The 121,896-nt window shown below is 38.1% G+C and overlaps 1 protein-coding gene across 2 annotated transcripts; it reads right to left on the bottom strand.

Moving 5' to 3' along the window:
- Positions 1 to 3,310: 3,310 nt before the first annotated feature.
- tpte (transmembrane phosphatase with tensin homology) lies at positions 3,311 to 107,097 on the bottom strand. 2 transcript variants are annotated; one of them, XM_051926349.1, is made up of 19 exons: positions 106,618 to 107,097; positions 79,337 to 79,431; positions 76,719 to 76,802; positions 73,857 to 73,904; positions 58,601 to 58,744; positions 54,224 to 54,343; positions 48,848 to 48,947; positions 46,869 to 46,932; positions 45,779 to 45,843; positions 37,177 to 37,237; positions 30,555 to 30,636; positions 27,561 to 27,649; positions 24,291 to 24,352; positions 21,197 to 21,277; positions 19,742 to 19,847; positions 19,415 to 19,512; positions 14,810 to 14,905; positions 13,220 to 13,290; positions 3,311 to 5,923 (listed from the first exon to the last, which is right to left on the bottom strand). In XM_051926349.1, the coding sequence occupies exons 2-19, from the start codon at positions 79,384 to 79,386 to the stop codon at positions 5,821 to 5,823; spliced, it is 1,524 nt and encodes a 507-aa protein (XP_051782309.1). In that variant the 5' UTR covers positions 79,387 to 79,431; positions 106,618 to 107,097; the 3' UTR covers positions 3,311 to 5,820. The 2 variants fall into 2 exon arrangements, with proteins under 2 accessions (XP_051782309.1, XP_028655086.1); XM_028799253.2 differs by having other exon boundaries at positions 106,624 to 107,097.
- Between the last annotated feature and the right edge of the window lie 14,799 nt (positions 107,098 to 121,896).

Genomic DNA, 121,896 nt, shown 5'->3' with positions numbered 1-121,896 from the left:
GTGTTCTCCTATAACACCCGTTTCATTTTTCACAGAAGCCCCCCATTTTGTGTGGTGTTGTTTACTGGTTGCTATGCAGTTACTGGTGGCTTCAGCAGAGGTCACAAAGTGACATCAGGGGTCAAAGGGGATGAAGCTGTGATTGTCCGAGGTTGTGGATATCTCACAAGCTCAAAAGCTCACAAAGTTCAGTATCGTATTCCTGCTTTCCTGGTCTCTTTTTTTTACATTTTTGTCTAGATCTTCTGTTTTTCTGGTTTGCTTTGTTTTGCCTCTCATTTATCTCCTGGCCCACCCTCTTACAACACAACATTCAAAAATTCAATGCAGAAGAAAACAAAGCCAAAATCGAGAAGTCAGAATCCATAAGACATACAAAAGTACTCACAAACGCCAAACTTCCACAAACAACTCTCTGTCTCGAGGAGTTGACTAACCCTGTCAGCAAAATATTAGACGGAGGGCAGACCTCCAGCTCTCTGTCATAATGTCATGGTGGCTCCATCCTTAAAACTCTGTCTTAAGGGGACAGGGCACATAACTAAACACACTAGAGGCCATGTCACATTACACGGCCATCCCATCAATACTCAGTTGTAGCCTTCATTTATGTTATTAATCAAATCAGAGGCAGTCGACAGCGCACTTCTGTGAAGTCTGACATGCCCAGTGATTCAGTCCAAGTAGTTTGGGATTCTCCCCAAAACTAACAGGTTTTAGAAATGTTTTAATTTTTTGCTGCTTTCACTGCATGAAACAATCTGTCAAATTTTAGCGTCATCTAAAAAAACACCAGAATTTACCAAAATGATACCCGACTTTAACGAATGTCATTAATATACAGGACATTAGTAAAAGGTAGTAGCAGACCCCTGAGGCGCTTCACATGTGCAGCATTCTCCTTGATCTGTACTTTGTCTCCGCCTGATTAACCCACTTGAAATTCTATTTTTTATGTTGTCTACAGATTATATTTAAAAGATACAACAATAAAAGCAAACATAAAACATAAACCACTACAAATACAATAACAGCACAAATGCACAGTGCCAGTAGCTGCTGCTTATAGTCTTAAAGGTTCAAAAATACCCCGGCATGGCAGTGTGGGTCTAGTATATGGTATAAAGTTTTCTAATCTTCATTAGTAAATAAAAAACACAACATACATAAACTATATAAGAATTTTATTGAAATATTTACAGATGAGTAACAAAACAAATCACATACAGTAATCAAGTTTAGAAAGACTTTTAGCCCTTATGTTTGGTCACTAATTGTTAACCTATTTTATGTGCCATTTATATGGACATCATTATATGACGACTATGCTTGTGTGTTTTAACTACAAAGTAATGTAGTCCTAATGCCCCTGTAACACTACATGAAATATATAAGTAGAGAACCACCATTAAAGTCGATAGTGCTGGCTATACATCTACAACATGCATCACTTTTCTGTCCTCAGAGATTTTGCTCTGCTCTTTGCCATGCTGTCAATTTGGTGATCTAGTCTAGGCCTCCATTCTAAACCAAATGTTTCATTATTTGGGTACAAATGGGAAAGCAAGCACGTTAGTGTATTTTAAATTCAGTCCTGGTATTTCACACAGATCACAGGATTCATCGTGCTCCACATGATTGCACCTGCTAGTTCAAATTCAGAGCTATTGTTCACACTTGTACATTACAGTAACAGGAGTGAACATCTGCAGAAAAACTCAAAGAGCCCGGCTGTGCCAACTGGTACAGTATCTTTAGAGTGAATGTGTACTGCCCCAAATTCCAACTGAAGTTTGAACGTTCTCTGCTGGGACTAATACTAAGTATAGTATATCTATGTGGGATTATTTATTGTAAGTCCAGTTTTATTATACTGTAGTGAATATAATTTAATAAAATTTATTTAAGTTCCTAACTGGATGTGTTTAATGTTGAGCACTAAGAAGTCTTCTCTAATTTTAATTTTTTTAAATTGTATTCTATAGTCATAGTTTTAATATATTATATGGTGAAATGCTTCCATTTTATCTTTAATCTCAATAAAAGTGGATTTCCTGTTTTTATGAGAAGGGTCTAGCTGCAGACCTCCAGCGGCAGGTACCTCTGTGGCTGCTCCAGTCAGAGGACCCCATCATGTCACTCGGGGACCCGAGGCTGGAGGGGTGAAGCAGAGAGTGTTGGCACAGGGTTATCTTGAATATGTGCTGTTCATTGGGTCCAATGGGCTAAAACATGTAGAGTGTAAATAAGTGTAGCTGCATTTCACTAATATAAACTAATATCATAAATTAACAACTCTACGACTTCAATAAAAAAGACAGCTCACGATTTCTTTTGTACAATGGCAGGAATCTCCTTAAAACTAGTTATATGTGTGTTTAACCAGCCAATATCTAAATGTACTATCAATAAAAATGCAAGATGGAAAGACTAAGACACACAACACATAGCAGTTATGCCCAACAATGGGCACATTTACTTAAAAAATGAAAAATCACCCCCCGTACCTCAGGAAACCTGACATCCCAAGTAGTTAAGGATCGCTACTCTCACACTGTTCCCCGTCATGTAGAACGGCTGGGATCTCCTAACATCCTTCTCAGTGTCATGCGCTCTCCCTGCAATCTACCAACGAACATCTCATCTTCTGCATGGAGCTGGCATTTAGTCTCTCATCTGAAAGTCTCCACCTGCATTCTCAAATCTTCCCAAAACTTGTGGAATGCAGTGCTCCATCTACAGTATCTGGGTGTCAATCAGGCATCCAGCCCCACATACTGTATCTTAAGCACAGTCAGCTGACTGCAACAATGCTGTATATTAGACGAGATAATTATGAGTATCTAAAACACCATTTAATGTACATCAAATACACTGTCATTACTTGTGAGACAACTCCAGGGACCTGAATTAAACCGTGACATCGAAATCACTGTATATTTAACATTATATTTAGTTTACATGTCAGTACTTTTAGGTCCTAGCTGGTCAAATGCATATGCAGATTCATTCATTTTAAGGACAATTTCACTACAACAATGTACAACTAATAAGCTGTGCTTTGTTATTAAAGTTGTATGCTGGCTACTTTGATTAGATAGATAGATAGATAGATAGATAGATAGATAGATAGATAGATAGATAGATAGATAGATAGATAGATAGATAGATAGATAGATAGATAGATAGATAGAATTAGGTAATATAATAAAGTATCTATCTATCTATAAGCAGAAATGCAGCCACACGTTTATACTTTGCCTTCACATCCAGATGTTTTAATCCTGTGGACCCATTAAACAGCCACCCACCCATCCATTACCCAACCCGCTATAGCCTAACTACAGGGTCACGGGGGTCTGCTGGAGCCAATCCCAGCCAACACAGGACACAAGGCAGGAAATAAACCCTGGGCAGGGCGCCAGCCCACCACAGGGCACACACACACACACACACCAAGGACAATTTAGAATCACCAATGCACCTAACCTGCATGTCTTTGGACTGTGGGAGGAAACCGGAGCGCCCGGAGGAAAACAACGCAGACATGGGGAGAACATGCAAACTCCACGCAGGGAAGACCCGGGAAGCAAACCCTGGTCTCCTTACTGTGAGGCAGCAGCGCTACCACTGCGCCACCACCATTAAACAGCATATTTTCAAAATCGCCCTATGCAGAGACTTTTTAATTCACCTCTAGCCGTTGACCCCTGAATGACATCACAAGGTTGATCAGACACAGAAGGGGGTCTGCCACTGGAGGTCTTAGTTTTATACTTACAGCGAGAAAAAGTCCAAGTAAGTAGCACTGTTCTTCTTTAATTTTATTTTCATCTTTCTCTTATCATAGCACACCCTAGAAATTAACAAAGTTGTTATTTTTTGATAATATTTAAACTTTTAAAGTGGACACGTTTTGATTTACTTATGGTATTTGTAAATTCATTCATTTTGTTCCTCGGATTAATTATAAGATTACTTATCACACTTATGTAAATGACTTTCAGTTTTTGTAGTTCTCTATTTTTAAAACTTAATATTCTCAACCCCATTTCAAGGTTCAGTTCAGGGACTAAATTGTTAATCACGGCTAATTATACAATGACAAAAAGCATTTAGCGTTACTTCTCTGTATATAGCTAATCCCTTATGTTGGTCATGAGTGCTTTATAAATTGTTTTTATTAAAAGCAGATGACAGACACAGTAGAAGCAAATCAAAGATCATGCTCTTGGCACTAGATATTGCACATCTTTGCACATTCTGTAGGCTCTGTTAATTTTCTATGCTGTGTAATCATACAGTGAATCAATATTTTGCTTTTAATAGTTTCCTTTGATATTTTTATTGTTACGTACACCAATCTGAATAAGAAATGTACTGGTTACAAACAGCAGGTAAAACCTATAGAATGTAACAAAGACAGAAAATTCCTAAAAGAAATATGAGCTGAACGATTGTGTATAACTTATATTAGGTTGTGAGACTATTTGAAGCCAAGTGTTATGGATTATGGACAAGTGTCTCTTGGTTGTACTGATAGCAGCTGTCTCTGGATGGAGCTCTGACCTAAAAAAAACAGAATGGCCCTGGCCTGCTAGTCACTCCAGAGAGGCTGGAATCATCCTCAAAAGTGCTTACTGTCTGGAGTTTTAAAGGAACACCTCACAAATGGCCATTAGGGTAGAAGTGGCGTTAAAGGTGTCAGACGAATGGAAGCCAGAGATGGTGAAAAGTATACAAGATGCATGATAAAGAAGTGCCTGTGGCTTAGAGTGGGTTAAGACATCTCATACCTCATGTGGTAGTCAGGGAACGAATCTGCACAGGGAGGCCATTAAGGGACTGTCAGGTTTATTTCTTTCCCCCTACATTTGTGCTACTGTTAAGTTTTAATTGTTCACCTTCCCTAGTATGTCTGTTTTGTAATAGAATCTCCCTTTTCATACTTCTTTGGCCTCTCTGTTCCTGTTTTGGGTTTGGCAATAGCCAAGAGTGCCAGCTAGCTGCCACAATATATATATATATATAAATAGATATAGATATACAGTATAAAATAGCTAGATTAAGTGTGCTCAGTAATTGTGGTCTAAAGTTTGTTTCTCCTCAGTCTACTTGATAAGGAAATATTTAACATTTTTTCATAATAATGACCCAGAAATATAAGTAAAAGAAATATTTTACATTAATAAAGAAATTACATTTCTTTTCTTAAACTACATTGAGAAAGTGGTAGAAATCAGAGTTATCTTCCCTAAAGATTTCTACATGATTTTAAACAATTTCAAAAACTGAACTCAGACTTACAAAATGAGACACTTCTGAACAATGACAGGAAAACATAAAAAATAGTTAGTTACATTTCTTTTACCATCACGGGCAAAAAAAGTCACTGCATTCTTCCAATAAACGAAATTTCTGGTAAAATTTGGAAAAGAAAAAAAAAATTATCTTCATGTATGGAAATTGCCCAAACATAGCATACTGCTAATCAGACTTGGTTGAAGCATGTTCAGCTGTTTCATTTGGCCCGAAGCATATGAAAATATTAGATACACAACGGCAAAATCCTCTGTCAAGGCGATTTCCGATAGCAAATGTGTGCTCCTTAACAGCTTATTTCAAAGCAACTCTGCAAATGTACAGCTCAAGTTGTTCTAGTCCAAACCATACTGCTTAGGATCCAAAACCAGAATCAGTGCTTGTTCAACAGTTCACAAAGAGTATATGTGAAGATGTTTATTGAGAAAACAGCCTGCACAACTTCTTCAGCTGTTGTAGCTATTAATATATTATTTTACATTAATATATCAGGTTGAGTTAGGGGTCAAGAAAAATTAATTCAACTGCAAAGTCTTCCTTGAAAATATTCCCAGTCTTAGCTTTGTGAGGATTATCCAGTTCATCTCTGGATAAATAAAGCCTGGAGGAGGAATGAGATATACACGGTGACACCTTTACAGTAAATATTCTTATTAAAAATAAGTTTTGCTTGTACAATTGACATTCAGTGATATTTTTCTTTTATAAAAAAGGACACACAAAAAAGGTATTTAGACTCATTACAAAATGGAAAAAATAAGACTGGATATGTCATTTTATTACAATAAAAATATTATTTGTACATTACAACATGATGTAACATCCATCCATCCATCCATTTTCCAACCCGCTGAATCCGAACACAGGGTCACGGGGGTCTGCTGGAGCCAATCCCAGCCAACACAGGGCACAAGGCAGGGAACCAATCCTGGGCAGGGTGCCAACCCACCGCAGGACACACACAAACACACCCACACACCAAGCACACACTAGGGCCAATTTAGAATCGCCAATCCACCTAACCAGCATGTCTTTGGACTGTGGGAGGAAACCAGAGCGCCCGGAGGAAACCCACACAGACACGGGGAGAACATGCAAACTCCATGCAGGGAGGACCCGGGAATCGAACCCAGGTCCCCAGGTGTCCCAACTGCGAGGCAGCAGCGCTACCCACTGCGCCACCGTGCCGCCCCATGATGTAACAATCTGTATTAAAGAAAAAGTTTGAAAAAACCAGAAGTAAAAGCAGTCCTTCAAAATGTCAAATACCCCTTCATGTTTCATTTTTCTGTCTCAAGTGTACCATTTCCGGCTAGGAGAATCTGAAGACCACGTCCATATTCATGGTTACCTACTGTGTCTACAGCAGTATGGTCCAGCTACTCACTCATACCATAATGTCTGATTCATATTATTGGAAATGTGGAGCTCGGAACACATTTGGCAGCAAAAATGCCAAAATGGATTTCTATGCATACCAGTTAATCAAACGCACCTATCAACAGTGAAAGGTCTTTGAGATTTATCAAAGGGTAATGTCAGGCTTTGGGCCAAACTGGAAGAACTTGCTAACTTGAAAGAGCTTGTCGTGTAACTGCAAAACACCAGTGCCTACTACACAGAACACTGACCGCTCCACTTACTAAACTGTTACATTGCTGTACTCCGTATATGAAAAAAGGTTGATAATATTTAACTGTTTCCAAAATATTTTGGAAAAATTACATTATATTCGAAAAGCATAACATATTCTCAAATCTTCTTAACCCATTCAGGGTCATGAGAAGCCTGAGCCAAACATAGCAGTTTGGATATAAAGCAGGATCTGACCTTGGGTGAAATCCTCTCGAAGCTGCAGGACCCAACTCAATTTTTTGCAGTGCAAGACTAAAATTGATTAGTAAAGAGTGGACGTGGCTCTTAGGGCGACCATTTTTTGTTTTTCAAACAAGAGGAACAGTGGGCAGGGATATAACTGAAACAATGATTCATGCCTTCAAATATAATGTATCTTTATTATTTTTTTTAATCAAAACATTCATTCATTCTAAATATCTTAGTTTATATTCTGCTATTCAGTAAACTTTAAGGTTTAGGTGTAAGGTTGCTTTTTTTTTTCCATAATAACAAAAATGGAAAAACACAACAACGTATTATTCTAAATTATTATAATTTTTTTAATGAAGTTATGTCTTAACATCTGAATTAGAAATGAAGACCACTATTTGGATTATAACCTAGGATTAGTCCCCATTGATTTTAAAATTGACCCGCTTTTTGGAATGTTTTGAAACCTGAAGTCTAACAAAATAGTCTGCTGATGGTCTTTCTTCCTTGAAAGCAGTTTTGTGCTCTTATGAGAGAATGTGAAGTTGCTCATGCCAGCTCTCCTGGTCGCACATTTTGGGTTTCTACTAGTTATGTCTATTCATTCTTATTATTATATATTTTTTTACTTTTCTGCAGATGTACATTTTTGTTTTATGGGCATCTTTTGAACTTATAAGTTGGTAATGAATAGCATAGTGGCTCTGCCCAGTACTCCCAGCTGTCACCCGAGTCAAACTGCCATGTGTGCTTATCTTTAAACAAAACTTATACTGCGCTTTCAAAACACATATGTGTCACACATGGACCAGACAAAATCTGCAAGTCTGCTGTTTGTTTACACAGTCTAAGTAACAGCAATCAAGACAAGATCCTGGATGTTATAAATACCTGCCAGACCAATGGTTTAGGTATCAAAAAGAGGACAAAAAAGGGCATCTGGTCACACTGTATCAATTAATCAGTTATTTTCTGAAAAGGATATTAACAGATGAACTCTGATTTTATTGTAAACAGAAAAAACAGTTATAAACATATTTACTTGCTTCTGTGTGATGTTTTTTCCCACCTTGCAGATTCTTTTGTTTTAAGAATCCACTTAGGGTGTGTGCACAATTCAATTACCTATTATTGGGGAAACCAGAAATGTGTTGAGGAGTGAAATGGAACCTTGTGCATAAATGGAAGAAAGCAGGTTGGAAATGGGATGGAATTTTGTCAGGAGAAGGATGAAACTATGGCAGGAGTGGAACTGAAAGGTCAGTACTGTGCAGACCTCAACATCAGTCAATTTCAGGACCCAATAACACTCACAAAAGGCAGATTTTCAATTTGCAAATTACAAAAAAAGTTAAGAAAAGCGCATATTTTGTAATATGGGTTGCAAAGAAACATCTACACAGATGTGGGTCTAATGTTGAGACTCTGCTTAAACAACACCCCAGGTGCAGGATTTGAACCCAGTGCCAACAACTTGACCATCTGTGCCACCCTATAAGGAAAGCAGGAACACTGAAATTTAATCTGCATAAGCTCTTCAAAATGTTTCCAGAGTTAAAAAATGTTTTATTTGGAGACATGTCAAATTCACCTTTCACAGTACACCCCAAACTATAAACCTCAGAATGCCTTCAGAAAGCTATTTTTCGGGTATACATGAAGCCTGTTGTGAACCACTTCTTTCACCTTATAAAACTGATGACCTCTTTCCACAGCCATTTGGGGGTGTGGTCCAAATAGATTAAAATTGGAAGGTCCCAAGGTTGAAATGTACGGTGCATTTAGACAGTATTCAAACTCCTTCGCTTTTTCACATTTTGTTATGTTGCAGACTTATGCTAAAATGCTGAAAATAGTTGTCCACTGATGGCTTCCAATCAGTCTGACAGAGCTTGAGAGAATCTTCAGAGAAGAATGGTGGATAATCCTCAAATCCAAATATAAAGCTTGTTGCTCAAACCCAAGAAGTCTCCTGGCCATAACTGCTGCCAAAGTGGCTTCAGCTAAGTATTGTCATAGCTGTAAAATCCTGGTTTCATTTTGTCATTCACGGCTATTGAGTGTTTCTTAACCTCCTTAGCGTTATGTTTACCCTCCGAAAAAAGAGCCAAAAACATTAAATTAAAAAAAAATGTTATTATGTGTAACAGAAACATGTAAATACTTAAACATCAACATAAATAGAGCAGGAAGGGTATGCCTAGTGTCCACTGCTGTACTGATGCAGGTTCAGTACTCATCCTTTGTATGTTATATTTTGAAGGAGACACCAACATACAGCCCAATGTTGCAATTAGGAGAATAGAATTGTGTTTCTTTGCACACTTTTCTTCTATTTTTTCTGTTGTTGGAGTATGAGGGCAGAATGTCAGTACCTGATCCACAATATCAATGATACACATACAGTAGTGTTATTGTAGGCTGCCACAGCACAAGTCTTAGTGACTTCCACATTTTCCTTGAAACAAACATTGACAGGTGCTGTATTATGAACAGTGCTTATGGCCTAACGACTTTCTTGTCTGTCCACTTGTTTTCTTTTATACGCCATCGCATTGTTTTGTTGAAGGCTCCAACCCACTCATAAATATTGATGAGTTAACACTGAGTGACAGTATGCATAGAAAAATTCATGATTTTATTTGAAGTGTGATGTTATTTCATCTGTAAGATGGCAGCAGAATACCTTCCCAAGTGTTATTTGGGCTTAAGGCTCAATATCTCAATTCTGGTTGTTCCAGTTTTTACCCATTTAAGAATTATGAAATCAGTTGTGTTCTTGGGACACCTTCAAAGCTGTAAGATTTTCTGTAGCCTTCCCCAGATCTGTGTGTCTGGGCACAATCCTATCTCTAAGTTCTGCAGGTAATGCCAGTGTGGAACCTTCTGTGTCCAGGTGTGTGCCTTTCCTAATCGTGTCTAATCACTGGAACTGAGCACAGGTGGTCTCCAAACAGAGTAGAAACATCTCAATGATGACCAATAGAATGGGGCGCACCTGCGCCAAATTTCAAGTGGGCTAACGACTTTCTTGTCTGTCCACTTGATCGCAGTCATTTTACTTTTTTTTTTGTCATGAAGCTACTTGCACCAAGATAAACCTTCACGGGACTGAATTCAGCAGGCATATCATGGCAGTTCAGTTGTACAGTACCGTATGCATCGGTTTCACTATTCATGTCAACATCTGATGACCAAGTCATACTGTCATCACTATCACCTTTATTCAGCTAATGGTTCAGTTTCAATTTGTTCTGAATCTGGCTTTACATGTTTTCTTTTATATGCCATCACATTTTTTTGTTGAAGGCTCCAGCCCACTCATAAATATTGATTCATGATTTTATTTGAAGTGTGATGTTATTTCATCTGTAAGATGGCAGCAGAATACCTTCTCAAGTGTTATTTGGGTTTAAGGCTCAATATCTCAATTCTGTGTATATCAATATACAGAATTCTGAGTCTGAGAACTGCTTAGGGTTAATGACAGGAAGGTTAATGAGAGAAAAAAATATCTGTGCATAAGTTTGCAACATAAACAAAATGTGAAAAAAGTGAAGGGTATGAATACTTTCTGAAGACACTCATTGTTTTGGATGATCATACTTTGCAGCCACAACAAACCTCTGAAGGTCTTCCTCTCTGTTTAGCCCAAATTGCCTGCTGTAACGTCTCACAGGGCACTGTGTTATCTCTATACTAAGGTCATCAATGGTTGTGAATTTCAGCTGTTTTACCTCCTTCTGCCTGGAGAAGTTACACACTACTTTACATTTCTTACATATCTACCTATTGACGGACAATCAGCCATGTTTACAGGAAGGTCAATGGGGACAACATACTGAAACACTAGATTAAGCACTACAAAATGATAAAATCTCTGAACTATGTCACAAATAATGTCTTGGAAACATTCTAACAAAATCTTGCCTAGTATGTTTTCATGTAAAGAGGTCAGTGATCATAAAGTGGTAGCACTGTTTCCTCGTTGATTCAGTATCCTGGATTCAAATCTCATGCCTGACTTTGCATGTTCTCCTTGTGCCTGTGTGAATTTTCCTCCCACATCCTCAAAAGACATATGTTAAGCTAACTGGCAATTCAAAACTGGTGACTGTAAGCATGAAATGGTACCCCATCGAGGGCTGTTTCCTGCATTGTTCCTTATATTGAAATAGACTCCAGCTCCCTGCTTAAATATCTTGGAGAATGTATGTATGTATGTATGTATGCAGCCTTAAGTTAAAATCATTTAAATTAATTTTTTTCCCCCACATGAAACAACACTCTATACTGTACCTCAGAATAACAAAGCTTTTTGAAAAATTTGCATTTATTAAAAATAAAAATTAATATATATCACATTGACACAAGTACTCAGAGCTAATACTTATTACTTGGTGGAGCATCACTGGCAGCAATTACGGCATGGAGTCTTCTTGCTTTTGACACAACAAATTTCAACCACCTGACTGGATGGAGATCATCAATGGGCAGCTATTTTCAGAGGTGTATGATTGGGTTCAGGCCTGGACTCTGGTAATGTCCTTGAGACATGCAGCCAAAGTTGTCCATAAGCCACTTCTGTGCCATCTTTGCTTTGTGTTTAGGGTAATTATTCAGTTGGCTGGTGAATCTTTAGCCCAGAGTGCCTGGAGCAGGTTTTCATTAAGGAAGGCTCTGTACTTTGCTCTGTTCAGCTTTCCCTCAGTCCCTGCTGCTGAAAAACAACCCCAGAGCACACTTGCCATTGGAATGGTATTCCATATGTGAGGAGCAGTGCCTGGTGTCCTTCAGATATGATGGTAATCTTGGGTTTTATTCAGACCAAAGAATCTTGTTTCTCACAGTCTGAGAGTCCTTTAGGTGCATTTTGCATGTTCCAAGTGAGTTTCCATGTGTCTTTTACTGAGGAGAGGCTTCCATCTGGCCACTCTGTCATAAAGCCCAAATTGGAGGAGTGTTGAAGTACAGGTTGTCCTTCTAGAAGATTCTTCCATCTCTACACAGGTTCTCTTGAGCTCTGCCTGATTGACAATCAGGTTCTTTGTCACCTGTCATACCAAGGCTCTTTTTCCCCAATTGCCCAGTGGTTGGCAATGGTTGTTCTAGTTTTTACCCATTTAAGAATTCTGAAATCAGTTGTGTTCTTGGGACCCTTCAAAGCTGTAAGATTTTCTGTAGCCTTCCCCAGATCTGTGTGTCAGGGGACAACCCTATCTCTAAGTTCTGCAGGTAATGCCAGTGTGGAACCTTCTATGTACAGGTGTGTATCTTTCCTAATCGTGTCCAATCACTGGAAGTGAGCACAGGTGGTCTCCAAACAAAGAGTAGAGACATCTCAATGATGAGCAATAGAATGGGATGCACCTGAGCCAAATTTCAAGTGTTATAGCATAGGGCCTGAACATTCAATGTGATATATATATATATATATATATATATATATATATATATATATATATATATATATATATATAAAATAAATTTGCAAACATTTCTAAAAAAAATCATTTTGTCATTCTAGCATTTCTTTATGTGGAGGAAAACATGACTTTAAATGATTTTAGCACAATGCTGGAACTTCACAAATCTGAAAAAAGTGGTCCGAATACCTTTTGAAACCACTGTATTATTCATTATACGAGTTCCTGGTGGAGGGACACTTGCACTCTGGTTTTGATCTGTATCAGCAACCCAACAAAATGCCACTAAAATATTTCCATAATACACAGACATTGTGAAAAGCACAAGGACATACAAATGTTTTCATGTTTCATATTTCTGAAGCCAGGTTAAATTTAATTCTAGTGGCACTTTAGGAATTAAATTTTATTAAAAAAATAAAATTTTAAGAATCCAGACATTGTCGTATGCTGCAGAATGCTGTGTAAAATTGACCTGAATGAATGAACCAAGATTGGGGTTTCCACCTTAAGAATTAAAAAAAATCTTCAATTCTAGTTAGCTTCACTTAATATAAAATAACTAACAAAATGGAAGCTGTTGAAAAATGAGGATTTCACAGCTTTTAGAGTGGGGGGTACTGGATATAATGAAAAATACGCACCTGTTATTTTCAACAAAAGAAGTGTTGAACCAGAAATAGAACGGACAGTCTTCATACCCTTTTGGAAGCCCCTATTTCAAAACAAAACAAAAAAATACTGATATTATTTTTCTAAATAAAGTTGTGATTTTACACTTTTTTATTATGAGATGGAAGAATCTTATATTTGTGTTGCATCTGAGGCTCAAATATATTGCTGAAAAGGCAATCCCCTTATCTCCAGACAGCAAAATCCACTAGAATGTTTTTTGCTCAAAAGTCTTCTAGCATTTTACAGTGCTGTTTTAGTTTTAGTAAATATGATTTCCGCAGGAAAATAAATACAAATCTAAAGTTATTAATAAAATAACACAATAGTAGCATTTGCAGATTTGCAGATATTTCAATGCCATTTTAAACAAATGATTAATCATATTACGTTTTCACATTTATTTCATACACAGCATGTAATGAGTATATTTGCGTAGAATTAATGACTGAAGCAGGTTTCGAATAAAGTAGAATAAAATAATCATCCTTTTGCTTTATAATTGAAAAATATAGATTCTTAGGTTAATAAAAAATCAGCTATATGTGGTGTAACTCACAGTATAGTACATTTTGGTTTTTGTACATTTTTATGTTTTTCAGATGTTATGGTTAGCTCCATTGAGAACTATAAATGCTTCAAAGCCTATTAGGTGTGTCAGTCCAGAAACAGCCCAAAAGTTGGACCAGATACACGGGGTGGGTAGTCCTACACAGGGAGGTCACAAGGGAGGTGAGAGGATTGTCTTTTCTGGTCACATTGCTACAGGGAAATACAGGACCATGAGCTAAAGGGATGGCTGTTCACTGTCACTGACGTACACAGAACTCTGCCTGAGAGGCTGCCTTAAGGTCAGGAGGGAAGAAATACAAATCCCAGGAGGATCCATCCACAGTCTTTGGCAAGATTCTTTCATTCTAAAAGACAATTCTGCTAAATTGGGCAGTCCTCTCACTTTCCTGGATTGGACTGGCTCCCCTATTTATCTGTGAAGAATACACATAAGCATATGACTGGTTTTAAAACCATATTATACAGTACTGAGTCTTGGTTTGCACAGAATATCTTTATATATTAAAAATAAGCAACATATTTAAACACAAGTGTTATTTTTTGTCTCTGAAGATACTTTGCTTCTCAGTACACTTTAAAAGAAGTGTGCTCAAAGTATCATCTTTGCCAGATACTAATGGGATATTTGTAAAGCTTCAAAATGCAAACCAGTACCTTTGTCATCTTTTACAAATTTAGACAGAAATATTAAAGGCTACATAACTCAGTCTTAAAATCAAAATGGTAAAAAGCAAAGATATTATTAATAACAAGTTCATATAGCATGAAAATAATGATGAGAAAGACAATATTATTCTGGAAGGGGAATTTCCTTATTCACACATTGCAGTACATATCAGTGTAATAGAAGCTGATAGAGTAAACATTGTTAGAGCAGAGTCTGTCCCACCATCAAATTATTTGCTGCCACATATTGCACTTTACAAGTACAGTTGTTGATTGAAAGTAATACAAGGATATAAGTAAATCAAAGAAAAGAAAATACATACTGCACTGGACTCAAACACAATTTTGACATCTCCAGAAAGCACAGGGCTCTCCTGTAAGGTAATTACTGCCACATTACCTCCAGCATCAAAGAACAGCTGTAAAAACAGAACATTAACATGTTAATAAAAATCACCATTGCAAACTCCAAAGTGTGAAATTTTGCGTCTTTATATATGGTCACAATTATAACAACACACTCCCTACAACCATTTTCTAGAAAAGCAGACTCAATAACAATAAAATAAATAAAATGCATCATTATCTTTTCAATGCTCATTTACCTTCTATAGAAATTTATATTTTTAGTAGGGGCATTTTAGTATATAAGACACTGAGCCAGGTAAATTGCATACATTTTTATTTGGGAGCTGTATCATCTTGGAATAATTCTTCTAAATAACAAAACAATGCAGGGAATAGTTAAATGTTTGGGACCTGAAAGATTCAACATTGTTCTGAAGCCAAACATTTAAACACAGAACAAAAAATTTCAGTGATATGATTTTATACAATATTTATTTTATGTGCTAGTAGTATTTTATTAAAACATTTATAAAAGATTTCCCCACTTCCAAAAGAAACCTTGTATTTTTTTTTGTTGAAATGTTTAAATATTGCATTCATCAAACCAACTGCCAGCGCTGCTAGATAGTAAGGTAATAACAGTTGATGAAAAAGAGCTTTGAAATTCAATAATAAAAAGGATTACTCTACTTGTTATTATACTACCCAGCATGCACTTATGATATTGTACAATACCCAGTAGGTAGATGTGAATGTGATACGGTTAAAGAATTTATTGTTAGCACTTCATTGCTGTATACAGCATGTCCAAGTACTCAAACCCTGTGCTCAGTCAAGAGAGCTTTATTTTATTTTTTAATCCAGTGACCTCCTCATGCTGCCAATGAATGCCCAATCTACAGCTATATATTTAATGAACACAAGGGGGTGCTCTTTTAGAAAGAAATCAAGGAGGCTATACAAAAATAAATGGTTTATACCTAATGAATAACTAAATACAAGGGAGGGATAAACACAGGGAATAAATAAAGTACAAAATCAAACAAATACAACAAAGAAATCTGATGCCACTCAGAGGCTAACAATACAGGCTTACCCCACATTATGAACAACTGTTTTATGAAAATTTGGGTAGGTAAAGAAAATCTTAAAATCCTTTTTTCATCTTACAAACCACAATGAAGCTGACATTTAATGGTTTCAAAGACAAAGTCTTTTGAAGCTTTCACTTGGCGGTGGTAACACGCCATTATCTTTGCACATACACGTCACTGTAGTCTGCAGAACAGAGTGGGGCTTCATTTTTGGGACAAAGATGGATGGATGTTTGAGGCCGGCCTGGATGTTGGTGATGCACAAACACAGAAATAGCCATTCTCATGGCTGATGCTGTGTTCACATGGTATGGTTTAGTGAACTTCAGATGTGTTACTCAGATGTCTTCTCCGATTATTTTAACCATTGTGGCACAAAACAATCACAGAAAAGTTGACAAGCTTGAGAAAGACTGAAAGGCCATTTCCTTAAGTTTTCAACTTGCAGAGATAATGTTTAGATAAATACTCTTATTGGACAGCATTTAGCAAAGGGGAATGTCATATTGAGTTTTTTCATGGCTAATAATATTAAATTAATTCTGCTAAATTTTCATGTATTTTAGTAATATTTAAGAAAAATGGAGTCGTTTTTTGGGACCAGGGAATGTTCTACCTCATCTTCCATTACTTTTATATTACTTACCTCATTTCCCAAATTTTGTTTGTTTTATGAAAATTAATCTTACAAAAAAGTTTTCACAAATAGATTTGTTTCATTCATAAAGTGGGAGAAACTGGTACATGTATCACTAACTATGTAGTTAGTTGACTAATCCAGTCACTTTTCCATCTGCAGTGTTCCCAAAAAACACACCCCTTTTCATCTCCAGTCTCATATCTCTCTCCCAACTCTAAACTTACCCCCTCCCCCTCCCCGCTTTCATTTACCAAACCTAAGGACTTTGTATTTACAACAGTCTGTGCTCCCAAGTATTTAGATGTTATAGAATGCCCAAGAGGAAGATGGCAGCCAGTTAAGCTCTGGTCTTCAGAATTGTGACTTTTCATATGATAATAATTGACTGGAGACCTCTCAAGGATTTGTTTTCTCTAGTAATGATGTTACCTGGAGTTTTTGTCTTCCTTTACTCCATCAACAGCTGGTTGTGTCTCAGAAATAATATTTGCTGACTTTATATTATCTTAAATTGTTTATATTAATCAATAAAGTATGTTCAGTTCCATTAGTGCATCTAACAACCTTTGTGCATTTATGTATATAATGCTGTGTGGTGTAGCAATTTACTGTTCAACCGTTATAACTGTAAACAGATGCAAGAACTCTGAGTCTGTACTCATTGAACTACAGTGCATCCGGAAAGTATTCACAGCGCATCACTTTTTCCACATTTTGTTATGTTACAGCCTTATTCCAAAATGGATTAAATTCATTTTTTTCCTGAGAATTCTACACACAACACCCCATAATGACAACATGAAAAAAGTTTACTTGAGGTTTTTGCAAATTTATTAAAATTAAAAAAACTGAGAAATCCCATGTACATAAGTATTCACAGCCTTTGCTCAATACTTTGTCGATGCATCTTTGGCAGCAATTACAGCCTCAAGTCTTTTTGAATATGATGCCACAAGCTTGGCACACCTATCCTTGGCCAGTTTCGCCCATTCCTCTTTGCAGCACCTTTCAAGCTCCATCAGGTTGGATGGGAAGCGTCGGTGCACAGCCATTTTAAGATCTCTCCAGAGATGCTCAATCGGATTCAAGTCTGGGCTGTGGCTGGGCCACTCAAGGACATTCACAGAGTTGTCCTGAAGCCACTCCTTTGATATCTTTGCTGTTTGCTTAGGGTCGTTGTCCTGCTGAAAGATGAACCGTCGCCCCAGTCTGAGGTCAAGAGCAGGTTTTCATCCAGGATGTCTCTGTACATTGCTGCAGTCGTCTTTCCCTTTATTCTGACTAGTCTCCCAGTCCCTGCCGCTGAAAAACTTCCCCACAGCATGATGCTGCCACCACCATGCTTCACTGTAGGGATGGTGCCAGGTTTCCTCCAAATGTGACACCTGGCATTCACACCAAAGAGTTCAATCTTTGTCTCATCAGACCAGAGAATTTTCTTTCTCATGGTCTGAGAGTCCTTCAGGTGCCTTTTGGCAAACTCCAGGTGGGCTGCCATGTGCCTTTTACTAAGGAGTGGCTTCCGTCTGGCCACTCTACCATACAGGCCTGATTGGTGGATTGCTGCAGAGATGGTTGTCCTTCTGGAAGGTTCTCCTCTCTCCACAGAGGACCTCTGGAGCTCTAACAGAGTGACCATTGGGTTCTTGGTCACCTCCCTAACTAAGGCACTTCTCCCCCGATCGCTGAGTTTAGATGGCCGGCCAGCTTTAGGAAGAGTCCTGGTGGTTTCGAACTTCTTCCACTTATGGATGATGGAGGCCACTGTGTTCATTGGGACCTTCAAAGCAGCAGAAATTTTTCTGTAACCTTCCCCAGATTTGTGCCTCGAGACAATCCTGTCTTGGAGGTCTACAGACAATTCCTTTGACTTCATGCTTGGTTTGTGCTCTGACATGAACTGTCAACTGTGGGACCTTATATAGACAGGTGTGTGCCTTTCCAAATCATGTCCAACCAACTGAATTTATCACAGGTGGACTCCAATTAAGCTGCAGAAACATCTCAAGGATGATCAGGGGAAACAGGATGCACCTGAGCTCAATTTTGAGCTTCATGACAAAGGCTGTGAATACTTATGTACATGTGCGTTCTCAATTTGTTTATTTTTAATAAATTTGCAAAAACCTCAAGTAAACTTTTTTCACGTTGTCATTATGGGGTGTTGTGTGTAGAATTCTGAGGAAAAAAATGAATTGAATCCATTTTGGAACAAGGCTGTAACATAACAAAATGTGGAAAAAGTGATGCACTGTATAATATAAAAATGAATTGAACTGAGTATCTTTCTCAAATCAAGATATATCTTCTCCAGAATATATTTTATTTCCATTTAGGAAAACACCTGACCATCTGAGTCGTATAATCCCTGTAAAGTATGTTTCGTCTGCATAATAATTACTTCCTAGTGGACCACACTCAGTATAGCTTTATTGGAAGCCATCCAGGAAGTATAAATCTAATTGACTTATAGAGTTTTCAAAACACCTTCTAGTGCTGCCACATTTGGATTGATCCAAAAAGGGTGGCACAGAGGCAAGTTGGCTGTTATCTCCATTCAGGGATGGTCCCAGCCTGGCACTAATTCTGCTAGGACAGACAACCTGTTCTTTACAACCTGAAGTGATTTGCTGTTTAGAAAATGGATGAATGGTGAACAAACTGAAAACTTAAGAATTTTTTGGCTACACATAACATAAACATATTGTATTGAATCATACAAAATATCACTATTTCGTGTGATATTACAAATCTGTATTATTTTTTACTACTGTACTGTCATTTTCCACTGGGATAGTTCATAAATATTAATGTATAATTATCAAAACATTTCACTAAAATCATACCTTACAGTTCTCCTGCGTAGCACAAATACATGTGAATATAACCTGTTTTTTCACAATTATCTTTAGTCTGAGATCACTGCCATTGCTTCTTCCAACACCTGCAAAAATAAAATTTTAAACAGCTTACAGGACTGTAGATAGTGATTTTAAAAACAAAATGCAAAGCTACATGTTGCTGCAAAAAGAATAAAATAAGATGACGACAACCAGTTTACTATGAACAAAATGATGCAGTCTCCAGATTCAGTAAAATAAAACTAAGCTTTTAAGGGGCACAATGCTAAAATTTTAAAATTATAAGCACAATGCAAATGTTCATACACTCACCAAAAATAGAATATACCCTAAAGCTCTTTATTTTCAGATTCTTCTGTGGAGGCAACTGTCTGTTGTATTTTGTTTTCATTATTTCATAGTATCCAACATACCTGCTCTGAAAGAAAAACACAAGAATATTTGAGTTTTTTGTCTGAAAATATTTTTTATTTACCAGTACTGAAAATATTCCACATACATGCATGTTTAAAAGGATGTAAAATGTCTATCCAGCCATTCATCCCTTTCTTAAACCCAATTTTTTAACCTGCTGAATCCAGTTGAGTGTCACGGCGAGCCAGATCCTGTCCTGGCATCTCTAAGTACACTCATACACACTCTCGTTGGATTACTTTACTGTTAACAGTTAACATAACCTATGCATTTTTTGATGTGGTAGAAAAAACAGATACCCAGAGAAATACCCATTGTGGCAGGAGGCTGGGAGCCAGACCCAGCCGGGACGTCTGGAAGGACCGGGAGGCAATATATACGTCCCCCGGGCCACGAGGGGGCAACCGCCCTGGATAGTAAAGAGACCACGGGGAAGGAGCAGGGAGGCTCAAACCTGTGGGAGCCCGTGGCTACTGCCAGGGGGCACCCCAGGCCTCATAAAGCCTGGGAGATCTGCACATCTGCCACACCTGAGAGGGTGGAGGAAGGACCTTCCAGGAACACCCGGAGTGCTTCCAGGTGCTCATGTGGCACTTCTGCCACACCAGGAAGTGCCTCCGGAAGAACTTCAGCAAGCACCTGGAGCACATCCGGGTGATTATAAAAGGGGCCACCTTCCTACAGTCGGAGAGCCAGAGTCGGGTGCTGGATTAGGACGACGCTCCAGCGACGGAGAGAAGGCGGCAGCCCACGGACGTTTAAAGGCCCGTAATTTGGGGGTGATTGGTGCAGGAGCACTGTGTGCTGTGCGGGATTTTTGTCTTAATTAAACGTGTGTTTTGTAACTGTACTGGTGTCTGTCTGATGGTGTTCGGGCTTGTCTCACACCATGTAAGTAGTGCTCAGGCTAGGAACTGAACCCAGCAGAATAGAAATTCAATAGGAATTATTTATAAACAAGTTACAAATAATTACAAACTAACACTGATACTATTTGACCCTACTTACAGTATGTGACATGAAACTCTTTAACTAAACAATTAATGTTCAGGTCTCTAGGAGACCAGGAGGCATTGCAGTGCAGTGCTTAATGCTTCTGCCTCATTGATTCAGTGTTCTATATCATTAAAATATTAATAAAAGATTTATAAAAAAATTCGAATCCCGCACACTGTACATGTGGGCTTTGCATGTCTTCCTCTGTGTCTGAGTGAATTTTCCTCTGGACACTCCACTTTTCCTCCCACTTACCCAAAGGCTTGTAAGTTTATAATTTTAATTTGGTAAATGCTACATATTTCTTTTGTAGCACTAACCACTAAAAGTGAAGGCTCAATTTTTGCATTACAGTACCTGTGAGGGAGTTTCAACTCCTTGGAATTTGGAACTCACGCTTGTATCTGTTCTTCTCTCTCCAAAATAGTCCAAGCTTTCCTGTAACAAATGGAAAGTAGTCCATGTGTCTTTTAAACCATAACCTGACAGAAAGACATCCTTTAAATCTTGTATTATTTTTTTTTCCTCTGTATTTTTCTTTTGCTTTCTATGGATAGATTTTGAAGTAAATTGTTGTATCTTACATTACACTGGTCTACAAAAAAATATTTTTTGTTTGCTTCTGGGAACTTCAGAGCAGCTCTTTATTAATATTTTTACACTGATTCCATATATGAAATCTGAATTAAGCTAACACATCAGGTTTTTGAAATACACATCATTGACGTTTTGACACTTTTGAATATCAGTATAATACAGTATATCAACACGATATCTGGAGTTTGGACTATGTCCCACCAAAATTGTTCTGATGTGTTTATTCTGAAAACAAACCAGAAGACAATACCAGAGACACGTTAAAGTATATTTATGACAATTTACCTCAAAATAAAAGTGAGGTCAGCGTGCCCAAAAATGTTGGAGGCACTCGCTTTTGCACTTGTACTGCACATCCGTCTCTCTTTGCAAGAACCAACAGTAGTCACCCATCATGCTCGGAGTGAATTTTCCCCGATATCAGTTTTCTATCACCTTTATATCTTGATGAAATCTTTCCCCATACTCATCTCTGACATCGCTTAGATTTGGTGGAAAGAAGTCGAGATGAGAATGTAAAAAATGCATCTTCAGTGACATTCTGGCTCCCGTAATCTGATATACTTTCAGCATATTCTCCACAAGCTCAGTATAATTCTCTGCTCTGTGCCTGTCAAGAAAATTCTGTACAACCTGCACGAATGAGGGTGCTGATTCAGTGGGCTTCAGTTTCATTTTGAACTCATCGTCAAGCATCAGTTCACGGATTTCAGAGCCAACAAAAACACCTTCCTTAATTTTGGCTTCACTTTTCTTGAGGACAAACGTATTTCTTAAATGCTGAAATGCATCGCCTTTACTGTCCAGCCACCCTAGTTGTCCAAGACCTGAAAGATCATAACTAAAAAACGGGACATGCTGAATGAAAACGGTTTTCAGATTTGGAGTCAGCAAGTGAAATTTGTTAAAGTACAGGTGAAAGAATCCCAGTACCAAAATGCTTGTTGACCAGTGTATTATTAATTGTTTGATTAGAGTAGTATACCATTGTAATGTTCTGCTTTTCAGGGAAAAAAAAGAAAAGAGAAAAAAAAGAGATCCTTTTATACAGCCTTATTAAAATAGTTCTAGTGAAAAAGAACTCAAAATTCACAAAACCATAGAAAAATATACCCATGAAAGCATTCATTCACATAAAGTGGACACAAAGGCCATTAGTTGGGTAGTTTTCTGTTTGTGCAGAAACATGATACTCTTTCTCCTGTACTGATTACATTTTGAAATGTTAAAAAATAATGAAATAATCATAGCAGAAATATTGATTTGTTATTTCAATGCGATGAACCTCTCAGGATGCACACTAGCAAATTGCTTCTTATTTCCTATCTTATAGACCACTTTCTGCAGAAAATTGCAAAGGATGATAATTTTGTTAGACCTAACACCATAGGCCTGTATAGCCTACCTGAGAAAAGGTTTCAGCACCTTTGTGATGCCAAATGAGATATGGCAGAATCAGAAAACTGAACTTCTTCTTCTTCTTTTGGCAGCTCCCATATAGGGGTCACCAAAGTGACTCATCTGTCTCCATCTCTCTCTGTCTTTTACATCATTTTCTGTTACAGCGACTGCCTTAATGTTCTCCCTCACCACATCCATAAACCTTCTCTTTGACATTCGTCCTTTCCTCTTGCCTGGCGGTTCCATCCTCAACACTCTTTTTCTGATGTACCCCTCATCTGTCCTCTGCATGTGCCCAAACCATCTCAATCTAGCCTCTCTCACTTGGTCACCAAACTGTCATACGTGTGTCGTCCTTCTAGTATACTCATTCCTATTACTGTCTACCCTCATTACTCCGAGCAAAAATCATAGCATCTTCAACACTTCCTCTTCTAGCTCTGCCTCCTGTCTTTGTCAGTGTTACAGACTCCAAACCATACAACATAGCTGGTCTCATTACCATTTTATAGACCTTCCCTTTTACTCTTGCAGGTACTCTTCTATCACAAATCATTCCTAACACTCTTCTCCACCCAGTCAACCTTGCATGCACACCTTCACCTCTCTGCCACACTTTCCATTGCTTTGGACTATTGAACCCAAGTATTTAAATTCTTCTGCCTCTGCTCTTTGCAGTCTCACTCTTCTTCCACCTTCCATTTCATTTACATCTCATTCCATCTCAATTATAATTTTGCTAGAGTGTCCTTTTTCTGGGGCGGTATCATGGCACAGTGGGTAGCGCTGTTGCCACACAGTAAGGAGACCTGGGTTCGCTTCCTGGGTTCTCCCACAATGGAGTTTGCATGTTCTCCCCGTGTCTGCGTGGGTTTCCTCTGGGTGCTCCGATTTGCTCCCACAGTCCAAAGACATGCAGGTTAGGTGCATTGGCGATCCTAAATTGTGCTTGGTGTGTTGGTGTGATTGTGTGTGTGCCCTGCGGTGGGCTGGCACCCTGCCTGGGGTTTGTTTCCTGCCTTGCACCCTGTGTTGGCTGGGATTGGCTCCACCAGACCCCTGTGACCCTGTAGTTAGGATATAGCGGGTTGGATAATGGATGGATGGATGTCCTTTTTCTGTGGATGGATTCTTCTTTGCAAGTTTGCCTTCTCTAGTAACATTTTGTGCTTTGTTTGTTTAAGATTAACTACTGTAACTGAGATTAACAGTTCACATAAGGAAAAAATAAGAAGAAAGGACATAAACAATAGTTTAAACATTCTTACTGTTCTTACATTCTAAACTTTCTTACCTTCTTATTGTCTTTAAATACTTTTTACATAAAGCTACAAAGAAATATAATAAAGTTAAAAAGAAATATAATTATCAGACACCCCAAAAGTTGTGCTTGATGGGATTAACAATTTGGTTTCAGGGTATTGGGAAAAAGCTTGTAGTTTTCAGATCTCACCTTTGCATTTTCAAACTGGTCATTGTCAATAAGCCAAATGCAGACCATTGTTCCTGTTCTTCCTGCAAATAAAGTATTACTTTAATGTGGATAATGAATTAAACTGTGCTCTGTCTTATTTTTGCAAAGAAATATGAGGAAAAATTCACAATGTATGTACAGTAATTTGTTCAGGTTCTTTCTGGAAGTTCAGTATATCCAATCAACGCTTTTACTTTTATAGTTCACTCCGGTTGAGCAAAGCTGGCACATTAGTGAAATAGTGGAGGCTAAATAAGGTAGCTGGGCAAGCATAATTGTTAAAATAATTTTGCTGACTCTCTTGTATATTTAGTCTAAATTCCATTCTCCAAACAAAGTGTATGTATGAATAATAAGGCTTCCAGTATCTCTGAAACTGATAAATATTGCTCAGCAATTGGATATACAGAGAATATTATAGGAGAGCCGATGGGAATATCTGGGTTACATACATCACATCATAATGTATGTTTAAGCCTGTGATATTTTATCTGGGCACAATTTTTTGAACTGCAGCATTGGCCATACCCACCTGCTTTTTTTTAATTTCAGCCAACCCCCCTGAACTGCCAACTGGCAAGAGGGAAAATTTGCAACCTGGATAGCCAAGGGTTAATATCAAAGTCACAGATACTGTTGTCAAATGGAATCGCTAAACAGTGGATGTAGCCAAAAGTTAACTGGCAGAAGTTGATTACAAAAATACATATCACTAAACCTAAACACAAAAATGACAACAATGTGGAAAGGTGAACCACTGTCAAGTCAAAACTCAAAAAATGTGCTGTCACTAAAACTAGATACATAACTCTTAGTGGAGTCGAGGGAAGAATTGCTACGAGTCGAAAACCGAATGACCTTCAATACTATGAGTACACATGCTGAAATGAATCAAGGTTTGAATCCTTAAACTAGGCAGAACCAAAGGTTAAATCTTACAATCGTACAATAACCTGAAGGTGTGCCGTTACAAAAATCTAGACTAGAAACCACTCAGTGACCTGAAGGCGACATGCCACAAAAATCCAGACACAAGACTGTTACAGAAGCCGAAATTACAAAACAAATAAAGAGTAACACATTTAAACACTGAAAATTTGAAATTTATCAACATTAGAATATAATAATAAGTAAGGCTCATACCAAGGATTTCTTTAGTAAAATACCAGTTTCACTGCTCGATAAACCATGCATAGAGGAGCAGGAAAAATCTGAAATTTATGATACGTTTAAGTAACTTATAAAGCATAAAAGGAGAAGGCTAATATTGCTATCCAGAAGATTTCTATAAAAAGCTGTTAAATTGGCTCTGTCAATACTAGCTATATTAACAGAAGTTACAGAAGAAAACACACTACTAAAAACACTGTGTCAATTACTATTTTTTCAAAAAAAGAATAAAAACTCTGTATGCTTTGCTCTATGCACCTGCCATTACTAATTATTGCCATTTAACTAGCAATGTGGTGATTTATCACCCCCTCAAAACATGGTGTCAATGCAGCAAACATTTCAAACCTAGATTTATGACAATACCTTAGTCTGGCCATGCCTAATATATGCCATATTTTCCATCAGAAGCCACATGGCGTTCAGAGATATCTGTATTTACAATATGTTTACTTTGAACAATTATTCCATAAAAACAATCTTCCAGTAACACATTTTTTATGACATTCAAGTTACAATCTTTGTTAAAGGAAACCTGTCCAACTTGCCTCAATATCTATGTTGATGCTGTACTATACAGAAATAATGTAGATATAGGGTAGATATATTCTGTAGATATAAGATAAAGGAACGTTTTATTAGCGTCTCAGATAATGAATGGAGTTCAGCCATTGATATACTCTATAAATTTGTGTATGTATGATGTAATTCACCTAAAAGTTGTACAACATTTAAGATTATCCAAAATATTTCCAGGGAATTAGAATATCCTATACTCATATCATAGTGGAAAATGTCACACAGCCTTCACAATCTCCCCAGTTCTCTAACAACTTTATTCAGAGTAACACCAAATTCAACCACACTCATCAAAATTCCAAGAACATATTTTGCATTATTACATTGTTCATTACTCGGTGGGTGATTTGTTCAGCACAGAAAATCATTGGCTGTTGTCTCCAAGCATTAAAAGATCTGTTCATCTTCAAAGCAAAAAAGAGAGCAGGAAAAATAGCAGCTGACTCGACCCACCCCAGCAGCCATCTATATATTAAATTGCCATCACAGAGGAGGTACCAGTCTATCGCGATCCAAACTACTTAGTATCTACGCAGCTTTTCTCAAAGTATTCAAACCCTAAATAAATTTGCATAGAATTACTCCTAACTGTTTTTACAACATACTGTATAACTGGTAACTGTGCTGTTTGTCTATTTGGACTATATGATATTTGATATCTATATTATTTTGTATAGATTTTCTATTTATTTGACGGTACTATTTAAGTTTGTAAATGTTTTTGTTCAAGAAACTTGTATTTGTATAATTGTTTGCACAGTGTCAGGTTAATGGTGGGTTGAAATTCTGTTCTCAAGTTGGTATTTTCTTATATTCCATGTTTTTGCACATAACCAAAGTCAATGCTGTTATGTTTCACATTCTAGCAATAAAGTGATTATGATTCTTTTTTGCACATAATCCTAATCCATGCTCCATAACTCAGTGGAAAAAATCTGATTTTACATAAAGGTAGAAAGAAATATTAATTTACTCCTAACATGAAACAGTCTAAAACTTTGACATGAACCTTTTAGTAATATTCTACATTAAAGGCAGCTGTTAACCCTTTTTATGTGTATAAAGGACTACTATACAGTATATTAGGTTCTCTGATCATATAATTCTCCTAGCTGGGTTGGGCGTAGGTTGAGATAGGAAACAAATGTATGGGATGTACAGAAATATTTTGACTGAATGTGCCCTAGACTTGTTTGTGTCTAAAGTATGGTAATGTAAAAAATATATAAAATATGAAAACATTAGCATGTACTAAACCAAAGAATGCAGTAAAATTTGCATTTTGTAAGATTTTTGATCCTTTGATAGTACCTATATGACTGTGAATAACATACATTAAGCTGTTTGAGAAGGCATTTTTAAAAAGACAAAGGACAAATGTGTTGTACAAAACTTATAAAGTGTGACTATAGAAATTTTACATGTAATTATTTGTTAAAAATAGGAACAAATGAAAAAAGGTGAATTCACTGTAGTACATAAAAATTAATTAAGTCTTACCTTTTCCCCCTTTGCAATGGATGGCTATGATATTTTGAGGATCTGCAGCCATCCATTCTCTAATGTTTGCTGTGAATTTCAGCATATCTCTGCAAATAGAAATTCATTTCAACACATACACAGCTGCATTTATGTTAATCATTAACATCACAAACATGCAGTTTAAACATCACTGGTAGATAAACAAAAAAGCAAAGCCTGTGAAACACATTCTTATCATACATCATCCTACATAAACAAAGTACTACAAACTTGTACAATGTTAAAAGTGAGATTTTTACAGCCATCCTGCCAGAGCTAAAACAAAGTAACAGCCTAGATAAGTCAGTGGGGCATAGCAGATAAGATTTATGGCTGAAGTCCCAGCTTCTTTTATTTCTTTGTGTATTATACTGTATATCTTCATTTATCTGGGAATGTTATCCACTATAGAAAAGCATTTTGTAAAGAGATTTTATCTGCTGTACAGTTTGCACTGATTTTTAAACTAACATGCATTTTAAAATGTATAACCAAATTATAGGACTACGGTGTTGTACCTTGTTAGCCATTCTGAATGTAGTGAGAAGTCAAACAAAATTACACCTTTTATTGGCTAACTAAAAAGATTACAATATGAAAGCTTTTGAGGCAACTCAGGCCCCTTCTTCAGGTAAGATGTAAACATTAAATTACATCTTGCCTGAAGAAGGGGCCTAAGTTGCCTCGAAAGCTTGCATATTGTAATCTTTTTGATTAACCTATAAAAGGTGTCATTTTGCTTGACTTCTCACTACTAACCGAATTATGGAAAATGTAGCTGTAATATACCGTATTACAGTACACTCAGGCTGCCAATAACTGATGAATTACATAAGCAGTTGAAGAGATTATGAAGGCCAGTCATGAGGAAGTCAAAGAGGGTTCAAGCACTCCATATGCAGTGCTAAACTGCAAAAATCAGGGACATATTGCTCAAAGAGACAAACCTGAGGACACTTTAAAAAATGTACCTGGTACTAAACTTGTGAAGCTGATACATGTACATTTTTGTTATTAAGTCAGTGTTTAGACTAAGCATACGTGGATAGCCTTTCTTTTTTTCCCAAGAAAAACACCATAGAATGTATGAAGAAATGCAAGAATTTGTCTCTGCCAAATAAACACATCATCTAAAGCCCAAAGTAATAGGAAAGAGAAAAGTTATGTTACTTAATCACTTGTTCAGACTACAGCTGTTTGCCACAGTTCTCCAGACCTTAAAAATACTCTTAAGAAATCTGGGACACATCCAACAAGGAAAGTGAGTAATTCTAAGAGAACTTATCAATAATGGCCACATGACTTAAGCTTGCGATGTCGATGTCGGATGGGTGCACTTTCAGCATCTTCTATAGGGAAATAATTACAGATGCCAATTCTACGTGCGCCAATGCCCACAAAACTGAATAAGTATGTAGTGTTTTGAGAGTCTGAAATCTGAACTGAGTGGTCACTTGATCTAATTCTGTTTACATACCCACACACACTCACATTCACACTGTGCCACTCCATATTTAGAAACATTAATTCTAACTTCATCAAAAGCAAATATCCCACGTGCTTTCTATGGATCTCTTGAAAGGAAAAAAGATAAATTAGCTGTTTTCAACTTATTATATAATAATCAGAGGACTGTAAATAACAGAAATACAATGTAAGTGTGGTATCAGGTTTTAAATCAATGTCATATCCCTCAGACTGTTAAGCCCTTTTTTGTTTGTTTTTTTTTTTTTTTTCCATTTTATCTTCTGTAGTTGCCTTTTCATTTTGTTTGTTCATACTCTGTTATCATTTCTAGGGATCCAAGATGGCTAGCATGTTGTGACATCACTGAGCAGTGTCAAGATATGTTATGAGAATGAGCACAGGTCTTAGCAGCTTTTTTAACATACTATAAAAACAGACTTGAAACACAGTCGTATAGTCTCCGCTTTCGCTCTTTTTTTGGAATTTCCTCCACTGTCTTGTAACCTATTGAATTTCTTAAAGAACTTTTTTCCAATGGTACATAATCTTTTTTGGATTTTTGAGCATATTTATTTTTCATGTTTTTATTTGCATGTTTAAGGCAGTTTCTTCTCTATTTTTTACAGCAGTGGTGTTCAGTAGGCAGAGGTGCATACTGACTGCATAACTCAAAATGCTCTGTTTTACTGCATATGGTTAAGCTAATTTGTGTGTTCATATATGTAAATGATGTATGGTTAAACTATTTCAATAATTGGATTACAACTGCAGTATAAACTTGAGCAAGTGTTCTGAACCTGCACAATCAGTGAAAAGCACAATTCAGAAAAAAAAAGCTAAATTGATCTGAAGTGTACAGGTGAAGTAAGCTCCTTCACGCTTTACATAGTACTGCCATTTACCTTTTTTCCTGGCAAGTGATGAGGCCTGTCAGGGCTTTTTTTACCACATGCTGTTTTCTGCATTTTTCCTTCCTGTCACTGCTAAACGTTTAATGACTTAAGAGCATGTCTTGTACAAAAATATTCTTAAAAAAACATTTTTGCTGCTCATAAAACATGTAACCTTTAAATAGAAGTGTTATAGTTAAAGAGGATCAGAGGTGGGGTTATGATGTCCTTCAGTGGTGTTTCACTGGACATATTGTACTTCAAAGAGAGCAGACAATAAAGCCGAATTACAAAACTATCAAGACAAATTACCAGCATATCACCCAGAATGAGTAGTTAATGTAAAGGATGCCTGTTCTCCTTGGAATTTTTCTCCAAGGACACCTCCGCAAGAACCAGTGGTAATTAACATGCTCATTTGCCAGAATAACTTCTAGAACAGCCAATTAGAAAACAAAGGAAAGCTGATCATTGCATTGGAGAGTAGTGACATAATGCACATTGGTCAGGCGTGTAAATTTTATTTTCATGTATTCCGTACATGTGACAATAAAAACCTAAACTCGTATAGAATGTTTAGCATTCAAACACACATAATAGTCTGCTTTGTACTTACTCAAGTGCAGGAACATTGTGATCATCAATGAAGAACCTTTCCACTCTGTAATGAAAATACTTGGGATCATATCCTTTCTCACCTGTTTTAAAATGAAACATTTTGTTAATAGGTAAAGCCACATTTAATTTAACAGCAGTCAATAACAATGTCATTTTGAGCAGGTTAGTCACTCTGAGGCCAAGTCATAGAGTACACATTAGGTAGTATTTGTCTTGAAATATACTAAAACCTCAAATTTGTAAAGATAAATAAAACCACATACAGTTGGATACAGTGTTGGGAGGCCCAAGCAACTGTAAAATCATTGGTAGGAAAATGTTGCACAGAACAGGGACTGGAACAGGAAAGCTAGTAAAAGGGAATAATTCACTGCCATGGATTAAACATTGTCTTGTCAGGGCATTAATGGGAAGGTTGAAAATTATGGCTTTTAAGTATACAGATTGCTCCAGAAAAGCAAAGGACAGAGATATTTACTATATAGAGAGTGACATGCGGCCCAGGGTATCAGCAAGTGATATTACTACAGGATGCTACAGGGCAGGCAACTCAGCCAGTATTTGCTTGCACAACTCTTTGCTTACTTTGCTTTGCTTCTTTAAGAAGGGTGACCGAAGGGTGTGTTACAACTACAGAGGGATCACACTCCTCAGCCTCCCTGGAAAAGTCTATTCGGGGGTCCTGGAGAGGAGGGTCCATCAGATAGTCGAACCTCGGATTCAGGAGGAACAGTGTGGTTTTCGTCCTGGTCGCGGAACAGTGGACCAGCTCTACACCCTTAGCAGGGTCCTGGAGGGTGCATGGGAGTTTGCCCAACCAGTCTACATGTGTTTTGTGGACTTGGAAAAGGTGTTCGACCATGTCCCTCAGGGAATCCTGTGGGGGGTCCTCCGAGAGTATGGGGTACCGGACTCCCTGATAAGGGCTGTTCTGTCCCTGTACAACTGGTGTCAGAGCTTGGTCCGCATTGCCGGCAGTAAGTCGAACCCGTTTCCAGTGAGAGCTGGACTCCACCAGGGCTGCCCTTTGTCACCGATTCTGTTCATAACTTTTATGGACAGAATTTCTAGGCGCTGCCAGGGTGTTGTGGGGGTCCGGTTTGGTGGACTCAGGATTGGGTCACTGCTTTTTGCAGATGATGTTGTCCTGTTTGCTTCATCAGGATCGGTTCACAGCTGAGTATGAAGCAGCTGGGATGGAAATCAGCACCTCCAAATCCGAGACCATGGTCCTCAGTCGGAAAAGTGCCCTCTCAGGGTTGGGAGCGAGATCCTGCCCCAAGTGGAGGAGTTCAAGTATCTCTTGGTCTTGTTCACGAGTGAGGGAAGAATGGAGTGTGAGATCGACAGGCGGATTGGTGCGGTGTCCGCAGTGATGCAGGCTCTGCATCAGTCTGTCGTGGTGAAAAAGGAGCTGAGACATAAGGCAAAGCTCTCAATTTACCAGTCGATCTATGTTCCTGCCCTCACCTATGGTCATGAGCTATGGGTAGTGACCGAAAGAACGAGACTGCGAATACACGCAGCTGAAATGAGTTTCCTCCACAGGGTGTCTGTGCTTTCCCTTAAAGATAGGGTGAGAAGCTCAGTCATCCAGGAGGGGCTCAGAGTAGAGCCGCTGCTCATCCACATCAAGAGGAGTTAGATGAGGTGGCTCGGGCATCTGATCAGGATGCCTCCTGGACACCTCCCTGGTGAGGTGTTCTGGGCATGTCTAACCGGGAGGAGGCCCCGGGGAAGACCCAGGACACGCTGGAGGGACTATGTCGCTTGGCTGGCCTGGGAACGCCTCAGGATTCACCCGGAAGAGCTAGAAGAAGTGGCCAGGGAGTGGGAAGTCTGGAAATCTCTGCTCAAGCTGCTGTCCCTGCGACCCGATCTCGGATAAGCGGAAGGGGATGGATGGATGGATGGATGGATGGACTCTTTGCTTACACAGAAAAAGGAGGAAGACATGGAGAGCTGGGAGAAAACTAACTGACTTACATACCAACAAATTGCAGCATACAGTCCAAGGGATGGGATAACAAAAAATAATTTGCCCTTTTAAATAATGTGGCATTTGCAGAGCTGCCTGAAGACATGGGCATCTAAAGGGAGAGTATGGTTCAGGGGTGCAGGGACATCAGGTGCTAACACACCAGTCCTACAAAAGAAAGGCTGCCCCATCCCCAGAGACTTGCTTAGAAGTTAGAATTTATGAGGTGATATAAGAAGAGTTTGAGGCACTTTAAGTGGGACAGGTGGGTAAGACACCACATTTGTTATACAGGTTTAAATGCCTTTGTAGGTTTTATTCTTTCATACTCTATTTGCTGCTTTGTTCCACTTGTGTTATCCCACTTGTGTTTACTTCTTTAATCAATCAATCTTTTCTTAATATCTCAAGGCTTTATTCTGGATGCAAGGTTTATTACTACTGCATCCCCTCTTTATGAAAATACAGTCAAGGCAGTTTACTTTCCAAGTGGAAGCAGAAGAGAACTTGCAATAGAGGGACAGAGCAAGTTGGGAGCTTAGACCCATTATATCCCAAATAATGTCAGCTGGGGAAAAATAAAACAACTGTGCTTAAATATGTCCAAGCAGCAAATCCTATATCCATCATGTTAGACTTGACCACCCCATCAAAAGGTACTTCAGCAGATCAATTTAAAAGGTGAGTACCATGACATTAAATTATACACATTAAAAATCACCTACTGAAACTGAAGCAAATCTGATCAGGCTGCAGCCTGAATATAGTCAAGAGTTGAAGATGGGATGTTGGCCTTAAATGAAAGAGCAGAAGCAGTAAGCCCTGACTAAAACAGATACAAACTAAGAATAAGGGCACTGCTACCATTAAAATAGGGTCAAAGCCAACACAACACAGAGACTCAAAACCTATAAGGGAGGTAAAAAGCTCACTATATGACAGAAATACAGTCTACATTTAAAAGATTAAGTTAGATTAGATTAGATAATCTTTATTAATACCATGGGACTAGGGTGTTGTACCGTGTTAGCCATTATGAATGTAGAGAAAAGCCAAGCAAAATGACACCTTTTATTGGCTAACTAGAAAGATTACAATATGCAAGCTTTCGAGGCAACTCAGGCCCCTTCTTCAGGCAAGATGAGTTGCCTCGAAAGCTTGCATATTGTAATCTTTCTAGTTAGCCAATAAAAGGTGTCATTTTGCTTGGCTTTTCTCTTAATACCATGGGGAAATTCAAATGCATACAGCAGAAGAAACATAAAAAACAAGAATACAGACTCACAGGACAGAATGTACATGCAATCAATATATCAATCAGTCAGTCAATAAATAAATAAATAAAAATAAACAAAAAATTTATCAGGTGGAAGAATTGAATTGCCTGATAGCAGTGAGCAGAAAAGACCCCCAGAGGTGCATTTTAGCACAACGAGGTGCTGAGCCTGTGGCTAAAAGTGCTCCAAGAGAGTGCCTCTTGGATGGGATGGGGGGGGATATTTTCATGATGGCACCCAATTTTGCCATCATCCTCTTTTCCACAACAGCTTGCAGTTTGTCCAGGGTTTGCAGTAAAGCAGGCTTTCCTGATAAGTTTGTTGAGGCATTGTGCTTCTTTTGTGCTCTGGTTGTTTCCCTAGACGACTGCCGCATAGACCAAACTAGCTTCTGTTGACTGGTAGAACATTGTCAGCAGCTTGCTGCAAATATCAAAAGAAATGTCTTCTTAGCAAGTACAGTCTGCTCTGACCCTTCTACAGTGCCATTGTGTTGTCAGACCAGTCCAGCTTGTTGTTTATGTGAACCCCTAGGTATTTGTAGCTCTGCGCCACTTCCATGTCCTCCCCCAAACTGTGACTGGTCTCAGAGGCTTCTTGGCACATCGGATGTCCACAACCAGTTCTTTTGTCCTGTTGATTGAAATACATTGTCCAAGCAGAGGTGCTGCTAACATAAAACTGGATGGCAGTCTATAAGACGTGACAGGTCAAGATGTGGTCTACATGAAAGCAGTGGTAAATACCCTTCACATAACCAGGAACATCACAAACAGCCTAATAATAGTTAGCCATCACATTGCCCACTGCTGAAAAGACAGGAAACTAAAGGATGATGTGGAAGAAAAAATATTGATTTTTATGGGCAACATTAAACATTCAGAAAATGGAATATTTCTCTAACGATTCCATTTATCCATTTATTTTGGTTTTTTTTTTTTTTTTTTGGAGGACGGGAGGTGGAAGGACCCCAAATACTAATTTTAATTGAATTGGTGAAATCTCTTACACAGTAGACAGAAACAATAAATTAATTTTGACACTTCTGATTAGCATCCCATCTAACATATGTGGACAAGCATTATATAGCATACTTAAAAATTAAATGTGGGATCTATCTGTACTATCAGGTTGTGGGTCATAAAAAGAGAAGTGTGTAGATTTTGATTTACAGTATTTTTTTAAAGAAATTAACATATTATGGAAGTTATGATAATTTATCAGTGATGGTGCCATACTATGGTTATTTGCATTAAGAAGAGGAAAGTCCACTTAGAAAAAAATAAAGAATATATTTTACAACTTGGAATTGATTCTTTCACATACGGTTGCATGCTTTCTGATTTTTCCATGTTTTGGGATACATGCACAAAAGAAATGTATGATTTATATATTGGATTTTAAGGAGTTGTTTGCCTGCACTGTAAAAGCCTACCAAAGGCCATTCTCATAATATAAAGTAATGCAGGTATTTTAACTTAAGTTACTTTTTACTTTAAAAAGCAATCTGACTATGTGACACACATTACTTTTAATACGTTGCCCCAAAAACTGCTATACATACTGTATAGTTCATCCTTCATATATACTGTATAGTTCATCCTGTACAGTTAAATATGAACTATAACTCAAATTAATTCTGTATTTCACCTATCAAGTGTGGAGCATAAGAGGCTGGCCCAAACCTAAGTTAAATCAGTATAGATTTATTAGGCTTAGGTGTGAGAGGTAGACTTTATGTGGTATGTTTGCAGTTGCATAATGAGATCCGATGCTTAATGTCATGTGGCTTTGCACTTGGCTTTCCCACAATATTTAAGATTACTGTTTAAAGCAATGAGTAGAAAAACGTGATAGTTATTTTATGAAGTAAAAATACCTGCTTTAAAAAAACAGATCTGCATTACTACCTAAGCTTATTCCAAACACTCTAAAAAATGCTGTGTTATTTCATAGAAGTGCATTTATTTAGTAATATCGTGCACACATAAACTCTGGCTATCTGATGACAGCTAGTGAGGAAGAGATTAAGCACATGCGTAGCATACAATAAAGTGAAAAGAAATTAACAAAAGTTTTAAGTATATGTTTAATCCTGCATGTACTATTTGCAGACACTCACTAATGCAGCCCTACACTAACTCAATATTATTTGAAGGTTGGTCAGGTCTTAAGGAACTTTCACATTCTTACCTTAGACAGTAGGTCCCACTGCACACCTCATCTCAGTATTTTCATCCACAGGAAAACACTGCACGTGCACAATCTGTCCAACTCTAAGCAGTGTACTGTCCATATATGTATGAACTGGCTTCTGGTTAGAGTGTGGGAATAAGGTAACTTATGTGCTTGCCTTGAGACATTGAGTCGCTTATCTTTGTATTTGTTCTAACCCTGGGATAGTGGAAATGTCTTATGTACCCTAACAGCTCCCCACAACTGTGATTATATACATCAGGGGTGTCAAACTCCAGGCCTGGAGGGCCACAGTGGCTGCAGGTTTTCATTCTAACCCTTTTTATAATGACTGAACAGTTTTAATTGCTAATTAACACCTCTTTCCTTCATTTTAATAGCCCTGTTTTTAAGGATTCAGTCCCCTGAATGTATTTCTGTCTTTATTAAATGGCAGCCAAACAGAAAGGAGATGTGAAACAAGCCAACAGATGACCAGCTAAATTGGGATTTCAAACTCCACACAATTTCACTCCAACCAATCTCTTAATGAGAAGCTGATTCTTGCTGTTAATTAAACCCATTATTTAATTCCATGGCTTGTTGCTGTGCTCATTCTACAACAGCAGACATTTTCAAAACAGTTGATTTTTCTGTTTTTTTCTAAGAACACTGTCAAAATGTTTTGCTGTACGAGAGATCAACCTCACTGACACCTTCACCTTTCTTTATTTTCAGATACTGCGTGATGGACACAGGTGAGCTGGTCATGTGGCGGCTTATTTTGTGTCTCATTATTATTTGGCTACTAATTAAGGAAAAAAAGACTACTAAGGGGCCTGAGTCAAGTTAATCAAAACTAAGGCAAAAGAAGTTAATTAGCAGCAAAAACTGGTCACTAATGAAGAAGATGGTTAGAATGAAAACCTGCAGCCACTGAGGCCCTCCAGGACTGGAGTTCGACACCCGTGATATACATTATTAAACAAAAAATATATGTTTCTTTAAATGTACTTATGCAGGCTGGTGGTTTTAATGATACAATTATTTTAAAAACATCCAAATGTACAAAAACATTCCAAAAACAAATATAGCACTTCAAGATTATAGATCTATATAATAAAATAATAAAGCATACAATCAACAAAAAACACACAAACCAAAATTTTAAGTTAAATAAAAACACTTACTGCACAGATTATAAACTTTGTAGTGATCTATATGCTTTGTATCCAGAAATCTTGCAACTTCCTGATAAAAGGATAAAAAAAAAATTCACATACATTACACTATTTTCTCAAGACAAGTTAAACTATGCCATTTCTTAATTAAAAATGCACTAAAATGATATGCATGACAAGTGCCTTTAAATTCAATTTAAACAATTTTCTTCCCCCAAGACATATATAGCACCTTACGTACAACAAAATATTTCTTTGCCAATTGATTTTGACTTAATTAAAATAAGTTTTCAAAACATCAGAGTGCATTTTAGAATATACAGACAAGGACACAGACAACTATATATTGTAAATATGGTTGTCTTAGTAAATTGTTGTTCACCTGTACTGTTTCTAATATATTTCAACTAATCATCTGTTCTTTGGCTATTGAATTATTTTCCACTGTAATCTTTCTAGGAAAGTACAAACAGGAATAGTTTTAAGCCATATCTTAAGGGGAAATAATAATGATTGATGAATGAAATGGCTATTTACAATATATTAGAGACCAGAGCTTGTTGACATTATCGTAGCAATTATTTGAATTCTTTACATCAAAAAAAAAACAAACAACTGCTTAAAATTTTTAGACAGATGTGGTTCTCCTTGCAGATAATAGAGACATTTTGATATCAGCTATGGTGAATTTACATAAAGCATTTGCAGTATGCCTGTTTGCAGTATCATTTTAATCAAACACAAAGGCAACTTTATTTCAATACAAATAGGTAATAAAGAAGGAAGTCCACATTCTGTTTTCATGTACCTTGGATGCAAAATGCTTATAAAATGACCTTATTTAAAACAGCGATTAAGACAATCCACATGGCTATAAGCTGTTCACTCACTTATCCTTTTTGCCTTTTTTTGCCAAGTACAGACTTTAGTGCACTAATGCAAATTTATAACTTTTACATAAGAATAGTAAAGTACTGAATCATAAAACTATTTCCATTCGTAGGGGCAAATTTTAATTTTAACTGCTGTTACTATTCACTCAATTGTGAGTAGATAGATAGATAGATAGATAGATAGATAGATAGATAGATAGATAGATAGATAGATAGATAGATAGATAGATAGATAGATAGATAGATAGATAGATAGATAGATAGATAGATGTGAAAGGCACTATATAGATAGATAGATAGATAGATAGATAGATAGATAGATAGATAGATAGATAGATAGATAGATAGATAGATAGATAGATAGATAGATAGATAGATAGATAGATAGATAGATACTTTATTAATCCCAATGGGAAATTCACATTCTTCAGCAGCAGCATACTGATACAATAAATAATATTAAATTAAAGAATGATAATAATACAGGTGAAAAAAACAGACAATAACTATGTATAATGTTAAATATTAACGTTTACCCCCCCTGGTGGAATTAAAGAGTCGCATAGTTTGGGGGAGGAACGATCTCCTCAATCTGTCTGTGGAGCAGGACAGTGACAGCAGTCTGTCGCTGAAGCTGCTCTTCTGTCTGGAGATGACATTATTTAGTGGATGCAGTGGATTCTCCATAATTGATAGGAGCCTGCTGAGCGCCCTTCGCTCTGCCACAGATGTTAAACTGTCCAGCTCCATGCCAACAATAGAGCCTGCCTTCCTCACCAGTTTGTCCAGGCGTGAGGCGTCTTTCCTCTTAATGCTGCCTCCCCAGCACACCACTGCGTAGAAGAGGGCGCTCGCCACAACTGTTTGATAGAACATCTGCAGCATCTTATTGCAGATGTTGAAGGAAGCCAGCCTTCTAAGGAAGTATAACCGGCTTTGTCCTTTCTTGCACAGCGCATCAGTATTGGCAGTCCAGTCTAATTTATCATCCAGCTGCACTCCCAGATATTTATAGGTCTGCACCATCTGCACACAGTCACCTTTGATGATCACTGGGTCTATGAGGGGTCTGGGCCTCCTAAAATCCACCACGAGCTCCTTGGTTTTGCTGGTGTTCAGGTGTAGGTGGTTTGAGTCGGACCATTTAACAAAGTCATTGATTAGGTCCCTATACTCCTCCTCCAGCCCATTCCTGATACAGCCCACGATAGCAGTGTCATCTGCGAACTTTTGCACATGGCAGGACTCCGAGTTGTATTGGAAGTCCGATGTATATAGGCTGAACAGGACCGGAGAAAGTACAGTCCCTTGTGGCGCTCCTGTGTTGCTGACCACAATGTCAGACGTGCAGTTCCCAAGACGCACATACTGAGGTCTGTCTTTAAGATAGTCCACGATCCATGCCACTAGGTATGAATCTAATCCCATCTCTGTCAGCTTGTCCCTAAGGAGCAGAGGTTGGATTGTGTTGAAGGCGCTAGAGAAGTCTAGAAACATAATTCTTACAGCACCACTGCCTCTGTCCAAGTGAGAGAGGGATCGGTGTAGCATATAGATGATGGCATCTTCCGCTCCCACCTTCTCCTGATATGCAAACTGCAGAGGGTCAAGGGCGTGTTGAACCTGTGGCCTAAGGTGGTGAAGCAGCAGCCTCTCCATGGTCTTCATCACATGTGATGTCAGAGCAACAGGCCGAAAGTCATTCAGCTCACTAGGACGTGATACCTTTGGGACTGGGGTGATACAAGATGTTTTCCAAAGCCTCGGGACTCTCCCCTGTTCCAGGCTCAGGTTGAAGATGCGCTGTAGAGGACCCCCCAGCTCCGATGCACAGACCTTCAGCAGTCGTGGCGATACTCCATCTGGACCCGCTGCTTTGCTGGCACGAAGTCTCCTCAGCTCTCTGCTCACTTGCGCTGTTGTTATTATGGGTGGAGATGTTTTTCCTATGCTGGTATCAGCAGAAGGATGTGTGGAGGGTGCAGTACTCCGAGGTGAGAGTGAGAGTGGGTTAGGGTGGTCAAACCTGTTAAAAAAGTTGTTCATTTGGTTTGCTCTCTTCACGTCTCTCTCAATGGTGGTACCCCGCTTCGAGCTGCAGCCAGTGATGATCTTCATCCCATCCCACACTTCCTTCATGCTGTTATTCTGCAACTTCTGCTCCAGCTTTCTCCTGTACTGCTCCTTCGCCGCCCTGAGTTGGACTCGGAGTTCCTTCTGCACGCGCTTGAGCTCATGCTGATCACCGTCTTTAAAAGCCCTTTTCTTCTGATTCAAAAGGCCCTTGATGTCACTTGTAATCCATGGCTTGTTGTTAGCATAGCAGCGTACTGTTCTTACTGGAACTACAATGTCCATACAGAAGTTGATGTAGTCAGTAGTGCAGTCAACAACTTCCTCAATGTTCTCATTATGAGATCCCTGCAGGATATCCCAGTCTGTAGTTCCAAAAAGTTCTCTCAGAGTATTCTCAGCCTCCGGGGTCCACTTCCTGAATGATCGTGTGGTTACAGGTAGGACTCTAACTTTTGGTTTATAGTGAGGCTGAAGCTGAACCAGGTTATGATCTCCTTTCCCAAGCGCAGGCAGCGGGGGTGGCGCTGTATGCGTCTTTAACGTTTGCATACAGTAAATCAATAGTCTTATTTCCCCGGGTGTTACAGTCCACATACTGGGAGAATGCAGGCAATGTTTTGTCCAGCGTCACATGGTTAAAGTCTCCAGCGATTAGCACAAGCGCCTCAGGGTGCTGCGTTTGTAACTTAGCAACAGCGGAATGGATGATGTCACTCGCTGACTCCACGTCTGCCCGAGGAGGAATGTATACAATAACAACAATGACATGTCCAAACTCTCTGGGCAAATAGTAGGGACGTAAACTTACGGCCAACAGTTCGATATCCCTGCAGCAAGTGGAGATTTTGACGTTAACATGTCCAGAGTGACACCACCGTGTATTAACATAGAGAGCGAGTCCTCCTCCTTTGTGCTTCCCACAGGTACTTGCATCTCTGTCCGCTCTAACTGTGCTAAACCCGGGTAGCTCCACGTTGGCATCTGGGATGGTGTTATTTAGCCACGTTTCGCAGAAACACAACAAACTGCATTCTCTGTAGGTCCTTACATTTTTCACCAGCGCAGCCAGTTCGTCGATCTTATTTGAGATTGAGTTTACATTCCCCAGAATCACAGAAGGCACCGAAGGCTTGAAACGCCACTTTCTCGCAAGCCGCTTCTTTTTTAGCTTAGTGCCGGCTCTGCTGCCACGATACCGCCTTCTTACCTCGTCGGGTAAATATGGAACCACACCGGCACTGGCATTTGTTCTCAGCGCCCGAAGTTGAGTACTTGAATAGGCGAGTCTCGGCGTGTTAAAATCCATGCCCACGTTGTAAAAGTAAGTGTGTCCAGGGAAGGAATCCACATAAAATAAAGTGGTAGGAGTGATCAATAAATAAAAATAGAAAAATAAAAGTAGAAAAGTACACATACATATACAGTCATACACGGAGCTGCTGAAAAGGCTGCCACTCACGGCGGCGCCGGATGCAATAATGAGTAGTCATTAACTATTTCTCAGTATCATTTTATCTGTCAGTTTGTCCCCAAAATAATTAGCATGTCTCCCTATTTGAGGGCAGCATTTTGGACTCCCATTATTTATACTACCCATGAGCTTACTGGATGCAGTGAGTGCAGCTAAAGACATAACAGGCTATGCAGCATTTAATATTTGTTTGCAATGCTACACATTTTAAAATGAAATGTAGCTTTGGATAAAAGAGTGTTTGCTTACTTTTATTGATTGGAGCGTGGTTAACTGGTGTATGCCTATTCATATCTAGTTCGGCCCATGTTTATTAACTTATTCTAATGATCATTAGATAGATAGATAGATAGATAGATAGATAGATAGATAGATAGATAGATAGATAGATAGATAGATAGATAGATAGATAGAAATTTGACTCTTTACAGAAGCTGAATAAATACACAGTAAAATATGACAAATACACAACAGAATGACTTAAAAGATTGAAAACTAAAAAACAAAAACTAAAATACAGTATTTGAATTGGCTCGTGACCTCAAGATAAGAAGAGCAGTCATGGCCACAATGAGACATTACAAAAGTGTATTGCCATTGGTATAACAAAAAAAAAAACACACAGTAGTGTTCTTTACACACTTCTTGACAATGACAAGAGAGCACCATGCAACCTAGACAATCAGCCACATCTCATTAATAATAAATAAAAATTCGCAACCTAGACAATCAGCCACATCTCATTAATAATAAATAAAAATTCATATCCATTTTTTCCTCACAGACTCTAAGAACAGTAGTATACAACAGTTCCCTTAAGTCATCTTCAATACTACTGGGTCCTTCCCTGTTATAACATAAAACTTCTTTTCATTCTCCAACAAAACAACATCCATATAGAAATAATAGTATTCATATGGTATTAGCAATTAAGAATGTATGGATCAGTTGTTTATTTTTTTTTTCTTAACCAATGTATGAAAAGAATACCACCATGTATACACAGATACATTTTGAATACTACCATGTATACATACATCCATCCATTTCCCAACCCGCTGAATCCGAACACAGGGTCACGGGGGTCTGCTGGAGCCAATCCCAGCCAACACAGGGCACAAGGCAGGGAACCAATCCCGGGCAGGGTGCCAACCCACCGCAGGACACACGCAAACACCAAGCACACACTAGGGCCAATTTAGAATCGCCAATCCACCTAACCTGCATGTCTTTGGACTGTGGGAGGAAACCCACGCAGACACGGGGAGAACATGCAAACTCCACGCAGGGAGGACCCGGGAAGTGAACCCAGGTCCCCAGATCTCCCAACTGCAAGGCAGCAGCGCTACCCACTGCGCCACCGTGCCACTGTATACATACATACATTTTCAAAATTGCTTAACCTAACTTATGGTCAAGGGAGGACTATTCAGCCAGAATTGGGTGCAAGGCAGGAAATCTCCATGCATGACACCTGTTCAGATCAGGTAGTAGTACAGAATACTACTAATACACAATTGCCTTTTGTTATGGACATTTACAATACATGACACCTTAGTAAGCCAAACAGTATTATTAAACACATCAGCCATCTTGCATAGTCTTGTTTCTCTTATCTCAGTTCAGGATTCTTATCTACAGGTCATTAGGCTACTCAACAGCCACTCATAATGACAAATTCACAGGAGTTTCTTTTTTTAAATGTGTGTGCAAGTGATTGTGTATGTAAATATGTATGTTATATTCATTGTCTTTTTTTAATTGTACTACTGTAACTAGTCAGTTGAAGACATGGAAGAGAAAGTTCAGATTTATAGTTATGTGTATAATGGAATTGAGCACCAATTCATTACAGGGTCAATTTACACACACACACTTACACAGAGATCTTCTAGGTAGAAAGTAGCCTAAGCTGCCTAAACTACATGTTTTAAAGATGTAGTAGAAAAAACAAATCCAGGGCAGAGGGTGTGTAAGGCAGCAGTATTAAGCAATGCACAATCCATCTGCTATCAGAGAAATGTATTTATTTGGCCAAGGTTTAAACCAAATGTTACATCTCTAACAGAAAGTTGCTACTAGGATCAATACAGATCAAGAGACATTATTCTCAGACACTGTAATGCACTTGTTAGATCACATTTGGGCTAATATGTACAATTGTGGCAACTGTACCGCAAAAAGACTATCAAAAGATGTGCTATAAATGTAACCAAGCAGATTTCTTGACTATAGTCCATGTTCTACTTGGTCAGATTTGGGACAACCAAAAAGGTTTTGGTTCCGCAGCATGTTTTAAAATCTGATTTTTTTTTTCCCTCAAATAATTCTTTAAAAAAATGAAGTACCTACAGCAAATGTGTTCATTATTATAAATTACAATCCTGCAAACTGTAATTATATCATTCATATTTATACAGTGGATTGGGGAAGTATTCAGACACCTTCACTTTCTGCACACTCTATCAAGTTGTAGATTTAATTTTAAATGGATAAATTTGCCATTTTTCCCATGAATCTATACTTAATAATCCACAATGAAAAACTTGAAACATTTTTCAGAAGGATCTGCCAATTTATTAAAAACCAAAAACTGAAATCTATCTATCTAAATCTTAATTCATTACTTTTTAGATGCCCTTTTCATAGCAAGTCTCTTTACATGCTTGCTGCTCTTGATTTGGGCAGTTTATCCCATTCTACCTGGCAGGTCCTCTCAAGCACTGTTAAAATGGCTGGGAAGTGTCTGTAAACTGCAATTTTTAGGTTTCTCTCCACACATGTTCAGTGGAGTCTAAGTGTGAGCTTTAGGTGTTCCACTAAAGAACAGTCAGAGACTGGTCATGAAGCCACTCCAGCATTGTCTTAGCTGTATGTTCATGGCATTGTCATGCTGAAAAGTGACCCAATACCCTTGAGGCTGCTTGTACTCTCGAGCGGACTTTGTTTAAGGAATTCTCTGCTTTTAACTACATCCATTCTTTCCTTTAATTCTGATCATTCTCCCTGTTTCTTCAGCAGAGAGGCACCCCATAGCATGATGGTGCTACCGCCATGCTTCACCTTAGGGATGGTATTAGATAGGTGAAGAACAGTGCCTGGCAAAGTGCTTAGAGTTCTGTGCAAAGAGTTTACTTTTAGTCTTATCAGACCAGGGAATCATTTTCCTCATACTCTCAGACTTCTTTTAATGCCACTTGACAAACTCCAAGCAGGTTATCCACTCTGACATAAATGACTGATTGAGGGAGTTCTGCTGAGATTGTTGTTCTTTCAACAGGTTCTCCTATCTCTTCAGAGGATGTTCTGAAGTTCGGTTAAAGTGACCACTGGGTTCTTGGTCTCCACACTGGCCAAGGTCATTCTTCCCAGGCTACTCAGTTTAGTCTGATAGCCAACTCTTGTAGAGTGCTGATGGTTCTGAACTTCTTCCTTTTCACAATTATTGAGGCCACTGTACTCCTGGGAAGACTCAAAGCTTAAGAAATGTTTTTTTTAACCATTGCCTTGATCTATGCCACACCACAATTGCATCACAGAATTCTACAGAGAGTTCCTTGGACTTCATGGCTTGCTTCTTTGTTCTGACTTGCAGTATGAATTGTGGGACCTTCTATACACAGGTACACATATACCTTTCTAAACAATGTCGAAATCAATTACATTAGCCACACGTGGACTCCAATCAAGTTCTAGACACAATTCAAGGAGAATTAAAGCAAACAGGATGCAGCAGACCACAATTTGGAGTGCCACAGTAAATGGTTTGAATAAAGCTTTCAGTTTTTGATTTTTAATAAATTTGCAAACCTTTCTGAAAACATGTTTTCACATTGTTATTATGGATTATTTAGTGTACATTGTGATGGACTAAAATGGCAAATTTATCCATTTAAAATGAAGTTCACATCCATCCATCCACTTTCCAACCCGCTGAATCCGAACACAGGGTCACGGGGGTCTGCTGGAGCCAATCCCAGCCAACATAGGGCACAAGGCAGGAACCAATCCCGGGCAGGGTGCCAACCCACCGCAGATGAAGTCTACAACACAATAAAAATTGTGCAGAAAGTGAAGGGTATGAATATTTTCTGAGTACACTGTATTTGAAAAATTACACCTACAGTATACTCAATATACAACCAAAATATTTACTGTGAAAACCACCTACCCCAATAGGATTCCGATAAAAAGACTGCTTCCCAGAAGATGGAAAGGACATGGCAATAATACGATCTGAAAGGAGAAAATAATTATTGAATAATTCAAAGTTTGAAGTGCTGTATTTGTTTTCCACATACTGTGGTATAGCGGGTCCGTGGCTTCAAAAAAAAAAAAAAAAAAAAAAAGGGCCAGGTTTTAATCTGTATATCCGTGTCATTCTCCATGGGCGTGATTGGACGACCGCGGGAAGTTAATGAGGTAGTTGGAGCGAGTCGCACCTACACGTGTGGGTGCATTCATTCTCAATTGCTTCATTGGCTTCCTGCGGTGTGTGATTAAGGCGCTGCGGCCACGGAGGCGCGGGGCGACAGGGCTATATATACAGGTCGACATCAGGAAAGGAGGGAATATAGATGGATAGAGGAGAGGAGGAAGAGAGAAAGGAAGTTAAAAGACGGGAAAAGAGTGACAAAGGAAATTAAACGACGGGAAAGAGCAGTCAAAGCAGGAGGATCTGGCCACCTAGAAGCAGGAGACAGAACAAGCTGGGGCCCTGAGAAGGAGCGTTTGGTTGTAGCGCTCTAGGGGCTAGTCTACCCCACTGAATGTTCAAGTGAGTGGGATGAGCAAGGCAGGTGTCCTCCCGAGGGATCCGAGGAGTAACTACAGGAGCGCAAAGGATGAAGGGAGGAGAGCGATGCATGCAAGTAGCTAAGACAGAGGTCGACCGAAAGGAACTCATGGCTGTTGGGTCTCCACCGGTTGCGGGAGCAATGGGTGAGCCGGGGAAAATGAGAGACGGAGGTAGGCCGGAGAGTAATGAGAGAGAGACTGCATTTTAACTTCTGCATTTTTTAACTTCGGATTTTCACTTGATTTTATGATTTATTTATTGAACCTGATGCACTTTTTGTTCAGACACTGTGATTATTGTTTTAATAAAAGCACTTTGTCACTTTTTGGAAATATCCCCTGGCTTCATCAGAGAATTGACCTCATATGTCAGCTCATCTCGGTGACATTACCGATGGTGTCGGGTTCAGGGCTCCCCGTGAGGACGATGGGAGCATGAAGCGGACCTGCATTGTCACACATACCTGTAATATATGTAAGATCAAGATCAAAGCCATCTTTCTGGTAACGTCTTTTGTTTTCAGAGACCTATGAGAACAAGATTTGATTGATATACAGTATTACATATCCCTTACAGTATAACAGCTATGCAAAGAAATACAACATAATATGTTAATGTTGAACTTAAAAATAAGAACACTATAATTAACTGCTCGTGTTTTCTCCCTGTGTCCGCGTGAGTTTCATCACATAGTCCAAAGAAATGCAGGTTAGGTAAATTGCTGTTGCTAAATTGCTACTTGTGTGTGTGTTTGTGTGTGTGTGTACCCAACAATGGGACTCTTTCCAGGTATTCTTCCTGCCTTGTGCCTGATGATTGCTGGCATAGGCTCCAGCTGCTCCACAGTCCAGCCCTGCATAAGCAGCTTAAGATTAATGAATAGTTAACTGCATCTGAGTTCTAGTGAAACTGTTAATGAACACATTTGTAAGTCAATTTGTGTGAAAAATAATAATTATTCATAATTAATATAGATAGATATTATAAATGTTATGAAGTATTTTTGTAACTAGAGGCAATTTATCAGGTCTTCATCTAAAGAAGAGGAAAGATACACTCACTGTTGTGAATCTTGGCTTGACAAAATAATAAATGAACTAGGGCACAAGGAAAGAAGTACACTATTGTAACTATACAAATAATGTTATGATTCTTCCTCTTAATCACTCTGACATTTGGACTCTTTATAAGACTCCAATTTTTTTTTCTAATTTATTGCTTAGAATTTTCATAAATGAGCTCAGCTTAAAACTGTGTCGTACTTTTGCTGTAAGCAGTATGTTTCTCCTGTTGATATTACCTGGAAGTACATTAATGGGTTTGACATGCTAACAAACTTTTTGGTTTCTGGCCTGAGGTATGGTCCATGTTTGACTGGTAAAACTTGCAGATCATGATGTGAATGAGTTGCAGTGTGCTGCAAGCTGGTCAGACATTCTACAGTAGAATTCCAATGTACTCTGTACATGTAAGAATTTGAACTTGAACTTTATTCACCTTATTTACATTTTTAAAAATAGTAAATCATTGTAGTTTTGCATATAAAATAGAATTTGTGATGTTGTGGATTATGTGGTGGCACACAAATATCTCAAATATCAAAGGTGAGTGTGTTAGTTGAATTATTTGGTAAGAAAATTTGTGGGAGTCTGTATGTGTACCTTGTGATGGCCTGATATGTCATCACGTTTGATTTCTCAATTTGTTCTTACAAACTACTACAGGTACAAAAGTAGAGTTCATCCTCACTGGCCGTATCACATTCTGGTGGGGCATCTACTCGGCTCAGTGTCATAAATATCTACAGGAGGTGCTGAAAGCAACATATAATATTACCAGCACCGAGCTACCTTCAATTCATATACAATACCCATTGCTATTTAATTTAAGTTAGCTGTCAGTTTGAAAGATTACCTCTGAAAATAAACATTTTTTTGCTTAACTCCATCACAAATATTTTTATCACTCAAAAATGCTTACTGCAAGAAAGTATGAATATATTTAGACAAGTTGATTTTTCAAGAAAATAAAATATGGTAGTTTATGTAGGGGTATAGATTCTGTCATCAATTTTATTAGTGGGAAGGTGTAGTGGTTAATGTATTGGACTTTAAACCCAGACCTGGCAGTTCAATTATTGCCACTGCCTCACTGTGCAACTCTTAGCAAGTCACTTAACCTTCTTGTTCTTCCACTGTAAAAAATATAAGTAAACAGCAGAATGTTTCCTGAAGTTGTAAGTCACCTTGAATAAAGTCAAATAAGTCAAACATAAAATAAGTTATTTTACTTTTGAACAAATAAACTTAAATTCCCTAAATAAATATTTAGGTATTCATTTTGTTTTCTCAGTAAAAATGTATTTGCTGGAACAAACTAATTTGTGCCAAGCACACATATAAATTACTTAGTTGATTTATTGCAGGAGTAGTAGACACTCACCATTCGTCTGGTGGCCTTTTCAAGGTGCCGTTTTTGGGAGGCAAGACGGAAAATCCTGATCAGGATGATAATTCTCAAAGGCCTGAAGAATGATACAAACCTGTGGAAAACACAAGTAAATTAAGTAAGCCTTATGTTATGTGTGGAAAAGAAAATGTGTAGTAGTAGATTTCTTGCCGAGTTTAGTTTTTGTTTCACATTCCAGAAATAACTGCAATAGTAGTAGGAGTTTATGGAGAAACTAGTGTTCAAGGCAAGAAAGAAAAAGACATATCTGTCAAAAAGACAACATATCTTAACACAAATAAAGTTTAGACATGCTGACCCCTTGTTACAATGTAGTTAAAATAGATATGTCTTAATGTACAGTAATTATAAATGCTGTCTTATCACTAAAGTTTCGGGATTTCAATAAGTGCTTTTTCCATAGAAAAATCTCTAGCCAAAAGAAATAATTATTTTTGTTAATCATATTTACTAGACTGCAGGAAAGTGGTAACATTGACATGAAAGGTGATTGTCAACCTTTAGAAATTTCTCTTACTTAAAAAATGGCTAGGCACCTGAGTCTAAGGAAAGCTCAGGGGTCACTCATTTGTTTTTAGTAGGTTCAGGTTTGTCATTACTTTTTTTCCCCACATGATAAAATATAAAAGCAAACACCTTTTTATGACAATGGCAAACTAATCATAAACCAAGTTTTCCTGAAGTAGAATGCACCAGGTCAGAGTTTTCAATGGGTTAGTTTTCTTTCCATAGAAGCAGCTTGTACCAAGGTCAGAAAAGGCAATTCCTTAGTTGCAGGACATCTGAGTGTAAGGACTAAGCCAAGGGATCAGTCAATATATGTTTTTTTTTTTTTTGTTATTCACTATCAATTAAGACATTGATAATTATACAAAAGCAGAGAAACATAAAAGGCCAAATTCAGCATATTTGCTGTGTCATCTACCTGTCCAGAAATGCCCATTGGCCCACTTACTCTACTGATTTGACCCCATTTTTGTGGTAGTGGATACATTCTTAATGGCAGCATGTTTTGCTCATGAATCAATCTTCAAATTTAGGGCAGCACTAATTTCAAACCAAAAAACAAAAGTAGAGATGAAATCAAAATTCTCCTAACAAGAAGACAAAGTTTACTTGTAGCTGTCTTTCCTTTATACCTGTAATTTTTTTAATGTTTGGATTCTGTTTTTATGCTCATGGTCATCTTTTATAATATGGCTTCCATAATGCCAAAGGTTACATGGCAAGTGCACCACATGCCTATCAACCAAACAGTCTAAAATGGCAGCATCTACAAAGAAATAAATGCATAAAATGGCAACATGATGTGACTGAAACAACAATAAAAATAATTAAATAAAGCCAAATAATTATTTGTGCAATACTGGCAATATTAATGTTTGCTTACATTTTACATCTTATGTTTTGAATAATTTATTCCACAGAGATTGGATTACATGTCTATCCCTGCCATAAAATGATATTTGACACGTATGCTTTTGGTCCAGGAAGGAGGTTATTACAGTGACTATGGTCATAATGACCATATAAACATATGGTCCCCAAAATAATATTCTTAAATTTAGTATAGATAAAACTTTATAGAAACATTTGACATTTATTTAGAAATGAGGGTTTTAATATTAGCTAAATTTTTTATTTTGTTTTTCATTCTTCTTGATCTGCTACCTTTATTGTGTTGCTTGATTAAACAGGGAAGCCTATAATTGATTTATAGCTCTGTGATCAATAGGGCAACTGAAGGGTATTTCAAAAACCTGCTGCCACAATCTCTTTCAAATGTCATTAGTTTGGATTGTGTTACTGTGTTCTTTGTCCCCTTTTTCGGCTTGCAGTTTTTCAGATTTTTCTTGTTATACTATAGCTACAGCTTTGTACAACTTGTCTTTCTAAGAGACTTTTTGTAATGGATCATCTTGTTATTTTGAATTGATGCCTTTTTTGGATTTTGTTTTGTACTGCTTTTGAAAAGTATCACTATTATTATACAACTGGAATTGTCAGAAAAAAACTGGAAAGCAGATTCTGCAATTTCGTTTTGCAGACATGCTTGCCCCCCGCACCCAAACCCCCCCTAACCCCCCCCCCCCCCCTGTCTATCAGCGGCTAAGTGAGTTTCTTTCTCGTTTTTCTTTCCTCTGTGGTTTTGCTGTCTTTCAGCTTCATGCTGTAACCTCATACTTCTTTCTTCTTCCAACTCATTAACTTGGGGCAGCCTTGCCAGCTCTTTGAGCTTCATGCTATAGCCTCGCACGTCTGGGCCACCTTGCTGGCTCCTCCAGGTTGGACAGACAGACACACACACTTCCATGCGTAGACATTTATATATAAGATAGCTGCCAAATACTTCCATCTTCTTCAGGAAATAAAATTGAAAGTGGAGCTACTTACTATTGTGGTGCACAGAAGCGTCCATTATCACTTCCACGTTTTACGGACTGCATGCCACAAGGCGGCACCCAAAGCAACTTCCACCTCTCTCCAATCTGCACTAATAGTAGCACGCCTGGTTCCAGCGGCTGCAAATGTACCTGTGCTTTACAAAAGTGGCTGCATATATGTACTAGTAATAGGATGTTAGGGCTGAAAGGGTTAATTTATTATTCTCAGTTTTTGTTATATAGTAATTATTTTTCTCTTTTGTTCTGTTATGGTTGATTTAATTTTTATTTAAATACATTTATAAAAAGTATTATTTAAAGGCATTTTTAGTCCTGGGAGGTTTTCTTGGTTTTGGTCTTTCTGATTAGGAATAGATGTTTTACCTGATGCTACAAATTAAATAAAATATTTAGCAAGGGAATGACAGTCTCAAACTTGTCAAAGCAGACCAGGTAGAAACCAACACTGTATAGTATTCCTATCTGTAGAACAGTGCTCCGCAACCAGTGTGCCACAAGACAATGCTAAGTGTGCAGCGGCACAGTGCCTCCAAGAGGAGAAAAGCACAAGGTTTACAGTGGGCACTTGTGTGTTACTAATATCACCAGGTGATACTCATGAATGCACTCAGTACTGCATATGTGTGTAGCAGCAGTACTTAATGTACTACATTTCCTGGTAGTATAATACTGCCAGACAGCTTTGGCGGGTGCAGGGGCTGATGGGAAGATGATTGAACAAGCAGGACTTTTCAAAAAAGGAACCATAAAGACACCAAGAAGATCACAATCTTTTATCTGTGTGTTTATACGCCTCTCACATTCAGTATCACATGGCAGTTCCCATCACGATGTATGTGCAGTCCTGTGCCTGCTTGTCCATGTCAGTTCATCTGAATTGGATATGTCTTTGCCTCGGGAGTGAGCCCAATCACCTCATGCCATATCTGGAACTGGTAGGTCAAAACTTTACATTCGTTTCAAAGAGCTGTTCACAAAGTATTTCTTTCACTCACCATCAACCATCATCATCACCAGCCCCTGGTATACTGGACTGTGTTGGACACTGTCATTAGTGTTTATTGTTTGTTGTGCTGTGTTGAAATATATTAACACCATCCGGGATCTAGGGGGGTTGTGTTTTGAATAAGTGGTTTTGATTGTATTGGGTGTTCTTTTTTCACTATTTGATTAATATACTTCATCATCTATTAATTGTGCAAATAATAGTGTCTCTGTGTGTGACAGTGTGTGTGTGTGCCAGGTCAAGACTATGTATGCTCCTGGGTCCCCAAAAATAAAACAAACAAATCATCGTCTTCAGAATGTGTAAATCCTAGCTTCATTGCAACCGCTAAACATGTGACATTCACACTAGTTCCCATCCAGATGTATGTGCTGTCCTATGCCTGCTTGTTCATCTGAGCTCGTCTGCATTGGATATGTCTTGGAGCGGCACAGTAGCACAGTGGTAGCGCTGCTGCCTCACAGTAAGAAGGACTGGGTTTGCGTCCCTGGTCCTCCCTGCATGGACTTTGCATGTATTGCAGTTCTGCTCCCATTTTCTACAACGTATCTATGCAAACAAAATTTTTCAACTGCAGTTTTAATATAAAAATGATAAGCTGTCATACTTGAAGGACCCTGACCAAAAACTTGAGTTGCTCTGTCAGATACTGGGCCGAATAATACTATTGTGTTTATTAAAATAAGCACAGGTATCACATTAATTATAGTTAAAAGTTGATATTAGTTAATATAAGTTAAAAAATTAGGTTAGCTGTGACGTTAACTTTATCAAATAAAAAAAAAAAAAGTATCATTTCTTTGTTTGCACTTTGTAACTCCTATATTTTTTGTATATTCTTACTTGTGGTGTGCCGCGGAATTCTGGGAAGGGCTTAGGTGTGCCTAGAGTGGGAAGAGGATGTGGAGCACTGCTGTACAGTATATGCAGCATGCACACACATCATGGATGTAGCTGCCAATTCTTTCAAACTCACATTTTTTCTCATTGTATCGTTTCAACTATGAGCGCCTGAGACCATATACAGCAGAAGCAATATTTACTTTTACCACTAGTCCAGTGATTTCTTTGAATGCCAAAGAATACTCCAGATTTTAAAAATTTTTTCCCTTTGCAACATGTTATGATTATTTTTTAATGTTTTGGGAAACACTTCAGCCATAGATTTTTTTTTTATTCATTGTAATCACAGGCTTGCTGACACAATAACACAATTGCTCGTCATTATTTAAATTACTACCCCTACTTTGAGAAAGCACCTCCTTCATCAGGAATTGGATTGGTTTAGAAATGTCACACTCAATGAACCATCAAATTGTTCCTATTCACATTTAAGCCAAATTCATTCACGGTTGTGTGCATATGTATAATATGTATAATGGCCCTGCAAAATTATGTAAAGTTAGACAGCTCTCACCAACAAGAAACACATACATTACAATAAATCTCGTGAGGAGTCCATTTTGTTTTGACCCAAAGATGATGTTTTCCAAGTTTCATACCTGTAAGGAACTTTGTTACATATAAAAGGTTTAACATACCTTAGAGCTGTCCATATATGATCAGAATACAATGTGTGAATGAGGTCATTGTGCTTCCAAGTTGATTAGATTAAATTTAAACCAAAGCACTACTAAATTAATCAGCTAGACTTGGTCTCACACCAGAGTGCTCTACTTCATAGCATTCTAATATGACAATTATTTTCTCATTGTTTTTAGCATGAATCAGGGCAAATTGTTCTTAGATCTGCACACAAATGAAATGTCAACAAATGACTCCTACTCAAGCCTTGTGCCATTCCATCATGCTTTGTGGCAACCACAGCTTTAAGAGTTGTCCCTTAATGTTTTATGAGGACTTGAAATTTTACAATGCATTAAGCTAAAACAAAAATAAGCTGACAGTTCATCATGATTCATAATGATTATAGCATACCTTGGAATTGATGTTGCTCCTGAGAAGTCTGGAAAAACATAGATCATGGTGATAACTAGAGTGACAGTGACAATTAAGCCATCTAAAATGTTGAGCTTGGAACTGAAATATACCAAGAATCTAAAAAGGAAACAAAAAGAACACCAGTTCATGCTCCCAGTGTTATTTGTAGTCCATCAAACATTCTTGGACAATATGTTAGGATTTCCTCAACAGTAAGCACCCAAAGAACTTACATTTTTTCAACAGCTTCAGATAATACTGTAAATTAAAAATTAATAACTCCACTGCATCATATTAGAATGAATGGTGCTAAGCCTTTTGTAGATCTGGTAGTAATTAAAGATCAGTATTTATCCTTGGAATCATTTGGAAGTTATAAAAAAAAATAGAATGGGTGGTTGATTCTAAACAGAAATTATTATAAATAACAACAACATACAACCAGTTACAGTAAATCCTACTACATTTTTAACATATCTTTCAGCCAATGTGATACAAAGTGTTTAACAGCCTCATCCTATATCCTGATTACCTCTAACAAAATAGCACTCACAAACTCACTTGATTAAATTCAATGTCACTGAGATAATGTTTATGGTGGCAAGGCCATAGCAGAAATAAATCTGGATACAACACCAATCCAAAAAATAACTAACACCAACTTTCTCTGTGAAACTGACAATTAATGTAATGTCTTTAGGCTTGTGGGAGATAATAGTACTGCAAGAATAACTCATACTCATATGGGGATATACAGTGGTGTGAAAAACTATTTGCCCCCTTCCTGATTTCTTATTCTTTTGCATGTTTGTCACACAAAATGTTTCTGATCATCAAACACATTTAACCATTAGTCAAATATAACACAAGTAAACACAAAATGCAGTTTTTAAATGATGGTTTTTATTATTTAGGGAGAAAAAAAATCCAAACCTACATGGCCCTGTGTGAAAAAGTAATTGCCCCCTTGTTAAAAAATAACCTAACTGTGGTGTATCACACCTGAGTTCAATTTCCGTAGCCACCCCCAGGCCTGATTACTGCCACACCTGTTTCAATCAAGAAATCACTTAAATAGGAGCTGCCTGACACAGAGAAGTAGACCAAAAGCACCTCAAAAGCTAGACATCATGCCAAGATCCAAAGAAATTCAGGAACAAATGAGAACAGAAGTAATTGAGATCTATCAGTCTGGTAAAGGTTATAAAGCCATTTCTAAAGCTTTGGGACTCCAGCGAACCACAGTGAGAGCCATTATCCACAAATGGCAAAAACATGGAACAGTGGTGAACCTTCCCAGGAGTGGCCGGCCGACCAAAATTACCCCAAGAGCGCAGAGACGACTCATCCGAGAGGTCACAAAAGACCCCAGGACAACGTCTAAAGAACTGCAGGCCTCACTTGCCTCAATTAAGGTCAGTGTTCACGACTCCACCATAAGAAAGAGACTGGGCAAAAACGGCCTGCATGGCAGATGTCCAAGACGCAAACCACTGTTAAGCAAAAAGAACATTAGGGCTCGTCTCAATTTTGCTAAGAAACATCTCAATGATTGCCAAGACTTTTGGGAAAATACCTTGTGGACTGATGAGACAAAAGTTGAACTTTTTGGAAGGCAAATGTCCCGTTACATCTGGCGTAAAAGGAACACAGCATTTCAGAAAAAGAACATCATACCAACAGTAAAATATGGCGGTGGTAGTGTGATGGTCTGGGGTTGTTTTGCTGCTTCAGGACCTGGAAGGCTTGCTGTGATAGATGGAACCATGAATTCTACTGTCTACCAAAAAATCCTGAAGGAGAATGTCCGGCCATCTGTTCGTCAACTCAAGCTGAAGCGATCTTGGGTGCTGCAACAGGACAATGACCCAAAACACACCAGCAAATCCACCTCTGAATGGCTGAAGAAAAACAAAATGAAGACTTTGGAGTGGCCTAGTCAAAGTCCTGACCTGAATCCAATTGAGATGCTATGGCATGACCTTAAAAAGGCGGTTCATGCTAGAAAACCCTCAAATAAAGCTGAATTACAACAATTTAGCAAAGATGAGTGGGCCAAAATTCCTCCAGAGCGCTGTAAAAGACTCATTGCAAGTTATCGCAAACGCTTGATTGCAGTTATTGCTGCTAAGGGTGGCCCAACCAGTTATTAGGTTCAGGGGGCAATTACTTTTTCACACAGGGCCATGTAGGTTTGGATTTTTTTTTCTCCCTAAATAATAAAAACCACCATTTACAAACTGCATTTTGTGTTTACTTGTGTTATATTTGACTAATGGTTAAATGTGTTTGATGATCAGAAACATTTTGTGTGACAAACATGCAAAAGAATAAGAAATCAGGAAGGGGGCAAATAGTTTTTCACACCACTGTATGAACTCTGTACAGACAAGGATCTGGCATAGGATTTCAAGCCATGATGCTAAATCTGAAATGAAGCAGTGCTAAAAACTGCACCACTGTGCTACACATCATGTAAAAGTAGAGGCACTAATGTAACCAAGACTGTCTTTGTTCCTTCCAAATTCACATGGATGACAAAAGCAGATTTAACAACTTCATGGTATGAATAATTAATCATTACAATTTTGGTAGCAAAGTAAATTATTTCTGTTGCCAATTCCCTTTCTGCGGAGGGAGTTCTATACACATTAATAAGGATGATGTAACTTATCTCCCTAGGCAAATAATGTGGACAAATCCTGAAAGCCAAAATTTAAATGTCTACAATTTACTGTAATATACTCCCTTTTACACTATTCCGCATTCAAACAGATAACCCGACCCCATTCTGTCTTTATCTCACACATAGCACTGAGTGTCTGTATGCTCAAATAAAAAGAAATCAATAAAATATTAAAATAGTGTCAGGTTTCAGCCAGCAATCTGTATTACACAAGAGGCCACAGTACCTGTACACACTGCAAGTTGCACAGGAGAGTACCAAAGGTTTTCGAAGGAGTAGAAACTTTATTACTGTTCAGGCAGATACAAACACAAGTCTCTTACAGAGGTGACCCGGCCTCGCAAGGAACAGCTGTCAAATGACCTGCCTATGAGGACAAAGAGTTTGTCCACCTTATTTGAAAGCAATCAAACATTGCTTATTATAATAAATGGTAGGGAAGTTATGAATCCTTTCTGGTTTGCTCTTATTCTTGCTCCAACTCTTTGCCTCATCTCTGTTCTTTAGACAAACAACTATTACAGTGAGGTGAAACAAAGCTGCTTAGGTACCAGAGATCACACTGCTAGGTGCAGATTATGGGAGTATTTAATATAAAATGAAAAGTCACATTATTATTAATTTGCTAGTTTTCAGATAGGAAATACGATTGAATCAAGTCAACTAAAAAGCAGAAATTAACATCAAGTTAAAAAAACTAGTTGGAGTCAAAACCTGCAAAACAGAATTGGGTACCCCTACTGTGCTGTGATATTAAACTTTAGAAAACTAGGGGGCCCACCCCCTGGTTTGGTTTACCGGATATACAATTTAAAGAGATTGTTATTTTCAAGGGAATTGTTACATATGCATTATTTTCACTTTTACTTTAAAACTTTTGTAAAAACAATACTTGTCCTTTATTTCCGGCCCTGGGTGTGGTTAAATCTTTCTCACAGGACGTAAAACGCTGCTCGTGTTGTGAAGGAGGGCAGCTGAACGCACACTAAGGAGATGCCGTCAGATCATCTGCTGTCTTTCTGCTGCTGCTTCTGGCGAGCTGTGTGTTCTTTTTGTCGCGCTGCACGTCGATCATTTAAAAGCCTGTACAGCAGCTGTCCTTTTGCCACTTTGTGTCTCTGCCACTCGCGTTGTGAAAGAGGGGGGGTGCTGAACGCATGCTAAGGAGAAGTGGTCACATCATCTGCTGGCTTGTTACTGCTGGCGAGCTGCGTTTTCTGCTTGACGCTTGTCGTTGTTTTAAGAGCTGGGAGCATGTGATGTCTGTCTGCCAAAAGCATTCCAACAACTGCTTTACTAGATGTCCGTGAACTTGTTTTAAATGTTGTCTCACTGCCTTGTCTCGCGTGATGTTAAAGTGTCTCTCGCGGGACGTCAAATTGTCTTCCGAGAAGATCACGTCTCGTCTCCCTAGTCTCCCTCCCAGGATTTTTTTTTTATAATATAGAGATGAATGCATATACAACATGAACAGCTGGTTTTGTTTGGAATGTTTTGTTGCATTTTCTTAACTGATTACCTTTTACTTCATGTACTGTAATTCCAGCTCATAAATGTAAAATAGCATCCTTTTAACAATATAACTTTCCACAAAAAATACTTTAAAAAGTTTGGTATGCTAATTATTTAACATAAATACCATGCAAAACATTAATTTATTGTATTGTGTACCATAAAATATTACTCACCCTTCGACATAAATTCGAAGAATCACATCAATCAAGAAAAAGAAAGATATAGTGAGTGAAATTCCTTCAATTCCATTCACTGGATTTATGAGGTCAGCAATTACCATAGCAACATCCAGAAATATGAGCAATATACCTAACATCCTATAATGTAAAGAATTAAACAAAGAATAAAAGGTTAGTAACTATGGAACAGGCAAGGGAAGAGTTGACTCACCTATCTCTCTCAATTACTGGTCAAGAGTCCAGTCTTCAATTTAAAACATGACTACCATTTAGTCTTGTTTCCTGTTCATGAGTTATGTTTATGTGCATTGATTATTCCGGAAATATAATATTTTAACTAAAATCATGAATTTTGTATGTTTTGTGGATACAACATTATAACTGACATGAGGATAATGTGACACAAGTAGCATTAGATTGTTTTTTCCATATAATTTTTCACATTGTTTCACAATATTTAAACAAAAAACCATGCATTTTGCAAGTTTTGAGGATACAACTGGATAACTGACATGTGGATAATGCGACACAAGTAGCATAAGACTTTTTTTTTTTTTTTTTTTTTTTTTTTTTATCAACGGACATTTCCCACATTGTTTACTGTTCCACTGTATTAGTCACTATTGGCTTTTATTAGATGAATCTCTTTTTCTCTGTATTCTGCACAAAAACATGACATTAAAAATGTTCCTCAGCCACCACTACAACGTACAAGGGGTAACATATTTGAAAAAAATATACTGTACATTTTTGGGTGAAGTATTCCTTTAATGCAGTCTACTCCACCTAACCGTACATTTTGGCTGAAATTCAGATGAGAAACACTATGTGTGCAATAGTTAGTGCTGCTTAATTAATACTTTAACTATGCCTTATCTGACAGCTGTTTATTGTAACAACTGAACCGCATCATCTACAATCCAATCCACCATGGGGCTGAAATGAGGTGGGAACTACAAACTCTATGTCTAATCAGGAGAAATATGTGATTTTGTTTGCCAAACTAAGTGAAACCAGTAGCAGGCAACTCTTCACACAATATTTTTCTGTTTTATACTGATTGTTACTGAAAAGCACCATGTGAAGTAGTATGGTAAATTCTCGTTTTCTCTTTCTACTGTTACCGGCTAAACTTTGCTTATTTGTATTTTACCATTTACTAGCAGTATTTAGGAGCTTTAAAAATCTCATTTATAACAAAAGAACATTATGTATCTCTTATATAGGCATAAAATACATAATCTCTGAAGTTAATTTGCTCTGGTTTAGCATTTGTCCGTTTATGATATTTTGGGCTTTATTTTAAATTTTAAAACAGTTCTCTAAGTTTGTAAACTGAATTGTGTTAAATTACAATATGCATAAAGAATTAATTTATCTGCCATTTCTAGTATATATTTGTATCCAACAGAAGAAGGTAGATCTTATTCACAGGGTGTGACACCTAAGGAATCAAAATATGTGAAGTTTAAAATTAAAACAATGTTTTTATTCCAAACATGATGAGCCCAGACAGAATAGAATGTATCAGAAGGCATCACCTGCGAAATGTTTGCTAACAGTTTGATAAGATATGTATTAAAAAACACTAAAAGTTTGTTTATAGATTTCTCTTTATAAAATGTGTTGGCTGTTAAGGACCTATTGTCAATTAAATTGTTCTGTATCAATATGAACTATACAGCATTATAGACTGAGCAACAAGATGGTGAAATAATGTAAATATCTCAAGAGAAAAACTTGTGAAGCAATTTTGATACTTAGGTTTGCCTATATCAGACATATCTTTAGAAATGGTGAGGTACTATAGTAATCAATCTAGTAAGGACATTTTGCAATATATAGTTTAATGAAAATTTTGTCTTAGCATTTTGGTTTTGGTGTACCTACCATTTGACAGTTTCTTTTGGTTACTTGGAATCTGGCTTGTTCCCTGACCACAATTTATTCTGCTATATTCTATTTTCCACTTGATCATACTATAACAAATCTGAGTTATCCATCACAAACTCTGCATTTAAATTGGGTTACTGAAGAGACAGAAACTGGGGAGGAAGAATGCTTTCATTCTTTTTTTATGAAAAGCTGTACTACTACCAGTTAGTTGTTTCACTGCTAAAAACTTTACCCTTAGAATATTGTAGTTATTTGTATGTGTTTATCAAACACGGAACATCATAGGCCTTATTGATGCATTTTAAATTTATTTCCAGGGGCTCTGTTACTTGAAGTCAGGCACACATTGTGTGATTTTAAGCACAACTTTAAGCCTGATTTATAGTCAGCAACTGGTTTTGTGAGCCAGTCCAAATTTCAGCTTTATCAGCCATCATCTCATATGCAGTATAAGAGGGGTTGTGATACTTGATTGCATCTTACGACTGGGCAGTCAAATGATTGGAATAATTTCTGTCATGTCTGAAATTTCAGTTGGCTGTCTTGTAGCATGAACTGTCTCATGTGACAATTTTGTATTGTCGCAACAATTTATTTTGCAATGACTGCAGTTAAGTGTACATCGGGTAGTGCCATTGTCATGTTCATTTTCACCTTTTGATTTTAAAAGGTAACCATCATAAACCAACACACAAACAACTAAATGGCAAATGACAGAAGTATCTTAGAAAACGTATATTGGAAGAACCCAAAATAAATACACACAATGGTAAATTAAATCTTGTCCATGCCTTCACCAATTATCCCCATGTACAGTTACACCTTTTTCTTTTCTTTGTAGTTTCAGAACACAGTCAGCAACACGGCTCTTTCTTTTTTGTTATTTGAGAAACCTGTGGCTGTATTTTTTTTGTGATAAATTTATTACTAAGTAAAAACAAATTAACAGGATACATCAATAAACAGATATAGCATACAAAGTAGCCAAATTTTTGAATGGTTAAAGCTTTATTGCAAAACGTCAAAAGGTAAACCTGTCAGTCACGGTCATGTACACGTATAGTCTGAACACCTACATCGTGGCGTATCAATTGGACCGAACATTCTCATATAGTTGGAGAACATATATGACTAATTACTCTGCCACTCAGTTACTTGACCATGATTTCTAAATCCAGCATAAAGGTAAGATTTACCATCTTTCTAAACTAAAGCCTAAAAAAATGATATACAACATTAATAACAACATAAAAGTTAGATATATTAGACTGCTCAGTAGTCCAGTTAGAGAGGGTTCTTTTTGAAGAGACCATGTCTCAATTATTGTGAAATAAACAAGAATATAATTAAAAACAATTACCCCCCTTCTCATCATATTACCTATGCTAAATCAGGTAACAAGATCAATTCTTTTAACCATAATCATAAGATCATATGATCATAAGAATACATATCATTTAATACAAAGGAAAGAAAGGGATGAGTGGCAACTGCCTTCAACACCACTACTGGAAATTATGAGTATTTAGTGAAGCCCTACGGTTTGGTTAATACTGCAATATAATATTTTAAAGACATTCTTGTAATTTACACATTAGTAAACATTGAAAATATTGTAATTTTCTTCTCTAATATCAAGTAACATATCCTTCATGTGAAATAAATTTTATTAGAAGAATTATTTAATCGTATAATTACAGAAGTGTGAATTCTATCAAACATCAATGATATACTTGGGATGTAAAATATTTCGATTAAGACTAATAATGGAATTAAGCTAAGTTTCAAGCTATTCTGAACTGGACAGTTGCCATCTCCATTAGTAAGTACTAAATGTTGTACAGTACTTTCTGCAAACAATTATGGAAGCTACCTTATGCTTTTTAATTCAAGCAATAACAACATTAACAAAGAAATTTATTTGCTTTGAGAAAGTTCAGGAAGCTTTCACCTAACTAAAAACTTTGCTCAGCACAGCTCCCTTTTTGAAATATACATCCATCCATCCATTTTCCAACCCGCTGAAGCCGAACACAGGGTCACGGGGGTCTGCTGGAGCCAATCCCAGCCAACACAGGGCACAAGGCAGGGAACCAATCCCGGTCAGGGTGCCAACCCACCGCAGGACACACACAAACACACCCACACACCAAGCACACACTAGGGCCAATGTAGAATCGCCAATCCACCTAACCTGCATGTCTTTGGACTGTGGGAGAAAACCAGAGCGCCCGGAGGAAACCCACGCAGACACGGGGAGAACATGCAAACTCCACACAGGGAGGACCTGGGAAGCGAACCCGGGTCCCCCAACTGCGAGGCAGCAGCGCTACCACTGCACCACCGTGCCGCCCTGAAATATACAGAATTTTCAAAATAAGTGATTTAGATGTTTAATCCTGGGGCGGGCCAGAAACTGCAGGTTTTTGTTCCTGTCCAGTTTGTTAATTAGAAGGAAATTATTGCTGCGTATTTATGCCTCAAGCTTGGAGTGGACTACTTGGCCAAAAATCCACATAACAGTATAATTAAACATTGTGATGGTTTTGGTAGATACTGGTATAATGTGTTTGTATATCTTTTTCAGAATTAAACATATTTCTTAACAAATAAAAATGTTTTGCTTATTAACTGTGTACACTAGCATGCCTCTTATGCATTCAAATGCTTGTTAATATTCGGCTATTCAGGTAGATTTGATAGTAGTAATAGGTATTCACTTCTGTTGATAGGATAAATATACAGGAATTTAGTATTTTGCTCAAGATTCCGCTGCTGCTGTCCTAACTTCCTGTCTGCAATAGTTTACCAATCAGGCTGCACCTCACAACACTCTGGGTAATGTACTTAAAGGGATAGGCTCACTTATTGTACATATTTAACATATAAGGTCACACAGAAAGAAATTACCTTTAAAACCCTAATACGATAAGAGAAAATTACATTTCTCATTTCCATTGGTGTATACAAATTTGCAAGAAGAATTTAATCTGGTGTACTGGATCGACTGGTAATTCGCCTGCTCCTAAATAAACAACATTTTTGTGCTTTACTTTAGGTAGCTCACTTTTTAAGATTTCGAACCTTAAATTACATAGTCTTAAACAACAGCATTCTGTTTCTAATTGCTTCTTGTTTCCCTAACCAGCTACAAGTTAACAACAAGATGCAATTGAGAAGGGAGCCAGACATTTACTATGCAACTTGGTCACATTTCCACCTTTATGTTTGTTATAAAGTGTCTGTTTTGCTAAAATATTCAGAATGAAATTGAAGAGAAAAAAATGAAGGACTGATAGCTATTAATCTGCTCTGGATCAGAAATCATTTAAATGAGATTCTTAGAAAGGAAAAAGGTGCAAGAATGACCTGATGTGGAAGAGTGACAATACTGACAAGTAATAAAGTAAATATCAAGTTCAATTATTGACATGCATCAACTTCTGAATAAACAATTGAGCTGGGACAAAAACCTGCATCCACTGCAGCCCTCCAGAACTAAATTTGTAAACGCTCGTCCTAAAACTTTTGAAGAAGAAGTACTGTAGGTGTGTCCAGTATCAGGTTTTCTGTAGTTGGTGGCGCAATTTTTCAAATATGTGTGGTGACAATGTGTAGGGGAAAAAGAAGTGCATGCTGATAGTAACTGCACTTTCCTTCAATAATGACTTCTCAGTTATATATACAGAGCATATATAGATACATATTCAATTATAATGTATAAGCCCTTTGTGAAAACATAACTTTTTTACTTGAAAGAAATTAAGAAACATTATTTGTATAAAATTTGCCTTTATCAAGTTTCCAACCATGTCCCCATGTGTAGCTGTTGGTAAATAAGGCAGGATCAAGCATGGGTCAAATGCGTAACAAAAGAAATCTCTCAGTCCAAAAAAGGTTTGTTTTAAAAATGTTAAGTGAAAATTCAAAGCAAACAGTCCACGTAAGAATAGAGAAAAGTTGTTACACATGTAAAAAAATGAAAATTGTTAAACTTCGTTTCTACACTTAAGGATGAGTTATTTCTCTATGCTTTACTTCACATTTAGTAAAATGTAAAGTAAGGCAGGTCACTAACTGAGATTAATCTATGGTCAAAGGGACAAGAAATAGAATATACCAATTCAATTCAGCTTGTGGGGGTTATATGAACTTCCCATATGCTATGCACTAATTTATATGCAGACATTTAACATAACTAGGAAAACACTTCTATCAGCTTAAAATGACCTAAATAACTCGCAAATGGCTTTTACACATCCAGCCCCTAACTGTTTATGCTAAGGGTAAAATCAATTACTTTAGGATTACTTAGTAAGAGTCTTAACTATTCAATGAACTTAAACCAAACTTAGGAAACTGAACTCCAAATCTTAGCTTAAATGTAAACTTAAACTCAAGTGTAAAAGCACAAACTCAATTTAAGCATGCAAAATTTATGATTAATTATTTCAACGAATTGCTGTTTCTTGGAGCAGGCACAGTTTGTTTACAGGTCTGTCCAGTGTGCTGGTTTTGGTCTGCACACTGACTCTTCTGACTGCCCCTTTGGCATCTGGCATTGTCTTGATGACTCATCTCAATGCCCAAGAGTTACAAGGTGCAGTTTCATCTACAATGAGAACAATGTCACCTGGTTCAAAGTTTCTTCTTGGTGAAAGACAATTTTGACATTCTTGAAGTATTGGTAAATACTCTTTAGTCCATCTTTTACAAAACAAATTAGCAAGGTACTGTACTTGTTTCCATCATCTTCGGGTATACTGGTCATTTTTAGAAGAAAGTCCTTGGGGTATGCTGGGTATGCAAGTCATTGGGTGTCAGTGCCTCCAAGTCATTCAGATCATCTGATACCTTTGTAAGGGGTCTGTTATTGATGATGGATTCAGCTTCACACATCGCTGTTTGAAGACTTCTGTTACACACCACCTTGATGGGAGGCCAATCGTGGATTAAAAATCCACTTGACTTATTTCTTCATCATGGCATTACAGATTTTTTTCTTGGTCAAGACTTTTAGTTGCTTCTTGTAGCTTTCTTTCTGCTCCAATAAAGTTTGTTCCATTAATTGAGCACTGTGACAATTAGAGGCACTGTCGACCCCTTGAACCCTCAGACCAGACGTCAGACACCAGATAAAAGTCCAAAATGAATATTTTATAATAATAAAGTGCACAAAGCACTCTCCTCTCCACAATACTCATACAATAATAATAAACTACAATAATTAACAATCCTCCACACTCCCAGACACTTAGCCACCCTACCACCCAGCTCAGCTCGTCCATCTGGGATTTCCCACAGTCTTTTATAGTCCTCGACCCAGAAGTGCTTCTCAGCCCTCAGTCCATGTGATTATCCAGCACTTCTGGGTCAGGTAAAAACTTCTCTTTTTTCTTCAGCCCGGAAGTATATCATTTCTTCCATTCCCGTGACTTGGAAATACTTCCGGGCTATACGGAAAATATAAATCCCTGGGCCTCCCTGCAGCGACTCCTAGCGGCCCCCATGGTATCCAGCAGGGCTGTGCATTAAAACTCCACTGTCCATGAGGTCCTGCTGGAATTCGGGGCACCTCCATGTTGCAGGGAGGGCTCCATCTGGCGGCCTGGGGGTATTGGCCGGGATGAATGGCCGGCCGTATTCCACAGCGCATAATTTTAACTTGCCCTCTTCTGCATATTAATCGACATATGGCATTGATACAAGAATCAGTGTTCAAGCTTTGTGCAATTTCAATATGTACAGCTCTTATTGTTAGGCAAGTGAAAATTACTCCATACCTCTTGACTAAGCTTCATCCTTTTTGTACTTGATAAGGTCCAAAATAATTGACTCCAATGTTGGTAAAGCGTTTGGCTGGTCCAGGAGTAGACAATCTTCTGGTAACTCTGCCATTTTTTGCTCACACATTTTGGCATTGTATTTTCTGCAAGTCGTACACTTTGAAATAACTATTCTGATAGCTGAATTGGCTTGAGGGACCCAAAATAAGGGCAGCAACATGTGAATTCTTGTGAAGAATTGCAGGGTGCTTAGCCTCTTCTGGCTTAGCAGCTTTGCTGAGTCTGCCTCCAACTTTTAGGATTCCGCTTTGCAGGACTGGCTCAGGTTTGTAAATCTAATTACTTTTCTTGATGTGGCAATTTTTGTATAAGGCTTTAATCTCTTCTGGATGAGCTTGTAATTGACTGAGGCAGATAAGCTCCTTCTCTGCTTTAGACAAGTCTTCTAAATTGCTGACTTATATTTCTTCATATGTTCTGTGATTAGTGTCTATTGTCTTTCTGGGCTGTGTTCAGATTGGCTGACCATATATTGGAACACCTTTCTTTCATCTTTCAGATGCAATAGCACTTCCTTGAATTTAAGGAACCACGCTACTGCTTTCTTCAGACTTAGCCATTCTGAGAAGTAGCATATAGGTTCTTTTACTGTTTCAGTTTTCTCTCCTGCACTTGTTGAGTTTACGACACAGCCTTTTATTTCTGGATCATCATTAATAAGCAAGTGCCCTTCATCGGGTCTTTTGGCCATTCGTGTTCTGGCTTTAAAAGGAAGTTCAGGGCTTGAATCTATGTCTTTCTTTTGATAAAACATTCAATGGTCGATCCTCTTGATGCTTGGTCTGCTGAATTTAGAGCAGATGTGATATATCTCCATTGTGAGGGCTGTGAGTACTTCCTTATCACTGTAACTCTGTTGGTGACAAATGTTTTGTAGCGACCACTTTCATTTACAATGTACCTTAATACCACGGTTTTCAAACTGTGGTACGCGTACCACTGGTGGTACTTCAAGTCATGCCAAGTGGTACTCGTGTGGTCCTTTATTTTCCACGAATCGATGTTGCTAGAATGCCAATATGTTGCATATAATCATATATAGTATAAGTATACTACTGTAAATGTGTGGAAGACTCCAAGCCGGCTTTTATTAGCGCGGGCACCCATTACCTGAATTAGTTTAATATCACTTTAACGTCATAATTATAGTCCATCCATCCATCCATTTTCCAACCCGCTGAATCCGAACACAGGGTCCGTGATTATAGTGACTTTTTCTTCAAAACAACACGGGCGTAAATTAACGATTCATTGACAGTGGTACTTCAGTTTACTGGTCCTCGCGGAGTGGTACTTGTTCAAAAAAGTTTGAAAACCGTGGCCTTAATACAGTGGTGCTGTCAGTCCAAAAAGTTGACTCTTGCAGTGGAACTTGCAGTTTGTGTGTTAGCATCTTATCTATTTTGACTGCTACCACGGCTGCTGTTAATTCTAACCCTGAAATTGTGACAGGTTTCAGTGGTGCCACTCTTGACTTCCCCCTTAGAAATGAACAATGTCTCTTATGTTCTTTGTCAGTTAAGAGAAGATAAGAAGCAGTGCCATACCCATCTTCAGAAGCGTCTCCAAAATGATGCATTTGTGAAGACATTATGTGACCAAACCTAGTCAGTTTGATGCACCTGCTTATATTGTAATCCAAAAGTAGCTACAAATCGTCCATCCATTTTTTCCATTGCTGGACATACTTAACTTCCATTTCTTCATCCCATCAATATTTCTTTTTACACAATTTCCTCAAAATAAGTTTAACAGACAATATAACTGATGCTAAAATTCCAAGTGGGTCACATACTGAACTGACCACTGACGGAATACCACGTCTTGTAGCAGGCTTATCTTGCAGCTTTACCTGGAACTTGAAATTATCAGTTTGTGTGCACCATTGAACGCCTAGGGCTCTCAGTTGGTAACAAATCATGGCTTAAGTCTGTTCAATAGCCCTGTTTTCTTCAGGTATGGACAATTTAAGACTGTTTGGCTGTAACTCACCCATTTGGTCAGGTGAAATCCTCTCTTGAAACACAAGGCTTGAAGATCTTTGGTCAATTTTATGGCTTGTTCTTCTGTAGCAGCTGACTTTAGACAGTCATCAACATAGAAATTGTGAAGCACAGTGTTAATTGCTTCTGCAAAAGCTGTGCTTCTTGCATCCTCAGCTGTTCTTCATAAAGCGTAAGAGGCACAACCGGGTGAAGAAGTAGCACCCACAAGATGTATTGTCATTTTGTATTCCTCTAGTCCATCCTTTAGATTAACTTCAGGCCACCACAGGAAACGAAGAAGATCAGTATATTCATCTAGAACTTTTACTTGGTAGAACACTGATTTGATATCTGCTATTAGAGCAAATGGAACATTTTACTAGTTTGTTTATTGACCTTGTTCCTTTCTACAGTGCTGATGTGGAGCTTTTCTTCCAGAGAGATTTAATTGTTCTTGCAAGCTTTCTGTGCAGAATGTAGCTGTACTGCCAGAGTCCATTACAGCATACGTTTCTACACATCTTTCACCCATTTTAGACTTAACTTTAACTTCGACCACAACTAGGACAAACTGTTTACTGGCCCTGGTAGTAGTGTACGTCTCTAATAGTTTCACAGAAACATATAAAGAAATATTCTTCTTTTCCGACTTAGTGTGCTCTTTTTTACTGGGCGTGGCTTTACTGTCAGCACCCATTTCTTTATTCATGTGCAAAATGACTGGGTGTGACTGAGAACATATTTGACATTTAATTTTTTCTACTGTCTTTACTAAGATGACCTTGCTTAAGGCACTTGAAGCATAAGCTTTTAGATTTCAAAAAGTCAATTCTATTTTCATACTTTAGTCCCTGGAACATACTGCATTCAACAAGAGCATGACTTTCATTGCAAAATAGTCAAGGCTTTCTGAATGCACAAACAGCCGTCTCTGTCTTTTTGACCGAGGTGTCTGGAATCCCCTTTTCAGCAGCAACAGCAAAATTTGTAGAACAACTACTTTTTCTCTGGTCACATTTGAGGGGAAACTTCCTTTGATCAGTCTTTTCGCTTTCTTTCTTGAAAGTATGACTTTGATAGACGGTGCTGTACACAGGATGCAAGGCTATTGTAGCCTGTTGTTCAAGAAAGTCAACTACATCAGTGAGACGTAGGCCTCTGTTTTCTTTACTTTCGATCTCCGAAACTGTATACTGTCAACGTCCTCGCAGTTCTTGGGGATACTTTGAGGTTATAATATGAAGCTCTGTACCGTTGTCAAACTCATTTCTGTTCTTCACACTTCACAGCTACAAAGAAAGATTGCATATTCCCACAGACCTGCTCCATCATCCAATTCTATTTGCAGCCACTTCTTGGCTTTCTTCATGTATGCATTGGCTATCTGGAGCTGGTTTCCATAAAAGGTCTCAAGCTTCTTCCTGGCCCTTCTGTAGCATTCCACTGGTGGCATGTATGTACAGCCTTCACCAATTTCACAGGGTGAACCTTTGTTAAATTGAGTTAAGAATTCTAATTTATCTCAGAGGTTCTCCACCACCTCATCAACAGCACGGTCAATTGCCTAGACAAAGTTCACATAGTCTAATGGGTTGCTATCAAATACTGGGACCTTTCTATGGGGTACATAAGGTACTTCTGACTTATTTTACAGTTCATAATGTTTTTGGCAAGGTTCATATTTACTTTCATTTCTATACAAAGAGCTACAAATACTTGCACCACATGGCACTTCATTCTTCAAATCTGGTTTTTCAATGACACTATAAGGGTTTGGTTTACTTAGACTGTGACTGCATCCTTTAAGAACTCTCAATTTTACATTGGATTCTGTAATTGCAGCCTATACTACCAGCTGATCTTTTTTAGTCTTTACCTGTGCTTCTTTGGCTCTCAACTGTACCTCCTCCAAATCTAGAGCCTGGTGGCTTTTCTGAGCCGCCGCTCTGACTAGCAGCACCGCTGAGGTAGCTTCTGAACTTGATCAACTTTTTAGTTTTTACAGAAACTTGAGAAACTGACAGCAGGAGTGATGTCGTCTATAAATCTGTACCCCTTAAACTGATCTAATTGCATTTTGTTTGCAGAATTGGAAGGTGGCTTGGAGAGGCTCTTACTTTGAAGTGTTTCCCTAGTCCAGTTCTCTTCAAGAAATGCATTTAAAGTCTTCAGTTTAGCATCAAACCTTTTACGTAGATTCTCTTGTTTGTCTTCATCACTTTGCAAAGATATTAATTATTTAACTTTATATATTATGTCATCAAAGCATAAAAGTCTTTTTCAATAACTGTGCTTATTTTCTCACAGTTAGATTCATTCTTCTTTAAGCATTTTACGTACTTCAGCCAAGCTGGATAGCTGTCCACATTTTTCATCTGTTTTCCGACTGAGGATCAACACATTATTCTAAAGTGTCTGACATTAACATACGTCCAGAAATTAACCTGGGCTGCATTGGTACTGTTAGCTGCTTGCTGTCGTCATGGAGATGCTCCCCCTCTGTTGCGTCACAGTCGTCAGGATGGCCACTCGGGCTTCTGCATCGAGATAGCATTTCAGCCATGCACCAGGAAGGGCTCCCTTTAAGATATTTAAGTTCTTTTATCTCAGCTTATACAGTCACACAAGGAGCACTTACAGTTCTTTCAAAGGTTCAACTACGATTGAACGGCAAAGGTTAAAGTACCTGTCAAGTCTTTAATATCGCTGCTGCTGCCTTCCTTTGCAGACCAACGTCAGGCTTAAACAGGCAGGTTTCAAACTTTTTAGTGTAGCTAATAGTAAGTAGGTCAGGATCAAGCATGGGTCAAATGCATATCAAAAGAAATCTCTCAGCCCAAACCAGGTTTGTTTTAGATAGATAGATAGATCTTTATTAAAAATGCTTAGTGAAAATTCAAAGCAAACAGTCCATACAAGAATAGAGAAAAGTTGTTACACATGTAAAATAAAAGGTAAAAAAAAGGAAAAATGCTTCTTCTTGTTAAAATTCAATTGTTTCTATACTTAAGGATGAGTTATTTCTCTATGCTTTACTTCACATTAAGTACCTTCTCAACCCATGGTTCTGCACATACAAATGAGCACACTATGGCAGAGTAGTGGCTCTGAGGCTAGGGATCTGCACTGGCAATCGGACGGTTGCCGGTTCAAATCCTGTAAATGCCAATAGGGACTCTGCTTGTTGGGCCCTTGAGCAAGGCCCTTAACCTATAATGCTGCAAGGCATGGTTTGAAATCGTGTACTCATGCCTCGTATACTCATGCCTTATCTATCTGTAACTGAGACTAATCTATGGTCAATGGGACAAAAAATAGTAAGAATTTACCAATTCAATTCAGCTTGTGGGGTTATAATCACCTCCCATATGCTATGTAGTAATTTATAGGCAAACATTTAATATAACAAAGAAAATACTTCTATCATCTTAACATGACCTAAATAACTGGCAAATGGCTCTTACATCATGTTCTTATTGAAGAAATTATTTTAATGCAACAGTTGGGGTCTGCTGTACAAATTGCCTTCATAATAATCTCTCCTTACTTAAACTGAAAAGATTCAACTCTTTGAATCTCTCCTTACATCTCATACCACTCAGTCACTATGGAGAATAAAACTGTACAAAGTATTCCAGATGAGGCCTAAACAATACATTATATACTATAGTTTAAGCATAAGCTCCCATGACTTGTTGCTATGTAACCCAACATTCTGTTGGTCTTCTTCATTGCTTCTGTATACTGTCTTGATGTAGAAAACTCCGTTATGATTCCTAGATCCTTTTCATAAAGTATACTTATACATTTCAAATCTTGCCATGTGTATTCAAATCTAACAATTGTATTTCTTATGTGTAATACTTTGCATTAGATGTTATCTGCCACAAATCCACCCAAGCCTTCTTGCTGTTCAGGTCCCTCGGCAACAATTTACCCAATTCTGCCTAATCACCCTTTCCACCTAGTTTGGTTCCATCTGCAAACTTAATTAGCTTGTTAACTACATTCTTATGTAGATCATTTATATATAATAAAAACAGCAATGACAATAGCAATAATCCACAATGGACACCACTTTTAACATCACCCAATTCTGAAAAGATTCCTCACACCATAACCCTTTGCTTCTTGTGTTTTGTATTTGTGTTTGAATTTCTACTTTTAGTTTGATCAGTAACTTTTAATGTGGTACCTTATCATAGGCCTTCTGAAAATCAAGTTAGAAAATATCATATACACCTCACTTATTTTATGCATTTGTTGCTTACTGATAGAATTCCAGCATATTAGTGAACATTGACCTTCCCTGTCTGAACCTGTGCTATTGGCTAGCATACTTGACATGTGCTTCTCAATCTGTTCCTTAAAAATTGCTACCACTATTTGATCTGTAATGCATGCTATGCTTACTTGGCCTATAGTTACATGGATCATCCCAATTATCTATTTTATGCTATGGGATAATATTTGCTAGCTTCCAGTCTTTAGGAATTTCCCAGGTGTGCAGAGCTTTTCAAAAAATGTGCCTCAAGGTTTATCTGGTCCTGGACATTTCTTAGAATTCAGCCTATTTAATGTTAGTAATACTTCTTCCTTTACAATTTCTAAATGAAGTACCTCCATGATTATAATATCCACCTCTAAAATTTGCTTGTTTAATGTTAGTAAAACATGTAAAATAAAACTATTCTCTGTATTAAGAGGCCCGCAAAATGCTCTGTAAAATAAGTCCTCAATCCCTAATAGTTTCTACTCAAATCCAAACATCCTCACTAAGCTAGAATTTTGGTTCTCAAGTTTACTCAATTTTCTACAACAACTACTGATAAGTTAAATAAACTAATTGATTTATTAACAAATAATTTAATGGTGGGCGGTGGTAGCGCTGCTGCCGCGCAGTAAGGAGACTTGGGTTCACTTCCTGGGTCCTCCCTGCCTGGAGATTGCATGTTCTCCCTGTGTATGCGTGGGTTTCCTCAGGGTGCTCCGGTTTCCTCCCACAGTCCAAAGACATGCAGGTTATGTGCATTGGCGATCCTAAATTGTCCCTAGTGTGTGCGTGCGTGCGTGCGTGCGTGCGTGCGTGCGTGCGTGCGTGCGTGCGTGCGTGCGTGCGTGCGTGTGTGTGTGTGCCCTGCAGTGGGCTGGTGCCCTGCCCAGGATTTGTTCCTGCCTTGCGCCCTGTCCTGGCTGGGATTGGCTCCAGCATACCCCTGTGACCCTGTGTTAGGATATAGCGGACTGGATAATGGATGGATCATTTAATAGTATTTTACCAATAAAAACTAACTACTAGAAGCACATAATAAAGTCGTTTTATTAAATTAAACTTTAGGGTCAAACTTCAAAACAAAAAAATATCATTAAAAAAGTAAAGTTCCAGCTGGATAAGCGAATTAGAATATGGATGGAGAAAGTGTGTCAGGTAAGGTATTTTTCACTTATTAAAAATAACATAAGTTTATTATAGATTAACTGGCAAAAAAAGTGGAAAAATAAAACTTAAAATTCATCACTTACCGAAAACCAAAGGACATTACAAATGGGGCAATTGCCTTTCTGATCTTCCTAAAGTGAGAGCAGAAAGAATAGTCCATTTAAAAATAAACTGCAACATGGAAACACACTTTATAGGAATGATAATTTAAACAAGGCTAAAATTGACATTAATATTGGTTTAAAACATTGTAAATACACGTCTTAAACAGAAAAAATGGTATATTACACTAACATACTATTCACTCACACTTAAAAAAAGAAATTAAAAAATAAATACATATATACAAAAATAAATAAATGTAATAAATCTTTTATTGAAATACTCTTGAATCATTCTAAATATAACACAGAACTAATCAAACTAGTACTGTAGATGAAAAAATACAACTTCTAAAGTTATGCTAAAAGTATTCAAAAAGCTAAAAAAAATCTTATTTTGCCCATTTCCCTTTTAAATTTGAATGAGAACAAGAAAGTATACTGTATACATAACTTGTCACTGGAACTATGTTCCAGTAGAGCAATACAGACAAAAATCAAACTACACAATGCAAACAATGCTATAAATACATAAGGCCCAATGGATTAGAAAGTAAAATCTAATTAAGTAAATATCTCAATTTCATGCAATCAATACATGTAATATATGTGGATCAAAGTATACAAAGCAATTTTCAAGGAAACGAACAACTCTGTGGGATATGGAAATACAAGAGAGACACAAAGAAATAGAGTAAGTTGAGAGTGAGAGATCACTACCGTTGCAAAAGAGTGTGAGGAAAGGTGTTGTAGTTTCAGTTACACCTCAAGAAGCATAAACATTCTGCTGCATTTCCAAGGCAAAAAAGCTTTCATCCATCCATCCATTTTCCAACCCGCTGAATCCGAACACAGGGTCACGGGGGCTGCTGGAGCCAATCCCAGCCAACACAGGGCACAAGGCAGGAACCAATCCCGGGCAGGGTGCCAACCCACCGCAGAAAGCTTTCATTATAAACACTTTTATTCTTTTATGGAATTGGTCAAGAAATAAAAAAAACACCTCATTTATGATTAGATAATGATGCGTTCAATCAGCTGTCAGTTGCAGTTTTTTGTACTTGCAGTGGCACAATTGAATGAGGGAGTTGAAATGATGAACAGATTAATTGCCTTTTGATACAGCACAATATACAGTATAGCCCTGATAAATGAACAGACACTTCACATTCTTTCTCTTATTTATTTATGAACATGGCTACAAAGTTGTGCATCCAACCACCCATCCTTTTTATAATAATATGTGATAAAAGCATGGACAAGTTTCTCAGCGTTAGAAAAGGACAGGAATGAGTGAATACGGGATATGTTACAGAGGTGTAAGTAAGAAAGTTTCTTAATGTGGTTTATGTGGGTGGAATAAGAAAGGGAGGAACCAAAAATGACAGCAAGATTCCTTGCATTGGAAGAAGGTCTGATGAAATCACCATCAAGAGTAACTGAAAAGGAGCTAATTTTCTTAAGTTGTGCCTTAGTGCCAATTTGCAGTATTTACAGGTGTGATCACACCAGAGCTGCAAGCCGGGTGGCTGCAAATAGATCACTTCTCAGTTATTCCCAATCAAAGCACGTATAGAAGGAATCGACAGCAATCCAGCATATTCATTATAATCAAGGAAACAGAACATCCACAGCTCCTATATCTCCATGGTGCAAAAAAAATATTGGACATCAGGCAGTCTCGTCCAATGAACCACAGAAACATTCAGTTGTCCCCGAGGCTATGAACCCAGTAAACGTAAAGTCTATATAAGTAGGTCCAGAATCAGTACAATTCAAGTCGATTGCATCCATTAACTATACATTCAGTAAAAGAAATGAAGAAGTGCAAAAAGTGCAAGGTTAATAGCAAATTGTAACAAAAAGTGTTGTTAACAGGGAGGAGTGGCAGCAACATGCATATGCTAGCGTCCCCTCTCCTGTAACTCTATCTTATAAGCAACAAAATTAAGGGTTTTTTAGAGTTGATGCTTATTACAGCTGCAAAAGACACTAGGCAGGTACTGTTGGATAGGATGCCACCCTTCCACATGTTTGTCTACAATGGTTACGGATGGAGCTTCTCTATATGATCATTACAAAATGAAATTTATTTGATTAGTGTTTCAAAATGTCCAGTGTTGTTGGTGTGGCTCAGGTCATGAAGCACAAGGCAAATCTTTAACAATATGATGTGTAATGCATTGAAGGAAGTGCACAACCACAGAGAAATGCAACTAGCGCGACTGTTAAAACAGAATACTTAATTGCTGAAACGGCAAACACTACATGTACATTCATTGTACTTTGAAATCAAACTAATGTTCATTACTAATAAACTAAAAAGTGCCAAGCATAGCTAAAGCACAAATAACACATATTAGGGCGGTAAGGCAGTGAATTTTACTGCAAATTCTGGATTGGTACACAGGAATAAGCAAACATAAAGTCTGATCACTTATTTGAGGTCACTTGACAACAACAGAACAAAAACTTTTTACAGGAATTCTGAAATAATGATAATATTAATTTGACAAGCTTGACTTAATGAAAACAGTACATTTTTTCACAAAAGCACCCTTAAAGTTGCAAAATATCTACAAAAAAGTTGGAAAACATCTGGGACGAGTTTGTAGCATTTCAAATTTGAGTTAATTTGACATTTCCAATAAAACTTACTTTTCTGACAAATGGCATGTAAAAGTGTACTGTTTTAAAAGTAGCTTTAAAGAGTTTATAACTGAAAATATCCTGAATTATTTTGGTATTCACTAATTCACATGGTAATGATATGATAATGTTCGAATTTTTAATATTTTGTTTTAAGCAGTGTTTATTTTTTGGTTAATAGACTTATATACTTACTCATATACTGTGTCTGGTTCACCATCCTGTGTTTTTCCATCATCAATATGAACATTTGCTTCATCTGCTTCTTCACCGGTGACGCTAAAAAGAAGAAAAAAAAAATCAAAAAAACAAGTGAATGTCAAAAATTCAAGGTATAATCTCAAAAAGATTTAATTTATTTAGTTTGAATTCCAGTATCTTGGTAAACTAGGCAGGTAAACCACTACACTATCCAGAAGAACTTTGAATGCACAGGACTTTGATGAAGTGCATCACAAAAAACCTGAAACTTGAATGAGAAATTCAACCGGTGACTTATATAACGGCAAAAAATGCATAACACAGAATACATTATTTTCATTTTCACTTAATCCAATTCAGAGCCATAACAAGAGAAGCGTATTCCAGTAGCATTAAGTACAAGGCAGGGACCAGCTTTGCAGACAGCCCAGACACAGACCCACCGACTTTTATTCAAACTATCCCATATAGATTTAACAATTAACCTAAGATGCTTGTCTTACGGATGGGGGAGAAAAAAACAGTGGATGCAGACAAAAGCCAAGGAGGTAAATTCATAATGCAGATATCTGTAAAACAGGAGTTCAAAGCTGCTGTTTCAGTTTCAGTTTCTTGTTGTACAGTTTCTTTTTCACAGGAAAAAAAAATACTCATTTAAACATGCACACTGATCAGTCGCAACATTAAAACCACTGACAGGTGAAGTGAATAAAATCGATTATCTCTTATAATGGCAACTGTCACTGAGGTAGGATATATTAGGTAGCAAGTGAACAGTCAGTTCTTGAAGGTGATATGTTGGAAGCAGGACAATGGGCATGCATAAGGATCTGAGAAACTCTGATAAGGGCCAAATTGTGATGGCAAGACAACTGGGTCAGAGCATCTCCAAAATGCTGAGGCTACAGATCTGCACTGGCACAGATCACAGGAGCTGGTGGTGGATTTTAGGAGGCCCAGACCCCTCATGGACCCCGTGATCATCAGAGGTGATTGTGTGCAGATGGTGCAGACCTATAAATACATGGGAGTGCAGCTGGATGATAAATTAGACTGGACTTCCAATACTGATGCTCTGTGTAAGAAAGGACAGAGACGGTTATACTTCCTTAGAAGGCTGGCGTCCTTCAACTTCTGCAATAAGATGCTGCAGATGTTCTATCAGACGGTTGTGGCGAGCGCCCTCTTCTACGCGGTGGTGTGCTGGGGAGGCAGCATTAAGAAGAAAGATGCCTCACGCCTGGACAAACTGGTGAGAAAGGCAGGCTCTATTGTTGGCATGGAGCTGGACAGTTTGACATCTGTGGCAGAGCGACGAGTGCTCAGTAGGCTCCTAACAATTATGGAAAATCCACTGCATCCACTAAACAGTATCATCTCCAGACAGTGGAACAACTTCAGCGACAGACTGCTGTCACTGTCCTGCTCCACTGATAGACTGAGAAGATCGTTCCTCCCCCAAACTATGTGACTCTTCAGTTCCACCCGGGGGGGGGGGGGGGGGGGGGGGTAAACATTAACATTATACAAAGATATTGTCGGGTTTTTTTTACCTGCATTATTATCAATCTTTAATTTAATATTGTTTTTTGTATCAGTAAGGTGCTGCTGGAGTATGTGAATTTCCCCTTGGGATTAATAAAGTATCTATCTATCTATCTATCTAATCGGAAGGTTGCCGGTTCGAATCCCGTTAAATGCCAAAAGGGACTCTGCTCTGTTGGTCCCTTAAGCAAGGCCCTTAACCTGCAATTGCTGAACGCTTTGAGTAGTGAGAAAAGTGCTATATAAATGCAAAGAATTATTATTATTAAAATGGTAGGTCTTGTCGGGTGCACAGGTCCTGTCATTGTAAGCTGTAGTTAGTACCTACCAAAATGGTCCAAGAAAGGTCAACAGGCTAGAGGGTCATATGCGCTCAAGGCTCATTGATATTTGTAGGGTGCGAACATGAGAGAAAGGTTTCAGAACCCACAGTAAATCACAGCTTGCTGCATATGGGGATGCATACCTGCAGATGGTCATAGTGCCCATGCTCAACCCCTCTCCACAGCCTAAAGTGCTTTCAATGGGCATGTGAGCGTCAAAACTGGACCATGACAAAACATATGCAGACACAGGGAAACTTGAAATCTCACACAAATAACATCTGATTTGCTCCCAGAACTCTGGATCTGCAATTGCAGCAGTACCACCCACTGCACCATTCGATAAATAACATCATTTTCCGTACACCTAATAATCAAAACTATTTTCTTAAACTTTAATATAATCTATAAAACTTAATTTTATCTGTATATCATGTTGTGTCTTTCATATTTATCTATCAATTATCCATCCATCCATCCATTATCCAACCCGCTGAATCCGAACACAGGGTCACGGGGTATCTATCAATTATATAATTAAGTAATACTTGTACCGTATATGTTTCAAAGTCCAACCATATTTTATATGTAGTAGCATGAGAATGCATTACAGGACGTATTCAGAAAGATATAATATTAACTGAATATGACAACATCTGTTAAGGATCTTACCAATAAAATCTGTTAGTTTGAACTACATATCCTTGAAAACTGTACTAAATATCACTGAAATTACACACTCACCCATTAACGCCTTTAGAATGGTTCCCAGGATCAAATCTCACAGTAGACATGTTGGAAACAGGAACTTGTCAGCTTCTTATTTACAATCTCTTCAACTTAATTTTGAAAGAAAATCATGTTAAACACAATATTTAAACTCAAATCTTAAGCAAATAAAATTTAAAGAATAATTATTGCTAATCTGTGATTAGATTTAAAGATATACATGTAATCATCTACAAGCATGTTCCAAATCTGGGAAACAAAAATGGAAGCATTCTACAGAACATCCTTTTACTTTCATCATGTTGCATTATATACACAAATGAGTTTTTGCATGTTTTCTTAGAATATAGTGTGACCAGATTTTGTCATTCTCCCTTAAAAGATACCTACTTTACTTTTAACATGACTGGCAGGGCTTTGATCATTTCACCTAATTTAAAAGGTAACAACAGTTATGGCATTGCCCAGCTCTAGATGCATATGATTTCTGGCTTCAGGTGAATTTAAACTAACTCCTTGATCACCTCTGAGATCATAGATGGCACTGTAAAGTCTTTGATGCCAAGTCACAGTGACAACTGTTGAACCCATTGAATCCCTAAACCTTGCACACCACTTCAAAGTAGGGATTCAATTTTTAGCCAATGAAAATACTCATCGGAAAACAGCAAAAAAAAAAAAAAAAGGTGTATTTTGTATTCAGCTAAATGAGTAAAAATGACACATTTTCTGGCTGAATGTGTGCTGCAGTTTCCCTTCTCCCCTTCCGGCTTTGTTATGGATAAAGGTTTCAAGCAATGCCTCCTGTTCGGCACTGCGGAATATGGATGCTGTCTTTAGAGGATTGTACTGGTTTGTTTACAAACATGAACAAGTAGTAGTGACATACTGAGGGCAACTGCAGCACCTTTTAAAAAACAAAAGCAAATGGAAGGGAGAAGGAAAAGGGATCATACCAGGACAAAGTGAATTGGGATGCACTGAAACACTGCTTAATCAAGGCAAATTAATAAAGGCAAATTAATAAAGAATGTGGATCTGTAAAACTTGCCAGCCAAGCAATGGACATACCTCCCTGACAAGCTAACTCTACTCACAATCTATTACTGTTTTTTTATTCATTTACTCATATGTTTCAGTTGTTTTTAAAAAACATCTTCTATGAAAATAATGATTTTGATAATAAAAGGATTTTTCATCAACTTGCAGATTAAAAATTAAAATTTACATAATAGCACAAAAACAAATATCAAAATATACTGATAAGAGGTATTTAGCATAAAGTTCAGCATTTTCTGATATAGTGCACCAGTACTTAAAAAGACACTTAAGCAGTCTGTTTTACTTAAATTGTCAAGAAAGAAAGAAAGAAAGAAAGAAAGAAAGAAAGAAAGAAAGAAAGAAAGAAAGAAAGAAAGAAAGAAAGAAAGAAAGAAAGAAAAGGTTTATGCTTTGTTTACTTTCACAATATCTCATAATACACACCCATTTTTTGTTTTAGAAAAAACATCACTATTTTGTGTACCATAATCTACACAAGAACCATAAACAGAGCAAAGCGCTTACTGAAAACCAACTCTTAACCTGAACTATACCAGTTTAAATACTGTGTAAACAGTTCCAGATGAAATGTTATTTGTGGGCACATGACACTGCTTTGTTGAATGCTGCCTTGTTAAACAGTTCAAGAAGCCCAGAAGACATCACAACTTAGACTATCTAGCCATGAAGTCCTATGAAGCAGTAAAAATAAACCAGTACTTCTCAAAAAATTATAAAAGAGATTAACAAACATGACCAAAATATGAGTGTTGTCAATTGCTGCATATGCTGGCAGATTCAGGACTGATAAAAGCCCAGTAAATTAAATCTGTATAATGATGTCTTCTTATGAGGTGTTACAGCATTTATAATGATGAAAGGGATTCGCTTTTAAATTCACATATAAAAGTGAATGTATGCCTCTGATCATTTCACATAACATGAAAAATAGATCACTAACATTTCTCTCTATTATATAAAAAAAAAATCCTGGGACTTTTTTGAAGAGATTTTTTCAAGTCCTGCGAGACAAGACTTTTAACAGGAGATTGTTTCAAGTCACGCCCTCCTCTCAACCATTTTCAAACAAGACCACGGTCTACTCACATCTCATTCGTGTGAATGCTTTTGATAGACACATTTCCTGCTCTCTCAGTTCTTATAAATTTTTACATTTTCCTCACTTTAAGTTCCCAATTAAACAAGACCTATTATGTTCAAATATTATTGATGAATTTCATCCTGAAGGGTTATCAACAGAAAAAAATAGTACACAGGCAACCTAGTACCGAGAAACGATGAAGTCAAACCAAATTAATGCAAAAATTGTTGATTGGTTACATAGCAAATTGGTTAAATGTGTATCAATAGACTATGCTGAAACAGTTGGTGATGATCGTGCAGAAGATGAAAACATCAACTTACAATATCCCTAAGAATAACTATAACCGTTAACACCGTCCAGTCTTCCACTGCCTGAATTACTGTAGAAAGAAGGATGTATCCAAGAAAAGTAATGTAGTACATCTTCAGGGGATAACATTAGACAACAAAGAAGATCTTGATACTCGCTGTAATGTAAAATAGTTAGTTCTATTATGCATATGTAACAATTCTGTTTAAATTGTACATCCACAGAACCGCAAAGTGACTTGCGAGTAGCGCAGGCCCGGGGCTTGGCAAGGGAAGCAAGCAGGGGCCGAAGCCCCCTAGTATTATTAATTATAGTGTATATTTAGCTGACACTTTTAACCAAGGTAACATACAAGCTCTAGATATGTTACAACAATTTACACACATTTTTTCATAGTTAGAGTATATATATGTTAAGTAAGTTGTTCATGGTCACACTGTGAGTCACTGGTACAGTAGGAATTGAAGCAGTAACACTGTGGATTTAAGAATCCTCAGTGCCTTCACTACTACACCATGCTTTCCCATTTATGACCCAATTATGGCTTGCTTTTCCCATATTGTGTCTAACAAAGTGCTTCCCTTTTTGGGTGGTGCACTGGACAGTATTATTGCCACATGTATCTTGAATCTTGGATTCAAATCCTGCAAGCCGTTGCTGTCTGAATGGAGATTATATGTTCTTCTGGGCCTTTCTCTGTGTTGTCTCGTTTAACTCCTATACTGTATTCTAAAAACACATGCTAGACTAACTGCTGAGTCAAAGTTGACCCCATTACTTGCTACTCCCTGTGACTGGAAAATTAGATTAAATACAACAGAGGACGTGAAATTATTCTTGGTGGTTGGCACAGTAAGCAGCATTGCTGTCTTATGGATCCAGCATCTTGGGTTTGAATCTTACTCCTGGATGTTATGCGCAGTTTGCATGTACCCCCATTTCTGAGTAAATGTTTCTTTTGACACTCTAGCTTTCCTTTCACATACCCAAAAATGTGTGAGTGTTTCTGTTAGGTTAATCGATTATTCTAAATTGGCCCATATGTGAGTGGATCCTGTGATAGGGCTGATTTCTGTCTTGTGTTCTGTGGTGACAGGATATGTTCCAGTTGAGCCTATGACCCTGGATTTGATTAAGCTGGTTTGAGAATGAAATAAGATATTGTTCTTGGTGTTCATTGTGGCACCTGGTCTGCTTTGGAATGAAAGCACTGTTGTATGAAAGGTATCTGCTTTCAAACATCTTTAATCCAAATTACATTGTCTACATTTGCCTATGAAATGATCCTCTTTCGAATAAGGCTGACCAAAAACAGTAAGAATTTGAAACCACATTGTATATTTTTGGATAAACTGAATTAGATTAGATTAGATTAGATGAACTTTATTAATCCAGTGGGAAAATTAAAATGCATACAGGGTGGAAGCATTGAATTGCCTGATAGCGGTGGACAGAAAAGACCAACAGAGATAGTTCTTAGCACACCGTGGTGGAATGAGCCTGTGGCTAAAAGTGCTTCACGAGAGCACCTCCTGGAAGGATGAAGGTGATTTTTCATGAAGGCGTCCACTTTTTTCTTTGTTTTTGTTACATTTTGTGTTATCTATGTTGCCTTTCATTTCCTAATGTTTTATTATTGTACAGTGTTTTATTCAAAACTGTTAAGTGTGCATAATAAAATTAATTGAATTGTGTTTTTTTAAAATCTAACTTGTCTTATGTGCAATCATGAAGAGGCAGAAATAAAGATCAAAGATTACAAGGCAAGACATGAAAATGTATTGGACGTCTTCGAGTTCACTATTAACTGCAGCTATAATGGTCCCTGTACCCATATTGAAGCAAACTACACAAAGAAGATACCTATAGCCCAATAGCAGAAGTTCCCCATTGTTCTCAGATCATGTCAACATTTTATAAGTTACTGACAGTCTTTAAAATAATACACTGTATCTGTATTTAACTTTCATTAGTTGGACTGTTAAACTGTATTAAGGTTTTATTTAAAATATCCAGTCTGCTAAAAAACCTTTACATACTACTTAATAGCAATTGTGTTTCCTTTTGTTTTTGCTTGATTTGATTTTAAAAGGTGATTTGTGCCAGCACCAGCCCTTGTCAAATATCCATAACAAAGTCAGAGGAAGCAAGTAATGACAGCATTTTACTAGCTGAAGCAAAACATTTACAGTCACAGCCAGTTCTGATATTTATTTATACAGTTTTTGAGTTGTATAATACGTCCCATTATATAAGAATGCAGGTATTGCATTAAATGGGATGCCTAACAGCCAAGAGATTCTCTATTGAAACTTCATCACCAGTTTTGCACAAGGCAGCTGGAAGCCCTGTAGAAGAAAGACAAGAGGTAGCAGGAGAGGTTCTGAATATGTCAATGTGGAAACAGGGAGTAAAACACAAAGTTTGTCAAATATGTCACCTGAAAGGGTGTCAGGCAGGTGCTTCATTACAGAAAATAGCAAAAATCAACCTATGCTATGTGCTATGCCTCCTAAGGTAGCTACAATGCAGGTGGTCCTGAAAACACAGGAGCTTCCCATACAGTACTTAAGAGAAAAACAGAAAAGTTTTCTTGGGAAAAACTATGTAGCTTTCCTACAGAATTTTGTTCCTTTTAACCCTATTCTAGTAACTCATTACTTTTAGATTTCTGTATGATGGGTTTCTTTCCAAAATTAAACATTTTTACCCTCTCTAAAATGTGCATGTTTTTACTTTCAGCATCTAAACCACCAAAAAAATTACTTCAGAACAACAGAACATTTTTACAAAAACTCAATAGCAGCTGAGGTGCTTAGGTTCTCCACACTTTTAAAAATCATGATATCTAAAAAAGATTTGTACTTTAAATTAGAAATATATTCTTTTGAAATAAAATACAAAGTTTTCTTAATAATGACTTTGCTCTCACTCATACGTCTTTTAAATTCTCTTTGCATAGTCTTTTCATTGTAGGTCTCTATTGGGGAATTTCACTGATATTTGGATTTCATCCTCTACATATAAATATATATTTACAGTGAATGTATGACTGTGTATACATACATACACATATTATAGATTATACATTCACAATCCAACTTTAGGGTCATTGAGGGTCACAGCTTCAGCAGCACAGAGTGCAAGACTGGAAAATACCATGAACAGGGCACACATGCACGCACGCACACATTCGCATACATTAACACCACGGCCATATATATACATATCTTATATATAAACGACTACGCGTGGAAGTGTGTGTGTCTGTCCATCCTGGAAGTGAGAGATGGAGTCTAGATAATGGCTCCACCTCTGAGGATACACAAGCGAGGCCAGCACGTCGGCAAAACGAAACCTACGAAGAAAGAGTCACTCGCTTAGTGGTTAATACAGAAGCAAGGCGAGCACATTGTCAAAAAAGTATCCCTTTTAATTTTCCGCCCACCGCTAATACGCAAGCGCGGCAAGCACGTCAGCAAAACAAAACCTCCAAAGAAAGACAGTCGCTTAGCCAGTAATGCACAAACGATGCAAGCACATCGGCAAAATGAAACCTCCTAGGAGAGAGATGCCCAGTGTAGTTCGTATCAGTCATTCATATATACAGTCGACCCATGATATACGACCGGCCTGACATGCAAACAACTTGGTTTACGACCAAAATTTTGGTTTTGAATTATAACCAACGTCTTGCGTTACAACCCGAATGTGATCACGTGTATCCGCTTGTGCGATTTTAAACAAACAGCCAAGAGCGTTTGTAAGCGTCAGTCGGAGCCCAGATACATGTGTTTGTGGATGTAATTTCGGTCAGTGCAGTGATTTATATAATTTATTTCAATAATTGCTAAGGAAGGAAGAGAAGGTAACGAAGGTAAAGAAAGCGATCACAATTGAAACCAAGAATGAAATTGTGTGGAAATATGAGAGTGGCGTTCATGTGACCGATCTCGCTAATATGTACAGCATGTCGAAATCCACCATCTCGACAATTTTACAAAGAAAAGATTTGTATAGCACCTTCCAAACAATAACCACCTTCCATTTCATTCTCCTCCTCCTCCCTTCCTGCAAGCCAAAGATGTCAACTTAAATGGTGAGTACAGTATGAATTGTTGTTTCTGGTAGGCTAGGCAGTTTTTATAACTTTTTGGTTAGTACGTTAGAAAAATTATTGGTGTTTTTGGTAAATTATGCACATTTTACAACCCTTTTTTTATTAAAAAATGTTAAGTAAGTGTTGCTGTGGGAGGTTCGGAACACATTAAGGGTATTTCCATTATTTTTATGACTTACAACCAACTTGAGTTACAACCAGCCCTCGCAAACAAATTGAGCTCATAAGTCAAGGGTCCACTGCATGCATACTGTATATATATATATATATATATATATATATATATATATATATATATATTGTCAGAAACTCCACACAGAGCCATAGCAAGGTTCGGAGAGGCCACCCGTATATTTAGTATCCTGGCTGCAAAGCCGCAAAAATGTTATACAACCACTGATGTGCACAAAACCGAGTCCAAAACAGAACTGAGGGAATAAGGAAAAGGTGGAGGCTTTTAAAGGGGATGACAGGAAGTGAAGTCTGAGGGGTCGGGCTCATAAGGGTCTTCAGCCACAGGCTCAAGCCCAGACGTAACATCAAACGGGCCGGAGCCAACAAGGTCTTCCTCCATAGGCTCGGACCCGTAAGTGAAGTCAACAGGGCCAGGTGGAATCTCCCATGGATGGTCTGCAGGCCAAGGAGAAAAAGAATCGGTGCACTCTGCCACATCCCGATCTGGCTCAGAATTGCCCTTACTCAAGCCCGTTAGCTGCCTCCCATGTGCACTTGTGTGACAATATACAGTATATACACATATATTACATATATATACAAATATATACACATATACATACATATATATATACATATATATTCATATACAAATATATACACACATACATATATATATATTACATATATATATATATATACACACACACATATACATATATATATTAATATATAACATATTAATGTTAAATAATTGGAAATCAGTGCATACTGTGGAAATTTCTAAAGGCTGGAAGGGAGCAAATATCCTACAATTTAAGAAATGCATTTGGCCCAACCATAGTAGCTCAATCCAATTTAATAGAAATAATCATTAAACACAAAACTAAGCAACATATATAACATATGGCTGAATTAATGAACAGTCAACATGGGTTTAGAGGGAAGAAATTGCATTTCACTAACAGTGTTGGGGAACATTACTATTAAAAGTAACTTAGTTACATTACTCATTATTTAAAAAAAAGTAAATAAATACTGTATGTTACATAGTTATAAATACTGTAGCGCCCCAGGGTCCAGGACTGGAGAGTGACGCATTCCATAGGTGGCTGCGACCCCTCAAGAAGCATAAGGAGCTGCTGCTAAAGCCCAACACCTTCTTCCTTCCATACACCCTGTGCTACTGCAATGATCACTGGGTCCCTGTGGCCCTAAAGCCTTGTTTATATTTACCACAATCAGAGACTCATGCTAGTCCATGAGACCAGCAAATACTGTAGGTGACAATGTTTAGTCAGTGTTGCATACCTAACAATTTCACAGCAGAGGAAGTAGGACTATGCTGATGGAATAAGTGTTGTGCCTGCTATTAGAAAAAGTAGCAAAAGGAGGGAGAGTATAAATATTCTCGTGAGTAGGTGATCTACATGGTGAACAGATGCACCAGGTATTTTCGGATGTCTTTCTTGTCCTTTGTTGAACTAATGCACTGAACTGAGGCCTTTGGTCATCATTCTGGTGCCCATGTTACCAGCCAATCCTTGCAATTCATCATTTAGGATACACGGCGCATGACGAAACACAACACATGCAAAGTGTATATGCTTCCACGTCTGATGTAATTTTTGCTGTGCAGCCCTCACGATCTGCATGGATGCATCAAGTATAAACCAGGCTTTTATTTGACAGCAGCAGGCAACTTCTTTGTGAAGAAAGTCAATACTCTTGCAAAATAATGCACTAATTTTTTTTTTTCCCCCCCAGAGTGGCCAGAAATAATCTACCATTGTAATCCATCAATTGTTTAAAGTAACACAGATATTTTTAATACAAGAAAATAAGTATTGAGTTTCATTACTCATTACTTTGAAAAGTAATCTGGCTATGTAAGCACATTCCTCCTAACACAATTCATTAATATGGTAGAATCTGATGTGGAAACTATAAAAGCATTTAATCACTGTGACACAGACAAGTACACAACCAACTCAAACAAGGAATGGATTAAAAAAAGGAAGATCAATATCCTGGAATGGCTCCATCAGAAGCCAGCAGAATTATTATTCCAGCAGAATTAATGCTGTGTGTAAAGAAAAGGGTCAATTGTTTTTATAGGGTTATTTAAAGGGTATGCACAAACATGCAATTTTTGGATTTTCTTTTTTACTTTTATCTATTTTGAAAAACAAAAATTATCCATTTGTTTCATTAGTTACAACATCTTATTAAAATTGAAAAACAAACCTAATGTGCCTCATTTTCAGCATTTACAGTATATCCACAAAATAAAATTTTACTAATGGTTACTTCGAGAACCTTCAGATTTCTACTTAAAGGTATTCTATAAAGATTAGGTGAAAAGGAAATGTCAATGCATTTATTTAGTCCGAATGATGTGTTATCATTAAAGCATTTTAATGTTTATATTAATTATTCATAAATATGGATTTTCAGAATGAACATACAGGTATATATGTTTTCACTTTTCTAATTAAAATTAATAAAATATAAAAATAAAGAATGCATAAATAAACAATGATCACTGATCAGACTGATAGATAGACGGACATCATCTTGAAAAAGAAAGCAAATGTAGACATGCATTGGACAACTGCATATAATCAATTAATACAATTTGGACGTTCACACTAATATAGTAAATGCAAAAGGAAAGCAGATCATATGTTTCTATTACCGTCAGTAAAGCAAACTCCAAGCCTTTAGCTGATAAATAAAACAAGGAAATGATTTCCAAACAAAAGCTTACATTTCAAAATGTTTACACTATCAATATGACTAAGGCCTTTTCTGAACTTACTTTGTTTTGGTGGTGCGTTTTATTTTTAGATAAATTTCCCCTAGAATGGACCACATTTTTCCATGAGCACTAGAATGTTTTAAATGAACATGTTTATAGCAAGTTGATATTTGTTTGCATTGCTAGATTGTACAACTAGACAAGAGTAAAATTGAGAACTTAAAAAATGTACAAATAGACAGTTCACTTAACTTGAATCATGGAATTAGATACATTAGACACCTCATCCAGTTGATTCTTAAATAAAAGCACGGTATTTTTCTACAGCATGTCTTGTTAGTTTGTTTCAGATTCTCACTCTTTTGTATTTCACTCACCTTAATCTCTCACCAAAACAAACCTGGTCAAATATCTATAGAGTCTCACCCAGCATCATTAACACAAGTCATGAGCACTTCATTCTTTGCAGACGCACTGTGGGCAAAAAAGTAAAAATACCAATAATAACAATAAATGAACGTGTAGTACCTAGAACTTTTAAGCAATATTCAAATGTTTAGTTTTTATTTTTTTATATGAATATTTAAAATGTTATTTTTGGGTAATGTGACAGCCCTAACAAGGAATATCCATCCACAAAATGAAGCGATATTCATAAAAATAAATAAATAAATAAACCATCAATAAAAATTGGCCTTGAAAATACAATTAATGCAACTCTACTATTATATTTTATAATAATGTCAATATGGGCTATTATACTTTTGCACACTTGTCTGACATGAATGGAAAACTGCCTTTGTACGTAATCACAGGGCATAAAGCTCTTGATGATAATATCATTACAGTGATCCCTCGCTATATCGCGCTTCGCCTTTCGCGGCTTCACTCCATCGCGGATTTTATATGTAAGCATATTTAAATATATATCGCAGATTTTCTGCTGGTTCGCGGATTTCTGCGGACAATGGGTCTTTTAATTTCTGGTACATGCTTCCTCAGTTGGTTTGCCCAGTTGATTTCATACAAGGGACGCTATTGGCAGATGGCTGAGAAGCTACCCAGCTTACTTTTCTCTCTCTCTTGCGCTGACTTTCTCTGATCCTGACGTAGGGGGATTGAGCAGGGGGGCTGTTCGCACACCTAGACGATACGGACGCTCGTCTAAAAATGCTGAAAGATTATCTTCACGTTACTATCTTTTGTGCAGCTGCTTCCTGAAACGACATGCTGCACAGTGCTTCGCATACTTAAAAGCTCGAAGGGCACGTATTGATTTTTGATTGAAAAACAAACTCTGTCTCTCTCTCTCTCTCTCTCTCTTTGTCTGCTCCTGACGGAGGGGATGTGAGCTGCCGCCTTCAACAGCTTTGTGCCGCGGTGCTTCGCATACTTAAAAGCCAAACAGCCCTATTGATTTGTTTGCTTTTCTCTATCTATGTGACCTTTGAAGAGGAAGATATGTTTGCATTCTTTTAATTGTGAGATGGAACTGTCATCTCTGTCTTGTCATGGAGCACAGTTTAAACTTTTGAAAAAGAGACAAATGTTTGTTTGCAGTGTTTGAATAACGTTCCTGTCTCTCTACAACCTCCTGTGTTTCTGCGCAAATCTGTGACCCAAGCATGACAATATAAAAATAACGCATACAAACATATGGTTTCTACTTCGCGGATTTTCTTATTTCGCGAGTGGCTCTGGAACACAACCCCCGCGATGGAGGAGGGATTACTGTAATTGCTATTTCACAGTGAAATACAAGGCTATGCCCCAGGGTCCAAAAAAACAAAATGCCACTTTCTTTGGAGATTGTAAGTGGGCATACACTTGTAAACAAGATGATATACTGTAGACTTACAGTAACATTTTTCAGTTCACAAAATATTTTGTTTTTCATTTTTTTTTCCATTCATTTGCATTCTTTCAGTTATGAATCAGTTACACAACATCAAAAAAGCCTGAATACTTTAAAATAGCCTAAAATACTCAAGGGGAACTGTCAAATCACTGGCCCACGATTAAAAGTCTTAAATAAGAATGCCTACAAATGTCAAAGCATCTAAAGAAAACGTAAATAATCATTAAAATAACACAAAAAGGACTCAATATGAAAATCAAAGTCTAATGTAATAATCTTCAAAGCTAATCCACACCAAACTCCCAAATCACCATACAACAGCAAGATTTCAAAAACAAGGAAGCCAAACAAGTAAAGCAGAGTAGGTAATGTCTTCACAGAGAATCGAGGCAAACAGGATGAATGCATAGGATTCTGTAGGTAATACCTGAAAGCTTAAATTAGGACAAAACTAAAAACATTAAAATAAAAATAAACAGACAACAAATAAGGGAACAGGGTAACATTATAAAACATAAACAAATTAAAAATTTTACAAAACAAAGACAACATCCAAACATATTTTATGTGTTTTTTGTTGTATTTACAATACAAATGTTTCCATATTTGTCTGTTTGCACAGTTTTTGTAATTTTATATTGTAATTTCTATTATAAAGTGCCATTCATAACTGACATGAATGGAAAGCTAAATTAAAAAAAACTTGATGATGTGATAAAATATCATTAATTTTCATTCATCTAATATATAAAGCAGAGTCGATGTATGTATGTTTGTTTGTCTGCCATACAAATCTGCACCAGGCGTCCGATCACCACCAATCTGGGGATGGGGCTCCTTTGTGACCAGGAGGAGGTCATGGGGTATGTTTGGTTGGAAAAAATGTTCGTGGTGAAGTGCTGAGCACTTTTTCACTGACACAACGTTCGGCACATGTCCCCGTACTTATCATCGACAAGATGGCCGCACGTTGCAACAGACGTTAACGGTGGCGCCATCTAGCGGCACGTTTGGTCCCTGTGCATCGCTCTTTACCAATGTTTCTTTAAATTGCCAACAGATGGGGGAAGTGTCCAAGTATGAGAAGGCCGACTGCTTTCATCAGGTGAAGGGGAACTGCCGTATGGATGTACAGTAATCCCTCGCTATATCGCGCTTCGCCTTTCGCGGCTTCACTCCATCGCGGATTTTATATGTAAGCATATTTAAATATATATCGCGGATTTTTCGCTGCTTCGCGGGTTTCTGCGGACAATGGGTCTTTTAATTTCTGGTACATGCTTCCTCAGTTGGTTTGCCCAGTTGATTTCATACAAGGGACGCTATTGGCAGATGGCTGAGAAGCTACCCAACTTACTTTTCTCTTTCTCTTGCGCTGACTTTCTCTGATCCTGACGTAGGGGGATTGAGCAGGGGGGCTGTTCGCACACCTAGACGATACGGACGCTCGTCTAAAAATGCTGAAAGATTATCTTCACGTTGCTATCTTTTGTGCAGCTGCTTCCTGAAGGACATGCTGCACGGTGCTTCGCATACTTAAAAGCTCAAAGGGCACGTATTGATTTTTGCTTGCTTGTTTTTCTCTGTCTCTCTCTCTCTTTCTGTGCTCTTGACGGAGGGGGTGTGAGCTGCCGCCTTCAACAGCTTTGTGCCGCGGTGCTTCGCATACTTAAAAGCCAAACAGCCCTATTGATTTTCCTCTGCCTTTATGACAGTCTCTGCTCCTGACTCCTTTGAAGAGGAAGATATGTTTGCATTCTTTTAATTGTGAGATGGAACTGTCATCTCTGTCTTGTCATGGAGCACAGTTTAAACTTTTGAAAAAGAGACAAATGTTTGTTTGCAGTGTTTGAATAACATTCCTGTCTCTCTACAACCTCCTGTGTTTCTGCGCAAATCTGTGACCCAAGCATGACAATATAAAAATAACCATATAAACATATGGTTTCTACTTCGCGGATTTTCTTATTTCGCGGGTGGCTCTGGAACGCAACCCCCGCGATGGAGGAGGGATTACTGTAAAACATAAACGACCCAGTGCACGTGACTGTCTTTTCGTATTTGTGGTGCTATTTGCTCACTTTCCGACTCAGTACTATTTCAGTCTTGGTCTTTCTGACTGACTGGTGCTATTTGTTCGCTTTCCGATGTATTGTAAACAACGTTCATTCATCTCACTGTGGTGCTTATTCCGAACGCAATACCATGTAACACATTATAATTGTACTGCTTTTCGCTAATATATCCATGCCACCGAAAAAAAGACGTAAAATTAGAAAGTCCACTTCCGATACCAGAAAAAAGTCTATTTCAAGGGCGTCTGAAACACTGCGCAAGACGTGAAGATGTTTTCATACCAAGAATTCTGCTGATTCCGAATGATTTACCCTTTGATTTCAAACGGCTACAAAATCACGTTCGTTTAGCTTTTGCTATGTCAATTAATAAGGTTTAAGGGCAATCACTGCAAGTTAAACGCATCAATTTGGAAAATCCATGCTTTTCACACGGACAACTCTACGTAGCATGTTCTACAGTGGGCAATCCTCAGAATTTGTTGATTTTCGCACCACAAGGCAAAACAAAAAACATAGTGTATCCAAAGGCTTCTGGAGTGGCCACTTATATTACCTATTACAATAAAATGGGAATCAGAAAACTGTCTGTTCTATTTCTATGTTCTGTTTCTTTCATTTAGGAAATTCACCGGTTATAGAATCCCGGGCAACGCCGGGTACTCCTGCTAGTACTGTATATACCAAGGTGTCCCCAGGAAGATTTTACATAAGAACATAACTTTGCCAAGCAAGAGGAGACCATTCAGTCCATCGCACTCATTTGATTAGCTAATAGCTAAGCTGTCCCAATATCTCACCCATATACATCTTGAAGTTTGTCAAGGTTTCTCCTTCAACTACATAGCTTGGCAGTTTCTTCCAGATTCCTACAAAACTTTGTGTATAGTGGTGCTTTCCGGATTCAGTCCTAAATGCACTTCCCCTGAATTTCAGCTGGGGTCCTAGAGTACATGATTAATCATTAAGCTAAAAGAATTCTGCTGAATCTACTTTATCAACGCCTTTTGAAAATGCCTGGATGTGGTCCCCATGCAGTATCTTCTGCTTGAGACTAAACAGGTTTAATTCTCTGAGTCTGTCATAGAAGGACATGTCTGTAAGTCCTGGGATGCACTTGGTTGCTCTCCTCTGCACAGTTTGTATTGCTGCCTTGTCTTTCTTGTAGCATGGTGACTAGAACTGCATACACTACTCTAGTTCGGTCACACCAGTGTATTATATAGTCTGAGCATAATGTCTCATGATTAATATTTAACAGTGTGAACTATAAAAACCTAACTTTTTGTCTTTACTTTTTAATCATTTCAGCACATTGTTTAGATGATAAAAATGTTGTGTCAACATAAACCCCTAAATACTTTTCAGAGGTTGTTTCCTGCAGGACAGAGTCTAACATCTTGATTTTATAACTGATGTTCCTTGTAATTCCCATAATCCATTCAGTCTGCCTTCTTGAAGATTGGGTCACATTTGCAAGTTTCCACTCCTCGGGTACTTTGGTCAGAAAGGGATAATCTTTAACTGAATGGTAGCATAACTAAATGGATTCCCAGCTATGTCATCTTCTTCTCCACCCATAAAATAAACAGTTTAATGCTGGTGATATTAAAATAAACTACAGTCTGTGAAAGAGATAAATGGACTTCAGAAGACAAACAGAATGTCAATGAAAAATAATATGGGCAGTCAAATAACTGCACATGTATGGTTAATTTTGACACACCTCAATTTTCCAGTTTTCAATGAAATATATACAGTTTAATGTCCCAATGTACTCTGAAATTAAAGCATAGCCCTTAACCATTACATTTACTTTTCATGTTTATCAGTTGGTATTACATACTGAGGAACCATCCTTTCGTTTACTTGATGGGATATAAAAATCCTGAAAGATGAACTGAAAATTTCAAAATTTGATTCATTGGTTCATAAGAACTTGTTTCAGTTTCAGTCTGTCTGTCTGTTTTCCTTTGTTAATTGCCTTTTTATCACCATTATGAAAGCAATATACAGTGCAATATTGTCTGCATAATACTTCAAAGGGTGCATCAATACTGTTTGCTCCAATACTGCTTTTTATATACAGAGTATGTGCAAGTAATCAACAACAGTTGGGATACCTGCAGGAATTGTTTGCATCAATTTTAAAAAATGAGTAATTAACTTCCATTATTGCATAAAAGCTTGAAGTTGTTATCCGATTACTTGTTCCCTGAAAAGTTCCTTTTTTGTAAGACTCTGAAAATGACATTTTATTTTTTAGCATCTTAATTTTTTTTTTAAACCTCTGACATTTTGCTGCTTACCTTTGAACCATTTCAGGTTCCATCCATCCATCCATTTTCCAACCCGCTGAATCCGAACACAGGGTCACGGGGGTCTGCTGGAGCCAATCCCAGCCAACACAGGGCACAAGGCAGGAACCAATCCCGGGCAGGGTGCCAACCCACCGCAGGACACACACAAACACACCCACACACCAAGCACACACTAGGGACAATTTAGAATCGCCAATCCACCTAACCTGCATGTCTTTGGACTGTGGGAGGAAACCGGAGTGCCCGGAGGAAACCCACGCAGACACGGGGAGAACATGCAAACTCCACGCAGGGAGGACCCGGGAAGCGAACCCGGGTTCCCAGGTCTCCCAACTGCGAGGCAGCAGCGCTACCCACTGTGCCACCGTGCCGCCCCCATTTCAGGTTACTCACTTAAATTTCAATAAAAACTGGAAAAATGGGCCATTCTAAAACTTTTGACCAGTAGTATTTATATTTAAAAGAATGTCCAGTGGAGGCTGAACAGTCTTTGGCCTTGGAACACCTGTAGGTTTGTTTTCTCCAGGATCTCACCAGCTGGACTTCCTGTTTTTCTGTTCTCCCTCTCCATTTCACCATAGCATTGGCCTTGCTCTTTTAGTCTTTAGACTTAAATACTATGTACTATGCCAACACACTGCCCCATTACTATATAATTTCATTTAAAACTGACATGAGACTAAGGAAAGCCTCAATTGGAATTGACAGAGTGGGTTTTTCATGAGCATCTGACTTTTTTCAGTTTGATTAGTTCCCAATGATAATTTAAAAAATGAATCAAAATAAAATCTTAGTTGTTTTGTTTTTAAAAGTCACCCAGTAGGGTATTTGTAACTTACAAAATAACAGTAGAAACTTTGGAAATAAATTTTCCTTTAATTACAGTAGAAATCGAGTTAAACCATGAAATATAACTCTTGATTATGAAATTAGATTGACAGAAAACCTACTGGCTCTTCAAGAAACAAGACAAAGAACCATAGCTCTAGATATGTCTACTGTCTCACGACCCAGTTTTACCTTCTGAAGTAAACTGACGACCCACATTCGGGGTGGGGGGGGGGTCGGGGGGCGGGGTTCGGCCCCACTTGTTGAATCAAGAGCGAATGTAAGACCAGAGGAGGTGGGGGGTTTCCCATTACTGATCTCACTAGTGCAATGTTAAAGTCAAAAAGAGGGGAGTCCAGTTCCTGCCGTTATGGTGTACAACTCAAGAACTAATCTTAGATGGGATGCCAGCCCATAACAATGCTCATTCATGCACATATTCACATGTCGTTGAGGGTAACAATGCAAGAATGTACAAACTCCTTATTGAGAGTGTCTGGCCAGTATATGAACCCAGGATATGCAGCTGTGGGGTACCAGTACTAACCACTGCGTCACTCAGCAGAGTATTGATTATGTCAATCCTTGGCTCACTTTTTCTGTTCGTCCTTTACCTTTAAGACAAAAACCAAATGTGGAACTAACTGAAATACTAGCATGAAGACAAAAAAAGCGATTCCAAAAATAAGACACAAAATGAAGTTCTCAATTTGGGTACACCGATGCAGGGAATCAATGGCACTTAGTAATTATATAATTTAACAGTATCAGTTGCATAGAATTTGATTTGATGAAATGTATACAAATAAAACACTGATACAAAAAAGTGGAGCAGTAATTGTCATTTCCCAATAGCTCATAAGCAATAAATTTAACAAAAACACTTTATACAATCTTAAGATCAAGATGTTAAGGTCATGTATCTTGCAGCAAGTGGATAAATAAGTACTGTTACGCAATCCAGTGGTCTTTGTTTTAAAAATAAAATAATACTAAATACCTGTGTGTCTAAAGTTTTAAGTGGAATGCAAAGAGTTGTCTTTTAAAACTTGCATACAACAACCAAAACTGTCCTCATGACAAAAAGTCTGAAAAAATGCTTCAGGCACAAACACCAAACCACTGAACAGTGATTACTAGCCCACATATTTTAGAGTGGTACAGATTCCTGAACATTACCCCAACCTTAGGTCTATAAATATCCTTAATATCAAAATTCACTTTGTTTAATCCTATCAACCAAAAACAAAAGGGCATATCAAACTCTTAATTAAAAGTTCATAAACAGAATTAAATATAGTGTTCTTAATTCATGCCACACACATCAGAAAAATTATTTTTTTTATAAAACTGCAGCAGACAAACCTCTAATACTGTATGCTTTTCATATGCCAGTATAACCACAAAAAACTATGGTAACTCTGCACCCAGCATAGATACTCAGGACAACACCGATCAGGGCAGCCATGGTTGTTTGGTTGCTGCCTAAATGTGTTGTTTTTGTATGTTAACTCTGCCTTTTGTAATAAAAATATGGATTACTTACATACGAAATCAGCTCTTACCTATTGGGATTGTACTTCATTCATTCTCAACCAATCAAAGATGCTTACTGTGCATACGGATTTACTACTTATGAACCCTCCGACTGAAAACTTGGACTCTCAGCCAGGTAACTTGCACTTGAAGCAGAAAAGGAGGAAGTGTGCAGGGTCTCTCGTCTGGTCAGGAGTCGTGCATTTTGAGCGACTCATCCTGGTCTAGTTTTATATAATGTCAGATCACCAAGGAACAAAACAGACAAACTTAATCTTCTTCTTGATTATTTTCTCTCTTCAGTGTACTGCTTTGTGGAGACATTGCTTAAGGCATTAGTTCTCAGCTCTGCATTAGAACTTCTGGGGTTTGTGCTTTACAGAGCAGATAGAGATGCTCATCGTTGTAACAAGTCAAAAGGCAGGATGCACACCAGGCTTTACCTTGTGCGCTGCTGGGTAATTCTGATCATGTTATGCTACAGTTGCTACCCACTTATAAACAAAGGCTAAAATTAGCTAAACCAGAAGAAGAAAAGAAGAAAATCTATATGTTCATGGAGTTGTTTGGAATGGACTGATTGGGATTTTTTAAAAAATGCTTGTGAAAACATTCATGAGCTGACTGACACTGTTTCATCTTATATCAGATTCTGTGAAGAGGTTTGCATTTCCAGCAAAATTATTGTAATTTATAACAATGGAAAGTCGTGTTTCACCAAAGAATTAAGGAATTTACATCACGTAAAAGAAAGACCCTATAAATGACGTGATAAGGACACCTACAGACAGGCCAGGAATCAGCTAAACAATGCAGATGTGCCAAATGGAGACACAAAAATAAACTGGAGCTTCAGTGTTCAGCAAACAAAAGCTTCTCTGTATGGAGAAGCCTTAAGTCTGTCACAAACTGCAAAAAGACATCTCCCAGTCCTTGCTCAAATTCATCTCTCCCTGATAAACGTAAGTTTTATGGCAGATTTTGTCACAGAAGCCTCACCACTCTTCTTCATTGTCTATCAAGGATCAGAATGTCTGGAAGCTGTCTGCAACACAGAACTGCAAAAAGGTAGTCAGTCCCGATTCTGTCTCACCTGCTGCAATCAAACACTGTGCTAGGCAGCTCGCTCTTCTCTCTTCACAGACATCTTTAACCAGTCTCTTGCACAGTGTACCATACCAGATTGCTTTAAATTTTCTGTTGTTGTTCCTGTTCCCAAAAATGATCAAATAAGCTGCCTCAATGATTAAAGGCCTCTTGCTCTTACATCAGTTCTAATTACAGTATTTGAATGGCTTGTTTTAACCCATCTGAAGTCTGTTACTGCTGCTAATCTTGACCCTCTTCAGTTTGCATAGTAAGCAAATAGATCTGTGAACAATGTCATTAACACGGGCCTTCACTTTGGACTGTAAAGAAACTTATGCCAGAATACTGTTTGTAGACTTCAGGTCAGCTTTAACCACCATTGTTCCTGAACTGTTGTTAACTGAACTCTACAGACTGAACTGAATCCTTCCATCTGCAAATAGATTTACAGTTCTCTGTCAAACCAGAAGCAATACGTTTGTATGGGCTCCCACCTCTCCAACTGTCTCCATATTACCGAAAGCGCCCCCCTCAAGGCTGTGTTATTCCCCCCCTAATGTATTCTCTGTACACCAATGACTATAGGTCCACTGATCCTTTAGTAATAATCATTAATTTCACTGATGACACCACCATTATTGGACTAATTACTAATAGTAATGAAACAGCTTACAGGAAGAAGGTGTTTCGTCTTGTGTATTGGTGTGCTACCAATAACCTGGTCCTCACTACTACCAAGACAGTGGAAATAGACATTAGCTTTCTCAAACAGCAGTTACAACCTCTCCCACTAGAAATTTAGGATTCTATAGTCAACACAGTGTAACCCTTCAAATTTTTGAGCACAACTATCACAAATACTCTCAGCTGGGACATTCCTTTACCAGAGGTCTCAAGTTCAGTTCCTGAAAGGGTGCAGAGGCTGCAGATTTTTATTCCAACCACTTTCTTCAATAGTACCCAATAGCTCTCACTAAGGGAACATACTCTGCACTGACAAGCCGTACCTACAAACTGTATATACAGCTACATGTCCCAGAATCAATCGATTAATCAGTTACCCTCATGGCCAAGATCCCTAGGAAAAATCCAGCTTCACCAAAAAGATAATTTAACAATGAAAAAAATGGAGAAACCCACAATGATGTTTAGCATTTAATAGTTGGAAAACAGCCAAATAGTGCAGATGGCCGCATGTACAATTGCAAGTCTGTAGCACTGTGGTTCAAGTTCCTTCTCTGCACTTTTTTAATCTTGATTTTATTTACATTTTGTATATAAAAATATAAGCAGAATGACAAATGCTAACACTGCATAAGTGATACCGAAAATTAATTGTTTATAAAATTATCTTGTCACACACCGTTTTAAAAATATTAAAACTCACATTTCAATCTTTACTTTTTTGCTTTTTATGCATGATGTTGTGCATTTATTTTATAATATCTTATGCTTTCAGACAATATAATATTTGATTTCCTTTCAATTTGCCATTTCTGTCTTCTCTATTCTGATTTTAAAACTGATTACATTACCAATGTCTCTTGAGAAATCAGAACCATCTCTGTCTGTCATTATCCTGCATTGTGCTTTATTACTTCACATATCTAACTTGCTCCTGTGCAGTTTAGCTAAGAGTTCAAAACGCTGACTTGGAACAGCTCTGTACTTGCTTTTAAGTAGCAGCTCTTTAAGAAACAAATAAGCAGTGTTGGTTTAATGCCAGGTGTCTTGTCCAGGAATGTTTCCTGCCTTACGCCATATTATTGCTGGGATGGGCTCCAGCTGCCCTGGATGAGTGGGTTAGGAAGATTTGAAGGAATGGATGGATGGTTTTAATATCTAAAAATGGGAGTCAATTAAAAATAAGGCAACAAATGTTCCATTGGAGAAAGTAATTGGCTACTGGAAAAAGTGGTTGAGATGAAAACCTGGAATCACTTCAGGCTTGATATCCGTGGTTACTGGGGTGTCCAACTCTGATTGTGGAGGACCACAGTGGCTGCAAGTTTTCCTTCCTGCTACTTTCTTAATCAGTGATCCATTTCTGCCTTTTAATTTACTCATTTTCCATTCAATTTAATTGCCTTGTTTTATTAAACTCTGTCCCTTGAACTGCTTCGCTGTTCCTTAAATGGCAGCCAAACAAAAATGAGATTTAAACTCCAAAAAAAAAAAAAAAAAAAAGATGTCAAGTGAACCAACAGATAACCAGTTAAGTTGGGACCACAAACTCCAACCAGTTTCATTCCTAACAGTTTCTTAATTAGGGACTAATACAGTAATCCCTCCTCGATCGCGGGGGTTGCGTTCCAGAACCCCCCGCGAAAGGTGAAAATCTGCAAAGTAGAAACCATATGTTTATATGGTTATTTTTATATTGTCATGCTTGGGTCACAGATTTGCACAGAAACACAGGAGGTTGTAGAGAGACAGGAACTTTATTCAAACACTGCAAACAAACATTTGTCTCTTTTTCAAAAGTTTAAACTGTGCTCCATGACAAGACAGAGATGACAGTTCCGTCTCACAATTAAAAGAATGCAAACATATCTTCCTCTTCAAAGGAGTGCGCATCAGGAGCAGAGAATGTCAGAGAGAAAGAGAAAAAAAAGCAAACTATCAAAAATCAATAGGGCTGTTTGGCTTTTAAGTATGCGAAGCACCGCTGTATAAAGCAGCTGCAAGGAAGAGAGCAATGTGAAGGCAGTCTTTCAGCATTTTTTAGAGGTGCGTCCGTATCCTCTAGGCCAGTGTGCGAACAGCCCCTCTGCTCACACCCCCTCCGTCAGGAGCAGAGAATGTCAGAGAGAGTGAGAGAGACAGAGAAAAACAAACAATCAAAAATCAATACGTGCCCTTCGAGCTTTGAAGTATGTGAAGACAAGCGTCCATATTGTCTAGGGATGCAAACAGCCCCCCTGCTCACACCCCCTCCGTCAGGAGCAGAAAATGTCAGAGCAAGAGAGAGAGAAAAGTAAACAATCAAAAATCAATACGTGCTGTTTGATCTTTTAAGTATGCGAAGCACCGTGCAGGAAGCATATCGCTTGACAAAGCAGCCATATGTAAGCCCAGCAAGGAAGAGAGCAATGTGAAGGTAATCTTTCAGCGTTTTTTGAGGAGCAGCCGTATCCTCTAGGGGTGCGAACAGCCCCCGTGCTCACAATATATTTGAGGAGTTTTATTTAATACGTAATACACGCTCGTTGGGTAGCTTCTCAGCCATCTGCCAATAGCGTCCCTTGTATGAAATCAACTGGGCAAACCAACTGAGGAAGCATGTACCAGAAATTAAAAGACCCATTGTCCACAGAAATCCGTGAACCAGCAAAAAATCCACGATATATATTTAAATATGCTTACATATAAAATCCGCGATAGAGTGAAGCCGCAAAAGTCGAAGCGCGATATAGCGAGGGATTACTGTACTTGTTGTTAATTAAACCCATTATTTAATTCCATGGCTTATTAGTGTTCTCATTCTGCCACAGGTAACATTTTCAAAGCTGTTGTTCTTTTTTTTTCTAAAAGCACCATCAAAATGTTTTGAGGACCTGAGCAGATCAATATTACAGAGAAATTCACTTTTCTTTATTTTCAGATATACGATGGACACAGGTTAGCTGGTCATGTGTTTGCTCATTTTGCATCTCATTATTGTTTGGCTACTAATTAAGGAAAAAAAGAAACAATTAAAGGGTCTAAGTCTTAACTTCCCTGGCATTAACCCCAAACATGACTCAGGCTTAGAATTCAATGTAATTATGGTTAAGCCCGGGTCAGATTCAGGGTGGTGGTAATGATCCACTTTTACAGTTTTAAGCCTAAGTAACTCTTCAGATTGTATTCTGCTGCTATCTAGTGGATAAAATAACACTACGCTGCAAAAAAAAAAAAAAAAATCCTAAATATTTAATTGAATTTGCCACTCTAATGTAACTCATGAATATTCATGAATGAGGCATAGCCTTCAAACAAGACACAGTGGGATGTAAACGAGAAGCTGTTAGGTCAGTTTTCGAACAAACCAAAACCAAACCATTAGTTGAATCAAGCGATAATGATGAAATTTGGTCATCAGATGTTCACATGAATTGTGAAACTAATACATATTGCAGTGTATGACCAAACCAACATTCTATGCCTGGTGAAATAGGTTGTCTTAAGGTTCACCATGGTATAAATAGGTGTGTGGCAAAAACGCAAAAAAATCAACAGTAACCAAAGTGCTGTTCAGAATGCAGCAACTGTCAATGTTTATGCCAGGGGAAATGTGTCTTATGCTGTAGTACCCTACACTAACACAAGGGGTGCACCAATTGCAAACCCAAACATTCTACCCTCTCATGCAAAAGCAAAAGAAAAAATATCAGAAAAGTGTGCAAAGAAACACACTTCTACTGTCCCAATTGCAAGGTTGGACTGTGTGCTGATGACAGATATATAAAATAAAAAAATCACACAAAGGACTTGTTCTGATTCTGCATCAGTTATGCATTGGACGCTAGACATACCTTTCATAATGTATGAAAGTCTTTACTTCCATCCTGGAGTTACAAGAAAAGGGCAGCTTAAGCAATGTGGCGATCAGAGCTGTATCTGTGTTGATCTTTTCGTATTTAAATGTTTTTCTTACAAATAAAAACATTTTTTCTTGTTGAAAAAATCTAAATTTAATTGACTTTTTCCAGGGGTAAATACAACGCTAAGGAGGGTACAAAGCCTCCTCCAATTAAAATTGAGTCAAAAGAAGTTAATACTGTAAATAGCAAAGATTGGTTGCTAATTAATACAATGGTTATAATTTACACCCACGGCCACTGCAGCCATCCCGGATCAGAATTGGGCACCCCTGTCTTTATACTGTGACAGGAAATCAAAGGAATGAAACCCAAGAAATTCCAAGTAGAAGTTAGGAATTGCATTGTGGTCCAGGTACTGTGAGACAGTGCCCATAGTGCCATCTCCTGTATTGGGGATTCATAAATATAAATATATATGGTTTCCCTTGAGCAGGGACGGCATTGCATCTCTGTTCTTAAATTAAGTGGTGGCACTTAATCGGTAGAAATGACTGAAACTATCTACAGGCTAAATAACACTCTTTTGGAGGTTCATTCAGACCAAAAAATTGGATTATTAGCTTTAATTAAATGGATGGATGGATTCATATACAGTGTCGCTAATAGCGAGGAACAGCTTTCAAATCAATACAATTGGAAATTCAATTTCATTTATAAAAAGTGACATCTCTCCATCAAACATGCAGAAGATGAGTAATGGATGTTTATTTTACCTTTTATAGTACATACTATAATGGAGATTGAATTCTGGCCAATGACTTCCAGCCATGCTGCACAACACACTCTTAAGACAAAACCTGAGAGCACAAAACAACATATGGATGCAAAGGGAGAACATGCAACCCTCACACAGGCTGGCCAGCAATTCGTAAAATATCCCCTTAATTAATCTGTGTGGCAACAGCAACAGTAAAAAATAAACACCAAAATTAGCTAGTGATAACTATCACAAAGTATTTAATGAGATCATAGTTCAAACTAAAGGTTGTGCATAAACTGCACACACAATCAGCTAGTTCTGATATATACATCCCAAAAGATTACCATTCAATATCTATCAGAGATGGGAGCAACAGGCAACCCCTTCCTACTGAGAAGTACAGCTCCTAGTTTTGTATACAAACATGTATGCTGAACAACAATTACCACTACTTGAGTAATACCAAAAATTCAAAAAGTAATCGTTTATAATTTAAAATTATCTTTCATTATATAAACAAATTCTCCCAAATTATTCTAAAAATTAAGATACTGTATTGCCATTTCAGTCTTCCATCCTAGAGTTACAAGAAAAGGGCAGCTTAAGAAATGTGCCGATCAGAGGTACAACAAAAGTGGGAGAGATACCTAAGAAAATACAGGAAAGTAGACTGAAGTGGTATGGACATATGATTACAAGAAACAAAGAATATGTGGACAAAACAGTGACAGGAATGGAAGTACAGTGGAAAAGAAAGCAAGGAATGCCAAAGATGGAGGTGGAGAGATAAAATAAAAGACAATTTGAAGGAAAAGGGTCTGACTGGGGAGGAGGTGCAAGACCAAGCTGTATGAAGAAGGTTGATCAGGTACATCAATCCCACATAAAAATGGGAAAAGTTGAAGAGGGAGAAGAAGACTTTACTTCTGTCTGCTTCCTCTGTATTAAGCATTTATAGTATTTTTGCCTGGAAGCAAAAGACATTTTGACTGTATTTAATTTTCCACTGCTATCTTCTGTATTTTGTTTTTAAAATGCATTACATTACCAATTCTCATAAGACATCTGAACCGTTGCTGTCTCTATTTATCATGCATTGTTCTTTATTAGGGGTTCGCTTCCCGGGACCTCCCTGCGTGGAGTTTGCATGTTCTCCCCGTGTTTGCGTGGGTTTCCTCCGGGTACTCCGGTTTCCTCCCATAGTCCAAAGACATGCAAGTTAGGTGCATTGGCGATTCTGAATTGTCCCTAGTGTGTGCTTGGTGTGTGTGTGTGTGTGTGTGTGTGTGTGTGTGTGTGTGTGTGCACCCTGCGGTGCCTGGGGTTTGTTTCCTGCCTTGCGTCTTGTGTTGGCTGGGATTGGCTCCAGCAGACCCCCGTGACTCTGTAGTTAGGATATAGCGGGTTGGATAATGGATGGATGGATGTTATTTATTAGTTCACATATATAACTTGCACTGGTATTAAGCTTGAACAGGATTTGCACATGTATTTAGCTAGGAGTTCAAAACTCCCATTTCACTCCCAGCTCACATATCTGGACTTGCTCCTACACAAGTATTTAACTGGGAGTTCAAGTCTTTGTCCTGGAGCATCTCTGTACTTACTGTTAAATAGTAGCTGGCTAAGAAACAAATAAGCAGTGTAGATTTCAATATCTGGTGCCTTGCTGGGAAAAGCTCCAGAAGCCCAGCCACCTTGTCCTGAATGAGCAGATTAAGAAGGTTGGTGTATATGGATGGATGACTTCCATATCTTAAAATACCAGTCAAGACAAGAAATGTACCATTTGCGACAGTAATCGGTTATTGGAGAACTTGACTTTTTTGAAAATCTGGAGACACTTCAAGAAATTAGTTTGAAATCCATGATTTCTACTGTGACAGGAAACGGGAGGAAGGAAAATCCAAAAGAATTCCCAGTAGAGGTTGAAAATTGCGGACCAATCATTGATAGGTTGTGACCCACAGTGCCGTCTCCCGTTATTGGGCTGTCATTATCGTACAATGTAAACCGATGGATGTGCGGTACAGGAACAGCAATGCGTTTCAGTTCTGCTGTAGCGCGGCCAGTTAAACATTTTATTACCGGATCGCGAGGCTGGAAATTAACGAACAGCCAGAGCTCGATCTCGGTTATTGTACGTGCTATAAAAAGGAACAAGGGACAAAAGCAGTTTATTTTTTTAAATCAATGAAACTGTGTTGCAAATTGCATTGGCTTTAAAAGCGTCACTCGCCGGGCGCGATTCTATATACGAATCCATTCGTCCAATTAAGTAAAACGATTTATCCGCTTTTCGAGCCCTAACGAACCCTAGAATGAGTGTCATTTCATCTGCTGACAAATTCCCTCTTACCGATTTAGTATTGCACATGGGACGTGGGACGAAACCTGAGGTCCCTGAGTAAATATACACATGGAGGGGGAGAACGCACAAACTTCACACAGACCAAGACGGTGCAGCGAATCGAAAACGGCTTCCTTAATGTATCGGCGAGGCAGCGGCGCTAATCATACATCTATTAAAAAATAAACAATGAAATTATCGACCGGTAACTAAATATTCCTGAGCTTAGGCTCGAGCATAAAGGGTTGATACTGCCAACTCTTGAATGTACATCCAAAAAGATTACAACCACGAAGATATTACAGGTTACACAATGAAGAGTAACAGATCTACTGTAAGATCGCTGAACAAATCAATCACATAATAATTTCTCGCAAATCGTAAAAACCTTCCAAACACAAAAGAGTCATAATAATGCTTACAGTGTAAATTAATATTCTCACCCTCACCCTGTGCCTCCAAAAAATAAACCACAAAACTCTGGGTTCAGGAGTTGAACTTTTTCTCCTCTTTCAATCTGGACGCCTGGCCGCGTTGAGCCGACAGCCCATAGCCTTGTGCGCCGCGTCTCGTGACACCGGGCGGGAAGCGTTCGGCCTGCGGGGGGTTCAAAGGTTGTCCTCACAAGTCAGCCCCACGGGTTGTCGACGCTCGCACTTTTTTCCTCTGGCTCTTCGTTGTTTTGCAGACGTAGCGGTTTTTTTCTCTTCCTGCACCCCGCAAGGCGGCTTCTCTTTTTCCTCCTACTCCTCCTCTTCTGTGCTGCTAAGCCATCCTGTGTGCTTCCAGCAGGAAAAACACACACAACAAAAACCCGCTCGTGCAAACGCTCTTCGTTTTGTTGACAGTTTTGGAAGGTGAGCCGCTGTGGATATACACAATCGTCATGTGCCGAGCAGCCTCCTGCTTGTTTTTGTTTCTGTGAAATAACGAGGTCACTGGCGGTTTCCTTCTTGTCTTTATTAATGTAACTTGTGAGTACTTTTTAAACAAGAGGCATATATTTTTGCCTGCCTCTGTTATTGGCAAAGTGGTTATCACTGTTGTCAAGTAGCCGTATCGTTTAGCGCAATGATCCTGAACCTTTTTTTGCATCAATGACCCCTTTAAGAATTGGATGAAAGCTATGGACCCCCATCCCCAGAAATATTCACATATACACAACTTTGCATGCAATGAATATAATGTATTTTATTTATTGAGATTTGATTGTGTCATACATATATGACATACATAAAGTATTATTAAACTTTAAAGTAAACAATCTAAACAAAAAACACTCCTTTTTATACAAAAAGTAATGGCCACTCATTATAATTATGAAACACAATCCTCTTGTGCAAATTAAAACAGATTACTACTACTACGTTTTCTACTACCATTACTACTACATCTACTCTAAATCAACAGTATCGGGTTGTATAGTGAACAACAACAACATTTATTTACAGTATATACTCATGTATAAGTCGGGTCTTGAAACCAGAAAAATCGATCATAAAATCAGACCCCGACTTATACGGCCATTCAAAAATGTGACACAAAAATGCGTATTAGGCAATACTAATAAACAAAGAATAAAGTAAGGTCTGATGGCCAGGGAGGACAAAAAAAAAAACAAAAAAAAACTTCAGAGGGCTGAAGATAAAAATAAAATCTGCAGGGGTTCGAGGCCACAAGACCACCCAGCTCCCACTCAGAATTCTACCTAACATTAATGATCTAAATCAGTCCTCATGGTTTTCAGGCTTCACATGGAAGAATTAGACGATGATGGTCACGTGGACATCTGGGGACTCATGTATAACGGCATGCGTAGAATTCACACTATAACATGGCGTACGGACAAAAGCAGAAATGTTCGTACGCACAAAAAAGTACAGATGCATAAATCTGTGCATACTCCAACTTCCACGTTCATCCGCTACATAAATCCCGGTCAGCATGAAAAGTAACGCACGTGCATGCGCCTGCTATCCCGCCCCAGCTCCTCCCAGAATTACGCCTTTTTAAATATGCAAATTAATATAAATAGCCCTTAAGCTCAGCCTTCTGTGAAAGACAATGGCAAAAGCACGGGGGAAAAATAGAAGAATTTCAGCAAATACTAAGTGGAGGCAAGGAAAAATGTACTATTTGTTGGTTTAAACAATGATATAATCAACAAAAGGAAATTGATCGAGTGACAGAGTGTAAGAGAAACTCGAAAGCTCAAGTTCAAAAAGTCGCACAGTGCCCAAAATAAAAAAGAAGTTGTCAGATATCAAAGCCACCGTTAAAAGGCGAGTCGTAGCCCACCATCTGAGTGTCATATGAAAGCTTATTAGGGTACAAAGAAAAAAAAATAGGCACACAGTGGGGAAAAATGCACAAAACGTCAACTTTAATCTCGAAATTTCCACTTTAATCACATAGTTTATTTTGTCATTAAAGTAGAACATCATAAACTTCATCTTAAAATCGGTTAATTTACTAGTTTCTCAAATCCCATTGTAACTAAAGTAGCACATTAAATGCTTTGTTTTGTATTTGATCTTCTATGTGCTCTATGTGTGTGAATCACTACGTGCTTCCGGGCTTTCTCTTCCTCCGACAGGACACAGAATCCATTACATTCATAATATTACAGCTCTCTGAATAATGAAAATACTGAGATGTATACTTGATATAATTTTCATGATGATAGGAGTTAAAGCATGTTATTAAACATGGGAACACGGTGGCGCAGTGATTGTTCCTGCCTCACGCAAGATGCTTTCTGCACCGTGCGCAACCTTCAATGAAATAATTTATTGTAGCAGTACTGTCTCTTTCAAACGTACTAACCCCCAATTCCTGTCCTTCCTTTTCTTTCTCCAAATACCCAATCGCCACACAATCAGCTCTGTAATAGACGTTAAGCCATCTCTAAGCTTAGAACGCCGATTCTTCAAAACTTTTAAGGAACATTGAAATATCTTCATAGTATGTGTTTAATTATTCTATCCAGTGTCGCGCCAGCCCCAGCAAGAATACAGCACGAGGCAGGAACAATCCGTGAACGGAGCTCCAGCTCCGTGCTATCGCTGCGGCACCGTGTCCTCACATGTTTAATTATTAACAATGTAGATTATGTAAATGATGTTAACATTTTATCTGTATAATATAATAAACATATTTTCCTGCATTTCATCTTAAAAATGATATCGTCGTCAATGTAAATACGCGCTTTATAAAGTGGCTCAGGTTGTGCAATATTATAACTGTATCGCAAGTTTACAGTGAGGTGATTGTACTTATAAGTACAAACAGTTCTGTAAGGAGCACTTGATGGATTGATTGAGTGCATTTATAGTTCTTGGGATGAAACTGTTTCTGAACCACAAGGTCCATACAGGAAAGGCTGTGAAGCGTTTGTCGGATGAGAACAGTTCAAATAGCGAATGGCTGAGGCAGCATGTGCTTGATTCTTTTTCCAATCAGCTGCTCTGAGTGGTGCAGTGAGAGTAATTTGGAAAAAGACGATCCGCTGTGGCAACCCCTAACGGGAGCAGCTGCAAGTAGAAGAAGAAGGTGCAATAAGAGTAACAATGCTAAAGCAGCTATGGTATTTGGAATAGTTTGGTCATTCCGTGGACTATTATATTGTTAGAGGTTAATTACAATCAGATACCTTAAACTAATGAACAATATGCGGTTAATTTCAGTGTATTTGATAAAGCCGGCGTTGTGGATGTAAAAAAGAAAGGGAAACCACCCGGGAACAGCAGCACTACTTTGACGCTGGGTGGCGCCAGTTTGCAAAACTGAGCGGAGAACTTGCGTATGCCAGGGTTTGAGCTACCGTAAAAACGTGCGTGGCTTTATGCCAAGTTTAGGTTTTATACATCACGATTTGAGTGTGGAAACGGGCTTACGCAACATTTTTGTGCATACACACCGTTTATACATGAGGCCCCTGGCCTTCAATCCATCAATGTAAGGTCTGTATGGTGCTTTGATCAGGTGTTGGACTGAAAACCAGAAAAAGAACAGCAAAGAAAGCAGGGGTTAGTACAGATTTCAGAACCATGAAAAAAATTGATTCCGTATATACTCGTGTTTAAGTTCTCCTGTGGATAAGTCGGGGCTTGATTTTACTATATAATTTCCCATATTTTATAATGTCGTCGTATAAGTCAAATGTGGAAAACTCACGCTTTTGGTTCAAGAGATTATGATATGCTAATGCCCATGGAGAGAGTAACCACGGAGCACACGGAGCCTTTTTTCCTATACATTGTGCCTACGTGACCATACGGTAATACCTAAACTATACTGAAACAACGTTTGAACTGTTCAGTGTTTTATGTATCTCACACCCTCATATACATTTATCGTAAGAACATCCCTTATCTATGATGGAGCATTCGATCAGAAGAAAATATGAAGCTGGTTTTAAATTAAACGTCATTGAAGTAGCAAAAGAAATTGGTAACTGCGCTGCTGCAACAAAATTCAATGTGTCTGAGAAACTGCTGCAAGATTGGACAAGCAAGACAATGTAAAAAAAAATAATAATAATAAGCGTCATATTTTTGAACGGGCGTATAAGTCAGGGTCTGATTTTATGATCGATTTTTCGGGTTTCAAGACCTGACTTATATGTGAGTATATACTTTAATTAAATGCATATACAGAATATCAAGGTTACAATAAAATGGAGCTATGAGAACGCCATGTTAAAATAATGGGCTTTTAGTAGTTTTTTTAAAGTGTTCCACCATATTAGCCTGGCAAATTTCTATTGTTAAGCTATTCCAGATTTTAGGTGCATAACAGCAGAAGGCCGCCACTTTTTTTAACTTTAGCTCTTGGAATTATAAGTAGACATTCATTTGAAGATTTAAGGTTACGAATTGGAGTGTAAGGTGAAAGGCATTCCAAAATATAGAATGGAGCGAAATTATTTAAGGCTTTGTAAACCATAAGCAGTGACTATAAATGTTAATTTTTATCTGACCCTCACAGACCCCCTGAAACCCATCCATGGACCCCCTATGGGTCCACGGATGTCAGGTTAAGAACCCCTGGTTTAGAGTGCAAATCTCATGCCCATTTTGTGGGTGGCAACAATAACATTTATTTCTATAGCACATTTTCTTACAAGCTCAAAGTGCTTTGCAAGATATCAAAGAGAAAGTTACAAGAAATGAAAAAAAAGTTAAAATTAAATAAGAATAATAATGAATAAATAGTATACAAAACTAAATAATGCAAACTTACATACGATGGATATATAATTAAGGGAAGTATAGTCCTTAAATATAGAAGTCTCTAAATGTGTGCCTGAGGATAAGGTCAGGTGGCCTGCATGGATTTAAAAAAAATAAATATATAATAATTCTTTACATTCATATAGCACTTTTCTCACTACTCAAAGTGCTTTTCATAGTGAATGGGTAGCCACTTCAATCACTACTAATGTGTAGCTTCCACCTGAATGATGTGACAGCAGCCAGTTTTGCGCCAGTACGCTGATCACACATTAGCTGTTATATGTGAAGTGGTGAGGAACAGTTAGCCAATTAGAGACAGGGTATGATTAGGGGGCCAGAATGACTAGGCCATGGTGGCCAATTTACCCAGAACATCAGGATACACCCTACTCTTTACAAAGAATGCCCAGGGATCTTTTATGACAACTGAGAGTCGGGACCTCGGTTTTATGTCTTATCTGAAGGACAGTGACATTTTTACAGTACAGTGTCCCTGTCACTGCACTTGGGCAATGTGATCCACGTTCAGACCACATGTTAAGCTCCACCTACTGACCTCACCAACACCTCTTCCAGCAGCAACTCCAAGCTTTTTCCTAGATGGACTCCCATCCAAGAACATGCTTAGCTTCTAGTGGATGACCACTCCTGAAGTACATGTGGTGTGGCAGGAGAAAAAAAACAAAATCTGTAGGGTTTCCAGGCCAAAAGTCTACCCAGCATCCCCTGGGCAATCTACCTAACATACTGTAAATATTCTTAAGTGGTACTTTTTAGGCTTCATCTTAGAGCAGTGGTGATCAACATTGGTCCTGTAGGGCCACAGTTTTTGTTCCAACCCAGATTCTTAATGAGAAACCAATTATTGATGATGAAGATCTTATTGCTCAAGCAACATTTTTATACTTTCTTTTACTTGACTTGCTTCTTTTAGTCTTAAACAGCTGCCTCAACTAAGATGCAAATGAGGAAGGAACCAGCAGGTCTCCATCTAACTTGCCGCTATTTACACCCGTGTGTATTCATCGTCAATTATCTGGTTTAATGAAATATTTGGAAGGAAACTTAGGAGAAAAAATGTGAAGGGCTGAGAATAACTCATCTGTTTTAGGTTCAGAATAATCTGAAAGATATAATTGGAAAGGGACATTACATAGTTAAAACACTAACAAGCCATGAAATTAAATGACATCTCTTATTAGGAGAGAGAGAACGAGAATGAGAGAGGTTGGGAGCATGCACTGATACAGCACCCACCGCACAATGAACCACCTCAGGATCCCAAATTAAGACCCGAGTGCAGTTATGCAATGCATGACACCTCATTGGTATCTAATTAAACAACTGGGTTGGAAGAAAAACCTGCAGCCACTGCAGCCCTCCAGGACTGATGTTGCTCTCCACTTATCTTAGAAGATTCAATGCAGTCGGCCTCGTGGCTAGTTGTGGTATCTGCTTTCATTCCAACATCGCAGGCAGCTGAATAGGACTTTAATCAGGTGGTGGAGGTGCAGAACGCCACTACAGAAGAACCAGAAAAGAAAACAAAGAAAAGTAAAGATTAATAAAATGTTCAGCTTCATTGAACAGTGTGCATATTTAGTTTATTAAGGGTGGAACTAAATTGTAGTTATGAAAAAGCCAAATTGAAAAGTTCGTTTTTAGGGTTTTTTTTAAATGATCTACAGTGTTAGCCTGACTTAACTTAATTGTAAAGTATTTCAGATTTTTGATGCATAACAGCAAAAGGCTGCCTTCACCTCTTCTTTTATACTTGGCTCTTGGAATAGAAAGCAGATTGCTATTAGAAAATCTAAGGTTACATCTTGGAATGTAGGGAGACAGACACTCAAAAATATAGGAAGGAGCAAGGAGTTTACTCCATATTGGTCACTTGTTTTGTAAGCCACTTTGGATGAAAGCATCTGCTAAGCAAATATATGTAAATATAAATGTCAAATATCCACCACATACGTTTAGCTTAACAGGCAGTAACATAAGTTGATATTGCACAGGTACATTACAAGCTTACTTTGCACCATATTAACAGACTAGCACTGTATTTGAAGACCAATCATTATTTAAGAGTCTATTGGCTTGAGGAATGAGACTTTTATGAAATCTGGCAGTTCTGCATCACATACTTTGGTACCGCTTGCCAGAAGGCAGAGGGAAAAATAGAGCAGTGTGGGGCTGTTATGGTCTCTGATAATGTTGGTGGCCCTGTTTTTGCAGTGTTTGCTGTAGAGTATCTCAATGGGAGGGTGAGACATCCCAGTGATATTCTCAGCTGCTCTTACCACTGTCTGCAGTGAAATCTGGTCAGTCCCAATACCAGACAGAGATTCAGATGGTCAATACACTGTGTATGCTGCCTCTGTAGAAAGTGATCAGGGTAAGACAGGGGAGGCAAGCTCTTCTGATGTGCTGCAGGAAGTGCAGTCACATTTTTCCTCTCTTGACTAGGGAGGGGGTGTATTGAGTCCAGGAGAAAGAAATGGTTGTCTCTAGTCTCAGGAACTTTGTGCTCCTGACTGACTCCACAGTGGGAGGAAGGTGAGTGATGTGGTTCTTCCTGAAGTTGACAGTGTTTTGTTTTATCAACATTCAGAGTCAGGTTATTGTTCATACACCAGTCCACTAATTGCTTAACCTGTTCTCTATAAGCTGTTTTATCATAACTACTGATTACTCTTATCACTGTTTTGTCGCCTGTGAACTTAATGATGTAGCTTGTGTTGTACTTGGTGAAACAGGCATGTGTCATTAGGGTGAAGAGTAGTGGACTCATCACATAGCCTTGGGGAACACCAGTGCTCACAAGGATGGTGTTCTATGTATTCAATATTGCTGTTATCTTCTGTCTTTTCACCATTAGGTAAAGTTTGTTTGAGAAAGTCTTGCTTTTTCACAGCAGTTAAATTTCTTAAAATTTAAGTGAAAGGAATAAGTTTGTATGTACAGTATGTATGTATGTATGAATGTATGTTACATTTTCCATAGGGGTTATAATACTCTTTACAGTGTTCTTAGCTTTTCTGAGCCAGTTTAAAAGAAGTCTAACAAGACAGTGAACAGAACCTGTCCCTCATAAAATCATAATAACTTATGTTTGTTTTCTGATTCTTCATTACCTCTTTTTTTTCTTTTTCTAAAGTAGTTTATTCTGCTGCAGTGGTACAGAGATTGAGAACACTGGGCACAAAGAGGAATCAACCACCAGAAAGGACACCAGGTCAGATTAAAGCAGCCACACAGACTCATTATCTCTATAGGGCCAATTTAGGTGGGATGCAGGAGGAAACTGGTGACCCAGACAAAAACATACCCTTTACCCATGAGGAAAAGACACAAACGCCACACACACAAAAGAGTTTAAGAGTGAGCAACTTTACATTTTTTGGGGTGACCATAACTAATGAACTGAAGTGAACACAACACATTTCATTTATGTAAATTTCAAAGATGTATAAAGCTGCTTTGTAAAGCCTGAAGAAAGCTGTGAAAAACATTAAACAGCAGTATGGGGGAAATGTGAAAGCAGAATTTGAGTAGTCAGATCCCAGGCACATGTGGAAAGGTCTGCGGACAATAACAGATTTTAAAATGGCTGCCCACACCAGCCATTGAGAGGGTGAGAGCCGACATATCTCTGGAAGACAAAGCTTAGTAATTTGTATGTGTGCTTCAATGTGAATGCCACTAATGCCAGCCAGTGGACCAAAACATCTGCGTGTGAGCTCTACCCAGTGAGGAAACAGCCCTCACTTTGTGGGAAAACATCTTTCAGGAAAGCAATTACCAGGAAAGCAGCTGGTCTAAAGGGTATTCCAGGACACGTTTTAAAATTTGTGTCAATCAACTTGCACCAGTGTTTATGGTAATGTCTTATCTCTCCGTAACCCAGTCTGCCTAGCCAACATGCTTTAAAAGGTCCACCATTGTCCCTGTATGTAAGAAATGTAATCCAGCCTACCTAAATGAATAGTGTCCCGTTGCAGTAACACTAATAACAATAAAGTGGTTCAAGAGGCTAGTCAAGAATGATGTTTGCCCACTACCCAAAGAGCTAGATCCATTACAGTTTGTATATCATTCTAGTAGATCCACAGATGAGACGATAACCTTGATCCTACATACATTTCTGGCCCACCTGGACAACAGGGGCCTCATGTACAAAAGCGGGAATGTGCGTACGCACAGAAAAATCCAGATGCAGGAATCTGTACGTTTGCAAACTTACACGTTCTTCCGCTACATAAATCCCGATCAGCGTGAAAAGTAACGCACGTGCACGCGCCTGCTGTCCCCTCCCCAACTCCTCCCAGAATTACGCCTCTTTGAATATGCAAATCAATATAAATAGCCTTCTGTGAAAAGACAATGGGAAAAGCACGGGAGAAAATATAAGAATTTCAGCGAATACCAAGTGGAGGCAAAGGAAAAACGTACTATTTGTTGGTTTAAACAGTGGTATAATCAACAAAAGGAAGTTGATCGAGTGACAGAGTGTTGGAGAAACTCAAAAGCTCAATTTCACAAAGTCGCACAGTGCCCAAAATAAAAAAGAAATCACATATCAAAGTCGCCGTGAAAAGGCGAGTCGTAGCCCACCGTCTGAGTATCATATGAAAGCTTATTAGGGTACAGACAAAAAAAATAGGCACACAGTGGGAAAAAAGCACAAAATGTCAACTTTAATCTTGAAATTTCCACTTTAATCATGTAGTTTATTTTGCCATTAAAGTAGAACATCATAAACTTCATCTTAAAATCATTTAATTTACTATTTTCTCAAATCCCATTGTAACTAAAGTAGCACGTTAAATGCTTTGTTCTGTATTTGATCTTCTATGTGCTCTGTGTGTGAATCACTACCTGCTTCTTAAACGGGCTTTCTCTTTCTCCGACAGGACACATAATCCATTACATTCGTGATATTACAGCTCTCTGAATAATTAAAATACTGAGATGTATACTTGATATCATTTTCATGATGATAGGAGTTAAAGCATGTTATTAAACATGGGAACACGGTGGCGCAGTGATTGTTCCTGCTTCATGCAAGAGGCTTGCTGCACCATGCGCGACTTTCGATGAAATAATTTATTACAGAAGTACTGTCTCTTTCAAACGTACTAACCTCCAATTCCTGTCTTTACTTTTCTTTCTCCAAATACCCAATCATCACACAATCAGCTCTGTAATAGACGTGAAGCCATTTGTAAGCTTAGAACGCTGATTCTTCAAAACTTTTAAGGAACATTGAAATATCTTCATAGTACATGTTTAATTATTCTATCCGTCTATCTTTCCAGCACCAGCAAGAATACAGCGCAATGCAGGAATAATCCCTGAACTAGCTAGCGCTGCGGCACCGTGTCCTCACAAGTTTAATTATTAACAATACAGATTACTTAAATGAAGTTAAAGTTTTATCTGTATAATATAATCAACATATTTTGCTGCATTTCATCTTAAAAATGATATCGTCATCATATGTAAATACGCGCTTTATAAAGTGGCGCAGGTTGTGCAATATTATAACTGTAGTGCAAGTTTACAGTGAGGTAATTGTACTTATAAGTACTTACAGTTCTACAAGGAGCACTTGATGGACTGATTGAGTGCGTTTAGAGTTCTTGGGATGAAACTTTTTCTAAACTGCGAAGTCCGTACAGGAAAGTCTCTGAAACGTTTTGCCGTGGCTCAGGCAGCGTCTGCTTCATGCTGTTTACCGATAATTCTCTTTCCAATTAGCTGCTGCTGTGATTCCCCACTCAGATACAGTGATATAAATACTCCGAGTGGTGCAGTGAGAGTAATATGGAAAAAGATGATCTGCTGTGGCAACCCTTAACAGGAGCAGCTGAAAGAAGAAGAAGATGCATTGAGAGTAACAACGCTAAAGCAGTTATGGTATTTGGAATACTATGGCTATTCCCTGGACCATTATATTGCTGCAGGTTAAGTACAATCAGATGCATTAAACTAATAAACAATATGCAGTTAGTTTTAGTGTATTTATAAAGCCGCGTCAGGAATGTGGATCTAAGAAAGAAAGGGTGACCACACAGGAACAGTAGCACTGCTTTGACGCTGGGTGCCGCCAGTCTGCAAAACCGAGCGGAGAAATTGCACACGCCAGGGTATGAGGTACCGTGGAAATGTGCGTGGCTTTACGCCAAGTTTAGGTTTTATACATCGCAATTTGAGCGTGGAAATGTTCGTACGCAACATTTCTGTGCGTACGCACCATTTATACATGATGCCCCAGGAGTAGAAATTATGTGCAAATTCTATTTAAAAACCATAGCTCTGCATTTAACACAATAAACCCCCCAAAGCTCATCACCAAGCCCAGAGACCTCAAACTGAACACTTCACTATGTATCTGGGTTTTCAACTTCTTGACAGACAGACCCTAGGTGGTTTGAGTGGGTTGCCACACTTTCTTGTCCTTCATCCTCAACACAGGGTCTCCACAGGGCTGTGTTCTGAGTCCTCTGCTAAATTCCCTCTATACATATGACAGCATGGCTACACGTGGCTCTAACATCATTGTCAAGTTTGCTAATGACACAGCTGTGGTAGGCCTGATCTTTAAAAACAATGAGCAGGCTTACTTGGATGAAGTGGGGAGACTATCACATTTGTGTCAGGACAACAGCCTTCTCCTGAATGTCAGCAAGACAAAGAGTTGATTGTGAACTTTGGGAGAAAACAGAAGAAGCACTACCATTTCTCCAGTATTACCAGCACTCTTTGGTTGACACCTTTGAGAAGAAAACACTGCAGAATTTTTACTACCACAGAGGCCACAGGGTTTTTAGGCTGACCTGTCCAAATACAAATGGGTTTAGAGGAAAAAAGGTAAGAAAATGGACTGGGTGGACTGAAAACAGTAGATTTACCTGACTAGTGGAACAGGATCCATAGCCATAATTTTCTTTATTTTAATCTAAACTAAAGAACATACAATAACAAAGTGTATATTATGGAACTACAAAGGGCTATGTTTTGAACTCTTTATTATGGAGCAAAGAGAATCAGAATTATACAATACAATACAATTTATTTTTGTATAGCCCAAAATCACACAAGAAGTGCCGCAATGGGCTTTAACAGGCCCTGCCTCTTGACAGCCCCCCAGCCTTGACTGTCTAAGAAGACAAGGAAAATCTCCCAAAAAAACCCTTGTAGGGAGAAAGTGGAAGAAACCTTGGGAAAGGCAGTTCAAAAAGAGACCCCTTTCCAGGTAGGTTGGGCGTGCAGTGGGTGTCAAAAAGAACGGGGTCGATACAATACAATACACAGAACACAAGAATCCTCAATACAGTATAAAAATAAAAATATTACAAGTATGGAGCAGAATTTAACAGTAGATGATATCACATAATATGATTTGGATTTTTTCAGAGTCCTGGAGACCTCATCCATCAAGCTGCCTCCCCCATTTGGCCATTCCACGGCTGAGACAGCGCTGGGCCAGCCAATCTGATGAAAGGACCCCTCTACCCGATGATTCCTGCGATCCTCCATCAGAGATGACTTTACCTTAGGCAGGCAAAACAACTTGCAAGGTGGGCTGTGGCACCAAGTGCCACATTTGAGTACCGAGAAGAGAAACAGAATAGGTGAGGATTAGTGACAAATTATAACTATCATGTTACTACTTATGTTTTAGTGCTAATGACTAACAATAGAGATGCAGTCTGTACAGTTAATCAGCAGCTGTAGTCAGGGTGTGTACAAATACACAATACTGTACAAAAAAAATAAATAAAGAGATAGTAGAATTAAACAGTCCAGGCAGTCTAGTGTTCAGTTATATGTAAATAAATACTGAGTAGAAGCTCAGACTTGATTAATAAGAATAACTGCATGTGGAAAAAAATATTTAGGTGACGTAATTGTTTATGTTTTGACTGCATGAAGATGTTTGTCGGGGGAAGTCTTTGAAACAGATAATGCCCTGGGTGAGTTGGATCAGCAATGATCTATGCGGCCCTCTTCCTTAATTTGAACTCATATAGGTCTTGACTGTGCGGTTACAGCATGTGATCCTTTCACAGGCTTTGATGATACATTGCAAATTGGTCTTAGCCTGAACAGAGGCAGTATCAAACCAGACTGTTATACACTAGATAAAGTCAGAATGGACTTGATGAGGGCTGTGTAGAATTAGACCATTAATGCTTGAGGGAGATTGAATTTTCTTGGCTGATGTAAAAAGAATATTCTCTGATGGGCTTTGATGATGGGCTGATGATTCATAAATAAGTAACCAACAGAGCATATTTTAGTTAACCTCTTTGCTGTCCACTGACTTTGACCCAAGTTATCTTTCTGCTTAATTTTTATACAGCTCTGAGAGACATAATCACTAACAACTTCAGTGGAAGGTTAATCTTTAAGTGCATTTGGAAGTATCATGGCTGAAGATTTTGAAGGCAATAGCATTTCTATCTATCTATCTATCTATCTATCTATCTATCTATCTATCTATCTATCTATCTATCTATCTATCTATCTATCTATCTCGAAGAAAAGTTTAAAGGTTATTTCTACTCTGAAAAGGAAAGTAGGTAAAAAATAAACATTTTGGCTATATAGACTTTTATCAGGTGTACAACTGAGGATAAAGCAGGTAACATACGAGGGTAAATCAAAAAGTGAAGGCAGTTTGAAGATGTTCCCGATGGCTTATGGGTAATTCGGGCATGCACAGTGCAGCTCTCTGCTGTTAGTCTAGTTAAAGCCAATGTTAAATGAACATGGACGGTCCACTGCAGGATTGCATGATTGTTGAACAATGCACCACAGTGAGATTTTTATGGGGCTTAAGGAGTGTTTTTATATACTAAACTCTTTTATGTCTGGACATTTGAAGTTCTGTTTTCTAATTTTCCATTTAGGTTCCTGGTGATTGTTGTGAAAGTCCCTGGCTGACATAAAGAGTGTTTGTTAAAGTAACACACATTTTTACTATATTGTTTTGAAATAAAGTTGAGCACCAGGAAAAATAAAAAATTATTTTTTTAATTAAATGGAGTAAATACAAGAAATGAAAAGTGAAAACTGCAAAAAGAGACAGAGAGAGAGTTGATAGGTGAATATAAAACATACAAAACGAAAAGACCTGACACCAGTGTTCACCCCTTAAACCTGCCTCAGCCTTGTGAAAAATGGTCCAAAGCAAAAGAAGCACATTGCCAGGGTAGCCCCAGGAGAGGGGAGAGGCACAGTGGCCTAGTCAATACTCAGGATAGAAGCAAAAAGGACGAGAAAGGGACATCACTGAGTGGCTGCCTCCCTGGATGTTGTCTTTTGTGTTGCGGATGTTTTTTGTTTTTGTTCTTTATTTCATCTTATACGATTTCTCGTATTAGAAATTTGTTAGTTTTCGCATACCCCTTGGGGTCAGAGCGCAGGGTCAGCCATTGTACAGCGCCCCTGGAGCAATTACAGGTTAAGGGTCTTGCTCAAGGGCCCAGCAGAGTAGGATCTCTTTTGGCAGTGACGGGGATTCGAACCGACAACCTTCAGGATACCAGCGCAGATCCTTAGCCTCAGAGCCACCACTCCACCCATGTCTCCTGATTCATAGCAGAATTGGATGAACCTTTGATCTCATATTAAGACATGGTGTTTGCATGTTCTCCCTGTGTCTGCATGGGTTTCCATCTTGATCCTTTAATTTTTCTACCACATCACCAAAGATGTGCAGGTTAGGTTAACTAGTGATTCAGAATGGGCCCAAAGGTGTGGATGGATGGATGTGTGAGTAAGTTGGCACTGAGATGGTCCAATGCCCTGTCCAGGACTGTTTGCTGTCAGGATGAGCTTTGGTCCCCCACTTTCCTGAATTCACTTAAGATGGTCAGAGGTCACTATGTTATGTCACATTACAATAAAAAGTGATCTGAATGTCATTACTAGGTCAAAGCCACTATTAACTTGCTCTTGTTATACAGCCAGAATATAAAAGGCAATTCATTTAAAACCCCATACCTGACTTTGGCTGTGCTGCTGTAACATCTGGAAATCAGGTGAATTTTCCATGCTTCACTGTTTTTTTTTTCTTTTTCTTTTGGCACCCTGAAAAGCATTTAGCAGATTAACTGTGGTAACTCTTCAGTTTGTCAAAAGAAATATGCTTCAAATATTTTTGGACTTCTTCAAGTTGTGTGAATCTGGTGTTTGTTCAGCATTCCAAGAAAGAACGGAATGACGCAATAGAGTATCTTACCCTTTTAATCAGGACCATCTGGAAGAATGAGATATATGTAGTAAGTCGAGTAGCAGAAGCTTTTATTGAGACATAGTCCGTCTTGGAAGTTGCGGATACCACAATAAGGTAATATTTGTTTATGTGTTCTTTACAATTGTGTAATAGACCTCATTTTATTTATATATACCGCATATATATATAAATATACTGTAGATAGATAGATAGATAGATAGATAGATAGATAGATAGAT

Source organism: Erpetoichthys calabaricus, chromosome 4 (genome assembly GCF_900747795.2).
Source record: "Erpetoichthys calabaricus chromosome 4, fErpCal1.3, whole genome shotgun sequence".
NCBI classification, from domain to species: domain Eukaryota; kingdom Metazoa; phylum Chordata; class Cladistia; order Polypteriformes; family Polypteridae; genus Erpetoichthys; species Erpetoichthys calabaricus.
This window is presented reverse-complemented; position numbering and strand designations above follow the sequence as displayed.

Bases quoted from the DNA above. Each gene is read 5' to 3' on its own strand.
- tpte (XM_051926349.1), bottom strand. From the start codon at position 79,386: ATGTCTACTGTGAGATTTGATCCTGGGAACCATTCTAAAGGCGTTAAT. The intron at 24,353-27,560 runs GTAAGACTTAAT...CTTTATTTGCAG, and splicing joins CCATTGCAAAGGGGGAAAAG to GAAGAACAGGAACAATGGTC. The intron at 5,924-13,219 runs GTGCGTATTTTT...TTCCTCCTCCAG, and splicing joins TCTTTTGTTGAAAATAACAG to GCTTTATTTATCCAGAGATG.